Source organism: Bos mutus, chromosome 1 (assembly GCF_027580195.1).
Source record: "Bos mutus isolate GX-2022 chromosome 1, NWIPB_WYAK_1.1, whole genome shotgun sequence".
NCBI classification, from domain to species: Eukaryota; Metazoa; Chordata; class Mammalia; order Artiodactyla; family Bovidae; genus Bos; species Bos mutus.
This window is the reverse complement of record NC_091617.1, coordinates 17,999,028-18,143,206: the sequence shown is the minus strand read 5'-3', so window position 1 is coordinate 18,143,206 and position 144,179 is coordinate 17,999,028. Positions and strand designations below refer to the sequence as shown.

Here is a 144,179-nt window from a genome sequence, read left to right as displayed (position 1 = left end):
GTCTAGTTTGCATGCTTCTGCGGAAGCATTCAATTTTGTATATAAGCTCTATGAGGAGGTTTCTTTGGGAATGGCGGGAATGTATTCCATCTCCTTTCTCTCTCTGTACCTCTTAAGAGTCTCAAGTTGTCCTTTTATTGTCCATTTCATTCATTCTGGAAAGATGTCTAAAAAATGCTCGGTTTTAAGCCTGGAATGTGACAGGAGACAGGTCAGTGTCCAGTGGAGGGGGTATCCAGTTTAGTTGCACAGAAAATAGTATATTTTAGAAAAACTGTTCACTGATTGACAGCTCCACCCCACAAACAACACCCCTTAGCACATTGAAAAGGCTTTTTTTTTTTTTTTTTTTGAGCAAGAGAGATTGTGAGGGAAGGTGGGAAAAAGAAAGGAAGAGGAGTATTATAATAGCAAATGCCAGTAAGGAAAAAGATAAAATGGTGCATTTAGGATCTTGAAGACAAGTCTGAATGAACAAAGAAGATAAAATCTTTCCTTGAATGCTGTCCCATAGTCTGATGCCTCAGACACAATAAAGGGTAAACATTATTTTGGTTGGTACAGTAATTAACCTACATATATATTTTTGTTTTTTTTTTAATTTTTAAAAATTTTATTTTATTTAACTTTACAATATTGTATTGGTTTTGCCATATATCAAAATGAATCTGCCACAGGTATACATGTGTTCCCCATCCTGAACTCTCCTCCCTCCCCATACCATCCCTCTGGGTTGTCCCAGTGCACCAGCCCCAAGCATCCAGTATTGTGCATCGAACCTGGACTGGTGACTTGTTTCATATATGATATTATACATATTTCAATGCCATTCTCCCAAATCATCCCACCCTCTCCCTCTCCCACAGAGTCCAAAAGACTGTTCTATACGTCAGTGTCTCTTTTGCTGTCTCGTATACAGGGTTATCGGAGAAGGCAATGGCATCCCACTCCAGTACTCTTGCCTGGAAAATCCCATGGATGGAGAGCCTGGTAGGCTACAGTCCATGGGGTCACTAAAAGTCGGACACGACTGAGCGACTTCCCTTTCACTTTTCACTTTCATGCATTGGAGAAGGAAATGGCAACTCACTCCAGTGTTCTTGCCTGGAGAATCCCAGGGACGGGGGAGTCTGGTGGGCTGCTGTCTATGGGGTCGCACAGAGTCGGACACGACTGAAGTGACTTAGCAGCAGCAGCAGCATACAGGGTTACTGTTACCATCTTTCTAAATTCCATATATATGCATTAGTATACTGTATTGGTGTTTTTCTTTCTGGCTTACTTCACTCTGTATAATAGGCTCCAGTTTCATCCTCCTCATTAGAACTGATTCAAATGTATTCTTTTTAATGGCTGAGTAATACTCCATTGTGTATATGTACCACAGCTTTCTTAGCCATTCATCTGCTGATGGACATCTAGGTTGCTTCCATGTCCTGGCTATTATAAACAGTGCTGTGATGAACATTGGGGTACACGTGTCTCTTTCCCTTCTGGTTACCTCAGTGTGTATGCCCAGCAGTGGGATTGCTGGATCATAAGGCAGTTCTATTTCCAGTTTTTGAAGGAATCTCCACACTGTTCTCCATAGTGGCTGTACTAGTTTGCATTCCCACCAACAGTGTAAGAGGGTTCCCTTTTCTTATTGCTTGTAGACTTTTGGATCACAGCCATTCTGACTGGTGTGAGATGGTACCTCATAGTGGTTTTGATTTGCATTTTCTGATAATGAGTAATGTTGAGCATCTTTTCATGTGTTTGTTAGCCATCTGTATGTATTCTTTGGAGAAATGTCTATTTAGTTCTTTGGCTCATTTTTTGATTGGGTCATTTATTTTTCTGGAATTGAGCTGTAGGAGTTGCTTGTATATTTTTGAGATTAGTTGTTTGTCTGTTGCTTCATTTGCTATTATTTTCTCCCATTCTGAAGGCTGTCTTTTCACCTTGCTTATAGTTTCCTTTGTTGTGTAGAAGCTTTTAGGTTTAATTAGGTCCCATTTGTTTATTTTTGCTTTTATTTCCAATATTCTGGGAGGTGGGTGATAGAGGATCCTGCTGTGATGTATGTTGGAGAGTGTTTTGCCTATGTTCTCCTCTAGGAGTTTTATAGTTTGTGGTCTTACATTTAGATCTGTAATCCATTTTGAGTTTATTTTGGTGTATGGTGTTAGAAAGTGGTCTAGTTTCATTCTTTTACAAGTGGTTGACCAGTTTTCCCAGCACCACTTGTTAAAGAGATTGTCTTTAATCCATTGCATATTCTTGCCTCCTTTGTCAAAGATAAGGTGTCCATATGTGTGTGGATTTATCTCTGGGCTTTCTATTTTGTTTCATTGATCTACATTTCTGTCTTTGTGCCAGTACCATACTGTCTTGATGACTGTGGCTTTGTAGTAGAGCCTGAAGTCAGGTAGGTTGATTCCTCCAGTTCCATTCTTCTTTCTCAAGATAGCTTTGGCTATTTGAGGTTTTTTGTATTTCCATACAAATTGTGAAATTATTTATTCTAGCTCTGTGAAGAATACCGTTGGTAGCTTGATAGGGATTGCATTGAATCTATAAATTGCTTTGGGTAGTATACTCATTTTCACTATATTGATTCTTCCAATCCATGAACATGGTATATTTCTCCATCTATTCATGTCCTCTTTGATTTCTTTCACCAGTGTTTTATAGTTTTCTATATATAGGTCTTTAGTTTCTTTAGGTAGATATATTCCTAAGTATTTTATTCTTTTCGTTGCAATAGTGAATGGAATTGTTTCCTTAATTTCTCTATTTTCTAATTATTAGTGTATAGGAATGCAAGGGATTTCTATATTCATTGATTAGTTCTAGTAATTTTCTGGTGGAGTCTTTAGGGTTTTCTATGTAGAGGATCATGTCATCTGCAAACAATGAGAGTTTTACTTCTTCTTTTCCAATTTGGATTCCTTTTATTTCTTTTTCTGCTCTGATTGCTGTGGCCAAAACTTCCAAAACTGTGTTGAGTAGTAATGGTGAAAGTGGGCACTCTTGTCTTGTTCCTGACTTTAGAGGAAATAAAAATATGGAACGCTTCACGAATCTGCGTGTCATCCTTGCGCAGGGGCCATGCTAATCTTCTCTGTATCATTCCAATTTTAGTATATGTGCTGCTGAAGCAAGCACCATATTTATTTTTGTATTTATTTTCAAGTTTATCAAGTCCTAGGCAAGTGCCTATTAGACAATATTGCCTTTAATATTTCAAGTGATGGTATTCCTCTTGAATGGCATTAGAATTACAAAACAAATTTGCAATGTAATTTATTTTCTGGCTGTATAAAGTCTTGGCAATACAAAATTCCCATCAGAACACACACATACAAACATACTCACACACACCCCCACCCCTATACTTAAAAAAAAAAATTCTAAATATGGAAAACTATGACTGAGAAGGGCCTACTTTTTACCTAATCCAGGGTCCAGTCTTTTAAGAGCCCTTTCAGCAAAGTGATCAAGTCTAACCCATCAGTGGTGGCTCAGACAATAAAGAACCCACCTGCAACGCGGGAGACCTGGGTTCTGGAAGATCCCCTGGAGGAGGGCATGGCAACCCACTTCATTATTCTTGCCTGAAGAACCTACATGGATAGAGGAGCCTGGCAGGTTACAGTCCATGGGATCGCAAAGAGTTGCGGTGACTAAGCACAACCCATAAATCATATCTCTCTACTGATATCTTTCTTCTAATGTCCATGCTGGAAATCTTGTCTGGGTCCTTGAAGGCAACATCTCAGAGGATACTCAGTGTATTTAAATATGATCTTTGTCAACACCCTCCTTTCTGTCTGCACACCTGACTTCCCTCTCACTGTCAATCTCCTAATTAGCCACTCTTATCCTGTATCTCTATTTCTTGTCTCCTGGATCTCGCTGTATCCCCAACCTAAACCCCTCTTCCTTCAGTCTCACAGCCCCGTCCTCACCATGTCCTTCTGAGTCTGCTTCTTAAACGCACCTCAGTTCCATCCGTTTGTTTCTGTCTCTACTATCAAGGTACACTCTTCTGGTCTAACACTCACTACTACCTTTCTTCTGGACTAATGCTAATCTCCAGTGCAGTTGGAGTGATAGTCCTGAGATGCAGTTCTTTTTGTTATTTCCAGAAGCTGTAAGTTTTTTAAAAAATTGATTTACTTTTCATTGGAGGATAATTGCTTTACAATATTGTGTTGGTTTCAGCCATACATCAGTATGAATCAGCCATAGGCATACATATGTCCCTTCCCTCTTTGCCGTATGATGCTGGGAACTCAAACCTGGTGTTCTAGAGGGGTGGGATGGGGTGGGAGGTGGGAGGAAGGTTCAGAAGCTGTAAGTTTAAAAGTGGCTTCATTTGTTTTCCCCTGAGGACAACAAAATTCTTGTAAAAAAACTGATAATAGGTCTAGCCCTGCCAAATCTTGTCTTCCCTTATTTCCCCAACCACATCTTTGGCATTTCCATCCTGTTTGGAAAAACTATGACTGGGAAGGTAACTATGATGGTAAGTACCATTTCTCCTGCTTTCCCCTTTGTCCATGTTTCTCTCCACCATTGATGCTGCATCCATTTCTTTTGGTACCTAGAATATGCCCTGCTCTTGTCCTCTCTTCCCAAGGCCTTCAGTCAAAGAAGGGTCCAATCCCTTCTTTCTGGTCCTTTAGGATCCCACACTCCTATTCACCCCAAGGAAAGTCTCCCTAACTCTCCTCTTCTATTAGTTTACATTGGGTGTTTATTGTGTGTCTGAGGAATCCTCATCTTCCCACTTAACATACCATACTCTTTTGTGATTGTTTGTGGGCATGTTTGTATTTTGTAAATGAATAAATTTTTAAACTATTTCAAAGAAATGCATCTTAGAGTCCCTCATGGACCATATCATAGAGGATTAGAAGATTCACCTGATTTGCAAACATATGGCAAGTAAGTGGTAGAAGGGTCTAATAACTGGTGTCTCTTCTTTGTAAGCTTTCTTTTACTAGACAAATGTTATTGGTAATTGTTCTATGTGGCACTTTGAAATAGCTACAACCTATGGGAATATTTCTCCTTGATAATATGCTCAAAATTTAATTTTCTCTTCCTCCATTTTTATCATGAGAGCTCACCCACAATAGGAGGAACTGGTTGGCACAGTTAAATATATTGTGGTTCTTATGAAGAGAGTAAAACTTGCCAGGGATTGTTCACAGAAAATCACTGACTGTGCTGGAAACAATCTTGGTTTTGTTATATGCCTGCATCTATTCTTAAACTGGGACCAGATACAACAACTATAAAAATTGGTGGGAAGGGTTGCATGCTTCTGGAGAATGAGCTATTATTGCTGGTGTTCAGTTGCTAAGTCATGTCCGATTCTTTGCCACCTGATGGACTGCAGCATGCCAGGCTTCCCTGTCCTTCTCTATTTCCCGAAGTTTGCTCAAACTCATGTCCATTGAGTTGGTGATACTATCTAACCTTTGTATCCTCGGCTACACTCTTCTCCTTTTGCCTTCAATCTTTCCCAGTATCGGGGTCTTTTCCAATGGGTTGGCTCTTTGCATCAGGGAGCCAAAGTATTGGAGCTCCCCATGAAGCAAAAAGTGTAACTGTGGATTGTAGGTAGGAGTTTAAGAAAGATTTAGAATCACTGACTCTATTCTCTTCTAAATACTCCTCTGTTCAATCTTCTAACACTTCCACACTTAACAAACTCCCTCACTCTCCATTTTTTGTGAGTGTTGCTCAAGAGTCTCTTCCCTTTGAAAACACTTGTGTTTTTCCTTGGTTATTTCTAGAGAAATAGTTTTCTAGAAAACTATAGTTTCATATAAATATGAAAAAAGTTAAAAGAGCTTGAAGTTTAATTCTGAAAAGCCAGTTTTGTAGATAGAAATTTAGATATTGTTCTTTGGAAGCTGCTGAACATTGACTCATACATTTTTACCATCAATATCCATTCACATCGAGAGCTAAAGTGCATTTACATATCCCATGGACGGAGAAGCCTGGTAGGCTGCAGTCCATGAGGTCGCTAAGAGTCGGACATGACTGAGCGACTTCACTTTCATTTTTCACTTTCATGCACTGGAGAAGGCAATGGCAACCCACTCCAGTGTTCTTGCCTGGAGAATCCCAGGGACGGCAGAGCCTGGTGGGCTGGCATCTATGGGGTAGCACAGAGTCGGGCACGACTGAAGCGACTTAGTAGTAGTAGTAGTAGTAGTAGTATAGTATTATTTTGTTCTGCAGTAGGAAATGGCAACCTGCTCCAGCATTCTTTCCTGGAAAATCCCGTGGACAGAGGAGCCTGGCAGGCTTTAGTCCATGGGATCACATAGAGTCAGATACAACCTGAGCGACTGAACACAGTATTGTTATGTCACTAGAGATCCTGTATTTTATCCCAACTGAATATAGGGGATTGTGGAAAAATGAGCAAGAATGTCTTGGGATTTTCATTATGACTATGATTGACTTGCTATGACTTTCCATTCTCCTAATGAATATAAAATCACTGCTAAAATGTCCTCATTCAGCAGACCTACAAAAACAAAGAAGGGAAGTAATTTAATTTTAGCTTATATTTAGCTTTGACTCTGTGGTCACCAGTTTTGGATGGCAGCCACAAAAAGCCAGGCAAATTCCCACAAAGCCAGGCCTATACGAGAATTTCTGGCAAGAGCAGGTGGTTGCAGTTTTCTCCTTAGAAAAGTCCCATGGTATTTCATAATAACTATTTATGATCAAATAGAGGCACATTCTCTGGCTTATGAACATGCACTTTATAAACTTCCTTCATGTACACTTCCTGTTTTGCAGCTGTCTTGGAGTTCCCTATTCTCCATGACCTCAGGAACTTCCTTATTCTGTTGAGCCAACTGACCAAATCTTGTGGTCACTCATACTCAGTCGGCCTCATGCCTGCCACTTCCCCCTTTCCTAGCCCTACTGCCAGCACTAACCCATCTTAGTCACTGGGCCACCAGAGCAGTCCCTACGCTAATCCATCATTTCACACCTTTTTTCTTGATGTCAGAGCAGAGTTGAATTTTGTAGCTGTGGAAATGTGGACACACTTGCTACAGTCCAAACTGGAACTCTAAATGTGTTTCCCTTAGGAATTCATGTGGTAGCATTCCTCCAAGAAGGGTTGAATAGAGTTTCCTCTCAGCCTTGGAACCAAATCATCACAGAATAATGATTGTGGAAAGTATGTTAAACAATGGACTTGGGGTGGGGTGGATGATGATTTGGGAAAAATTGGAATTGTCTGGGCTTCCAATGCTATTCATATTTATGATTTACTCATACTCAGTAACAAAATAAATTGTGATTTTAAGTGTTTCATTTTGAAATAATCAAAATAGACTATTATTGCAGGCATAATTTAGTAATCAGGTCAAAAGTATGAACGACAAAGCTGACTAGCCTCTGAGAGTGCCCTTCATCCCATATTTACAAAGTGTTGTAATGCTAGAATTTCAGCAAAGGAAAAGTATGTGAAATCAAACTGAGTGGGAATAAGTTGGGTTTTGACTTTTTCTTTTTCACCCCTGAAATTTAATATGTATTTAGAAAACAGATTCAAAAGTATATGATGTTTTGCTGCTATATTTAAAATGGATATGGTCTACTGTAGAGCACATGGAACTCTGCTCAGTGTTATGTGGCAGCCTGGATGGGAGGGGCGTTTAGGGGGAGAATGGATACATTTATGTTTGGCTGGGTCCCTTCACTGTTCATGTGAAACTGTCATAACATTGGTAATTGGCTATACCCCAAGACAAAGTCAAAAGTCAAAAAAAGAAGTGTATGGAGTTTAATTAGGTTATTTTGGAGAAGGAAATGGCAACCCACTTTAGTATTCTTGTCTGGAAAATACCATGGACAGCCTGTGGGGTCACTAAGTTGGACACGACTAAGCAACTAAACAACAAGTTAGGTTATTTATACTTTTAAAATGTTATTCCTAAAGGCAGTGTTGTCTGGTAAGCCATAAACACTGTGCCCTGAGAATCTAGTGAGAAAGAAATGAGTGAGAAGGAAAAGAAGTGCTTGTATTGGCTAAGCCGAATGTACAGGTGGTTGGAACGGTCCTATGGCTGCAGGAACGAGGATGGATTTCACTAATTAAAATGAAAACTCAGAGTGGAAATTGTGTAAGAAATAAATGTTTATAGAAAATTGAGAGCTGCTTCTTACATAAGAATTAAGTGGCTAAAAATGACCTATTGCATAAATGGATATTTTCTCTGATGAAAGAAAAACATAATTTGAAGACTAAAAATAGGGGAACAGAGTGGGGCAAATAAGCTAGATATAGGAAGGACTTCTGTTCTGCAGCCAAAATTTTTCTAGTGATAATTTTTAATGGCTGATGGAGATTGAGTTTTTTCTAAAGATGAGGTCTCTAGTGCATGAGTTCCTTCTCTTCTACTAAATTTCTCACCTTTCTAAGAGAAGCTCTACAGAAATTTACTTTCTAAAATATCAGGGGAATGATAAGTAACAAGAAGATGGGACAAAATGAAAAGAACTAGGAAAAAAACCACAAGCTTGAGGAGCTGAAAGTGCAGAAAAGAAACTGCATCTTCGTGTAGAAACATTTGTTTATGGGGGAGAGAACAGTACAGGGCACTCTGCTTGCAGAAAGGAAAAGCAAAATCAAAATGTCATGCCAAACCAAACAGCAGGCAGGACCTCTGAACCTTGGGTTTATGTCCAAAGAACCATATCAGGAGACTCACAAAGAGAAAGATCAGGAACGTTAACCAGAATTCCAGGCCAACACAGCTCAGTAGAAATCATTAAGCACACGAAAAGCAAACAGTGTGCCAGGAACTCTGCTGGGGGCATGGTGCACAAGGCGCAGTCAGAGATGTAAGCCAGGCTTTGTAGGTGTTCGGGGACTGAAGTGGAAGGAGAACAAAGAGGGTGAGACGTGGGGAGGCAGGAGCTGGTAAAGGTATGAACGGCTTTCTAATATGATAGAAGAAATGAGTCTTATAGACATTACACAAAAACCTTTAAGGAAGGGAAAAATGTGTTTGTCCAGTAATGTTGTAAAGAAGTGTCTCTGATGAATGAAGGGACAGGAGACAGGAATCTGAACCAATTATGTTGAGAGTATCAAATTGCATTTGGGACCTTGTTGAGGATTTGTCTTAGTTACCTCTAAGTCTTTAGAGTCTTTAGTCTGGTTCTTTAGGACCTAGAGCTGAGGCTGAATTCAGTTCAATTCAGTCTCTCAGTCTTGTCCAACTCTTTTCGACCCCATGGACTGCAGCATGCCAGGCCTCCCTGTCCATCACCAAATCCTGGAGCTTGCTCTGACTCATGTCCACTAGCTGGTGACACCATTGAACCATCTCATCCTCTGTCATCGCCTCTCCTGCCTTCAATCTTTCCCAGCATCAGGGTCTTTTCCAAGGAGTCAGTTCTTTGCATCAGGTGGCCAAAGTATTGGAGTTTCAGCTTCAGCCTCAGTCCTTCCAATGAATATTCAAGACTGATCTCCTTTAGGGTGGACTCGTTGGATCTCCTTGCAGTTCAAGGGACTCTCAAGAGTTTTCACCAACACCGCAGTTCAAAAGCATCAATACTTCAGCACTCAGCTTTCCTTATAGTCCAACTCTCACATCCATACATGACTACTAAGTTGGGGCTCAATAAGGTATTGACTATTCTTAATAAGAGCCTTTAAAAGTTTTCATTAGTGATCTTTATTGTTCAGTTTCTCAGTCACCTTCAGTTCAGTTCAGTTCAGTTCAGTTGCTCAGTCATGTCTGACTCTTTGCAACCCCATGAACTGCAGCATGCCAGGCCTCCCTATCCATCACCAACTCCCGGAATTTACCCAAACTCATGCCATTGAGTCAGTGATGCCATCCAACCATCTCATCCTCTATCATCCCCTTCTCCTCCTGTCCTCAATCTTTCCCATCATCAGGATCTTTTCAAATGAGTCAGCTCTTCACATCAGGTGGCCAAAGTATTGGAGTTTCAGCTTCAACATCAGTCCTTCCAATGAACATCCAAGACTGATCTCCTTTAGGATAGACTGGTTGAATCTCCTTGCAGTCCAAGGGACTCCCAAGAGTCTTCTCCAACACCACAGTTCAAAAGCATCAATTCTTCTGTGCTCAGCTTTCTTTCTAGTCCAGCTCTCGCATTCATACATGACTACTGGAAAAACCATAGCCTTGACTAGACGGACCTTTGTTAACAAAGTAATGTCTCTGCTTTTTAATATGCCGTCTAGGTTGGTCAGAACTTTCCTTCCAAGAAGTAACCGTGTTTTAATTTCATGGCTGAAATCACCATCTGCAGTGATTTTGGAGCCCCCCAAAATAAAGTCAGCCACTGTTTCCCCATCTATTTGCCATGAAGTGATGGGACCAGATGCCATGATCTTCGTTTTCTGAATGTTGATCTTTAAGCCAACTTTTTCACTCTCCTCTTTCACTTCCATCAAGAGGCTTTTTAGTTCTTCTTCACTTTCTGTCATAAGGATGGTGTCATCTACATCTCTGAGGTTATTGATATTTCTCCCGGCAATCTTGATGGCATCTTGTTCTTCATCCAGCCCAGCATTTCTCATGATGTACTCTGCAAATAAGTTAAATAAGCAGGGTGACAATATACAGCCTTGACATACTCCTTTTCCTATTTGGAACCAGTCTGTTGTTCCATGTCCAGTTCTAACTGTTGCTTCCTGACCTGCATATAGGTTTCTCAAGAGGCAGGTCAGGTGATCTGGTATTCCCATCTCTTTCAGAATTTCCCACAGTTTATTGTGTTCCATACAGTCAAAGGCTATGACATAGTCAATAAAGCAGAAATAGATGTTTTTCTGGAACTCTCTTGCTTTTTCAATGATCCAGCGGATGTTGGCAATTTGATCTCTACTTCCTCTGCCTTTTCTAAAACCAGCTTGAACATCTGGAAGTTCACAGTTCACATATTGCTGAAGCCTGGCTTGTTGAATTTTGAGCATTACTTTACTAGCGTGTGAGATGAGTGCAATTGTGCAGTCATTTGAGCAGTCTTTGGCACTGCCTTTCTTTGGAATTGGAATGAAAACTGATCTTTTCCAGTCCTGTGGCCACTGTTGAGTTTTCCAAATTTGCTGACATATTGAGTGCAGCACTTCCACAGCATGATCTTTTAGAATTTGAAATAGCTCAACTGGAATTCTGTCACCCCCACTAGCTTTGTTCATAACGATGCTTCCTAAGGCCCACTTGGCTTCACATTCCAGAATGTCTGGCTCTAGGTGAGTGATCACATCACTGTGATTATCTGAGTTGTGATGATCTTTTTTGTACAGTTCTTCCTTGTATTGTTGCCACCTTTTTCTCAATATGTTCTGCTTTGTTAGGTCCATACTATTTCTGTCCTTTATTGAGCCCATTTTTGTATGAAATGTTCCCTCGGTATCTCACATTTTCTTGAAGAGATCTCTAATCTTTCCCATTCTATTGTTTTCCTCTATTTCTTTGCACTGATCACTGAGGAAGGCTTTCTTTTCTCTCCATGCTATTCTTTGGAACTCTGCATTCAAATGGGTGTATCTTTCCTTTTCTCCTTTGCTTTTCACTTCTCTTGTTTTCACAGCTATTTATAAGGCCTCCTCAGACAGCCATTTTGCTTTTTTGCTTTTCTTTTTCTTGGGGTGGTCTTGATCCCATCTCTTGTACAGTGTCATGAACCTCCATCCATAGTTCATCAGGCACTCTGTCTATCAGATCTAGTCCCTTAAATCTATTTCTCACTTCTTCTGTATAATCCTAAGGGGTTTGATTTAGATCATACCTGAATGGTACAGTGATTTTCCCTACTCAATTTAGTCTGAATTTGGCAATAAGGAGTTCATGATCTAAGCTACAGTCAGCTCCTGGTCTTATTTTTGCTGACTGTATAGAGCTTCTCCATCTTTGGCTGCAAAGAATATAATCAATCTGATTTCAGTGTTGACCATCTGGTGATGTCCATGGGTAGAGTCTATTCTTGTGTTGTTGGAAGAGGGTGTTTGCTATGACCAGTGCATTCTCTTGGCAAGACTCTATTAGCCTTTGCCCTGCTTCATTCTGTACTCCAAGGCCAAATTTGTCTGTTACTCCAGGTGTTTTTTGACTTCCTACTTTTTTCCTACTAAAATGAAAAGGCCATCTTTTGGGGGTGTTAGTTCTAAAAGGTCTTATAGGTCTTCATAGAACCATTCATCTTCAGCTTCTTCAGCATTACTGGTTGTGACATAGACTTGGATTACTGCGATATTGAATGGTTTGCCTTGGAAATGAACAGAGATCATTCTGTCATTTTTGATATTGCATCCAAATACTGCATTTTGGACTCTTTTGTTGACTATGATGACTCTTCCATTTCTTCTAAGGGATTCTTGCTCACAGTAGTAGATATAATGGTCATCTGAGTTAAATTCACCCATTCCAGTCCATTTTAGTTCACTGATTCCTCAAATGTCGACATTCACTCTTGCCATCTCCTGTTTGACCACTTCCAATTTGCCTTGATTCATGGACCTAACATTCCAGATTCCTATGCAATGTTGCTCTTTACAGCATCGGACCTTGCTTCTAAAACCAGTCTCATCCACAACTGGGTGTTATTTTTTCTTTGGCTCCATTTCTTCATTCTTTCTGGAGTTATTTCTCCACTGATCTCCAGTAGCATATTGGGCACCTACCAACCTGGGGAGTTCATCTTTCAGTGTCCTATCTTTTTGCCTTTGCATACTGTTCATGGGGTTCTCAAGGCAAGAATACTGAAGTGGTTTGCCATTGCCTTCTTCAGTGGACCACATTTTGTCAGTCACCTTTGGAAAGCAGAAATAGATAGGAATAAATTAGGACAGGTTCTAGCTATACTGAAATTGTGCAGTATCCAAGTGACATTTGAGGTGCTGACTTCAACCTACAGGCTTATGATATTTTTTTCTTTGTCTTAGTTCAGATTTTTAAATATCATTGAATTGAATTCCCTTAGGTAAAAGATGTACCCTTCAGTTTGCCATGGTCGCACACATTCCTTGTTATATGACAATTGTTTCATTCCTGAAGGCATTTGAGTTTGAGACTTTCTCATTACCTGGGAAACAAAGAACCACAGTCAGCTGAGTGAGTGATGTGAGTGAGTGAGCTGATATAAAAAATAAAGTTTTGTAAGTTCACATGAGATATTTCCAAATGTGCACCATTGCCTCAAAAGTAGGGGCAGATGACTGCATCCTCTTATTTGCTCAATTAATATCCCTAGTACCCATTTGTCATTTTTTAAAAATTGAAGTATAGTTGATTTACAATATTGTGCTAATTTCTGCTGTACAGGGAAGTGATTCAGTTATACATCCATATGTTCTTTTTCATATCCTTTTCCATTGTGGTTTATCACAGGATAGTGAATCTAGTTCCCTGTGCTATATAATAGGACTTTGTTTATCCAGCATCTGCTAATCCCAAACTCCCAGGCTTTCCCACCTACCCCCATTTGCCTTTGAAAAAATAATAGGTCTAGAACCTCCTTCTTAAGAACTCAGTTGTTTAAGGACTCCAGCCAGGTTGGTTATATTTGTAAACACCAGAATTTCCAAACACTTATCAGAGACTGATGATTCAGTTGGTTGACAAATTTCTCTTGATGCTTACTTACAGGCTTAAGCACTTCCAAACACAACTGTTGAGGCCAGATTCTTCAGCTGTACACTGTGCTGAAACCAGCACTTTCCCCATCTCCATCAACTTTGTCCAGTTCCTTCACAGACCCCAGGTCCTCAGCCAGACAGGCCCTTCCCTCCAGGTTACTGTCTCCAGGACCACCCTAGTTGATCCAGAGTTTTCTTAACTTCAAGACTCCGGGAGCAGAGTTGGACTATTGAAACCTCTCCCAGAGGCTCTGGATTCTTTGTATAAAAAGACTCATTTCCTTCCAAGTGACAGCCTCACTACCTGCTGTTTCCTTGAACTAGAAAACCTTGCTTGAAAAACAGAAGCTTTGGGACTTCCCTGGTGGTCCAGTGGTTAAAACTTCCGCTTCCAGTGCCTGGGCTGCTGGTTTGATCCCTGGTCAAAATGCTTAGATCTCAAATGCCTCCCAGCCAAAAAGCTATAACATAAACAACACAAACAATATTGTAACAAATTCCATAAAGACTTAAAAATGGTCCATGTTAAGCAAGTCTTTAAAAAAAGAAAAACAAAAGCTTTTTCCCCCCACACTTTGGAGCCCTTCACCCTCCCCGTGTGGGCCAATTTCCCCTTGTTATTTAACAAAGGCAGACTCCTCAAATGCATCCTAAAACAGAGAAGATTCGCTTCTGGGTGACTTTCTCTAATTAAACTACATCAACCATCCTGTTTGCTCTCTGCTCAGTCTCTCTGACAGCATTCACATTTTTCATATGAAACTTTGCATTGACTCAAAAACTCGAGTATGAAAAAAAAAATTGTATAGAAAGATCATCAGCTCTAGTAACTCAGGCAAGTTCTGTAAAACACCTGAATTATAAATGATGTAAGAGAGGCCATGGAAGCTCAGTTCTTACAAGGCTGTCTTCTACCAAATGTAATAATTCAGTCAATTGCCAGAACTTTGTAAATGCTGAGCTGCTTTCCAACAGGGCCTCATTTATGCTCCTTCCTATTTTATCTGTGATAGTCGTTCAGTTGTGTTTGACATTTTGCGACCCTAGGCTTGCAAATGTAGCCCACCAGGCTCCTCTGTCCATGGGATTTTCCTGGCAAGAACACTGGATTGGGTAGCCATTCCCTTCTCCAGGAGATCTTCCTGACCAAGGGGTTGAACCTGAATCTCCTGTATTGCATGCGGATTCTTTACCATCTGAGCCACCAGGGAAACCTAAGACAGTGGAGTTACAATCAAACTCATTTACAAATGAGGCATGGAGTGAGGATGGTCAAATCCATTTTATACACGGGGACATGAGGCACCTGCCCAAGGTCACACTCCCAGCTAGCAGCAAGAGCATCCAAACCCAGACAGTGTGCTTCCAGGCTGGTGGTGTTCAGTCACTAAGTCATCTCTAGCTCTTTGCGACCCCATGGACTGTAGCCTGCCAGGCTCCTCTGTCCACAGGGTTTTCCAGGCAAGAATACTGGAGTGGGTTGTCAGGACCTCCCCTCTAACCTATGCTCTGTGGGGAGATGCTCAGTCTTGAAGGATGAATGCAAAGTGATAAACAGGGATGGGACAGAGTCTTAGTATGGCATCCAACCCTCCAAACCTCACACCTCTCGGGGAACAAGCTGTCCACTAGGGCCACCTGGAAGCCAAGCCCTGATTTGCATAAGCTTAATAGAGTTTCTTTTTAAAATTTTTAAATTATTACTTAAAATAGTAATGAATCTTCTTAGTTAAAAATACCTATAAAAAAATCTACTCTGAGCAGTATCATTCCTATCCATCATTACTATCCTAGCTGGCACCCTCTTTCCAGTAGGGTAACCACATTTTTAAAATTAATGCTGAAATTTTTATTATGTTTTATGGGCGGAGGGGGAAGAAATGGAGGAGGGAGAGAGGAAGATGGACACATGGAAATTAGGTTTATTAAGTACAAATGTCATTTTCTGCCCTTTTAATATAAATGGCAGGTAGCATATTATATAAACTCTTTGACATCTTTTTACATATTAATATATTTTGCAGATAATTATATAATAGTACATAAATAACTTCCTCATTCGTTTTCTAGTTACAAATTATTTTATTGGATTGTTTCCAATTTTTTTCTATTACAAAAAATGCTTCAGTGAGAACCTGTGTATGTACACCATTTTACATACATATAGGTATTTCTGTAGAATAAAATGTTAAAATTGGAATTGCTAATTGCAAGAATATAATAGGAATTTGTTATTCTTGTAGATGTTGTCCAGTATTCCATTAGGAGTTGTGACGTTACCGTGCCCCCAGCGATTCATGAGCGTGCCCATTTTCCTGCAGTTTAATTAATATAGTATATTATCAAACTTCTGGCTTCTTATTCATCTGACAAGTAAAAATGACAGGTAGTTCTGATCTGTATTCTTTATGTTACAAGGGAGATTACACATCTTTTCCAGATATTTGAGACACATTTATAATTTCTTTTTGGTGAACTGTCTATCCATACCCTTTATCTGGGGCTTCCCCCACAACTCATTATTAAAGAATCCACCTGAAATGCAGGAGATGTAGGTTTGATCCCGGGGTTGGGAAGATCCCCTGGAGGAGGGCATGGCAACCCACTCCAGTATTCTTGCCTGGAGAATCCCCATGAACACAAGAGCCAGGCAGGCTACAGTCCATGAGGTCACAAAGAGTCAGGTAGGACTGACGCTACTTAGCACGAACACACGCACATCCTTATCCATTTTTATTGTTTTTTTCTTATCTGTTGAAATGTACTTTATATTTTACAAATGTTAGGCCTTTGTCTACAGTAAATTTCAAATACTTTATCAATTTATCATTGTCTTTTGATTTTGGTTATTAAGATTTTTGGTTTTGATTATCTGATTTGTTTTGTCACACATAAGCTTTGATTACATAGTTGGTTACATAGAAATTATCAGTTTTCTTTTAAGACTTTTGCATGTTGGGAGTCATAGAAACATCTTTTCTTGTTTTCTTCTAGTACACTCATAGCCTTCTTTTCACAAAAATTTTTATTAAGATTTTTTCTAGTGTACATTGTGAGATTTGAGTTCTATTTTTTTTTTCCCAAATAGCTTCCCAGTTCTCCCACCAGCATAAATTAAATTGCTTATCTTTTCCGTATTGATCTGAATTGTCATCTTTAATCCTTCTATGTATTTTGACCTATTTTTAGACATTCCATTCTGTGACTTGGTCTATTTATTCATGAGTCAGATAACACTGCTGTAACTGTTAAGGCTTTATAATATATTTCAGCTTCCCAGGTGGCCTTAGTGGTAAAGAACCCACCTGCCAATGCAGGAGACATAAGAGACATGGGTTCGATCCTGGGTAGGGAAGATCCTCTAGGGTAGGGCCTGGCAACCTACTCCAGTATTCTTGCCTGGAGAATCCCATGGACAGAGGAGCCTGGCAGGCTCCATTGCAACAGTCCGTTGGGTTGCAAAGAGTCGGACACGACTGAAGCAACTTAGCTTCAGAGGAAAACAATAATGGGAAAGACTAGAGATATCTTCACAAAATTAGAGATATGAAGGGAACATTTCATGTGAAGATAGGCTCAATAAAGGACAGAAATGGTATGGACTTAACAGAAGCAGAAGATATTAAGAAGAAGCAGCAAGAATACACAGAAGGCCTCTACAAAAAAGATCTTAATTACCCAGATAACCATGATGGTGTGATCACTCACCTAGAGCCAGAAATCCTGGAGTGTGAAGTCAAGTGGGCCTTAGGAAGCATCACTATGAACAAAGCTAGCAGAGGTGATGGAATTCCAGCTGAGCTATTTCAAATCCTAAAAGATGATGCTGTGAAAGAGCTGTACTCAATATGCCAGGAAATTTGGAAAACTCAATAGCGGCCACAGAACTAGAAAATGTCAGTTTTCATTCCAATCCCAAAGAGGTGCAATGCCAAAGAAAGTTGCACAACTTTCTTTGCACAACTGCACTCATTTCACACGCTAGCAAGGTAAAGTTCAAAATCCTTCAAGCTAGGCTTAAACTCTTTGTGAACTGAGAACCTCCAGATGTACAAGCGGAATTTAGAAAAGGCAGAGGAACTGGAGATCAAATTGCCAACATCCGTTAGATCATAGAAAAAGCATGAGAATTCCAGAAATAAACATCTACTTTTCCTTCATTGACTACGATAAAGCCTTTGAGTGTGTGGATCACAAAAAAAATGTGGAAAATTCTTAGAGAGATACCAGACCATCTTACCTGCCTCCTGAGAAACCTGTATGCAGGTCAAGAAGCAACAGTTAGAACTGGGCATAGAATAACAGACTGGTTCCAAATTGGGAATGGAGTACTGTATATTTTTACCCTGCTTATTTAACTTTTATGCAGAGAACATCATGCAAAACGCTGGACTAGATGAAGCACAAGCTGAAATCAAGATTGCCAGGAGATGTATCTATAACCTCAGATATGCAGATAATACTACCCTTATGGCAGAAAGTGAAGAGGAACTAAAGAATCTTTTGATTAAAGAGAAAGAGGAGAGTGAAAAAGCTGGCTTAAAATTCAGCATTCAAAAACGATGATCATGGATTCTGGTCCCACCGCTTCATAGCAAATAAATGGGGAAACAAGTGAAAAAGTGACAGATTTTATTTTCTTGGGCTCCAAAATCACTGTGGACAGTGACTGCAGCCCTGAAATTAAAAGGCACTTGCTCCTTGGAAGAAAAGCTATGACAAACATAGCCAGCGTATTAAAAAGCAGAGACATTACTTTGACAACAAAGGTCTGTATTGCCAAAGCTATGATTTTTCCAGTAGTCATGTATGGATGTGAGAGTTGGACCATAAAAAGGCTGAGGGCTGAAAAATTAATGCTTTTGAACTGTGGTGTTGGAGAAGGCTCTTGAGAGTCCCTTGGACTGCAAGGAGATCAAATCAGTCAATCCTAAAGGAAATCAACCCTGAATATTCATTGGAAGGACTGATGTTGAAGCTGAAGCTCCAATCCTTTGGCCACCTGATGTGAAGAGCCGATTCATTGGGAAAGAACCTCATGCTGGCAAAGACTGAAGGCAGGAGGAGAAGGGAACGACAGTGGATGAGATGGTTGGATGGATCACTGACTCAATGGACATAAGTTTGAGGAAAGTCTGGGACATGGTGAAGGACAGGGAAACCTGGAGTGCTGTAGTCCATGGGGTTGCAAAGAGTTGGACATGACTGAGCAACTGAACAACAGAAACAATGTATTTCAACACGAATCAGTCCTCCTGTATTGCTCTTCATTGTTAGTTTTCCTTGTTGCTTTTGCCTGGTTAATATTTTTAAATGGACTACAGTATTATCTAGGCTTCCCAGGTGGCTCAGAAAAGAATCTGCCTTCCAGTGCAGGAGCTGCAGGAGACATGGGTTTGATCCCTGGGTTAGAGAGGTCCCCTAGAGAAGGAAATGGCAACCCACTCCAGTATTCTTACAGGGAAAATCCCATGGACAAAGGAGCCTGGCAGGCTACAGTCCATGGGTTCACAAAGAGTACTGAGTGACTGGGATACTGAGTGACTGGATACTGAGTGACTGAGCACAGTACAGTGTTATCTAGTTTTTTTTTTTTTAAGTCATTATTTATTGTATTACAAGGGTTAAAAAGCATATGGGTAATTGGCATTTATATGATATCGATTTTTTTTTTTCAGATTAAATAGAAGCATGCCTTTCCTTTTGATCAATTTTTCTTTTGTGTCCTTCAGAGGGTTTTAAGATTTCTTACCTTCAGTTTTTGTTCATTTCTTCTTAAGATAATTCCTAAGTATTTTATATATTTTTTTCTATTGTAAATGAGACCATCCCTTAAAGCCTGTTGACACATGTAAGGACACAAGTCAAAAGTCAGAGGCTTAATTCTCCTTGTTGAAAAGCAAGGAAGATTTCCCTCCCTTTCTTTTTTCTTAGAGCACTTACTTTAGGAATTGTAAGTGGAAGTGGAAGTACTTTCTCGAAATGAATAAATGTTTTTGTGCACTAGATAAACATTTTGTCAACTTTCTGACCCAGGAATGCATTTCTCAGGAACTTGGGAACCATCTTTTTTCCATGTAAACATCCAAGGAAGATAGCTTCCTATCTCCAAGTTTCAGCAGGCGTATAGGAGCCCAACTCTAGCTGACCTTGCTCCAAGCTTCTAACACAAAGATATGAGAAGTTTTTCTTTTGCATAAACCCAAGACTCTAACATAGATGGGTATCTCAATACCCAGGTAAATGTAGGATGAATAATGTGAAATAGTGCAGCCAAGTCTTCTGACTTAAGGATTAGTTATTGTTTATCTTGAGAACCTATAGGAAATGGGTCCTATCTGCTTGGTTATGTGGGTGAGAGATGGGATTTCTCTCTGTTGTTTTTTTTTTTGCTATTTATTTTTATATATTTATTTATTTGGCTGTGCTGGCCTTAGTTGGGGCAGGTGGGACTTTAGTTGCGACGTGTGGGATCTAGCTCCCCAAACAGGGATCAAATCCAGGCTCTCTGCACTGGGAGTGTGAGTCTTAGCACTGGACCACCAGGGAAGTCCCCATCTCTCTGATTTTTAAAATCTCTTTTTGGATTGCCTGTGTTGGGCAGCATATTCTTTAAAAAAATTTTTTTTAATTGAAGTATAGTTGATTTACATTATTATGTAAGTTTCAGGTGTACAGTACAGAGATTCAGTTTTATAGTTATTCATATACATATAGTTATTCAGTTATATATATATATAGATAGATACTTTTAAAAATTCCTTTCCCTTATATGTTATTATAAAATATTGAATATAGTTCCTAGTGCTATACAGTAGGTCCATGTTGGTAATCAAGTTTATACATAGTAGTATGTATATGTTAATCCCAACCTCCTAAATTATCCCTCTCCCCACTACCCTTCGTAGAAGGCACTGGCGACCCACTCCAGTACTCTTGCCTGGAAAATCCCATGGATGGAGGAGCCTGGTGGGCTGCAGTCCATGGGGTCACGAAGAGTCAGACACGACTGAAGCGACTTAGCAGCAGCAGCAGCCACTCCCCTTTCTCCTTTGGTAACCATAAGTTTGTTTTTTATGTCTGTGAGTCTCTCTGTTTTGGAAATAAGTTAACCTGTGTCCTTTTTGCTTTTAGTTTCCACATATAAGTGATATCATTTGGTATTTATTTTTCTCTTTCTGATTTACTTCTAGGTTTATCCATCTAGGTTTATCCATCTTGGTGCAAATGACAGTATTTCATTTTTTTAAAATGACATCACATTCTGATGTAATATATGTTCAAGAATAAAAGTGTTTTCTTTCTCCGCTTCCTTTATGGAGACGATTTCTGGATTGGGAAAAGATTTGTTTTTAATTATATTTTCCCAACACTCACTCTTTCCTCCTCCTTCTACATACTTGGGCATGTTGGCAGAAGTTGCAGCTGCCATCTTGGACCATGCAGGTGACTTTGCAAATGAAAATCATCCTAGGATGCTAAGGGTGGTTGAGGAACCTTGGTCCCTTGACTACTGAACCACTGTACCAGCCCTGAGCTGCCTACCTTTAGACTTCTTTTATGTACAGAGAAATAAAATTCTCTTATTTTAGTCACTGTTAGTTTGGTTTTCCCATTAAACAAGGCTGAAATTTATTCTGATATAGTGCCAAAAAAAATAAACCACAAATAAAATATAGCCATATCAGCTTTCTTATTTAAGCATCCTCTAACATTCAACTGGCTTTTGCTTACATGTATGTAAGTCAACTGACTTACAAGTTATCAAGATGTACATTTTGTAATTTGTTTATTTTTGGTCTTTTACCATGAAGCCATTTACTCAAATGTTCTCTCAATACATCTGTGGCTCTACAAAATGACTAAGATGAACTTTCTTTGAAAATTGATCTATTTTTAATTGGAGGATGATTGCTTTACAATATTGTGTTGGTTTCTGCCATACATTAATATGAATCATACTTAGGTATACATATGTCCCCTCCATCCTGAACCTCTTTCCCACCTCCCACCCCATCCCATCCCTCTAGGTTGTCACAGAGCACCAGTGTGAGCTCCCTGTGTCATACAGCAAATTCCCACTGGCTATCTATTTTACATATGATAATATACGTTTCCATGATATTCTCTCAGTTTGTCTCCCCCCGTCTCCTTCCCCTACTGTGTCCATAAGTCTGTTCTCTATGTCTGCATCTCCATTGCTGCCCTGCAAATAGGTTCATCAGTACTATAAGATGAACTTTTGATTATACACGCATTTCTCTTTTTCAGGCAAAAATATTGAACTTCAGTCAAGGTTTAAGCATCAGTCCTCCATTCGTGCATATATTGGAATGGGCCTAAAATGTTCTAAAATGTTCTTTCAAAGGGAAATCTTGATCTTCTCTTTTATCAACTCTTCAGCTTGTGTAAAAGATGTTAAGCTAGATCTTCTGGATGAATTTTAAAGGGGATGGAAAGTCACATATACATTCATATATTGAACAAGGACGATGTATTAAAACTTTGCTTAATATTCTGTAAAACCTAAATTCAAGTGCTTACATTGTTGATGATTAAAACCCATCATTCTGTCCTAAAGCAGCACCTGAGAATGTCCCCAGGCACTTGTCAAGAAGTATAACAGTAAATTCCCAGCCACTCAGTATGATACAAAAGTCTGCTGAGGAGAGAGGGATTTTTGGAGGACAACTTTAAAAATATGCAGTCCCCTTTCCTCAGATGAGCTGAAATCCACGCTTAAGTTAAATGGGTTATGGCAGGGTTGCTTATCTAGATTTCATTGGTTTTTGGTCCTTTGTACCATGGCTTATACTCAGCTATATTTTGTAATTGTGGCCTCTGCCTATTTTTAAAGATATTATAAATAGCAGCACTGTGAGCTTATATTGACTGCTGGAAGGCTACTTTTGGGTCAGTTATTCATTACTTGGCATGGTGTTTTTCTTTATGATGTCACATGCAATGGCTTTCTCTGGCTTCATTACCAAACTCTGTATGCTCATTGAGCGAGTGACTAGTTAATTTGTATTGAACAACTGGTTTATTCTTATGGACCTTGCATTTTTGTGTGGCTTATAATTTGTGAAGTCCAATGACATCTTTTTCTGAAACGAGGGACATCAAAATAAATACTTGGCCTAATGAATCTTCCTCTTTAACATTTTCATGTGTTTTTCATGATAGCTATTCTAATGACTTTTTTCCTCACTGGCTCATTTCTTTGGCCTTGACTCTTTGGGGTAAGGGTGAAGAAGGAAAATTGGTTCATCCTTTTTTTCTTAGCAGGACATATATATGTTATTTTTAGCGTGGAGAAGTTTCATTGAGTTTCTAGAATAAAAAGAGCTTCAAAATTGATAGTCTTTTAGAATGATTATCTTAAGAAAAATTAGAATTTTTTCAGGATAATAATTTAGTCATTTTTAAGAACCTGTTTAGAATTCTTATTTTACTTATTTTCTTAATTGATACACAGGTCTAAACTCAAAAGAGCTTCACTAGTGGCTCAGATGGTAAAGAATCTGCCTGCGATGTGGGAGACCTAGGTTTGATTCCTGGGTTGAAAAGATCCCCTGGAGAAGGCAACAGCTGCCCATTCCAGTATTCTGGCCTGGAGAACAGTCCGTGAAGAGTCAGACATGACTAAGTGACTTTCACACTTTCACTTTAAACTCAAAAGGAACCAAAGGTTATGAAATGAAATTCTTTTCCATCTCATGTCTTTAAGTTTCTTTCCTTATAGTTGCCAATGTTATTTCTTTTGTTCCCATATTTTTTGTATGCTAAGTCACTTCAGTCGTGTCCGACTCTGTGCGACCCCATAGACGGCAGCCCACCAGGCTCCCCCGTCCCTGGGATTCTCCAGGCAAGAACACTGGAGTGGGTTGCCATTTCTTTCTCCAATGCATGAAAGTGAAAAGTTAAAGTGAAGTCGCTCAGTCATATCCGACTCCTAGAGACTCCATAGACTGCAGCCCACCAGCCTCCTCCATCCATGGGACCCTCCAGGCAAGAGTACTGGAGTGGGATTCCATTGCCTTCTCTGATTTTTTGTATAGATAAATATATAGAAATTCCTTAAAATTTTTTATAGTACTATACTGATCACAGTGTGCTACCAGATTTGTCAAAACCCGTGTATATTAGAACTTTCTCCATATCAGTACATAAAGCGTTTCTCCCACTCTTTGCTCTGATTAACAAGTATTTATGGCTATACTTTAGTTAGCCAGTTCCCTATTTATGGTCACTTGGGTTGTTTCTAATTCTTTTTAAAAAGATATTAATACAAACAATATTTTATTGGACAATCTTGTACAGAGCCAATTTGCCTATTTGAGTATACCTGTAAGATAAAACCCTTGAAATATAATTTTGACTCACATTTTACATGCACTTTAAGTTTTGATAGGGCTTCCCTGGTGGCTCAGATGGTAAAGAATCTGCCTGCAATGTGGGAGACCCGGGTTCGATCCCTGGAGAAGGGAATGGCAAGTCACTCCAGTATTCTTGTCTGAAGAATCTCCACGGACAGAGGAGCCTGGCAGGCTATAGTCCATGGGATCACAGAGAGTTGGACACAACTGCACACTTAGGTTTTGATGGGCATTGCCAACATTCTGTTCATAAAAATAGTAGTAATTCACATTCCTTCTGCTATTTTAGTATTGCTCCTGAGGTCCTCAAAGCAGCAAATGACTTTATATCATTCAAGTGTTATTCAAAATTAACCATAGAACCTCTTTGCCCACAAGAACTAACATTCAAAAGAGAGAATTTTTAAAGTATATATATATATACTATTTGCCTTTTTATAATTTGCCCACAGTTCTTTGCCTAGGCTTAGAAAAGTCTAGAGGAGTGATTCTGGAAGAGTGTAATGAAACAGAAACAGCTAGCAAGGTAATTAACAAATGATAGTCCTCCCTTGCCCTAGAACCCATCATGTTGTCACAGATGTCTCTCGTCCCTGGATTTAAAGAGGCCCATGGCTACCCATTAGTCCATCCACAGCCCCACGCAGGAGACAGGAGTGGGGACGGATGAGCTGGAAGCCTGGTGTCTAAAAGTGGAAGCTTAAACATAGCCTTGTCCAGGATACTTTCCAAACTACAAATTACTCTTGACTTAAAAAAAAAAAAAAAGTCCTCATTCCCCAGGAAGGAATCTGATGAGAAAGAATAAAAAAGTTGACTTAGAAATCCTATGCATTGGCCACAAGAGCCATGAAGAAATACCTAGTCTCCCCAGCAGTGGGTCCAGGAATGTAGCTTTGTCTCCAAATGACTTCGACTCATTCCTGCTCATTCCATTTTTCCCTGTGAAATAGGACAAGTGTGCTTTCTCTTTGTCGAAACAGTGTCTCAAGGAGCTTAAGCGCTGTGCCGGTCATCCCAGATGGAGATGTGGCTGAGATGGAGAAGAACCTGAGAAGCTGGTTCTACTTGCCTCTATTACAGGCCTTGGGACACTGTTCTCACTCATCAGAAGCCAGAACTCTGCCTCGCTCTCAGAACCTTCCCTCCAAAAGCTGACCCCACTCTAGTATTTTGTTTTGCTTTCTCAGATTAATCATTTTCATAGATTCTACACTCTTAATGAAACGGAATTAGATGCTCATTTCAAGATAAACTCTAAACTTCCCAGGTGGCTCAGTGGTAAAGAATTCGCCCGCCAATGCAGGAGAGGCAAGAGATGTGGGTTCAGTCCTTAGGTCGGGAAGATCCCCTGGAAGAGGAAGTGGCCACCCACCCCAATATTCTTGTCTGGAGAATTCCATGAGCAGAGGAGCCTGGTGGGCTACAGTCCGTGGGGGTCACAGAGTCAGACACAACTGAGCGACTGAGCACACAGGCATGCTTGAAATGCACTCTCTTCTTTTTCACTTCTTTTCTTTTTGCTCTTCATGTGCCTGGGAAGTTCTCTTTCCCACTTACTACATGTCAAAATTCTAGCTACACTGTGCATTCATTAAATTTTCCCTAACCCCACCCCAACATACTATGTAATTTCTGCCTTGGCCAATGTATGCTGCACTTTCTTGAATTTCTCATCCAGCATTCTGGGCAGAGCTATTTATAAACAGCTCTTTATGAATTTGCCTCTTGTCTTCCTCTGCATTAGATTATAAGCTCTTTCATGACACAAACCATTATCTTTATATCCAATGTAGTGCCTGAGTCATCTGAGGGGCTTACACATACACGGAATATATTTAGCAATTATGATTAAAGTAGATGAATGAATAAAACAGTGTAACTTTTCTTTAAGTGGAATGGTGGAGAACATTTTTCATATTGATGCTGTGTATTTTCAACCGAAAGATATTATTTCTTCCATTTCTAATGGCTCAGTGGTTCCTAATGCCATCAGGATCACCTGGATGGATTTCTTAAACTCAAGTTCCTGTCCGTCACCCCCAAATTTGACTCAATGTGTCTGAGATTGTGTATTTCTAACAAATACCCAGGTTATGCTGATACCCCAGTTCAAGGCACTAGATTTTTAGATCCATTGTAATAAGCACCTGGAAAATCCCATGGACGGAGGAGCCTGGTAGGCTACAGTCCGTGGGGTCACAAAGAGTCGGACACTACTGAGTGACTTCACTTTCACTTCACTTTCAGTCACAGCGTCGGTCAGTCAGTTCAGTTGCTCAGTCATGTCTGAGTCTTTGTGACCCCATGGACTGCAGCACACCAGGCTTCCCTGTCCATCACCAACTCCCGGAGCTTGCTCAAACTCATGTCCCTCGAGATGGTGATGCCATCCAACCACCTCATCCTCTGTCGTCCCCTTCTCCTCCTGCCTTCAATTTTTCCCAGCAACAGGGTCTTTTCCAGTGAGTCAGTTCTTTGCATCAGGTGGCCAAAGTATTGGAGTTTCAGCATCAGTCCTTCCAGTGAATATTCAGGATTGATTTCCTTTAGGATTGACTGGTTGGATCTCCTTGCAGTCCAAGGGACTCTCAAGAGTCTCCTTCAACACTATAGTTCAAAAGCATCAATCACAGGCTAGCAACATAATTAAGCCTCTGGTACTTTTGTCCAGTTAGCCCTGATATGTTTACCCAAGAGGATGGTGGAGAGACTCAGAAACAGTTTGGACTGTGCCAGCGTGTCAGTGGGCTGTGACTGATGAGAAGACCAACCTTCCTGATGGGCATTGTTTCAGAATTACTGCTCCTTTGAATCTGTGAAGGAATCTAAACAAATCCTTTTACTCTAAGGCTTCCCTGGTGGCTCAGAGGTTAAAGCGTCTGCTTGCAATGTGGGAGACCTGGATTCAGTCCCTGGGTTGGGAAGATCCCCTGGAGAAGGAAATGGCAACCCACTCCAATATTCTTGCCTGGAGCATCTCATGGACGGAGGAGCCTGGTAGGCTGCAGTCCATGGGGTCGCAAAGACGGACACGACTGAGTGACTTCACTTTCTTTTTTTTCTTTAACTCCCAGAGAAAGGACAGTAGCACTTGAAGGCCAGTCACTGTTTAGACATCAGTAAAAATTTCTTGTGATGCAGCGTGGGTGGCCATATACCATACGAGGGTCATGTGCTGTGCTGACAGAGAACCTGTGTGGTCGTGTTATGGAGTCCAACCTTGTGCTGCTTGCCACATGACAGGCCAATAAATTTGAGAGAAGAAGTACTGGGGGAAAGAACAGAGACTTTATTCAAAAAGCCAGCAGATGGAGACTATGTCAGACTAGTCCCCCAAAGAACCATCTGACCCAAGTTAGAATTCAGGCTTCTTTTATACTAAAAGGCAAGGAAGAGAGTATATGGCTAGTCGTTACAGACTTCCTGGCCCTGGAATCCTTTGTTATTGCAGCTGTTTGTGAAGGTCTGGTCACAATGTTCCTATAAAACTCTTATTTTCTGTTCTGCACCTTTTTATTATACCTTAAAGGTCAAGCCTGGGAGCAGAGCCTTGAGAATGGGCTATCATGTTTATTTTAGGCTATTGGGAGTCAAGTGTATTCTTCTCTATTACAGTCCTAGTACCATTTGAAAAGAATGGGGTCACGAGAATATAATTTGTGGGATCCAGTGCAAAATGAAAATGAGGGATCCTTTGATAAAAAGTTACATAGAATTTCAAGGTGGCAACAGCAGAGCAGAGAGCAAATACGGGGCTCTTCTGAGTGGCCAGGTCACATGTCCATGACATTGGTCTTAGCCTTGGCCATGCAAAGATTCTAGCCATTTTTGGAAGAGAAATGCCAGGGGAAGACTGAGTGAGGTGTTGTGGGGGGAGCTGATGATACAGGTATAGATGGTGGAGCAGAAGACTGGTGTTAGAGCTGATTTTCCTGGCCCTTTTTTCTCTCCATGTTGTTATGGCATGGCTTTTTTATCTCCTTGTAGCAGAGTGGTGAAGGGTTGGCTTGTCCTTCAGTGTATGTGGACTATGACGGCCTGAGAAAGAATGTTAAGAACACCACGATGAGCCTGTCACCTGCAGTGGAGCAGTGAACAGCTCTGAGAAAGAGGCACCCTGCTGATTGAATGCAAAAGCCCTCCACCAAGAAAGAGAGCTCAACACAGATTAGAGTGGATGCTGTTTTCCTCCTTTACTACATCTTTGTCCTTTTACTTATTTTTTTAAACTACATTTGTTTGAGGAAATTACATTTATTAGAAAAAAAAAAAGGAAGGAATCTCTATGTTTTCCACTAAATGGTAGACTCCCCAAGAGCCAGTATCTGTCCCATCCATCTTGGTGTCCTTGTTCCCAGCACAGCACTAGATCCCCCAGACAAACAATTATGTTGAAAAATTGAACCAAATTGTTTTTGGCATTGATTCTGGAGCTTCAGATTCTCTTCTAGCATGATGTTATTGTTTAAATATTAAACAAAGAAAATATCTAATTTTGGCAAACATTTGGTTTATGAGCTAAGGTTTTTACCAAGCTTTATTATGGAATTTTTTTCTTGTTATGATAAAACCCTTTGCTGGATTATGCATCCAAAAATTTTTAAATGCCTTTGAGGAAATGTAATTTGATACCAAGGGGCTTCTCTGGTGGCTCAGATAGTAAAGAATCTGTCTGCAATGCAGGAGTTATTGGTTCAATCCCTGGGTTGGGAAGATCCTCTGGAGAAGGAAATGGCAACCCACTCCAGTACTCTTGCCTGGAGAATCTCATGGACAGAGGAGCCTGGCAGGCTATAGTCCATGGGGTCACAAGAAACAGACACAACTGAGCGACTCACATACACACAGCTGTGTGATATGAAGTAGCTGGTTAACAAATGTGGGCCTTATTTTCCTTATGCATTAATTTATTAATTTGTCACTTAATTGAGCAATCAATTAGTTAATACCCATTTTTTGAATCAGACACTGCTAAGCACAGAGGATCCTTTTTTAAAAAACTATTTTCTTTTTACTGAGGTAACATTGGTTTATAGCATTATATAAATTTCATGAGCACTACATGTTCCCTGCCAAAAGTTTAGTTTCCATCCATCATCCTGCAGCTGACCTCCTTTACTCATCACCTTTCCCCCACCTTTCCGCTCTGGTAACCACCACTCAGTTCTTTGTATCAATATGTTTGTTTTTGGTTTGTCTGGTTTGTTCATTTATTTATTATGATTATATTTTATGTATGAGTGAAATCATATGGTGTTTGTCTTTCTCCATCTGACTTATTTCACTTAACATAATACCCTAAAGGTCCATCCAGGTTGTCCCAAATGACAAGTTTTATTCTTTTTAATAGCTGAATAATATTTTATTGTATTTATATACCACATCTTTATGCATTCATCCATTAATGGGCACTTATGTTGTTTCCATATCTTGGCTATTGTAAATAATGCTTTGATGAACGTAGGGGTGCATATATTTTTTTCAAATTAGTGTTTTTGTTGTCTTTGGATGAATACCCGGAAGTGAAATAGATGGATCATATTCTATTTTTAATTTTTTGAGGAACCTCCGTACTGTGTTCCATAATGACAGGACCAGTTTGCACAACAAACATACCAACAGTGCGCAACACTCGTTGTTTCTTGCCACTTTGATGATGGCTATTCTAACATGCGTGAGATGATGTTACACTGTGGTTTTGACTTGTGTTTCCCTAATAATTAGTGATGTTGATCATTTTTTCATGCAAGCACAGAGGATATTAACACACAGACAGACATGAGTACTAGTTCATCCCTTCTTATCAACTGGTGCTCATAGACATGTAAAGAAATAATGATGTGGTTGTGACATGTGCTAAATGGTAGCAACAGAAAGCAGGGCTCTGAGAACATAGAAAAAGAGTCCCTCTCTCTACCTGGGGAGTTAAGACAGATTTCACACAGGGAGGTGAACCTGAGGACTGTCTCTAGAAGTGGTAGATAAGCTTCCCAGAATGGCCTCAATTTTTTCCTTCTAAGTTTGTCAAGCAGAATGGAAGAGTCTCTATAGGTCTTTCCAGGGCTACCATGTTAAGATACAGTAGTCCTACCTTATCTGTGGGAGATACATTCCAAGACCCCCGGTGGATGCCTGAAATTACGGATGGTACACAACCCTACATGTACTATGTTTTTTATTACGTATGTGTGCATGTGCTCAGTCACTCAGTCACGTCCGACTCTCTGCGGCCCCATGGATTGTAGCCCACCAGGCTTTTCTGCTGATGGAATTTTCCAGGCAAGAATAGTGCAGTGGGTTGCCATTTCCTACTCCAGGGATCTTCCCAATCCAGGGATCAAATTCTCATCTCTTGCATCTCCTGCATTAGCAGGCAGATTCTTTATCACTAACGCCACCTGGGAAACCTGTTTTTTCCTACATAACAATACATATCTATGATAAAGTTTAATTTATAAATTAGGCACAGTAAGGGAGTAACAATAATAACTAATAAAAAATAGAAAACATATAATAATATACTTTAATAAAAGTTATGTGAATGTGGCCCTTCTCTCTCCAAATATATTATTGTACAAATTCAATGCCTTTTCCACCTTAACTAACCATTTCTCATGCACTGTGGCCCCAACTTCTGCACTTGGAAATACGACAGCAGAACAACAGCACAGATTTCTTTTTCCTTTTTCATAATTTCACGAATAGAAGATTCTTTCTTTCTATAGGCCTTAGGCATACATTCTTTCCTTCCATAGGCAACCTCAGCATACAATTTTTTCCTTTCTTTAAGTTGAGAGCTTTCACCTTTTCAATTAAAGGAAGCCTTCATGGCTTCCCTTTGGCATATCAAAATTCCTAGCATCATTACTCTTTCATTTTGGGACCATTATTAAGTAAACAAGGGTTACTTGAATACAAGCACTGTGATACTGTGACAGTCAATCTGATAACCCAGTGATTCACATCCCTGGTGGAAGGGAGCAAGACCACATGACAGCTAATCATGCCACTCAGAAGGGACCTATTACCTAAAACTTATACATTACTTATTTCTGGAATTTTCCATTTAATATTTTTGGACTGCAGTTGACCAAGGGTAACTGAGACCATGCAAAGCAAAACCATGTGTAAGGGGGGACTACTGTGTTAGGATTTAAGAGGTGGCCTAAAAAATGTTTGAGAGCAGTGATTGTTTCTATATGCTCTTATTTTTTCTATCAGCCACTGTCTTTCTCCCATTCCAAGACGTAACTGTTTTGACTACATGGTTCTATTTGTTGTAGTGAACATATTACTCTTTAACATTTTTATTAAGGAGCATAATTTCTGTCCTCACCACCCCCATATATTGGTTTCTTTTTTTTCTCCACTTTTTTTTTAAGATCCTTGAAAAAGCCTTGTTTTACAGAACCCTCTCAAGCAAGAGCTAATTAGTTTTCTCAGCATAATTGCTAGTGCTGCTGCTGCTGCTAAGTCACTTCAGTCGTGTCCGACCCTGAGACCCCATAAACGGCAGCCCACCAGGCTCCACTGTCCCTGGGATTCTCCAGGCAAGAACACTGGAGTGGGTTGCCATTGCCTTCTCCAAATTGCAGGTGAATCATCTTCAAAACTCACAGACCTCTTGAACTTCTAGAAAGAATCTGTTGTCTTCTGATGAAGATTTTTGCTGATGGTCATTTGTTATGCAAACAACTTTGCTAACTCTCCAGAAGGTGGAAGGGAATCTATTTTTAAAGAAACTATGTAAGATTTAAGAATTGTATGACTATATTAAGGAAACATTTTAACTTAACAAAATAAGGTATAAAGTTTAGCCCTCCCAATTCTTTACCACCTGAGACCTTGTTAAAAACGGAAGTTCCCAAATATTCAGAGCTCCTCTGTGCAAACTGCTAGGGGCAGTTTTGACCTTGAACCTCTCTCTGTTCTCAAAATCGCTACAACAGAACTTTTGAAAGTTTGTGGGCTTGGGAAGAACAGCAAATTCTTAGAACCCTGGATTTTCCAGCGAATAAAACCATTGATTTCCATCCTATGATGCATGACAATGTCACTTCAATTTTCTTCCCTTATGATGGACAGGGAGGCCTGGCACGCTGCAATTCATGGGGTCTCACAGAGTCGGACACGACTGAAGCGACTTAGCAGCAGCAGCAGCAGCAGCAGCTGTGAATAGGTGGAGAGCATTCATATATGAGGTTTTGGGGTTTTTTTTTTTTTTTTGCTTTTATAGTGTAACACACAGAGTATTTAATAAGGACCCTTTGGTGACTGCTTGTGTCATTACTAAAGGAAGCAGAGATATTGAAACAAGCAGAGAAACTACCAAGTTTTGTGCTTTACTCTTTGGTAGAAAGTTGCTGTGGCCTTCATTTGTCCAATTTTGCTCCAGCTCTTGGGGTGGAAGTGGTTTGAAAAATTAGAAAGAGTTTTGATGGGAGGCCAATGCTCTCAGCCTCCCCAGGAACTACCATTCACCACACCCCTGCCCAAGCCCCCGTAGTCTTTACACTCTTTGGTGCAGAGACTGGTTTTTGTCTGTTTTATGACATTGCACTGTCTCCTTCTTTCCCCATTGACTCTTCCTAAAACTTTTGATCTCCATGAGTAAGAGATGCTGCTGCTAACCTTCCGCAGTTCAAAGACAGCTGAGAAGGCTGGAATATTTAAGTCTGATTCTCTCCCCTGTGTGTTTGTCCACAGTTTCAAAAGCAAAATTCTAAGAGTTCCTGAGACAGGGTTACTTGGTAACTGTCAAAACTGCTAGCACACTGGCATCTTCTCAGCTTACCTTCACCCATGTGGAAACTGTTTGTTTCAAAGATTGCTTCTGTTGCTGAACTAAAGACAAAATAAAGATGAACTGTGGTAACACATTTCTAAGAAATGTTTTATTATTTGCTCGTTCAGACTGAGTTAAAATAGATTTGTCCACTTTAAAAACAAGCCAACAAACAAACAAAAAACCCGACCGTGCTCAGCAAAATTTGTTTTTGTTTTCCTCCTTGTAATTTACTGCCTGGTTGTGGTTTTATGACACAAGGCACTCTAGTCACTGTCCCATAAAACTGGCAGACTGAGAAGCAGCTGCAGTCAGATACGTTCCCACTCTGGGTCAAGAAATAAAATCCTAATGTTTAATCTTGGTGAAAATGGAGTTGGGAAATTATGAGGCAAAGAGATTTGATCAGACATTTTGGCTGAGATAAGGTTGCTAGACATTTCAGCACTTACAGACCTGCTAGGGACCTCTCTCGCCCAGCACACTCAAATGCTCTCATGTGGTTTAATTTAATTACGAACAGCACTTGCTGGTGCTGTTCATATCGGGTGATGCTATACTACCAGAGTTATGAATGAGTTGAACAGTGCTTCTAGAGGCTTTCCAGTGAAAGCACTTTTGGGTAACAGAAGGGTTAAATCCACAGTGATTTCAATGTTTCTTACTTTCACTTTGTGGGATTAAAGCCAATGCACGGGGTGATGGGATATAAAATCACTGAATTACAGGAGGTCTTTGTTTATGTGCCTGTTATAAAATGGGGAGTTTTTATGACCCAAAGATAAGTTTATGAATAGGCATGAGAAAGATAGTTGAAGAAACAGCATCTTTTATTAGTTGTCTCCTACTTTTTAAATGAAAAGATCATCTCTGTTGTAGTCTATTTAATTAATGTTACATAACTATTTATATAATTTCTCCTCTCATGTAGATACTCTTTAAGATGAGGGCTGCTTGGAGACAAATCTCCTGATGCTTAGAAACCCAGACAAATGGGAAAAATCGTAAGTGATGAGGCGGTACGTTTTCTAAATAGATACTAGAATTGGGTACTGTCGGAGCTGGTGGCTATAAGCCCAGACACAGCCAAAATGTATGATCTCAATTCCCAGCTCTACCATGCACAACTGTGTGGAGTGGTCAACTCGGCCTTGCTGTGCCTGCTTCCCACCTGTAAAGCAAAAGTCCCCTCCTCTTGGGTTGATTAAGAGGAATAATTCATTTAATATATGTAAATATTTAGTAATTATTGTATTAGTTTTTGTGATTATTATTTGTCATGATCATTTATTCCAAGTTTCTCTGCTCAGATATCCTGATTTTTAGTCTAGTGTTCTTTCTTTTATGCTACTGCTACCCAGAAAAGAACACAAACTGTAAGTTCAAATGTGCTGGTAAACACAGAGACTGAAAGAGTGAGTGTATGTGTGTGTGTGTTTGTGTGTGTGTGTCCATGTGTCTCTGGGTATGGCAGGCTGGACTTCATATAATAGAACAACTTCAAAGAAGTGGCTTTGTCTCCTTCATCTAGACTATTATAAATGACTCCTAAGTGACCTCTCCTTAGCCATCTCTCTTGCCCCAATGCCCCAGAACAAGCTTTCATATAAACATTAGGCTTTTTCTTCAAGTAGAAGTTTTAAGGTCACCAGTGATACAGTTAGCACTTAAAATTCTCAAAGAAACATTTGGCTGAATAGCTTGTTACAGGCTCTGTTTGTACAAGTCGTCTGTGTGGGAATCTGGCAGTTCATCAGCACTAATGATAGTCAGCTATACCAGCCCAAGACCGGGGACATGCCTCCCAAAAAACTGTACAGTTTTGTAAGTGATACTAGGTTTTCATCACTGACCACAGTCAGCATCAAATTTACTGTTTTAGTCTTCAAGACTGTTGCTCTGTTCAGAAAATAAAAAAGCGCTTTTACCTTGAGGCCAAAATGTAAATGTGTGACATGTACTTTTCCCCAGGCAACTGACTCACTGCGGATGTAATGACAAGCTATCCTTCAGTTTGATAGTTGATCAGTGAACTGGATGTGCAACTGCAGGAAATTTGCAGGGTTAGGAAATTAGATAAGCAAGATTATCACTAAAATAAAACTCTGCTCATTAAAATTATCTACTACTCTGGCCAGAGTTAATGGCCATCAAAATTTGGAAAGAGTATATTCTTAACTTCAACTCACTCCCTCAAAATCAGTTTAATGAATGTCTACTAAAGGTCCCTGAGCAAGGATTGTTGTTGTTCAGTCACTAAATCCTGTCTGACTCTTTGAGACCCTGTGTAGTAGGCTTCCCTGTCCTCCACTCTCTCTCCACTGAGTTATTGATGCTATCTAACCATCTTATCTGTGTAAAGGATGAGGATACAAAGACAAGGAGATATAGGCCTTGCCCATAGGGCATTTTCAGGTTTTGAAGTGAAGTTGCTCAGTCCTGATCAACTGTTTGCGATCCCATTGACTGTAGCCTACCAGCCACCTCTGTTTGTGGAATTTTCCAGGCAACAGTACTGGAGTGGGTTGCCATTTCCTGGATCTTCCCAACCCAGGGATTGAACCCAGATCTCCCGCATTGCAGGCAGATGCTTGAAGTCTTTCCTACCTTGAGTTTGTGAATATTTGTCTGTTTTACCTTCTGGAAGTCCTATTGTTTTGCCTTTTGCCTCTAGATAAATTCTCAGGGTGCGGGGCGGTGGGGGAATAGGTGGAGAGTGAAGTTTCATTTGTTTCCATGTAGATATATATTTATTGCAGGTTTTCTGTACCTACTGCTCTGCAGTGATATTGTTGTAAAGCAAGTATCCCTATGTGTTTCTGGCTTGTCCATTTTATTTCATCCCGCTCATCATACAAGTCCTCTGGGCAACCAAATATCCCTATGAGGAAAAGGAGGTAAGAAAATAGCAGAAAACTTTGCTGATTATGTGGCTGAAATTGGCAACTGGGTTAAGATCTTAATTCTGCCACCTACTAGTCCTGTAACATTGGGGTACATTGTTTGACTTCTTTGGGGCCCTGCCAGGGACCAGCCCCGGCTGATCCAGGGTATTCGAAGCAGGGATGGTGTCAGCGACCTATTTATTTAAATATTTTATCAAAGATATAAAGAGTAATAGGATGAGGATAGCTCAGTAGGAAAATTTAGTGGAGAAAAGAGGCTGAGTAGCTTGGTTTACGCGGGAGACCAATAAAACTTCAAGACAAGAAGTTTGCACCACTTACGTAGGCCGCAGGCGTCCTTCCGTTCTCCCGAAGGAGAGGAGACACTGAGGCCTCCCCGGTCGGATCTTAGAAGCCCAGGCATAATTAGTAAGCATGGTGGGTTCCGCGCTCCAGATGGAGACTCAGCCAGAATTTGGGGGAGAGAGAGACATGCGGAGACAAAGTTTCTGTGAACAAGGCCCGCACTTTATTTTCCAAAGTAGTTTTTATACCTTAAGTTGTGCATAGAGGATAATGGGGGAAGGGGTGGAGTCATGCAAGGACAGCAGCTCCTGGTCCTAATCGAAGCCAGGCTTTCAAACTTATCATATGCAAAAGTTCAGGTGAATTACATCATCTTCTGGCCAGGAGGCCTGTTAACATTTTAAGAAACTTATCTTTCTCTAAAGGTGATTATTCCAAAGTCAGGCACCAGCCTCCAAAAAAGCATTGGACAAAGCTGCATTCCTATAGGGCAAAGGTGAGGTGGGCTCAGTCAAGAAAAGAATTAACTCAAGGGTCCAAGGTTACAAACATTGAGGCTACTACTTACATTTCTATACACCCATTATATCAATCAATACACTGCCAAGGACACAGTAGGTAAGGAGTATGGAGACTTAGCAGCAAACATTGGCCCAATAAAACCCTTCACCAATACAATTTCTAATCAATCTTTTAACTACTCAAAAGAATCTGTGTTTAGACAGTTTAGAACATCTCATGCCTCTCACAGTTGGGAGGCTCTGAGCAATCACATGTGGCCGGAAAAACCTATTCAGGCAGGCTAGAGGATTTCCAAAGGAGTTTGTAGGTTAAACACTGTCACACCCAGGAATTATTAAATGGAGCTGTAAGCTAACTCTTTTTTCAGAGAGAGGTAGTGGGGGACAGCCCCCTGTAAAGTCAGAGGTGTAGGTGAAAGCACAAAGCATACAGTAGGCAGACTCTGGTTTTGGGGGTAGATGCTCAAGAATTTCCAGGGAGACTCCTGAGGCTTGATCCTGCCTTTGCATATGCCAAGCCTCCTTCCTCATGACCTTTGCCATGGGCGGAGCTCGCTCCCTGCATCGGTCCCCATTTCCTAATCTTTATATTTAGCTCATAGCGTTATAAGGATTAATGACTGTATATATATATATAATGTTTACAACAGTACTTGTACACAGTAGTTCAGTTCAGTTCAGTTGCTCAGTCGTGTCTGATTCTTTGTGATCCCATGGACTGCAGCATGCCAGCCTTCCCTGTCCATCACCAACTGCTGGAGTTTACTCAAACTCATGTCCATTGGGTGGGTGATGCAATCCAAACATCTGATCCTCTGTTGTCCCCTTCTCCTCCTGCCTTCAATCTTTTCCAGCATGAGGGTCTTTTTCAAAAGTCAGCTCTTCGCATCAGGTGGCCAAAGTATTGGAGTTTCAGCTTCAGCATCAGTCCTTCCAATGAATATTCAGGACTGATTTCTTTTAGGTTGGACATACTTGCTGTCCAAGGGACTCTCAAGAGTCTTCTCATACACCACAGGTCAAAAGCATCAATTCTTCAGTGCTTAGTTTTCTTTATAGTCCAACTCTCACATCCATACATTACCACTGGAAAAACCATACCTTTGACTAGATGGATCTTTGTAGACAAAGTAACGTCTCTGCTTTTTAATACGTTGTCTAGGTTGGTCATAACATTTCTTCCAAGGAGTAAGTGTCTTTTAATTTCATGGCTGCAGTCACCATCTGTAGTGATTTTGGAGCCCCCAAAAGTAAAGCCTGTCACTGTTTCCATTGTTTCCTCATCTATTTGCCATGCAATGATGGGATGGCAAATAGATGGCAAAGATGCCATGATCTTAGTTTTCTGAATGTTGAGTTTTAAGCCAACTTTTTCACTCTCCTCCTTCACTTTCATCAAGAGGCTCTTTAGTTCCTCTTCACTTTCTGCCATAAGGGTGGTGTCATCTGCCTATCTGAGGTTATTGGTATTTCGCCCAGCAATCTTGATTCCAGCTTGTGCTTCATCCAGTCCAGCATTTCTCATGATGTACTCTGCATAGAAGTTAAATAAGTTGGGTGACAATATGCAGCCTTGACATACTCCTTTCCTGATTTGGAACCAGTCTGTTGTTCCATGTCCAGTTCTAACTGTTGCTTCCTGACCTGCATACAGGTTTCTCAGGAGGCAGGTCAGGTGGTCTGGTATTCCCATCTCTTGAAGAATTTTCCACAGTTTGTGGTGATCCACACAGTCAAAGGCTTTATCATAGTCAATGAAGCAGAAGTAGATATTCTTCTGGAACTCTCTTGCTTGTTCAATGATCCAACACATGTTGGCAATTTGATCTCTGGTTCCTCTGCCTTTTCTAAATCCAGCTTGAACATCTGGATGTTCATCGTTCATATACTGTTGAAGCCTGGCTTGGAGAATTTTGAGCATTACTTTGCTAGCATGTGAGATGAGCGCAATTGTGCAGTCGTTTGAGTATTCTTTGGCACTGCTTTTCTTTGGGATTGGAATGAAAACTGACCTTTTCCAGTCCTGTGGCCACTGCCAAGTTTTCCAAATTTGCTGACATATTGAGTGCAGCACTTTCACAGAATCATCTTTTAGGATTTGAAATAGGTCAACTGTAATTCCATCACCTCAACTAGCTTTGTTCATAGTGATGCTTCCTAAGGCCCACTTGACTTCGCATTCTAGGATGTCTGACTCTATGTGAGTGATCATACCATCGTGATTATCTGGGTCATGAAGATCTTTTTTGTACAGTTCTGCTGTGTCTTCTTGCCACCTATTCTCAATATCTTGTGCTTCTGTTAGGTCTATACCATTTCTGTCCTTTATTGTGCCCATCTTTGCATGAAATGTTCCCTTAGTAGCTCTAATTTTCTTGAAGAGATCTCTAGTCTTTCCCATTCTATTGTTTCCCCCTATTCCTTTGCATTGTTCACTGAAGAAGGCTTTCTAATCTTTTCTTGCTATTCTTTGCAACTCTGCATTCAAATGGGTATATCTTTCCTTTTCTCCTTTGCCTTTCACATCTCTTTTCACATCTATTTGTAAGCTCGCCTCAGACAACCATTTTGCCTTTTTGCATTTCTTTTTCTTGGGGATGGTCTTGATCATTGCCTCCTGTACAATATCACAAACCTCTGTCTATAGTTCTTCAGGCAGTCTGTCTATCAGATCTAATCCCTTGAATCTATCTGTCACGTCCACTGTATAATTGTAAGGGATTTGATTTAGGTCATAGCTGAACTGTCTAGTAGTTTTCCCTACTTTCTCCAATATAAGTCTGAATTTTGCAATAAGGAGTTCACGATGTGAGCCACAGTCAGCTCCTGGTCTTGTTTTTGCTGACTGTATAGAGCTTCTCCATCTTTGGCTGCAAAGAATATATTCAATCTGATTTCGGTGTTGACCATCTGTACACAGTAGCACTCAATAAAAGACCTTAAAAGTCTTCATTTGAAGAAAAACATTTTTGTAACTGTGTATGGGGACAGATGTTAAGTAGACATACTGTAGTCATCCTTTTAATGGTATATGCAAATAGTGAACAATTATGTTGTATAACAAAGTGAAAATTGCTCAGTCATGTCTGACTCTCTGTGACCCCATGGACTATACAGTCCATGGAATTCTCCAGGCCAGAATGCTGGAGTGGGTAGCCTTTCCCTTCTCCAGGGGATCTTCCCAACCCAGGAATCGAACACAGGTCTCACACATTTCGGGAAGATTCTTTACCAGCTGAGCCACAAGGGAAGCCTGGTTTTGGTGGAGACTGACCCTAAATAAAGCTTGTCAAAATAGAGCTATAAGCAAAGTCTTATGGGAGCACAGAGATTTGGCTAAATCTTTTCCAAAGATTGGATACTTAGAGTGAGTCTGAACAGGTAAAAGGAAGTTTCTGGAGAGAGAATAGGGGCAGGGAATTCCAGAAATGGCCAGAAAGAATGCATAGGGGCAGAGAGATAGAGGATGTATATCCAAACATTTGTTTGGGGGTGTTTGGGGAATTGGCTGGAGGGAACATTTAGAGAAAAGTATAGTGAGAAATAAAGTTTGTAGAAGTAATTGAGTCCAAGGGTATGAAGCTTCAAATACCCTCCTGAAGGATTTGAATCCTGCCCTCAGACACCATACCCTTACATATTTTTAAGTAGGAATATGACATTGATAAATCTGTCTTTGAAAACTTACTTGGGAGATAGCCTTGAGTATGTATCAGTATGGAGAGAGTCTGTATATCATTTTATATATGTGTGTATATATATACATATTGTTGTTGTTGTTTAGTCACTAAATTGTGACTATCCAACTCTAGGGATAGTATATTAATCAGGCTGTTGTAGCAAATACCATAGGCTTGGTGACTTAAACAACAGGTATTTATTTCTCATAGTTCCAGGGGCCTGGAAAGGGCCAAGATCAGTTGCTGGCCATTTGGTTCCTGGTTAGAGCTCTCTTCCTGATTTGCAGATGACTACCTTCTCACTTGTGTCCTTGCAAAGCAGAGAGAGAGAGAGAGATGGAGGGGGAGAGGGAGACGGGAGAGTGCTCTGGTCTCCTTTCCTATAAGGACACTAATACCATCATGGGGACCACCCTCTTGACCTCACATAAACCTAAGTACCTCTCAAAGGCCCTACCTCCTAACACTATCACACTGAGGGTTAGAGCTTCACCATGTGAAATCTGCGGGGACACAAATATTCAGTGCATAACAGAGAAGAATTAGAGGTCTCCTTAATAAACCAAGGCATTAAATAGCAGGGTTAGAGTTAAGGTTGAGATAGTCATGGTGGTAGAGATAGCTGTTACATATGTCATTACTAGATCTTAGATGACCTGAGGAGGAAAAACACTAAAGGTTAGAGTTTAGGATTAAAACTGTCAGTGTGATTAAATGCATAGGCACAAGAGGGAAACTCCCTGAGTTCATCCCTCTGACTGTGTGATATGGGGCTAGATTTTTAAAGTCTCTACCTTAGTTTCCTCATTTGTACAGTGGGGATAATAATTGTACTCTACTCATAGCGAAATTGTGAGTTAAACATGATAATGGGTATAAAGCACTAAGAAGAGTTTTTCCCCTTCAGTAAGATTGCAGCCATGAAATTAAAAGACGCTTACTCCTTGGAAGGAAAATTATGACCAACCTAGGCAGCATATTAAAAAGCAGAGACATTACTTTGTCAACAAAGGTCTGTCTAGTCAAGGCTATGGTTTTTCCAGTAGTCATGTATCGATGTGAGAGTTGGACTATAAAGAAAGCTGAGCACCAAAGAATTGATGCTTTTGAACTGTGGTGTTGGAGAAGACTCTTGAGAGTCCCTTGAACTGCAAGGAGATCCAACCAGTCCATCCTAAAGGAGACCAGTCCTGAGTGTTCATTGGAAGGACTGATGTTGAAGCTGAAACTCCAACACTTTGGCCACCTGATGCGAAGAGCTGACTTATTTGAAAAGACCCTGATGCTGGGAAAGATTGAGGGCAGGTGAAGGGGACAACAGAGGATGAGATAGTTGGATGGCATCACCGACTCGATGGACATGGGTTTGGGTAAACCCCGGGAGTTGGTGATGGACAGGGAGGCCTGGTGTGCTACAGTCCATGGGGTCACAAAGAGTCAGACACAACTAAAGTGACTTAGCATGAATGCATGTTAAGACCCTACAAATGTTAACTAGATAGTATTTTATTACCAACAATAACTCATAATATTTTTCACTAAATTTTTTGAATTGCTTCATTCAAATTGATAACATCTTAAACTCTAAGGATCCAGAGTTTTCTTAAGAGCCATTAAATTTTTTTTTTTTTTGCTTTGTAAAAATTGTTTCATGGTTTTTTTTTTTTGATTTCACATACTATGTTATCATTGAATGGTCTTCATTTATAATATTTGTTGTTTATTTTCTGGCTTTCTTAGGTCTTATTCTAATGAATAAGACCTAAGAATAACAGATAAGCATTTTTGTTAAAATTTTTCCAACGTAATTTTTTTTTTATCACAGTTACACATTTATATCATTTAAAAAATCAATTATACTTTCTTATGAAAAATAGCAGTCTCATGCTCATTCCTATCTTTACCCTCATTCCTGATATGGCTTTATCACTTGATTAAGGTAGAGACTTAAACCTTTTCTTTTTCTTCTTTGTAAATAATAATTATTCGGGGGGAGATAAATTTGAGATGAAGTCGTGAAACTAGCAGGACTCTGTGGGGCTCATGGGCATGGTAGCCTTTCTGTCTTCCCCCATTCCTTTTTTCAAGGGAACCAGCCACTATGACCTTCCTTGAGTCCTGAAGGGCATATTCATACAGTTGCTAATCAGGGAAAGGAGGGCAGACAAGGGAGGGGCAACCTTGGGGTCCTGCTTCTACTTCAAGGGATACACATAATAATATATTTGAGCTGTTTATAGAACTAAAACCCCTAGCACATGGACTCAGCATTGTTCATTCTGAAGAGGCCAGAAGGAACCAGAGAAGCTCATTAAGAGATTACCGGAGACCAGATTAAATGAGTGCAGGCCCTGCACACTCTCTAATGTTATCAGCAACCCTGCCCTTGACTCACTGCTATAAAACGCCTCCCCACATCCTCCCAGGTCGGGACACATGGTTTCTGAGGCATGAGCCCTCAGTGTCCCTCTCCGCTGGGTAAAGCAATAAAGCTATTCTGTCCATGTCACTCGAAACTCTGTCTCCAAGATTTGATTTGGCACGGGTGCACAGAGGTCAAATTTTTGGCATCGGTAACTCTCCCATCTCTCACGACGAACTCTCCATTCACTCATTTTTTAAGAAACAGTATGGACACATATTTTTAAATTTTACTCAACTGATTCACTAATTATTTTGATACTTAAATCGTCTCTTATTTGGTCAGTGCATCCTCTTCAACATAGCTTCTGTGTTTTTTGACATGTCCATATCATTTTTTGAGCCCTTTTTGGGGGCAAAAAGGTCCATCTTCTTCTTTCCCTGTGTTTTGCTCTTCATCCTGTTCACAGTGCCAGTTGTCTTGCTGTTCACACTGCCGGCACTGTTCGCTGAACTCAGGGTAGGCAAGGCATGAGCTGAGGCCAGAAGGCCGGAAGAAGATGCAAGACGCCATGGGAACTGCAGACATGTTTATTCTCTTCTGGCTGGCACAGCAGCCATAGCAGTAGCCATAACATAACACAACATAACTGCACACACCCTCGCTCCTGGCTGGCACAGCAGCCGTAACAAGTCTTCTCTCCCAGCTGACTGCAGCAGCCAGAGCAGTCTTCAGGCTATATTCTCTCCTCTCGTGGCTGACCCAACAGACACAGCCATGATAATACACAGCAGTAATTCCCGCAGCTTTATGGGTGGAGGTCACATATGCTTACAGCACACAAAAACCCGTGACCAAGCGAGTCCCTCGTGACGCACATCCGCGGTGCTGTAAGTGATCGCAGCAGCTACAAAACTTGGGGCGAGAGAGCCTGAATATTCCATCTTGGCTAATTTGCTCTTTCCCTATATCCTGTCTCAGCTCCAAAATCAGTCATTTCCCCAAAGGGGTGCTGATTTAATGGAGAATGATTTTAGAGAGTAACACTTGAATTCTAGATGTACCCATTGCTTTTGTCTGAGGTCACTCTCTCAGACCTTCTTAGTGAACAAACACAGGTGTGTCCATGGGTATGCATCTGTGTATTTAGGTATCTATTTGAAAATGATGAGTTTACCTCATTATCTTCAATTTCACTTAGATCCACAGGGTTCATTCTAGTTTTTTCCATTTCGAACTCCCTTTCTAACTCCTTCAGGAATGAGAAACTAGGCCCCCATTATCCTTAATATATTTACTTATCTGATCAATCTCTGTGTGTGTTACGATTTTCCATTGCCACTGTTTCCTCTGCAGGTGGCCTTTTTAGCCCACTGAGGCTCTGAGCCCCATATGCAGGCCCTTATCTCTCCTAACACCCCCATGATTGCCCTCCTTATCCTTCTGTCAGTCTGACAACCTACATAAGAACCTACTTCAAGTCTAACACCCCCCATCAGCAGTGCCCCAGCCCTGCCCCCGCCCCACCCCCCGCCGGCTCCCCGCATAGATACCACCCTCGTTTGTCCCACCTAATAGCTCTTGGACTGAATTGTTCCAGAAGGAAAGGAAAAGGGACAACACAAACTTACTGCTCTTTCTTAGGTCATTTTGCTGGTGTATTTCTAGCATCTCTAGTAATGAGATTTTACCTAAGTTGACTGATCAGAACTCAGCACACCGAGACATGTGGCCAAACAGCAGGCTACAGCAGACACAAATTCTTGCTTTCCAGCAGTCTCAAGCAGTGGGTAATTGAACAGGTCCTCCTTTTACTTCTAATGAGCATTAAGTTACTGGTAATGACTAAGAAGAGGGCTATTTAACTAACAGTTTCAGATCTTGTTCAAAGTTTCTTTGTAGCTAACTAGGTTTCCATTTCAAATTCACCTCCATATGAGATTGGAATTAGGTTTCATAATGACCCTTTTTGCTGGGACCCCCTATGTTAGCCTTCTTCGGTTCTAGGGTATGGTGCTGCTGCTGCTGCTGCTGTTGCTTCAGTCATGTCCGACTCTGTGCGACCCCATAGACGGCAGCCCACCAGGCTCCCCCATCCCTGGGACTCTCCAAACAAGAACATTGGAGTGGGTTGCCATTTCCTTCTCCAATGCATGAAAGTGAAAAGTGAGAGTGAAGTCGCTCAGTCGTGTCCGACTCTTAGCGACCCCATGGTACAGACGTATGTAATTTCTGCAGAAGAGGTATAATATAACATAATGTAATATAGTATATTTGGGGCTTTTACACACTATTACCATTTCCTTCTGTTGACAGAGGAAATCCCCCCAACACTATGCACAGTCCCTTGTATGTATGACTATAATAATATATGACTTTATTGCCTCTGCTTTGAAGAGTCAGTCAGGAGCAGTGGAGTGTTTCCCTTTATTTTCTAAGAAAAGCAATGAACATTTATAAGCTTTGACATTTCCTAGGACTGACTGCTGCTAAAACTGGCTTTTTGATATAAGAAAGGTACTTGCTGTCTTAGGTTCTGATGGGAACTGTCTTTGTAGCCTATCCTGGTTGCGTTCCAGAATAGGGGCAGATAAGTTCCCCTCAGGATTCACTAGCAGTTGTCATGGTTCAGACTAAACCCTGTTTTGCTTAGCAGGGAAAACTTGCCCCACCTTTTCTTTGCCCTCTGTTTTCCTTTCCTGGCTGTTTCTTTGGTCCCTCAGAGTGTGGAGAAATATCCTGTAATTCCCTCAAACAGAAGATCTTGTGTAATAGAAATAAAAGCTAGGAGCCCAGGCAGAGGTGATATCATGTCACAGGAACTCTGGAAATGGAATCAGGAGGTTTGGGGTCCAGTCTTTGCATCTGTGGCTAATAAGGACTGTAGACAGTTTGGAAGTTTCTTAAGCAATTTAGGCCATTTTATGTGGGTGAGACCAGATGAGTTTCTAATGAGTACTTTTTAGATCCCCAGGCCTGTAGGTCACTCAGAACTGCTTCTGGGGGCTTGTGGTGGTGGTTGTGGCGGACTGGGGAAATAGTAACTGAGAAGGATATGGAGAAGGATGTGAAGCAGGCTGTGTTGGATAATCTCCACGGTCTTTCACACAGAGTAGAAGCAGCTCAATTTTCATTTATGTTGCAGCTTAGTTGTTCTTAAAGGATTTTTTTTTTTTGAAGAAAACATTCTCACACACACACACACAAAAAAAAAACAAGGGAAAGTCAAAGAAAAGCTATGAGACCCCTTTAGTGCCACATATTTTGTGGTCTCCTATGACAGCAGACCCCAACTAGACTATGCCAGATCTGTGATTTCCAGACTTATTAGATTCGTGGAATATTAAAATAAAAATAGTAACCAACTGTGATGGTTAATTTTATGTGTCAACTGGCCTAGGCTTTGGTGCCTAGTTGGTCAGTGCCAGTTGAGATATTGCTGTGAAAATATTTTTTCGATGTGACTAATATTTAAATCAGTAGACTGTATAAAGCAAATTATGCTTGATAATCTCCCTAGTGTGGGTGGGCCTCATCTAATAAGTTGAAGGCCTTAAGAGAAAAGACTAAGTTTCCCTGAGAGGGAAGGGATTCTGCCTCCAGACTGCTTTCAGGTCCAAGACTGCAACATGAATTTCCAGCCTGTAGCCCCTACAATTGTGTAAGCCAGTTTCCTTAAATCATTCAACCCCTTCCCCAGGCCATCTGTCTTGTCTATCTATGTATCTATCTGGGTTCAATCCCTGGGTCGGGAAGATCCCCCAGAGAAGGGAATGGCCACCCACTCCAGTATTCTTACCTGGGAAATTCTATGGACAGAGGAGGCTGGGAAGCTATAGTCCATGGGATCACAGAGTCGGACACGACTAACACTTTCACCTACCTATCTGTCTACCCACCTACCTGTCTACCTATCCTTATTGGTTTTATTTATTTGGAGAACCCTGAATCATGAACCAACATAAGACTGTGGTTTTAATATTTACCAAGTAAGGACTCAAATCCAAACAAATAAAAATGAAAACCTACCATCTACTGTTATCACTTCATGAAGAAACTTTTCTACTCCAATAGAAAAGCTGTAATCTCAAAATAAAGGACAGTTTTATTGATTGAAAAGATCATGTCCTAGCAAACAGCTTCATGCACAGCTTCTCTTCATTTATAGTTTTTCATTTTCCAAACACAGGTGGAAGTGCCTGAGCCAGTCTTTAGGAGCTGTACTGTGGGTGACCCAGCTTTTGATCGTGTGAGAGAAGAGTCTCCCCAAATATTTTCCCCTGATAAAAGAAAGTAGGGAAGTAATGAGGTGTCAAGACTCACAGTCCTTTTTTTCTTTCTATAAACAGCACGTAGGGAATTGTAGGGTTGTTTGTGAGCCATGCTCACTCTTGTGTCCTATCTCTTTTGTTACAGATGATCACAGAAATATCTTGCTGTAAAAGCACCTCACGGTTTCTTCTAAATGAAAGCACATTTCCTATGTCCTTTCAGCTCAGCTCTACTGTTCATGCAGAGGCTGAGGAAACTGTCCATCACAGGCTTCTTAAAACTCATTATCCTTATAGAAGGTGAGAGCTGGAAGTTCCCCTGAAGATCATCAAGTTCAAGTCCACTTTTGACAGGCAAGATAACAGAGGCCAAGAGAGGTGAAGTGGAGCCCAGGAGCGGCAGTGGTGGGTTAGGCCCCAAGTTCCCGAATTTCAGTTCAGCAATGGCCTTGCTCATTTCAGCTTCCTCTTTTGCCTTCATCACTTTCGTTTCACTTGGCTCTTTCCCCCAGAAGAGCCTTTCTCCTTTTACATCTCCTTTCCTTTACTTTGAAGTTACAGATCTGAAACTCTGTGTTTAGCTATGCCTTGGCTTTCTTCCACGTTCTGTGAGGAGGTTGATGGCCTCTCAACAAACTCCTTTTATCTAGGTTCAAATTTCCCCACTTCCCTCTGCTGAAGCTTGATACCAACTGACCTGTAAGGGCTTGTCCTTCAAAACAGACTTAGGACCTTTCCTGTAGGACCAATTACTGAGAGGACAAGTGAAAATTATTGCTTGCCGCTGATAAGTCGCTTCAGTCGTGTCCGACTCTGTGCGACCCCAGAAACAGCCCACCAGGCTCCCCCGTCCCTGGGATTCTCCAGGCAAGAACACTGGAGTGGGTTGCCATTTCCTTCTCCAATAATTCATTGTTTCCTACATACTATTTACAGGAGCTTTTCAAATTTTTCATTCTCCCCACACTTGAAACTTTATCTATTGGGTGGTGGTTTGTGAATTTTTGAGCCACGAATTTGAGTTTTAGATTCTATTTTCAGTAGCGCTCTCAGTTTACTCCAATTGCAAAAATACTCCTCTGTATTTACAGTAACAAAATCAGAACGCAAATTTAGAGAAATTCAATCAATGGTGAGTCATGGGTGCCAGTCTCCACTTCATCTAAAGTGTGGCAACCCTTCCTGTTGTAGCGAGACATTTCTCATTCCTTCAGAAGCAGCTGTTTAGCACATCACCACTTCCCTCGAGCTTCTGACCCCATCATCTTTTCCTTTTCTCTCACAGAAAATGGAAACAGCCAGATAGGGACTTTTTCAACTTACTCTACAATAAATCACCCTCAGATACGTTCATTTGTGGTTTTAGCTTCTGTCCAATGTCAAAGCCTGAGATGATCCTAGACCTCCTCGAAGACAGTTCGTTCTAGGTGTGCCGCACTGTTTCAGCTCTTCAGTCCTACTCTACTCCTTTGATTATTGCTGCCTCTTCATCTTTAGCTCTTCCAGAAGATGTCTTCTCAGTATTTATGCTTAAGTATTGGGTTGTCCAAAAAGTTCTTTCAGGTTTTTCCTGTAACATTCCTAACAAAATTTTTGGCCAACCCCACCACTTCCCAACATGAAACAAAACCTTGGACCCACCGTCATGACTTCAACTTTACGGATAGACTCTAAAGAGCTCATACCCCAAATCCACTATCCTACCTCCCACCCGCACTTCATTAGGATCTACTTTTGCTCCCATAGGTGCAGCAAAACTGTTCTCATTGAAATCCTGGTGGCTAAATCCAGTGAACCTTTTTCAGTCCTTAGCCTCAAGGCAGACTCTCTTTCAGTTGGCCGATAAAGCCTTGTTGGCTTTTATATCTCTCAGACCCTAAGCCTATAGGGTTTGTTGAGTTCCTGGAACACGATCTCAATTTGATGAAATAATTAAAATGGAAAACAGGTGGGAGCCAGGTGATGAAGCCTTCTAATGCTGAGCTGTGAGGACTGATTTTTAATCTCTAGGCAGTAGTAATCTAGAAACGTCTGAGGAGCAAAGTAGTAATGTATCTTTTGTGAAGTAAATTTGGGCAGTGGATGATTTTGGAGCAGTGCTTTGCAGAATGCCGTGTAGATCAGCAGGATCAGCATCACCTGGGAATTCATTAGATGAAATTTTTGGGTTCCACCCCTGACCTAGTCATTGAGAAACCCTGGAGGTGCAGCCGCTTGACATCTGTTTCATGAAGCTCTAAGTTAGAGAACTTACTGGTTTGGAAGGGAAATAGAGACAGAACAAGTGTCAGTCATCAAAGGCTTGAGTCACAGAGATGCTGTGGAGAGTGGGGTATGTGGAATGTGCAGTATTCAGTCACTGGATGACAGCCTTAGGCATTTATTTATTTTTCCTGTAGCTACTGTCATTGGAAAAGGCCCTGATGCTGGGAAAGATTGAGGGCAGGAGGAGAAGGGGGCAAGAGAAGATGAGACGGTTGGAGGGCATCGCAGACTCAATGGAAGTGAGTTTGAGCAAACTCTGGGAGACTGTGAAAGACAGGGAAGCCCGGGGTGCTGCAGTCCATGCAAAGAGTTGGACATGCCTGTGCAACAATGACGACAATTGATATGGAGAATATGCAGGCTTGGTGTGCCTCTGGAGTCTCATCATTCAGTCCTTCATTCAACATATGCTTACTGAGCTGGGGTCGTTCACTATGACCTGAGACAACACAGGTCAAGCCCAGAGCTAAAGTTATGATTAGCATTGTCTCATATCACTTCCTCCAAGATCCTGGTAGATACAAACATGAGTACTTTCAGTAATTCATACTGGAGAATTACTGAGAGAGAGAGAGAGAGAGAGAGAGAGAAGAGCTCCAAAGTCATCCCGCCTGTGAACAATCAACACTTTTAACAGGAAAACAGACATCTATGTTACCAAATGGAGAAGGCAATGGCACCCCACTCCAGGACTTTTGCCTGGAGAATCCCATGGACAGAGGAGCCTGGTGGGCTGCTGCAGTCCATGGGGTCGCTAGAGTCGGATGTGACTGATCGACTTCACTTTCACTTTTCACTTTCCTGCATTGGAGAAGGAAATGGCAACCCACTCGTGTTCTTGCCTGGAGAATCCCAGGGATGGGGGAGCCTGGTGGGCTGCCGTCTATGGGGTCACACAGAGTCGGACACGACTGAAGTGACTTAGCAGCAGCATGTTACCAAAAGGTTTCTCTTCAGAACCGTCCCATCAGTTGCAGCTGACCCAAAAGGCAGACCATGTGGTCCTGAGGGGCAGCTTAGATAAGGGGTGGTTCTCAGCGGTTCACTTTTAGAAACCAATTTTGAAAGATCTGAGTGGGCAAGCATTGAAGTGAAGCGTAACAGCGTTCTCAGTTGCAAGCCAGAGAAGGCGACTGGTTGATTTAGGCTGAAAAGGAATTGATTCAATGGGCAGAGATTGCCCAGGAAGCTTGGAAACTAGGCAGCAACAAAGGTGATTACTCTGCTACTAGGTTCAAGGTCAAATCCTCTGAACAATGGCTACTCAAGCCCAGATGCCAGGAGCTTACGTGTTGCCTGCACTGGGTATGACACCAGATGTTTTCTCTGTTGCTGGTTAGACGCTGCTGTTCTCATCCTCGAATACCATTTCTTTGCTTCACCAACTAGGTGGAGTGTCCCAGATGCAAGGGAGGTAGGGAGAAATTTTTGCTTCCACAGGTAAAGGTGGTCTGTGCTATCTGAGCACCAGAATAAGATTCAGATGCAGAGCACATGCCCCTCCCCGCTTCCCCTGAAAAAGTAAAATCCACTGATGTTTATTTGCAAGTCGTGTGGAACCTAAGACAGAAGGGGATCTAAGACATCATCTAGATCAGATTCCAAAGATAAAACTTTTAAAAGCCTTTTAACAAATAATTTAGAACACCTATATGTAAACGATGTAAAAGGCGTTGTTCTGCTGGCAGCTCCCCTTTTTTATTCGTGGAGGAGAGAAGTGCTATCAACATACTCACTGCTACCGGTCAGTCTCTAAAACACCTGTAAAAAATTTGGGGTTCTATAATGACATTTAATAACAAGGGTGAACAAACCATTTTATAAGTAATTTGAAAATTCTTAAGAAGGCTCAGAACCTGGGCAGGAACAAAAATGATTAAGCAGCATTAGGCTTACATTTTACCAACTGTTTGCTCTAGCTCAGTGAACTCAGAAAAGTTTATGTGATGAATTTCCCTTAATGTCACAGAACAGTTTAAAGCTAAATAGGAGAACAGCTTCGCTTGTGGTTTGGTGCTTTTTCCAGTACTTTCTCCAAACCAGACTCTTTTGGTCTTCATTGCCTTTTCTGGAAAACAAAGTGGTCTTAGACTTTGAAGAGAACTTCATGTTTAAGTTCTCAAACACTCATTATTTTATAATCTACCTCTGATCTCTTGAACAACTGTTTCCTAATTTTAAATTAATACCACAGGTATATAAATTACTTTAAAAATCGTTTGTGGGAAAAGTGGTAATTTGAAAAATATTCAGATTCATAGTGCTAACCACAAGTAATCTTGAATAATTTCTACTTTAGTATCCTTTTAAAAGCCAATTTAAAACTATTCACAACAGCTTTATTTATAGAACCCTAAATTGGAACAACTCAATGTCCTTCAACAGGATGAATGGATAAACAAACTAATACATACAATAGAAGACTAGTCTGCTAAAAAAAGAGGGAATGAACTACTGATCCTTGCACTAATACAGATGAGTTTTAAAGCAGCCAGTTGAGTGGAAAAAAAAAGCCAGAGGCAAACAAGTACATCCTGTAGAATAACATTTACGTAAAGTTCTAAGGCAAAGTATGGTGACAGAGATCAGAACCCTGGAAAGGAAATGGAGAAGGAAGAGATATGAAAGGCATCGTAAGAGGGGATGGTTATACAGTTGTATGCGCTTATTAAAACTTAACACACTTAAAACCTTAAAAAGTTGCACAGGCATCTAGACAGCCACAAGAATCTTATTTTCTGCTTCTGAACTCTTGGGGCAGCGGGAATATTATCAAAGAAAGATTCTCACAAAGAATTAAGAAACTGTTAGATAACCATTCTTAAGTGTAGACTTCCTAAACCTGAAAATGAAACTTCTCACTTGGTCAATAATTTAGAGAAAATATACGGACACTTAAAAATAGCCACTAAAGCTAACAGATAATAAAATATTTATTTTATTTTTGTAAAATTAAAAATAGTAGACAAGCATATGTAATTACAGTTCCAAAGCAGAGCAATAGAAATATATAAATTATTGCAGTTTTAAAAGGAAAGTATAACAGCCAAGTAATGTCTAAATAAACTTTTTTGAAACCAACTTGGTTTTCATCACGGCAGCTTCATTTTCTTTTCTCAGACGTCTTAGGCAATTTTGTATGAATTTCTGCTCAAATTTAAAGCAAGGTTAACACACACACACAAATTATAAAAGTATAAAATAGCATTTAACAGAAGTCACTACTGAACACTTTCTAAAATGCCTCTTTTGGAGGCAGTAGGATGGAAATAAACATTCTATATGTTTGAAAAAAGAAACACATTTACTAAAATTCTTTTTTTGGGTGCAGTTGAAGGAAGCTCCAAGTAACACTTTGTGAAGGGAGGGTGGAGGGCAATACTCACATGATTTTTCAATGTTTTAATTTGGTAAGGTTAAAATTGTGGACTAATTCAACATCTAAAATGCCTCTTTTGGAGGCAGTAGGATGGAAATAAACATTCTATATGTTTGAAAAAAGAAACACATTTACTAAAATTCTTTTTTTGGGTGCAGTTGAAAGAAGCTCCAAGCAACACTTTGTGAAGGGAGGGTGGAGGGCAATACTCACATGATTTTTCAATGTTTTAATTTGGTAAGGTTAAAATTGTGGACTAATTCAACATCACTAAAATGCATTAGTGATCCGAATTCTTTTAAACTGAAAAAGAGTATGAGAAGTGTATGTTACAAACTAGGTGTTAAAGATATCTCAGTTTTAGAGACTTGCTATGATATGGTTCATAGCAAGGTGATGAAGTTGCTTAATAGGTTAGGCTACATTATTAATACGGTCAGTTATGAAAGGATGAAGTGGATGAAAATACCGAGACGCTGGACAGAACTTTGTTATTCCAAGCACAGTATTACAGCTCTTCTCCAAGATACATTTACTTGTGCCAGGGCTTCATTACCTTATTATTTGGTCAATGAACTCTATCCCATTCCACCACAAATTTCCTCAAATAATTATTTCCACCAACCTAAACTTAAAAATGCAACTGAACACTGAAATCAATTATCTTTGTTTTACAGCCACATCTGAACAAAAGATACTTGATTACTAAACTTTTTTTTATTAAGTACTTTAAAAGTACTCAAACATCTTACTTCGGCATAAAAATAACACTACAAGAACTTTACACTGTACCATTTGAAAGTTGTTATGTCACATAACCTAATTTTATGGTCACTAGCCTGAACTGCTTACTGAGCTACACAAATAATTTATTCTTTAAAAGTTCCTACTGAAATTTTGAGCATATACATTTTGTATTACATTTTACAACATTAATAACACTAGCAGATTTCTTCTAAAACAAAATAAAGCCAAAATTTGTAAACATTAACACATACACATCTATCCCCAAAAATTCATTAAAAAAACACACAGCAAAAACTGACTGAAAGCAACAGCATAAACACCAAGGTAAAAAAATATATAAACAAAGAAGAATGAGCTCTAAACCCTTTTCAGTGGTAAATGGTAAAATAAAAAACCCGAGAAATCTCAAGATGCCAACAATATATTTTGACTATATTTCTGAAATCACTTCCCAACATGAAATTTATTTAAAAGTAATCCTCAAATGTATATAAAAGTGGGCACTCTGTGGTGAAATGAAGATATAATTTGAAAAACTAAAAACATTTCTTTGCTCCCAACACTGTAAGAAGCTACATAATGGACTGGAACACATCTGGCTGCCGGCATGCATCATCTATCACTGGTCTGGTTTGAAAAGAGCATGCCTTTCAAAAGACTAATTTGGACACTAAATACTAGGATCAAAGGGTAATAATCGCAAAGTAAACACATTTTTAGCTTAATTAAAAGGCTGACAGCATTTAAAATCTTTAAAGAGAACAATCTTGTGTTGTCAAAAATCACTTTCAACTTCAAACTAATTTTTTAAACTTAATTCAACTTGCCTAATTATGAACTCTAAAGTGAAAAAATATTAGTCTTATTTCACTCTCCTTAATCATATAAGCCATTAAAATGTCAGTAATGGCTGGCTGACAATCTCTTTTTTGCCATTTTTGAAACTAAAAGTATAGGTGAGATTTTCTTCTAAACATCCTCAAAAAGTACTAACAACTCTGCTGAAAAATGGTCAAGTGTGGTAACCAATATTTGCAGTATTTCATATTCTCTGAAGGTAGAACTCAACTCTATCCCTTATCCTTACTTCAGCATATAGAATAACTGCATATTCAAGAAAACTAACATAGGAATATAAAATAAGTTTACCAAATATTTGGATAAACTGCTCTGCAAAATACTTTAATCTAAAAATTTTTTAAACTAGAATATCCATCCAAATCAAGTACTAGTGTGAGTACCAGCACCACAGGTATTTTTTAAGAGCACCGTGCCTTTGAAGAGCTTACGTATAAATATCTAACTGGAGTAAATCAGAGTCTCCAAATAAGACCTTGGTACCTGTATGATCCCATCTAATTGTGCCAAACTCAGTAGTAAAGCTACATATTTGCCAGAAATAAGCAAACACTTTGTTTGGATAACACTGTTGTATTCAGGACTGTACCATGTGCCTGCTGTTCTGGAAACAAGCTACTGCTTCTATCAAAGGCCAGGCATCCCCAGTTTTTACGACTGTCCCTAAGTGATCTAAATAGAAGCACAAATGTGTGCAAGCAGCACACTGGCTGGTAACATCCTTAGTGAATTATGCCAAAAAAGGAGAGTGAAGTCAAATTTGAACATCTGTCCATAACAAGGAAGCACTGAGATACTTACTGGCATCAGGAAAGATCTCTATTCAACTTACAATTTATAGGGATTTTTGATATTGCACACATTCAATTTAAAGCTTATCAAAACTAAGGCAATGAATTCATTCCCCACTCCTTGGATTTTAAATTCATTTTGGATGACTCAAAGAATCGAGAAAAATGCAAAGTGTCTTTCAAAAGCTCCCTCCAAAAAGCAGTTATGTCATACTTCAAAGAAAACAAGACAAAAATCAGTAACATATCATTTAGTATCCTCAGGCAAATTTAACACATTTTACATTTTAGCATGACAAAAACTTGTTTTCTACTAGATGGAGGCGTTTCTTTGCTTGGTCAAATACTCTTTGTGTTCAAGACTAAAATCTGACTGACCCAAGCCAGGGCAGGCTGCCAAATTTAAGGCAGAAGTTATTCATATCTTTGTGTATGAAACTGCCAAGCTAATGGGCTTTTCTCTTGATGCTTTCATGCAAAGGATCCTGTCTCATAAATACATTCTAAGTACCAGCAGAAAACAGAATTTAGAGCCCATTATAAATCTGCGTTGGTTATAGCATTTACTATACTATATGGTTTGAAAACTTCTCTGTTTGAGACAACCTGTTTGTTCAGAACTCTTGGAAACATGAGAAGCAACTAACAAGAATATCTTCTTAAAAAGGAGCTTATTTTTTTGAATTAAGAGTTTTACTTTTCTGTCACAAGCAATCTTCTCTTTTCCTTTATATTCTAAAATTTAGAAAATGCTTTCTTTGGGCACGACTATCAATGATGTTAACAGAATTTGGACAGTTGAATTCTTGAACTTTTATCGAGCACACAAAATGATTTTAATTTTTTTCAAAGACAGGACAACAGTTTCATGGCATATTAAATTTGAAGATAGATACTACATTTGACTTGGAAGTGAGGCTTGACTTAAAATTCTTGTCTAAATTCTAACACATCAAAGTCATTATTGAAAGTAATACTGACTAGAATAGGCTTTTACTTCTATAGAGATGAGCTGACATACAAAAACTAGATTAGTATTTTCTTCCTGAACTCATAATTGCTTTTATTAGAAAAAAATAATGTCTTTTATTTTCCTGTATACTTGCTTTAAAAAGTTATTAACTCCTCTAGAAGTCAAAACAGTTCAACTAGATAGATTTCTATTCCAAAATACATTTATCTTTGGAAAACAAGATAACAGCTGTAAAAACATTATTAAGAGAATAAAATGCAGTGATGTGAAATATGGGTAACATATTCACACGTGAAGTGTAACTATAATATATAGAGCCATTCAAATACACATTTATAAAGAGAATGAAAAGGTACCTAAAATAGCATTTTTATATATAAAATTTTCATATTAAAATATTGCTCAATAAATAAGAGGTGATATTATGAATTCCATTTCCCTCTTAAATGTTATCTTCAGTAATTTAGACTAATATAAGAACTGTTAACCTTCTGTTGTTTTGACAGGTGAATTACATTAAAACATGTTTAATAAAATCACTGTAACAGTATATTTAAGTAGTCACATGTGGTATAAATTAGGGAGGGCTGTTTAGTAATTACAGGAAAACAGATTCCCCAAATGAATCAAAATGATTAACCCTAGCAGACTAGAGTGTAATGGTCTGCTTTATTTGGCAAAGATGTTGAATATTGCCTTAATCTTTGCAAATTTAATGACCATAAAATAATTGACCATAACTTTCTTCAACTTCTTCAAAGTGAACATGCCCAGCAGACCAAAAAATGGCAGAGCATAGGAAGTAAGTGTAAGTTGAGTTCAGTTGCTTATGGGCAGGTGTGACTTCAATCCCGTTCGGCCCATCTGCAGACATGGTAACTTGGAATAGTTCTTGAGAAGCTGTTCGATGGCAACGTGGCGGACATGGAGCTCTGAGGCTAAAGAATCTTTCTCTTGCACTTGGTGGGCTAACTCTTCAAAAACTTCTGTAAAAATTTAAAAGTAATTCTATTTTTAATACACAGAAAGCTAATCTATGATTTATATTTCAAGTACTTAAGCTGAAATGAACACATTGGGCAAGTGTTTGTAATGAAAGTAGTTTGAAACCAAGGAAACAGCTGAGTTTTGATCATCCTAGGAAGTTGTACACGTTGCATAGCCAACTGGAATATGGTGTTCTCCATCAAATGAAACTTGCGAGTCCTAAGCAGTGACCCGGATGCACAGCAGAGATGACAGTTACAATCATCTCTGAGATCCTTTCCTCACATGGAATATACAGGTTCAATGAATTTCTAATATGATTTATGGACAGTAAAGTGCCTGTTAGTACCCAGGTCTGGAACCTCCTCTAAGAGTCTCTGGAATCAGACTACCTGAATTTTTGAATTTTTGTTCTGACTCTTACGTGTCTCAGGCAAGTAACTTAAACTATGTTTTAATTTCCTCTTATGGAATAACCTCAGTAATGAAAGTAAGCACCTCATAGGGTTACTGTGAAGATTAAATAAGATCATACTTGTAAAGTACTTGTCACAGGATAAGTACTTGATAAATGTAAGTTGCTATTATTATGTTATTATCCTGAGAGGCTGTGTGGTCAAGAAAAACCACTACCTTTGGAGTTAAAAGGACAGGAATTAGAATCCATAATCTGTTGCTTACTGAATGCAAGATCTCTGTAAGCAACTGAAGCAACTGTAAGCAACTTAAGGTTTCTGAAGTGCAGTTTCCTCACCTAAATGGGAATTAATTGTAGGGGAAAAAGAAAAAAAGACAATGGGGAATTTGAACACTGTTAACTGTATTAGCATCATACTTGAATGATGTTAACAAACTACTGTTCTGTTTTTAAAAAGATGAGGTTGTGATTGCCTAAAAAAGAATGTTATCTTTTAGAGAAAATTCTAAACTATTACATTTATGGACAACAAAATAAAATATTGTCTGGAATTTGTTCCAAAATAATCCATGCTGGAGGTGGGGGTAGGGGAAGGAAAATGGGTACAAGTAGAGAAGAAGGAAAATTAGCTAGCTGAAATTGGGAAAGAGGGTTTCACTACATTATTCTGACTACGTTTGTGTTTGGAAGAGTTAATAATAACAAAAAAAAAAAGGGGGCCAATACCACCTGCCTTAAAAATCTGCTAAGGAGCACACCTGTGCAGTGCCTTGTACAACAGTAGGTAGTAAAAACATGTTAGTAAGAGATTTAAGTTGTAGTCTCTGTTTTCACCAGAAAAAGAAGAATCTACTTCACCAGCAGGTCACAGAGAAGACTAAGAAAAATTCTTTTTGCTCTGGAAACTCTAAGAGGATCATTTCTAAATTTAAATGCAAATAATGCTAATAAGGGATTTTCTGTATCAAAACTGGCACATGTAAAAAGTACTGACATGAGTCTTTACCCTGTATTTGCTGTTGGAGCTCTGCATTCAGTTGCTTTACCTCACCAAGAGTCATCGAATTCACTGAAACATGAAAATACATTCATTACTACCATGACAACCTGGGAAAATAAGTTATCTACACCATCAACACAACATCCTATTTAAAAAAAGTATCTGCACTTATTTCTGAACATGACATTTAACAGGACCCTAGGATTCATTCATTAACTCCTAAAGTGCTGGGTTTTCAAATTCTGCCCACAATTCACAACCAGTCTATTTCACAACTGGTCTATTTCCACCTGAAATAAAAGGTTCACTGAAAATTCTTAGCATTAGGTCCAGTGGGTTCTGATATTTCTCATGCTGTTTCAGTTTTTAAAAAGGGCTAGTTACTACCCATTGAGTTGACTTTGCTAAAGCGCCACACGCTTCATGATGTGTAGCTTGAAAAAGACTAACGTACTATGAAAACAGTTTGAAAATCAATTTATCTAGCTATATGTTGTTAAGTCACTAAGTTGTGTCTGACTCTTTTGTGACCCGATAGACTGCAACCCACCAGGTTCTTCTGTCCATGGAATTCTCCAGCCAAGAATACTGGAGTAGGTTGCCATTTCCTACTCTAGGGGATCTTCCCATCCCAGGAACTGACTTCGTCTCCTGAATTGGCAGGCGACTCTTTACCACTGAGCCATCAGGGGAGCACCGTCAACTGGAGATAACTCAGATGTAGAATCAAGGAGTTATATAAAAATATACCCAAGGGCCCTTCTAGCCCTAAGATCACTTGATTCTAAGGTAATTAAAATTAACTCCGCTCCTGTGTGTTTTTGAAGAAATAGATGCAGACTGAATGAGTCACTTTTTCCAGGTGCCCACGTTACCTTTAGCCTTTGGTAAAATGTCAGATTTCTGCTTTTGAAATACCAGCCCCAATTAGTCTTGTAGGGATTAGCAACATAACAGTGTGTGTTTGTCAATGGTGGAGGCTCTGCTTCTAAACTATATGAACCCTGAACTTTCTAATTCCCAATCTGTTGATTCCGTTCTGTTAATCATTTGAAATGGCAAAACAAATGATGGGACTGAAGAATTCCAGTGGTTTGAGGACATACTAAGGAATATTCCAAAGAAATGATGGCATTTTTGCTAGGGTGAACCTGTCATTTAAATGCTAAATTAATCAAATCTGTACTTCCACAGCAAAATTCTTGACACATCACATATATAAAACATTAAAAAAATAAAAAAGAACCAAAAGAACTCCAGTCTTTACCCCTTTTCCCTATACTTACATTCCTCTCTGCTGTAATGTGGATGCTGGGTCTGGACATGAGCCTCTGGACCAGAGATTGTCTTTTCCTTTTTCTGTTCCCGGTTGTGACTATGAGGCCACAGTACACTATTATGGCATAAAGTGGCACCCGAATCTTGTAACACAGCAAGCCCAAAGTTTGTGTTCTCCTTCTGCTCCAACATTCGCTGTGTACAGTTTGAGAGGCCACCTGCATTTCCTTCTATCCACTTTGCAGAGTACTTTGGTACTGGAGAGTCAAACTGTGGGAGTAACTTTTTATCTGGCTTATGCCTGAAGTTAAACAGGTGATGCTGGGGGGTTTTAGAACATTCGGAGTCTGAATCCAGATCCTTATTTTGTGCATATTGTACAATCCAATTTATCTTCTTACTCAAAATAGTTTTAACTTCTTCATAAGTACTTTTTGAAAGCTTAGATCGAGGACAATCCTGGTTTGCAATCAAATGATATTTTTCAAAGCAGTCTTTATGGCCCCTTAACGATTTGGTGTGCAGGAGATCAGATTTTGGTATTCCTAAAGAAAAAAAAAGAAGTAAGACTTGACACAATTTTGTTTTTTATAAGCTGCATTAAAAAATACAAATCTTAGTAAAATACCGAGTCACTGATTAATTTGCAAATTAGTGGAAAAATGCTAAAGAATATTAATATTAATAATATACATGTATATATTACAATAATGATATAGCCTAATAATTTATGCTTCAGTTTAACTATATATTCAATAAATTCTGAATAGCAGAAATATTAAATTCTTATGAATAGCAAAGCCTTTCTTAAGGACTTAATGATTCAATTTCAACCTCAGTCCAGAGGCATGTTATTGCATAATATTAAAAAATACCACTGAACCAGCAATCTATACTTACAGAATCTTGACCTGTACATTATAAAGCTTTCTTCACTAGCTCTCCTGAAGTTACACATTTGTAAAAATTTTTGTTATAGGTTTAATAAGAGAAATGCTTCACAATTTTTTCCCTAACAAAAAAACATAGTAAATCATGATTTAAAATTAACTTATATTTTTACTGGGGAAAGATAAACCAGAATCAGAAAAATATACATTAATAAAAGCCTCAAAAAGTCAATGAACTGTCTCGACTTTTTCAAGTAAGAAAATAAAAACATCTAAAATGTTTTTACATGTTTAATACTTACTAAAACTTTATCAAGATAATTTTATCTCTAGAAGAAATGCACTACACACAATTCTTATTCTCAGAGCAACAAATTTAATCTACCAAGATACAATAGCCAATATAATTCTTCAACTCACAAATGTTCATTACGTACCACAAATCATGGAAAATCTTACACATTTACATTTCCAGCTTTTTAGTAGAGCTCAAGTATGCTATCTCTATTGTTTTTTAAAAGAGAGAATACATTTTCAAATATACAACATACTTTGAAATATAGAATACATTGATACATTTTTGTAAGTTCAAACCATTTAAAATAAAACAGCAGTGCTTTCATATTGAAGGTGAACATGGGATGTGGAATGGAAAATTAACGCCTGCAAGAATTAACCAGTCTAAACTGCTTAGCTTTGAAAACAGGAAGCTGAGAGCCACTCAGGTGTTAGTTTAAAAAAGAAGTTTTAACTGACTCATCAGAAAACATTACATTCCGTATTCATCCCTTGTTTTAAAAGCTGAAGTTGTAATAATTTTATTCACTGACTTGCAAACCCTGGCCAATACTAAGATAGTGATGTATTTGTATTTTAACAGTATTAAATCAGGTGCAAAATACTCACAAATTCTAACTTGTTCTAAAACATCACATCAGCCAATAGTGGGTCCTGCCAAAACCAGTACTAACTGGGCTGTCAGTTCCCTCACAAGTAAGCTATGGGGGTACCCCTCTTAAATACTAACAGTCTAATTAAGTAGACGTGCCTCACCAGGTAAACTCAACTATCTCAGTCTTGTTTCTTCCACTGAGTGTAAAAACCAAACTTAAAACAACTGCATACACATTTTATTTACCCCTTTGGTGCCTGTGCTGCAATTGTGTGTGTATATACTTTTTACCAGTTATTGTCTAGTTAGGTCAAATTTCCTGCAAAATTAAAATATTCAAGCACAAAACTTCAAAGCTCTATTTGACAACACTGTGTATGCCTTCGAAACCTTAACATAAAAAGGAAGTGCACAAATCTTGATTAGAAAGAAACCATTAAAAGTATTTTATAATATTATGTATGTTTTAATATAAGTAAGACAAAAAGGTAGTTAGTATCAATTACAGATAAAATAAATACTTCCATTCTGCTGTTTGATTCTAATACTGATTGCTAGGCAGAGAGAACCTGAAGCTCGCTTATTTTACTAGCTTTGGGAAATTCTTTAAAGAGCTTTCTTACTCTCTTAGGGCTCACTGCCAACAGATAGCTGGCCAATCCCTGAAACCATAAATGGGCTCATTCTCAGTCCACTGCCACAGCACTAATCTATGTAGCCATGGGTTAGCTGAATCCAAACCTTGTAAATTCTATTTCTCCTCCTCCGTCCATGGGATTTTCCAGGCAAGAGTACTGGAGTCGGGTGCCATTGCCTTCTCCCTCCCTTACTATATATGAAAGGAAATCCTTCTGTGTATAAAAAGGATTCTAAACTAGGCTATGTGCGTTCACGCTAAGTTGCTTCAGTCGTGTCTGCCTCTTTGTGACCCCAAGGACCATAGCCTGTCAGGCTACTCTGTCCATGGGATTCTTCGGGCAAGAATACAAGAGTGGGTTGCCATGCTCTCCTCCTGGGGATCTTCCCGACCCAGAGATTGAACCCATGTCTCTTATGTCTCTTGCATTGGCAGGTGGGTTCTTTACCACTGGTGCCACCTGGGAAGCCAAAAGAAAGTCATTATTCTTTGCTGCTAGTTTTTTTTTTGGTTTTAAAAATTTATTTGGAATGTTCAGAAGTTGTATTAAAAAAAAAGACAAAAAAATGAAACAACAAATTTCCCAATGTGCCCCAGAGCTTTAATAAGTCAATATAATAAATGTTTATTTGAAGAATAATGTGGGCTTTTAAAGTTAATGATTTTTTTTAATCCAATCTTTCTTCTCAGTAATTTATGTAATAGAACTTTTTGTTCTCCAGAAATAATATTTTAAGTTTTACTTAAATCCCCACCCAAATGAATGTTTGGAGCCCAGTAAACACATAATTATATGCATACTGGTAATCAGCTGAGATGAAAAGCAAGTCAGAGAACAACAATATTCAATTTACTATGAAAATATGTAAATGTGCATTTCAGATTCAGACACTCAAGTGAAAAATCCCCTATAAAAGACAAAAAAAATGTCATGACAGGAAGAGTTCTGAATGTGGGAGTATTTCTACTTAGATGTCTCATGTGCTTATTCGCTCAGTCATGTCCAACTCTGTGATCTCATGGACTGGAGCCTGCCAGGCTCCTCTGTCCATGGAATGCTCCAGGCAAGGATACTGGGGCAGGCTGCCATGCCCCTAGAGGTCCCAACTGCTCCTTACATTCACCCTGCCTCTTCCTCCATTCTTGCACCCACACCCAATCCCCCTCCTGAGTCTGGCACACCCAACTGCTCAAGGAAGAAATCTGGGTGTCCTCTTTGACAGTTCCTCCTTGCTCCCCATCCCAGATGTTTTACTGTCCACCTTGCTAGACTTCTTCACCCTAAAATCTAGCATATTTAATATTCCTTCACTCCATTACCACTCCCACTACGTTATTTGGGTCTTCATCACCATCCCCTCTCTAGTTCTTCCTTCCTCTAAGAAGCCTTTTCTAACCAGTTACATCTTAGCTAATGGCACCAGATTTTAAAATTGCTTGTTCACTGGCCTTTATCTCCTGCTAAATGTAAATTCTGTGAGAAAGAGCACCATCTGTATTATGTACATCCTTATTATCATAGTGCCTAGCACATAGCAAGTACTCAAGAAAAAGTCATTACATGAATAAAGGAAAATTAAAATTGTATTTAAAAAGCAAACCTAAAACTTATTACCAATTATTATTTGAGGTCTACTGCAATGAAGTTTTGCCCATCTGCAAGGTAACTAGGCTGTGCAGTTTTGCAGGCTCTCAGAAGTTAACTGGGCTTCCCAGGTGGCACAGTGGTAAAGAATTCGCCTGCCAATGCGGGAGACCCAAGTTCAATTCCTGGGTTGGGAAGATCCCCAGGAGGAGGAAATGGCAACCCGCTCCAGTATTCTTGCCTGGGAAATCCCATGGACAGAGAAGCCTTGTGTGTTATAGTCCATGGGGTTACAAAGAGTTGGATATGACTGAGCGAACACACACACACACAGAAGTTAATTAAAGACATCTTCCAGTGAAGTTACTCCTACATTTGGTTTAATATGACATTAATCCCAAGAACTGATGAGTGGCACTGATATATAGAGATGCATTCCAGTGGCATCATTCAATCTGCCAAATAAAATCAGGAACTTGTACTCAATTACTTATTTTTATTATAAATATACATACTGTGAATATACAAGGCTGTTTTATGTAAACTGTAGCTCATTCATCCAGATCTGTATCTATATCTTCTTTAGCTCACTAAAAATTTAGCCCTCTCAATTTGTATCAACAATATATGTGTCATTTTATAAACTCCTGAAGTGATTTTGTTTTTTTCACCTCATCAGTTTGAATTACTATAAGAGAAACAACCACTGTTATTATCAGAGATCCCAGTGAGTTTTCCAATTGACTTTATAAATTTTAATTGCATTTACAAGTGTTAATAGCTCTGAGCACTAATTTGTTTCTTCAGAAGCTTTTCAAAGGAAATGAATCTAAATGCAATTAAATGAGTTGGTACTTTTCAGAAACTGAGTTACAAGTAATTTCCAAACCAGTTTCACAAAAACTGTACTACAACTTCCTAATAAAACTGAGGACCAATATAATTGACAACCTGCTGCTGCTGCTAAGTCGTTTCAGTCGTGTCCGACTCTGTGCAACCCCATAGATGGCAGCCCACCAGGCTCCCCCATCCCTGGGATTCTCCAGGCAAGAACACTGGAGTGGGTTGCCATTTCCTTCTCCAATGCATGAAAGTGAAAAGTGAAAGTGAAGTCGCTTAGATGTGTCCGACTCTTAGCAACCCCATGGACTGCAGCCTACCAGGCTCCTCTGTCCATGGGATTTTCCAGGCAAACTGACATCCTAAGTATTAGGAAAACTTTAAAACTTATCACACAGATGGCTACGTAACTTTGGGTCTTGAGTTCCTGATTAGTAGAGAACCAAGACCTTACTTGGCAACCATAATTGACAATATTTTGGAAATTTATTTAGGTGGACATTTCTGCATGAACAGAGGTATTTTAAAAAATTAAGCTGTTTCTATTCAATAGTTTTCTTTATAACATCTTTCCCCACTTCCATTTCTGATTCTGTTATACCATTCTCACATACTTTGAAAACCCTCCCACTAACCCATCTGCCATGCTATCCCCATTTCTATTCTTTAAGTTCCTTTCTAGGATCAATTTGCTTTAAGAAAACTTGGTTAAAGCCATAAAGGGCAAAAGCCACTCAAATGTAGACCTTCTCGTTTGCTTATCATTGTCACCCTTTTAAAATGAAGATGTTTCCATGCATATATTTAATATGTTTATTGTAGTAACAGTTTGTCCTCTCACAAGATGATACTCCAAATGGCACTAAAAAACAGCCACAGAACCCCAAACACTTAAGTTTTACGACATGTCCCATCACCTTCTGCTTTTCCCTTTTAGCCTCTTGAAGATCTTATTTATGGGTTGGTGGTAATTAGAGAAGCAAAGCAATCTTTTCCTGCTGGTTCCCCAGCTGGTCCTATCAAACAGTACCATCTCTCAGCCGACTACACTGATGTTACATGCCTTATTTTCACAGGTTCTCGACTCCTATCATCTGACTGCCATATGCATATTTACTCTGCAATTAGTCTTCCTTCTGAATGTGACTGCTATATTTCATTTCTCAGTCAAAGGACTGGCTTCATATAATTTGGTATTCCATAGGTTGAGCAAATATAATACAACCAACTGTTGGATGTAAAGCTGTAATACCTGTTATCATATCAGCAGGAGACTGGAAAGCTCTAAGGGAGTAAGCATTTTAACTTTTACTACAGCTTCAAAATAAAAAAATAAAAAATTAGAGAACTGGCAGTATTGGTTTTCCAAATGGTGGGTTTGTGTATTCTTTCTTAATTTTAAAGTAAAGCAAGATAATTTAGTTATGATTCAAGTTTCAGGTTAACAGGCTGTGAAGAAATTTTAAGCACACTGCCTCCAGACATAACCAACATTTGTGCAACAATTCACAGTACTGCTTCAAAATCTTTTTTTATGGAGGCTCACATTTGCCCAGCATAAAGAGTTTTCCAAGAGTTAAGGTGTTTCTTCTTGTGATGATCTTACCCTGGTTGCTAGGAATGGGAGAACAAGCATCTACATGATTATGTGTTGCCCATATTAAGCGATGTTTATGTACATCTTTGTTGTTCCATCATGTCCGACTATTTGTGACCCCATGAACTGCAGCATGCCAGGCTTCCTTGTCCTTGACTATCTCCTTGCTCAAACTCATGTCCATTAAGTCAATGATGCCATCCAACCATCTCTCCTCTTGCCCTCAAATCTTTTCCAGCATCAAGGTCTTTTCCAATGAGTCAGCTCTTTGCATCAGGTGGCCAAAGTATTGGAGCTTCATTCTTCCAATAAATATTCAGGACTGCTTTCCCTTTAGGACTGACTGCTTTGATATCTTTGCAGTCCAAGGGACTCTCGAAAGTGTTCTCCAGCACCGCAATTCAAAAGCATCAATTCTTTGGTGCTCAGCTTTCTTTATGGTTCAACTCTCACATCCATACATGACTACTGGAAAAATCATAGCTTTAACTATATAGACCTTTGTCAGCAGAGTGATGTCTCTGGTTTTTATTTTTTAATATGCTGTCTAGGTTTGTCATAGCTTTTCTTCCAAGAAGCAAGTGTCTTTAATTCACGGTGGCAGTCACGGTCCGCAGTGATTGTGGAGCCCAAGAAAATAAAGTCTGTCACTGTTTCCACTTTTTCAGTAAGTGTTAATTGTAAAGATGGGAGCAAACAGCTAAACTCTATTGAAGAAAGAAGGAAAGGAAGGAGCTGTTATGCCTTTGTTTCTGAGGACCAGGTTTCCATTTCTGAAAAAAGGAATAGAGGAAAAGTTGGGCCTTCCCTGATGGCTCAGATGCTAAAGAATCTGCCTACAATGCAGGAGACCCAGGTTTGATCCCTGGGTCAGGAAGACTCCCTGGAAAAGGGAATGGCTACCCACTCCAGTATTCTTGTTTGAAGAATTCCATGGACAGAGGAACCTGGTGGGCTATAGTCCATGGGGTCGTAAAGAGTCAGATATGACTGAGTGACTAACACTTTTCACTTTTCTGGAAGTAGAGGTGGCATGCCCACAGCTTGAAGTCTGGATCCATACTGTAGCAAGTTCTGTTTAGCCTATAAATGTTTTTTAAAAATTTAGATTCACTTACAGTTTTCGATTTCTTGGTTTCCCTTAAAAACAAAATCAGAAGATCTGACAGCAAATGGCTAGTAATGAGAAGCAGCTACTGCCTGAAAATTGGGCAACTGCTCTTCAACAGTCCTTATCTTTCCCTTTGGGAGTGTGCAGGTACTTGTGACTTATCCAGCGGCAAGCACAGCCATGCTGGTTAGTGATTCTCACACTGCACCAAGACTCTGTAATGATGTAGGTCTGGATTGCTTCTGCATAGGTAATGGCTGGACACCCTAAGTGACCAGGCTCCTCTGCATTTGATGATCAAGCAGCAGCCAAGCCATGATTCAAGAAGAGTGATCACCTTTAGATCTACTGCCAGTCACAGGAAAGCAGTGGGAGGACGCTCAGATTATCTAGGCTCTTACTAACGAAAGGCAGATTAGCCTGAAGGTGGGAAGCGAGGATGAATAGCTGGGGCACCTACTTCCTTAAATCTGCAACAGGACAAGCTTCTACCTCTTGGAAAATTTTATCAGTTGTGCTCTGTGCCCAGTGGGTTCTGTGGTTAACAGTGCTCCATTCCCCTCCCCCTCACATCACTTAAGAGTCTGTCGTGTTCAAATACCCAACATACAGTTTAAAGTAACAGGGAATTGCTTATCTCTGCCTTGGAAACAGATGGAATTATTGGAAACTGTACTAAGCCAATACACCGATGGGCTCAGCAACTTGCTTTTCCAAATTTTGAGAATCATTGCCTTAAAGAAAGATATACCAACAGGAGGTCTGTGGACAGCATATTTCAGTTTAGGAGATGTTTATGACAAAGGTTTTTGGGTGTGCGAAGAGAAGGATTGAGCAGTTAGTCAAAGCAGCTTATAATCCAATAAATGAATTATAAGGGCAAATTTCAATCAGCAAAGAGTTCAGAAGGTTGATGTTAAAAGGCAAACCTCAACCTCAAATAACCAAGGAAGCCACAGTAGAACTGAATTCTTGTAATGATGGATGTATAAACTGCAAATAATTTATCAAAAAGAAAACCTTTCTCAGTGAATTTTACTTTTTCATCGTAACAGTTGGGAAACTGGAGAAACACACCTACATAACAACTGTTTATTACTAACTGGGTACAAAAAATAACAAGCTACACTCAATCCTGCTCTCAAATTTAGTTACCTATTTTAACGAGAAAGGTCCACTAGAACTCTCTGTGACAGTGGACGTGCTCTCGCTCTGTGCTATATACAGTACGATAGCCACTAGCCTTATGTGGCTACCAGGCATGTGAAATGTAGCAAGTATGACCAAGGAACTATGTTTTACTTTTAACTTTAATTAACTTAAATTTAAATCACTACCTTGTGGCTAGGTTACCAAATTGGACAGGGTAGCTTGTCCATAGATAACTGATGAAGTACAAGGGTATTTGGAAAAAGAATACGAATGGAAGTTATCCATCTTTAGGATACTAAGCTCACAGTAGCACAGAATATAAAAAGCTAAAACTGCTTTTCTAGCACATTAAAAATACTATGTTTAGACTATAATTGTTAAGTGGCACAAAGAATTAAAAGTTATAAAAACTTGTAAATAACCCAGTTGACCTAAGTAACCTTCTACTTATTCCATTTTTCTAAGTAAAACTTTCCCCCAAATAGGCAAAGTCAAAAAGATACACATTACTTAAACAAAAGGTAAGTCTAGAAAAAAGGCATTCATAATACATGGATGAACGAGGATAAACCATTATGAAAAAGGAAATTTATGAGTTCAAAAGTAAGAAATGTGATAGCTATGTGAACTCTGCCCTTTATCTCCTGAACTGCTGTCTGCCTAGTTAAGGTTTTGCCTGATTTATTTTCTTACAAATAAGAAAAACAAAATAAAAGCTGTCCTGCAGCTATTTATAAAACATGTTTTATATCTCAACTTCTTTGCATATATCTGAATCATTGTTCCTGAAATTTTAGTTGACTATTCCTTATATAATGCTTTACAGCAGCATCTAATAGAGATTTACTAGCAAGTGAATTTGAAGTCATTTATAATTCAATTACTACTATAGGTAGTAAATGGTAAAAATTAAAACTGATGGGAAAGCCATTTGATTAAACAAACTAAAGATTTTTCAAAAAGGCAATAATTGATGAATCATACTAAAAAATGCTAAAAAAGATTGTGACTATGTACTATAATTGAATCACAGCATTTCTAGAGTAAAAGGAACTTTGATTTACAGAAAGGGTTTGGAGAGCTAGTGTCCAATAAAATCGTTCCATGATGAAACAATTATAAAAATTACAGTCCAATGCAGTGCAACCTTTTTTATCCATTAATATGAAAAAGATGTTTCTGATATATTAAATTAAAAGACCAGTTATAAATGGTATATATAGCCTGATTTCATTTTTAAACACAATTTACCATGTATACATGCATACTCTACTGCAGAAAATAATTTATAAAACACCAAAAATATTAAGAGATTATTGGTAGATATGTGGGATTGTAAATCTTAAAATTCTTTTTGTTTCCTGTATTTTGATTTTTCTGTAATAGTTTGTTTTTTCAATGAAAATAAAAAGAGATGGAAAGAGAGAAATTTCATTTCAATGAGAGAAAATCTTTCATCATTTAAATACTGAAAATTTAAAACATTTTTTAAAAAGCCTATAAAGAAATATTTTGGTTTGGGAAAGAAAACAGTGTGTCTTAGTGCAAGACAAATCAGGTTTTAAGTTATATACTGTATGTTCCAATGTACTAAGTAAAACAAAAAAATTATACTGGAATGATAAAAGATACACAGTCCTAAAATATCCCAACATTCTGAATATTTTTAAGGTTGAAAATTTCCTTAGGCTAACAATGTATCTAGCAAAGGATAACTTTCAAATCAAAGATTCCCCTCCTCCGAAGTCAGATTATAACCACTGCATAGTTTTATCTGGAAATCCTTGTTGGAGACCCAAAGACTTGAAAGGCACTGAGGGAAAAAGACACTGACGTGTGAACACAATTCGTATTGTTGAAAGAAACTGGGGAAAGGATTAGCTTTGATTGTTGCTGTTTAATTGCTCAGTCTTGTCCTAGTCTTTGTGACCCTATGGACAGTACGCAGCCAGGCTCCTCTGTCCAGGGCATTTCCCAGGCAAGAATACTGGAGTGGGCTGCCATTTCCTTCTCCAGGAGTTCTTCCCAGGGACTGCACCCACATCTTCTGCTTGGCAGGCAGATTCTTTTACCACTGAGCCACTGAGCAGGGCAGCTGCTACATGAGGGAAATTACAGGGGCTAGAGCAGAAAAATCTACTGAAAACCAAATCATAAAAAGATAAACTCAGGGGACTTCCCCAGTGGTCCAGGGGCTAAGACTCTGCACTCCCAATGCAGGGAGCCCAGGTTCTACCCCCGGTCAGGAAACTAGATCCCACATGTTGCAGCTAAGAGTTTGGATGAAGCAACTAAGACCCAGTGCAGCCAAAACTGAGGATAAAGTCAGACTTCAATGTATGTAAAACACTGAATTATTTTGGCAATGGAAGAGTTGTTCAATACACAAATGAGTCAGAATAATCTTTTCAGAAGACTTCATCTTTTCAGATGAGATGAAAACAAAACACTTCTATATTTTAATTTAAATCAACATGAACAGTTGCACCACATGCTGCTGATGTATTTACCAAAGAGCTCCTACACTTATTATCTTTTTGTGATCTTTGAAGTGGCCCTGTGAACACTGGCAACAGTGTAATTTATCACTTCTATTTAATATCAATACAGGTTGCTGCTGCTAAGTCACTTCAGTTGTGTCCGACTCTGTGCGACCTCATAGACAGCAGCCCACCAGGCTCCCCCGTCCCTGGGATTCTCCAGGCAAGAACACTGGAGTGGGTTGCCATTTCCTTCTCCAATGCATGAAGTGAAAAGTGAAAGTGAAGTCGCCCAGTCATGTCCAGCTCTTCGAGACCCCATGGAGGCAGGTGCATACTAGGAGGAAGGTGAAGTCAATTGTGTTTAAGACACAGGGAACTAAATAAACAAAGTATGGAAGTGAGAAAGAAATGGAGGAAACTAGAGGAAGGGAGAGACAGTGGGCATGGATGATTGGCTTGTAGAGTGCCTTTGAAGAGGTAATAAAGGTAGCCAGTTAAGTAGATACCTGGTCATGAAATGTTTCATGTGTCATGTTAGGCAGTTAACAGTCTAACCAGAAGAAAATGGTAAGGAATCAGTGAGGAGTTCTAAGAAAATTAATGGCATATCAGATTAGCACTTTAAAGACCCTTCTGGTGATACTGAGAGAACTAGGGGTGTGGGGTAGTGACGGGGATGGGGGATCAAGTCTATAAACCTGACTAAGCGGGTCTTGAGGTGGTACTGTAAGAAGGAATAAAAGGCATACAGCTCGAAAAGCAGAGCTTACGTAAGATTTCAGCCACAACCCATCACCTCAACTGCACAACTTTACATGGAAAGTCCTGAAGAAACTGGAACCATTCATTCGCAGGGCAGTTTTTCAAAGTTTGGTCCCGAGACCACCTGCTTAAGAGTCAGCTGGGATTCCTGGTAAAATGCAAATTCTGGTACTCAACTGTAGATCTATTGAAACACAATCTCTGGGGTATTGGGCCTGGAATTCCATGTGAACCAAAGATGAAGGAAATAAAAACACATGTGTATATGGAAATAAGGAGATAAATTTAGTCTGAGAAACTTAAATTCAAGATACCTGTGCTGTCGTTCACTCAGTCATGTCTGACCCTTTGCTATCCCATGGACTGTAACATGCTAGGCTTCCCTGTCCTTCACCATCTCCTGGAGTTTGCTCAAACTTATGTCCACTGAGTCGGTGATGCCATCCAACCATCTCATCCTCTGTTGCCCCCTTCTCTACCTGCCTTCAGTCTTTTCCAGCATCAGGGTCTTTACTAATGAGTTGGCTCTTTGCATCAGGAGGCCAAAGCATTGGAGCTTTAGATTCATCAGTCCTTCCAATGAATATTTAGGGTTGACTTCTTTTAGGATTGACTGGTTTGATCTCCTCGCTAAACAAGGGACTCTCAAGAATCTTCTCCAACACTACAGTTCAAAAGCATCTTCAGGACTCAGGACTTCTTCAGGACTCAGCTTTCTTTATGGTCCAACTCTCACATCCATTGGAGAAGGCAATGGCAACCCACTCCAGTACTCTTGCCTGGAGAATCCCATGGGCAGAGGAGCCTGGTAGGCTGCAGTCCATGGGCTCGCTAAGAGTCGGACACGACTGAGCAACTTCACTTTCACTTTTCACTTTCATGCATTGGAGAAGGCAATGGCAACCCACTCCAGTACTCTTGCCTGGAGAATCCCAGGGACGGGGGAGCCTGGTGGGCTACCATCTATGGGGTCGCACAGAGTCGGACACGACTGAAGCAACTTAGCAGCAGCAGCAGCAGCTCACATCCATACATGACTACTGGAAAAACCACAGCTTTGACTATATGGACCTTTGTAGGCAAAGTAACATCTCTGCTTTTTAATATGCTGTCTAGGTCTGTCACTGCTTTTCTGCCAAGGAGCAAGTGTCTTTCAGCATCTAAAACACCTGTAGAATATCTAAATGGAGAAGCCCAGAAGGTGGCTGGATAAATAGGTCTGGCATTTAAAAGAAAATTGGCCTATGATATGTTTATGGAGTTCCATTAGCTCATAAAGGTATAGCTGAAGCTCATGCAATGAAAGAAACAGATAGTGAAATATGAGAAGAAAAGAAAAACAAGGACAGAATTCAACAAAAGAGTATTTCAGGGATCTGCAATAGCTAATGAACTAAAGAAGAAGAAAAGAGGGCAGAAATAAGAGGCCAGAGCTATTTTAACAGAGAACCCAAGGAGCTGAGTGTTTCAAAGAAGAGGGAAATGTTAAATGTCAGATTTTGAAAATGGCAAGGACATGAAACTCTTTATTGTATTGACAGCTAGGAAGTCACTGGTGAAAGCAAAAGAGGAGGCCAATTACAGGGGCATTGAAGAGGAGGTAGGGAGGAAGGACAGAGGAGACACTGAATGGACACTGCTCTTGCGAGAACTAGCTTAAGGGACAGAGAGGAAAGCTTTCCCCCTTGGTTTTTTTTCTTATAAATACAGGAGACAGGAGCATTTCCGCCATTCTAATCATCTTTTCGGTCAATCTGCCAGGTTACGGAGAAGATAACTGTAAGTATGCAAGATGATGTGTCATTATACGATAAAACAAATGAAGGCAAGAATAAATGAAGAGTGGGTGGTAGAAAAGAGAGACAGGGTGTAAGAAACATGAAATTAAATTATGCTTTAATTAGTCTCGACTGAGAATTGTGATATTTTAATTTCTTTCCTCAGATACTTATGACTGCTATTTCATTTGGTTAGCAAATACACTGGTAATCAAAAACTAAGTTTTCTTAAGAACTGTCTTATACATTACATAGGAATTATTATACTGTATTTGTTCTACTTTGTAGTATAAATACAGCCAAAATGTTGACTGACATTGAACTGAACTTGATTGTTGACATACTGAAATTATTCCAATGAGTCAAAGTAACATGGTCAAGGTTATGAAGGATACTTTAATACCACCAGACTTCCTCTATGTGTGAACTCTGTTTTCACAACAGACTAGCAATTATCATTTGCTAAATTAATGGCAGATATTATTTCATCAGTTATTGTGAGTTTTAGATATTGAAGATGTCATTCAAGTGTATTTGAATAGCACTCTGGTGGTTGGAAGGCGCTTTTACTATTAAATTTAATCTCCATTTCATGTAGGAAATGAACACTAAGTGTGAATTTTAAATAAGGTAATACATGGAAAAATATAACGGCGACTGAATTTATTCTTCATAAAAGGCAAATGTCTCTATATTGCCTTCTAATATATCATATAACTTATTCTTGTTAACTGTATTATCCTTAGCTACCAAGCAATTGCTGGCACACAGCAGTTGCTTAATTAATATTTACTGAATGAATGTGTATAAAAATCTCTATGAACATAGCTTTGAGATTCAGATTTTCATGGGTGCCACAAACCATTATTTTGCCTTGCTGTTATACAGCTGAGACAGTAATGCCAAAACGCTAACTGAAATAGATACACTAGTTTAAAATTATTTGTAAGCAGTCACTGTTTTCCCTTATTACAAACTATAAATCCAAGGCTCAGTGTTTAATGGGCTTATTCCCTTTATCAAAATCCTAATAGATGGTGTGCCAAACTGGATTAGAATGATTTAAATTCATTCTAACTAGAACTATAAGTGACAGCATTTTGATAATTCTGCAATGTTACTTGGCCACTTGGATTTCAATTACTTGTTACATTTTCCATGTTAACACCTTATTTGAAATTCACAATTAGTGTTACTATTCTTTACAAGGTAGAAATTAAGGTGCTGGAAAAGTACCTTTGAACATCTAAAGTGCTATATAAAGTTATGCTGTCTTACCACCTACTTCTTCTCTTTCTAGGAAGTATTCCAGGCTCACCTACCAAAGGAGATAGTGTGTAATTCCAGGATTGGTGCTGATAATTTCACTTTAGTTTGTACTGTCTGCCTCCACTTACTCAGAACCTATTCCTCCTTGAGGGAGGCTAATCAGGCTAAGCACTGTTACTTGAATGGCTGGAAGGAAGGAGAGCAGTGTCAGAACACTGCCTCATGACGAGCTGACACCTGTACGATTCCGTAGCAAATGTCAGTCTACAGTTCAGCTTCCTCATGTCTTCTGGGCAGCAAGACTGTCATGTGTGTGTCTCTTCTTCCCAGCCCTTCCCTCTTCTCTGATGATCTAATCTATGTGCTGTGAAGACTATATTTTCTTGACAGACTATTTAAGTTACAAACTATATGGAGACTGTATCATCCTACTGTCTTCGGTCATGAAAAATGTCTCCTTTTGGATATTCCACCAAATGTATATTAATTAAACAGCATCACAAGTAGAAATAGCTTTTAAAAAGCAAGCACTTCTTGGGACCCAAATTTTCTTCCTTGCTTGAACATTCACATTGGTGTAATTCATCTGTAACTTTGCCTAGAAGTTATTTAGTATCTCTGAGATTTCTTAAGAGTTCATGTAATTTTCGTTGGAAGCAGAAATGATTTAGGCACTTGGACTTTTGGGATCAGGTTTGGACTTCCAAGCGGTGTGATTCTAGATTAGCTTCCCAGACTCTCTCCTTATCGCCCTCATTTATCAAATTGGGATAACCTAGCACCTATCTCATATAGCTGTATTAAGAATGAAATAATGCATGTGGAACACAGAATAGCTGATAAATACCTATTATTTAGATAAGTCACTTACCTAAAAGTGTAAATCTCTTAAGTATTTGACAATTGGACTAGCTTCTCCTAACTAGAGAGTCATTATTTCATTTCTTCCTGAGTAGAGAAATTTACCTTTGTCTTCTTTCTTCACAGGCAGTATTATTTCGTATGCAACAGGAAAATTATTTCTGGGCAGCTGATTTCTCTTTATCAGCTTTCTAGTAACAGCTATTATAAAATTATTTCAATCCTGAAAAGTGTATCCCTTTACTGAGAATAGATAATTTTGACCTAACAATTTAAAAGATTTCCAATCTAGATTTAATTTGTTTCTGGATAACTCATAAAACATTTCTTTTCATCTCTGCCAACACACTGGGTGGAAATGAATTATGAATTTGAATCAGAATGTCATTTTTATCTATTGTAACAAATACTTTATTTATAATCGTGATGCTTCTATTAATAAGATACGCTGGTAATATACTGTTTGTTTTCAACTTTAAATCACTGATTTAAAGAGCATACTTTTATCACAGACTTAACAGGCACTCCAGATCATCAAACACCTTGAAGGGGTCATCATCATGAGCAAACACCACTCTGCTGAGGTGTTCAGAATAATAAGATTTGCAGCATGTAAATGAATGTAGAAACTCCCACTCTAAGCACAGTCCTGTTTAAGACTTCTTGCTCTGTGGAGAAAAAATAACTGTTTTCTATCCTCCTGATTGCAAAAAAATAACCAGATATTACTGCTAATATTATTTGCTACATTTTTCTTTTGAATATAATACAAAGTTCTATTAGTAAGAGTCACAAAGCTTTTAGGAGACTCTAGAAAGATCTTAGACAATTCTGTGCAAGGACAGAAAAATAGCAGAAGAGTTTCACTGTGGGCAAGATTAAGGGAAAAACAGAAAAAAAAGACAGTCCTCTACAGTCTCCTTTAGGCTAATTCACTCATCAATCAAAGATTTCAAGTACTCATTCATAACTTCTGGCCAATCCTCGCGCTACTGCTAAGTATATACTAGTAAATAAAGGAGGCTCAAACTCAATTCCTTAGGGAGCCAGAAATGGAGGAGGGGGAGCACAAAGAAACAAAGAAATAAACCAATAGTTACAGCAACAAATTATACCAAGTGCCATAAAGAAAAGGGTGCTAACAGGAAAAGAACACGGGGGTTGACAGTGGTGTTGGGTGGCAGGGAAGGCTGCTTTGAGAAGTATTAATAACTTTTTAAAAGTTAGGGCAGGCATGTTCTTGCTGTGGCACCACCTCTCAAGTATTTTAGCCAGGCATGTATGTCTTCACCTTTTCCATAGTTCACTTCCAACCCCAACATTTTTTATTGCAGGGATGGAGGGGAAATTAGCTTATTTATTCACTCATTCATTTTGAAAAGAAATATACGTAGTATAGGATAATACTTTACCTTTAGACATGCGGTGTGAAGTAGTTATGGGCTATACAAGTGAGGATGTCTACAGATTAGGTGCATATACAGATGTGTAGTTTAGGGGTGGGGAGAAACATTCTGCAGCTTCATTCTGAGTATTAAGAGCAAACAAATAAATCTGAGCACCATTGCTTATGTTGCCAAGTATTCTTGGAACAAATGGCAACAACTGGAGTTCAGCCTTCTGAATTAGATTCTGGCACAATAATTTCAAGATTAAGAAATGAAAACACAAAACTGCTCTTACTGGTAACATTTGAGAACCAGTATGACCCAATGAACTTAGGTATCTTGCCAAGAAAACCCAACTAGTAAGTGGCAGAGTCAAGATTCAAGGCCAGGTCTGAGTCCAGGGCCCACATGGAGCAGAAGGGGAGCAGTGGCAGATGTACCCAGCTGTAGAAAAGCAATCTTCCCTGGAAAGGTGAAAGAAAATTAGAGACACCAAGGGAACATTTCATACAAAGATGGGCTCAATAAAGGACAGAAGTGGTAGGGACCTAACAGAAACAGAGATATTAAGAAGACATGGCAAGAATACACAGAAACTCTACAAAAAAGATCTTCACGACACAGATAATCACAGTGATGTGATCACTCACCTAGAGCCAGACATCCTGGAACGCAAAGTCAAATGGGCCTTAGCAAGCATCATTATGAACAAAGCTAGTGGAGGTGATGGAATTCCAGTTGAGCTATTTCAAATGCTAAATGATGATGCTGTGAAAGTGCTGCACTCAATATACTAGCAAATTTGGAAAATTCAGAAGTGGCCACAAGACTGGAAAAGGTCAGTTTTCATTCCAATCCCAAAGAAAGGCAATGCCAAAGAATACTCAAACTACTGCACAATTGCACTCATCTCACACACTAGTAAAGTAATGCTCAAAATTCTCCAAGCCAGGCTTCAACAGTACGTGAACCGTGAACTTCCAGATGTTCAAGCTGGATTTAGAAAAGGCAGAGGAACCAGAGATCAAATTGCCAACATCTGCTGGATTATCAAAAAGCAAGAGAGTTTCAGAAAAACATCTATTTCTCCTTTACTGACTACGCCAAAGCCTTTGACTGTGTGAACCACAGCAAACTCTGAAAAATTCTGAAAGAGATGGGAATACCAGACCAGCTAACTTGCCTCTTGAGAAATCTGTATGCAGGTCAGTAAGCAACAGTTAGAACCGGACATGGAACAACAGACTGGTTCCAAATAGGAAAAGGAGTATGCCAAGGCTGTATACGATCACCCTGCTTATTTAACTTATATGCAGAGTACATCATGAGAAACGCTGGGGTGGAGGAAGCACAAGCTGGAATCAAGATTGCCGTGAGAAATATCAATAACCTCAGATATGCAGATGACACCACTCTTATGACAGAAAGCAAAGAAGAACTAAAGAGCCTCTTGACGAATGTCAAAGAGGAGAGTGAAAAAGTGGCTTAAAACTCAACACTCAGAAAACTAAGATCATGACATCTGGTCCCATTACTTCATGGCAAATAGATGGGGAAACAATGGAAACAGTGACTGATATTATTTTTTTGGTCTCCAAAATCACTGCAGATGGTGACTGAAGCCATGAAATTAAAAGACACTTATTCCTTGGGAGAAAAGTTATGACCAATCTAGACTGCGTATTAAAAAGCCAAGACATTACTTTGCCAACAAAGGTTCATCTAGTCAAGACTATGGTTTTTCCAGTAGTCATGTATGGATGTGAGAGTTGGACTATAAAGAAAGCTGAGTGCCAAAGAATTGATGCTTTTGAACTGTGGTGTTGGAGAAGACTCTCCAGAGTCCCTTGGTCTACAAGGAGATCCAACCAGTCCATTCTAAATGAGATCAGTCCTGGGTGTTCATTGGAAGGACTGATGCTGAGGCTGAAACTCCAATACTTTGGCCACCTCATGCAAAGAGTTGACTCATTGGAAAAAGACTCTGATGCTGGGAGGGATTGGGGGCAGGAGGAAAAGGGGATGACAGAGGAGGAGATGGCTGGCTGGCATCACCGACTCGATGGACATGAGTTTGCGTGAACTCCAGGACTTGGTGATGGACAGGGAGGCCTGGCGTACTGCAATTCATGGGGTCGCAAAGAGTTGGACACGACTGAGCGACTGAACTGAACATATGTATAATGAGCAGTAGCATTAACCATTATATTTTATGTCCTGAGATGGGTCAGAAACTTGAAAATTCTCATAGCTTTTTTGCAACAAGTTCATATGAGATCTGGCTGTATGCCTATCCTCAGAATACAATGCTTCTTTTGTAAAAATCCATTCCATTTTAAACTCCTGTGTTAGAAGAATCACCGGAGCTTTACTTGTTGGTCTTAGTTGTAGCTCAAATAGTTTGCTTTCAACATAGTAACCTTCAATTACTAGAAAGGCCTCTCTATCGCTGATCTTGGTAGGTGGACACTCAAATGTCTTTCACCCCTTTCTTTGTAAAATACTGATTTTATTTGGAGCAGCTTCTCCTGAAAGGGCAGTGGAATGTATAACAAATTGTTAAGGAGGACTTTAGGAAAAGCTCCTTTATAGATTCAGGAGAGAAGGCTACTATGTACCTTTTGTCAGATGCCCCTTCTATTCTGTCTGAGAATAAGGAAGCAATGGCTGGAGTTCCAGGAGCCATCCTGGCTCATGAGATGACTGTTGATGGCAAATATGTGTTAAAGAAAGTGGATTAGTAAAACAGAAGCAGCTTGAGTCTTTCTGATCATGGAGCTACCACACAGACTCCAGATTCAACTTCTTTTACTATGAGATATGTAAATATTCATTCCATATCATTTCATCATTATTATTTGGATTTTCTATTACATATAGCCAGATCTAATTTCTAATGGGTATCTTTCCAACCAAAATTTATGTATGATCTCAATTTTAAATTCATCCTAAACTTTAGAAAGTTTGAAGTTAAAAAGAGAAAAAATTGGGAGTAACTAAAACGAGGCCATCATAAAATTAGGACAGGGAAAAGAATCTGGAACCTGGCTCCTCAGATATGGCTTGTTAGCTTACTAGATGTGGCTTAGCCTAGCTTTATCTTTTTAAAGAAACAGTCTATAAAGTAATCACCAATTAAACCTATAATTTCACTTCCACCCCTCCTAACTCCTGTCCAAATAAAGAGGTTTTACTGTTAGAGACATTTTAAAAGTGTTCAAATTTATTTAAAGTGACATTAAAAGGCAGTTAAAAAATTAATTCTTCATCTGTACTTCTAAGTATAAAGACAGCTAAGCTAAATTCAAAAGTCACATCAGGCTTTATATTTAAAAGTACTCTTTTAGCTAATAACAAGGCATGATGCTTGTCATTATGCAAAGCGAGAGAAAGAGGTTAATGCCAGATGGAGTTAGCAACATACAGCCTCCCTATCACAAGTAAAGTGGTGAGCCTTTACTCAAGTGGAAAGATGCTGACGTGTTAGAAGCAAGACAAAGGGAAGAGCTGTTGACATGCTTTGGGTAGTTACTAATCAGTCCTGACTTCCAAGCTAAATCACAATATGAGATTCAAGCTGCTCCATGACTACTGGCCCTGGGAACAATGTTTTGGTCAAAGACTCAGAGAATCAAGGAAAAACGAGATTAAAAGTGAGCACTGGGTCCACCAGTGCCTTAACTAAGAGAAAACATCTACAGACTTCTTGCTGGAAAGATTACTAAGGATCTGAATTCGGGTCTGTTTCTAAAAAACTTCCCAGAAGGTTCAACCAATTAGGGGAGAATGAACTCTGAGATGGATTTTACAGTCTAGGATGGACTGGTTTGAAATGCTTACTTAATTAACTAGCAAGATCAACTCACACTGAAAACTCTGGCATAAGAGGAACTGATCTCTGTCTTATAAAAAGCTCCTCTCTACTGAATAAAAAGGAAGTCAATTATTAGAGGAGGAAGGTAAAAATACTAAGGGTTTCCCTGAACACTTGGACAGTAAAAAAATCTGCCTGCAGTGCAGGAGACCTGTGTTTGAGCCTTGAAGAATCCCATAGACAGAGAAGCCTGGCAGGTTAGTCCACGGGGTTGTATAGCGTCAGACATGACTGAATGACTAACACATACATAAACAAAAATACTAATTATTCGCACAGTATTTTGGCACAAAATGAAAACTGATACTATGAAGTAACAGACTGTAGCCCTGGATCTCCCCCACCCCCTATCTTTAGTTTCATTTCTGACTGTGCTATATTAACAGCTGAGTTTCATGACTGGCTCCTGACTACCCTGGGCTACCTTCTTCCCAGCCTTAATAGCCTAGGGATTGGTCATCAGTAAAGAACTTTAGAAAGATTTGCGTACCATGCACTACGATGCACATTAATGTATTTGATTATACATACATAAAATGTTTATAGTGTCTTGGCGCCAAGGACAGGTCATAGTATTAAGAAGTTTATGCATCTTTCTCCTACTCCTAGAAGTAGACAAGTAATTCCAATGGTGAATTATATGTCCCTCCCCACTCCTTGCCCAAATCAATTTCCTTAAAGTGTATTTCTTAGGTTCTTGAAGTATATCACCTCTGGTTTGAAAGTATATGAAATGTAGGTACTCATTTCTTTGTAAGTACTTTAAAGACACAGAAAAAAGGCAACTTAGAGCCATGCTCAGAATATGAAATCTTTCCTACAAGATTAGTTTATTTCTTTCTTCTTTCATTTTCATTTTATAAATATATGTATGCACAGTTTTAAAAATCTGATTAGTTTAATTTTGATTTTATGCAAGCAACATTTGATTAGGCTAGTTTTGATCTGACATAAACTACAATCCAGAAGGTGTAAGATATTAATATTTGTGTTTACTATGAATCTGTGGACTCAAAAAATTCCAAGAAAATTTTTAACTAGCCTCTTAGGTGAAAGATGAATAGAAGGCTTTAGAGCAAACTTGGCAATTAGAAAGCTAAGAAACCAAGTGAGAGCAACATTACCACACTACAGAAAGGTTATATCAAAGGTAGGAGAGTTAAATGTCACACTTTTTAAAGTCCCACTTACTTATTGAACATTTATTGATTGGTACTGTGCTTAGAATTTGGTAGGGGACAAAAATGTTCAAAAACATTTTAAAAGGTTTATTGACATAAACAAAGAATATAACTTGTTTCATCTTTTTTTTCATTGACTTTTAAAAAACTTGTATACTGATATAAAACGAAATTTTGTGGGATTCAGGGCTCTCATTTCCCTTCTTTTCCCCTAAGATTTCTAAGATTAAAAAAAAAATCTCATATTAAAATGGTTATAATGCAGAAGCTCATCATTGTGTTAAATATGAAATGTATTATATTTGTGAGACTTAGGAATTGACTTCAGATAAGTTGAGAAAAAATTTAAGTCTAAAGTAATTTTCCCTAGGAAAGTTTAATTGGCATTACAAATATAAAATCTTGAGTGTATGTAGAACATAAGGAGAAATAGTTCTAATTCAAATTGAGAATTATTTTTGTCTTTTAAGTTAAAGATAACTATATTTCAACATTGTAGGGCTTATGACAAGCTTATACATTGAGAGAGGTTTATCAGAGATGAAATATTTATAAGGATGGTACCTGAGAAATATCTGTATATTCTCTATACAGTGATGAAGAATCAGTTAAAAGACATTAAAAAACAACAACAACTAGAAAAGCAAATATGAAAGTTTAGGTTTCTTCAGAAAAATCTTACCACAGCATGAACACCACTAATGATAATGTAGCAGGAAACACTGGCTAGGAAAAGTTGGCTGGCTGAATATCAAGGACAGCGATTAGTATTCAGGAAAATAGGTTTCTATTACCCCATCAACTAAAATAACTATCGACAGTAGATCAATGGAATTAAAAGGACATATGCTAGAACTAGATTGCCAGGCTTCCGCAGTCGAGCACTGTCATACATTGCTGAGCAACTTCAAAGTGCAGTTTCTAGGTCTTGAAGGTTAGGCTCCATCAACTTTAAAATGGATAATAGTAGCCATCACAGAGATATTTTGAGTTGAATAACATAATCCACATAAGGTGCTTAGTGCAGGGCCTGGCACAAAACAACAGCCTGCCATCACCACCAGAGCAACCCTTAACAGTCCCGCTACCTGGTTGTGTTTTCCTCAATGTAAACAACTTTGGGCTGAGTCATTTCCAATGTCTGTCCATCTAGAACCAAAATTTACAATGGAAAAGAATATACAGGGCCAATATTGTTTTATGCATTTTATGCAATCCACAGGAAATCCATGTTCTTCCACAGATTAGCATGTTTAGCAACTACACTTCTGAGTACAATGGCAAAACTATCACAACCAGTATCTTAAATGGAAAATGAATGTCATATAATTAACTCTACATGTTTTTAATAGTCTATTTATAGTTATAATTTTGACTTTTACTACAAAGTATCTAAATATATTAATTTGGTGCCTATAACAATTTCTGAAAAACAAGTCTTAAGAGAAATCTCAAGGTAGATAATCCTATTTTTTTTCAAATGGAAAGAACATTTGTTATCTCCTACTTAATAAACAGAACCAGTAAAGAATAAAAATTAATCTAAAGGTCTAACAAAATCTCTCTACTGGTATGTTATCAGAATATTAAGATCCTTTTTTGTGTGACATAAATATTTAAAAAAATCAGCATTTATCAAGATAACATCAAGATTAAGGAAACATACCTTACATGTTTCTCGGAGGCAAACTACTAATACCCACAGACACATTAGCTGTGCATCAACCTAAACACTTTAATAATAGAGATTTAAAAAAAAGGTATTTGGAGAACTCATTTGTGTACTGTTAGAGATACTACTGAGAAATTTTAAAAGCCCTTTTAGTTTAAAAATTATTAAAGGCGTGTGTGATCATTGAAAAGTTCTCTAAAAATTTAAAAATGTGCTTCAGATAATGAGCACTGGAGAAAAAATTAAAGCTCACCTCAATTATGTACGAGCATGGTACAGCCAAAACAATATAGTTATATTTGCCTATCAACGTAAATGTTTGGTTATGTTAGTTCTTAATATTAAAACAAACACACAGATCTGTTAAAATCTGACAACTCAATAAGCTCTCAAAACAGAAAAGTTTAGCAGTCACTACTCATTTTTATATTAGTAAAACTGAGTTAATACTGTGGGAGTAAAAAAAAAAAGTTTCTCTTAAATTCATAGCTGTGCTACCTTCAGTTTCATTTCCAGAAACCCTTATCTTTAACAGATTTCCACTTGACACAATTTGCAATCATTCAAGAAACTAGTTTTACCTTATAACCAGAGTTCAGCATGAAGTAGTTCTGTAAAGTTCACGGCATAAAATGAACCTATCCAGTGTCCTTACCGTCAATATTTAGCTCAAAACAAACGTGGCAGAAGGAGAGTGTTTCTTTGTCTGTTCCCAGTTTACAAACACTGCAGATGTTGTCATCATTCAAATCAATGCTTACAAACTGCTCCTCTTCGTTCATAATGCCCCTATTAAGAAACAGAAAAACAAAGTTACACAATTTCAAGAACTTGTCATCACGGCAATAGTAGGAACTTCTAGGAAAGAGAAGGATGCTTTTCAGTTTATCTAAGGCAACAGCCTCACGAAACAAGCATCGCCACACTAATACTTTTACCGTCCAAGGACACAAAGCTAGAAAGTCCAGCCGCAAGTGACACTATGCCCAAGCGCCTTTTTTGGTCCTGTGTTGTATTTAGTTGAGGGGAGCTGATGAAGAGCAATTTTCGGGTATTCTAGACCGCTTCCATCCCCGACCAGGCGCAGAAACAGCTTAGCAGCGCGGCCTCTCCAGCTACCGGGGTCTGTCAACCTACTTAACGCTGTTGAAGGGAGGACGAGCGACGCGCTCGGGACACCGCTCTCCTTACTTCATTGTGGGAACCTTAGATGCGTCTCGCTAGCTCGGCGTAGCGAGATCTGCTATTCCAGGTCCGCGGCAGGCAAAATGCACGTGGAAAAAGTGAACACTAGGGAGGGGTCCGCCGCGTCCCCGGCATCCGCACGGAAGGTCGGGCAGCGGCTCAGCGGAGCGGCTCGGGCACGGCCGGACGAGCCGGGATGGCCAAGCCCGGCCGGGGGTTTCGGCGGGGGGAATCCCAGAGCCCGGCCGGCGGGAGCGTCGCGTCCCCCGGCCCCGCGGCTTCCTCCCACCCGGGGAGAAGGCGTTAGAGAGCTCCAGCAGCCGGTTCGTACGGACTCAGCGCTTCGGAGAGCCTGGTTCCCGCCCGGCCTCCGGCGTTTGGGGGCGCGCGCCCGCCCCTCAGGATGCCGCGTCCTTCTCCCCGACCGTCCGTCGGGGCGCCCCGCGCGCAACAGAGACTGGGGCCGCGGGGCTGAGAGGGCAAAGGCGGCGGGACCGCGGAGTCGGGGACCACGGCGCGGGCAGGGGAAGCAGGAGCTTTACCGTCCGGGTTCGCGCGCCACCGCAGCCGCCGCCGATCCGCGCGGCTCTGGCTCCTCACTATTGTTTCCGGCCGCAGCCGAGCAGCCAGCCCGCGCGGGCCCCGCCCCTCCCGGGGGGCCCCGCCCCCTCCCGCCGGTGCCATCCTTCCGAGGCTCTGAGGGGAGAACGGTGGGGCGGCGCGGAGGGCTAAGCCCGCGCGCTCGACCGGCGGCCGCCAACCCCCGCAGCTCCCCGGCTGCACCGACGCCGCGGCCTCGGCTCGGATTTCCTCCTGATCCCGCGTCTCCTGGCCCGGATCTCTCACCGTTCGGTGGAAGGTGGCTCCTCACACGCCCCTCCTCGAGGCAAGTAGATAGAGGAATCCGTTGTCACCTCCCCCTTTAGCGTAGAGGAAACTACTGCCTCCGGGCGGGGGCCGCGTGGGCCGCCAAGTGACGAGGCTGGGGGACACGGCCAGAGATACGCGGGGAGAACTTTGGGTGAAATCGCTAGACCGAGGCAAAATAGTATCGCTGAACTTTTGAGTTAGGTGCCGGTTGACGAGTTTAATGGGAGAAAAGTTTGTGTTTCAAGTTTTCGTCATTTAGGGGTAATTTCAAATCCAGAAGCTTTATTTTTTAAGATTGTTGTAGAAATGGGGCGCCCCTCCCCTGTAATATGGCGCATTCCTAACACGCCCACGAGGATAATCCCGGAGCCCCACCTCTTATTTTAGGTTCCGCCCCTTTAGAAAACCGAGGTACTCAGGATCTCTTTTGCCCACTTTGCTTTCTGGTTGACATTCTTTCTTTTAAGGTTATGATTCATATAACACTTTGACTTACATTTTCTATTGTAAGACTCACAACAGTTTAGAGAAGAGAAACCAGAAGAGTTCTTATTTTGCCTCCTAAAAATGACTAACCCAGATTATCTCTTGGTTAGAAACAGAGGTGGGGACTTGATCACAGGGGTTAGCTGTTATTTTCCAGAACATCATAAACACCTGTACTGTTTACATAGACGGGACTAGGTTGTCAGTCTACAGGTGACTGGTGGTAGGAAAGGATTCCGTAGAACTTGGGAACTTCTAGACCAAACTGGCACTTAATGTAAACTATCAGTGCCCCAGAAAAGTGATCTGTGTTTTTGCTACTTGAAGTATAGGAGGTGAGTCAGCAATATTGGCCTGGTATCTTGTTAGAAGGAGAAGGGGACTACAGAAGAGGAGATGGTTGGATGACATCACCGACTGGATGGACATGAGTTTGAGCAAGCTCGGAGAGTTGGTGATGGACAGGCATGCTACAGTCCATGGAGTCGCAGAGTTAGACACGACTGAGCAACTGAACTGACTGATCTTGTTAGAAACGTAGAATATAAAGTCTCACCCAAGACATCCTGAATCTGAACCTGCTTTTCACAAAACCCTGAGGTGATTACTGTACACATGAGAATTTGAGAAGCACTAATAGAAACAGAAGGGCCTCCCGGGTGGTTCAGTGGTAAAGAATCTGCCTGCCTATGCAGCAGCCGCGGGCTGAATCCCTGGGTTGGATCCCTGGCAACCCACTCTGGTATTCTTGCCTGGGATATCCCATGGATGGAGGAGCCCAGTGGGCTGAAGTCCATGGATTCTCAAGTGAGTGAGCCATAACTTAGCTGACTGAACAACAACAGATTGAAATAGAAAAGTCTTTGTGTTACCTATTTGAATTTCACATTTTATGTAAATATGACTGAAATGTCTTACATCTTGGGTTCTACTCATTTTTTTTTTTTCAATAAAGTGTTTTCTAAAATCAGTAAGGATTTCCTTGGATCAAAGTTATTTTCATTTCTCAGTGTTCTCTCTCTTTCTGTAGCATTTTGCCTATCTTCCTCTCCTTAAAACTTTTACCTTGTTTTTTATTTTAAAATTATTTTTAAAAGTCTACACTTTGGGGTTAAACTTACAGAAATAAAACTTTCCCATTTTAAAAGTGCAGTCCCTGAGTTTTGCCAAATGTATACAATAGCATGTCCACCACCCCAATCAAGATATAGAACATTTCCACAACCTTGAAATTCTCTATGCCCCTTCTCAGTCAAACCCCCTCCCCCATCTGATCTAATTTATATTTCTAAAGATATGGTTTGCCTGCTCTAGAACTTTATATACGTGAAAATAAATGGTGTGTATTCTTTTGTGATTGCCTTATTCAGCATATTTTTGAGATCCATGGTGCTGTTTTGTAATAGGAGTTCCTTTTTGTTGCTGAATAATATTCCACAATTTGTTCATCCATTCAGCCCTGTGCTCTAGGGGGGTGGGATGCAGGATGGGATGGGGATGGGAGGGAGGCTCAAGCAGGAGAGGAATAAATGTATATTTATGGCTGATTCACATTGTTGAATGGCAGAAATTAAAGACATTGTAAAGTAGTTATCCTCCAATTAAAAAAAAAAAAAAAGACTGGACCCCAGCAGACAGCTAGCTACGAAATGTGACTTCAATTGAATTCAGCCAAAAAACTGAATGGATTTGGATGTTCAATTCAATACCTGTCTGATGTCTTGATTTTAGCTTTCTGAGGTTCTAAATGGAGGGTTAGAATTCCGTTGTACCTGGACTTCTTACCTATGCAATTTAGAGATAGTAAATTGTATTATTTTAAGCCATTAAATTTGTGTCAAATCGTTATGACAGCATTATAAAATGAATACATTTGAATATCCAGGTTTTAAAAGAGTATTGGGCTTTGTTTTGGGAGGCTGTTACTCTATTAGCTTATTAAACTTTGTGAGTGTCTACACTATCCTTTTGTTATAAGAATTTCTAGTTCTCTTCTTAAGGAGTGGCTTAAGTCTTCTATTGTATGTCACAGGTCTTCCAATAAAGTTTCTATTCTCTAGTTGTATAAAACTCAAATGATTACTTTCCTATTAGTTCCAGTAGTTGTAAAGATTGTCAGTTCAGTTCGGTTCAGTTTAGTCACTCAGTCCTGTCACACTCTTTGTGACCCCATGGACTGTAGCACGCCAGGCCTCTGTATCCATTACCAACTCCTGGAATTTACTCAAATTCATGTCCATTGAGTTGGTGATGTCATCCAACCATCTCATCCTCTGTCGTCTGCGTCTTCTCCTGCCTTCAGTCTTTCCCAACATCAGGGTCTTTTCAAATCAATCAGCTCTTCACATCAGGTGGCCAAAGTATTGGAGTTTCAGCTTCAACATCAGTCCTTCCAATGAACATTCAGGGCTGATCTCCATTGGGATGGACTGGTTGGGTCTCCTTGCAGTCCAAGGAACTCTCAAGAGTCTTCTCCAACACCACATTTCAAAAGCATTAATTCTTCAGCACTCAGCTTTCTGTATAGGCAGCTCTCACATCATACATGACTACTGGAAAAACCATAGCCTTGACTAGACGGATCTTTGTTGGCAAAGTAATGTCTCTGCTTTTTCATATGCTGTCTAGGTTGGTCATAACTTTTCTTCCAAGGAGTAAGCGTCTTTTAATTTCATGGCTGTAGTCACCATCTACAGTGATTTTGGAGCCCCCCAAAATAAAGCCTGTCACTGTTTCCACTGTTTCCCCATCTATTTCCCATGAAGTGATGGGACCAGATGCCATGATCTTAGTTTTCTGAATGTTGAGTTTTAAGCCAACTTTTTCACTCTCCTCTTTCACTTTCATCAAGAGGCTCTTTAGTTCTTCTCTTTCTGCCATAAGGGTGGTGTCCTCTGCATATCTGAGATTATTGATATTTCTCCCAGCAATCTTGATTCCAGCTTGTGCTTCATCCAGCCCAGCATTTCTCATGATGTACTCTGCATATAAGTTAAATAAGCAGAGGAACCAGAGATCTTAAAGAGATAGGAATACCAGACCACCTGACCTGCCTCTTGAGAAATCTATATGCAGGTCAGGAAGCAACAATTAGAACTAGACATGGAACAACAGACTGGTTCCAAATAGAAAAAGGAGTATGTCAAGGCTGTATATTGTCACCTCAATCTTTCCCAGCATCAGGATCTTTTCAAATGAGTCAGCTCTTCACATCAGGTGGCCAAAGTATTGGAGTTCCAGCTTCAACATCAGTCCTTCCAATGAACACTCAGGACTGATCTCCTTTAGGATGGACTGGTTGGATCTCCTTGCAGTCCAAGGGATTCTCAAGAGTCTTCTCCTGCACCACAGTTCAAAATCGTTAATTCTTCAGCACTCAGCTTTCTTTATTATCCAACTCTCACATCCATACACAACTACTGGTGGATCACCTGATGTGGAGAGCTGACTCATTTGAAAAGACCCTGATGCTGGGAAAGATTGAAGGCAGGAGGAGAAGGGGATTACAGAGGGTGAGATGGTTGAATGGCATCACTGACTCAATGGACATGAGTTTGGATAAACTCTGGCAGTTGGTGATGGACAGGGAGGCCTGGTGTGCTGCAGTCAATGGGTTTGCAAAGAGTCGGACAAGACTGAGCGACTGAACGGAACTGAATGGAACACAGTGCAGGCTTTGGCATAGTCAATAAAGCAGAAGTAGATGTTTTTCTGGAACTCTCTTGCTTTTTCGATAATCCAGCGGATGTTGGCAATTTGATCTCTGGTTCCTCTGCCTTTCCTAAAACCAGCTTGACCATCTGGAAGTTCTCAGTTCACGTATTGTTGAAGCCTGGCTTGGAGAATTTTGAGCATTACTTTACTAGTGCATGAGATAGAGCAATTGTGGGGTCGTTTGAGCATTCTTTGTCATTGCCTTTCTTTGGGATTGGAATGAAAACTGACCTTTTCCAGTCCTGTGGTTAGTGCTGAGTTTTCCAAAGTTGCTGGGATATTGAGTGCAGCATTTTCACAGCATCATCCTTTAGGATTTTGAAATAGCTCAACTAGAATTCCATCACCTCCATCCACTAGCTTTGTTCACGGTGATGCTTCCTAAGGCCCACTTGGCTTCGAATTCCAGGATGTCTTGGCTCTAGGTGAGTGATCTGAGTCATGAAGATCTTTTTTGTATAGTTCTTCTGTGTATTCTTTCCACCTCTTCTTAATATCTTCTGTTTCTGTTAGGTCCATACCATTTCTGTCCTTTATTGAGCCCATCTTTGTATGAAATATTCCCTCGGTAGCTCTAGTTTTCTTGAAGAGATCTCTTGTCTGTCCCATTCTATTGTTTTCCTCTATTTCTTTGCACTGATCCATGAGGAAGACGTTCTAATCTCTTTTGCTGTTCTTTGGAACTCTGCATTCAAATGGGTCTATCTTTCCTTTTCTCCTTTGCTTTCACTTCTCTTCTTTTCACAGCTATTTATACGGCCTTCTCAGACAGCCATTGTGCTTTTTTGCATTTCTTTTTATTGGGGATGGTCTTGATCCCTGCCTCCTGTAGAATGCCAGGAACCTCTGTCCATAGTTCATCAGGCACTCTGTCAGATCTAATCCCTTGAATCTGTTTCTCTTCAATCTATTTGTTCAGATTGTAGTTCCCCGGTAGTTCTTTTCTCCCTGGTGATTAACTTTTGCCCAGCCTTTCAGAGCTTCTACTCTGTACACGCACAGTGTATTCAAGTGAAGTCTTAAAGCATATTCTGAAACTCTTTTCCAAGTAGTTCTTCCTTTCTGCACTCCTAATTGCAAATTCTAGACATCTCATACTCCCCAAACTCAATTTTTGTCTCTTCATACCAGCTTTGCTAGGATATCCTTATGTGCACTTTGGTCTGAAAGTATCTCCAGGCATAAAACCAGGGCAATTGTAAGGCTTACCTCAGTTGTGGCCTTTTTTCCTGAGATCGCATTTTGCTCTGCCTGTGTTTCAGCATCTGAAAATAGGTATTTCATATATTTTGTCCTGTTTTCTAACTTTGCAGAGCTATTCTGGTACTCCTTACTCCATCCTGGCTAGAATCCCTTGTTATTTTGTCAGTGGATCCTTCATTTATCAGAGCTTCTTCCCAGGTCTCTTTGCTTCCAGTCTAGTTTTTCCAACCCATCTTTCACAGTCCATTATTAAATAAACACAGATGAATTCCCATTCTCAAAAACTTGTTATGGCTTCTTGCCTTTCTTATAACAGTAATACATAAATCTATTTAGTGTTTAGACAGTTACATCAGGCTTTCCAGTTTATTGTCTCATTTAATAAGATCTAACTTATTTACTTGAATAGTCAAGGATTTCATCTTTAACTGCAATCCTTAATAATTTAGTAACTGAATAAAGAGTACAAAAATGTGTTATAAACTGTAAGGGGACATATCAATACAAAGATCAGTTGTATAACTGGTTCTTGACCTAAAACATATTACCTTGATTTTAGGCTTAAATCAGTTTAGGAATCCTTTCAGATGCAAGTAACAGAAAACCTGATTAACAGTATCTGAATCAGGGTAAGGTTTTATCTGTTTAGCCAAACAAGATCAAAAGAACCAACTGCTCGCTCATTATCCCAGGACCAGCCCCTCAGAAGTCTATTCTGGCTTTCCGTCTTAAGAGCAGAATGACTGCCCTGCAGTTAAGCAACATATTGTCTTCCAGGCAAGAAGATAGAAATGGAAGATGTAGGGAGAACCCATGCATTGGAGAAGGAAATGGCAACCCACTCCAGTGTTCTTGCCTGGAGAGTCCCAGGGACGGGGGAGCCTGAGTCGGACACCACTGAAGTGACTTAGCAGTAGCAGTAGCAGGGAGTAGTGGGAGGGAAAGCTGCCTTTTCATTTTTGTAAAGAAGAAACAGTTTTCCTGAGAGATCCCAGCAGAACTTATATTGCAACAATGGATTCTAGGGAAGTACGTAGTTTTATCAACCTCTGTAACAGAAGGCAAGGCAAGGAAATTAGGTGTATAGCCAACAATGATTGCTAGAGAATGCATAATTTGCTTTTCTGAAAATCATTTTTATGTCTACTCTGGTGAAGATGACCCTTACTTGTCATTCCAATGAATGTCTGCTACAAAAATTTCTCTGATCTTCTCACTGTTCTGAATCCTTACAACACTTGTTCATATTATTGCTATTCTTGGTATTTTTTCTGGCATGTTCCTCTTTTAAAGTAAAGGATTCAGTATGCTTTGTGTATCTATCCACCCATCTCTTACTTTGGCTATATTTGTTTCTCTCCATGTGTTAAGTCATTCTCTGCCATTGGGGACATGCTTCATTCTTTTAGCCTGGAAGATTGGCACATGCATCCCAAGGCTTAGAGCCTTTTAAGACCACCATGACCCTAGAGGTGTCAGCAACTCCAGATGTGTGCATAATTGACACATCGATTGTGTGCATTATTAATTCCACTTCTTCATATCCTCCGTCTATGTGACCTCATAGTTCACTATAGTAGGCAGAATATGTTTCCCCACCCCAATGGAATATTAATCTGAATGACATGAGTAGAGACCTTAAATTGTTTGTGTGATTTAGCTTGACTTGTGCCTCAGCCATATATCACTAAGAGAATTTCACTCAGGTTGTTGCCAGTCCAAGGAGGATGAGAGATATGGAGCAGACCTTCGTCCAGTCAGCAGCCTAAAGCTAGGGAGGCCCAGAAGACCTACAGATTTGTGATGAATGCTTGAATGCTTGTTGTTGTAAGCACCGAGTCCTGAGTTGTTTTGTTATGCGACATCTTGTAGTGATGGTGGTTAACACAGCAGGATTCTAAATGGCCAAGTTTAATTGGCTCATTTCTGAATCAGTTTTACTGACTGGTACTTTAATTGGCCAGTCTTGGATTACATTCCCACCTCTCCCCTTCACCCCTCCCCCCAAAATAGATTGGCTGAAGAATGGGGCTACAGGGATGAAAATCTGATATCATAATGTGGGAGAGAAACTTCTCTGAAGAAAAGTGGTTGTTGTTACCAGAAGAAGGGAGTTGGTTTGAAAATAGAACAAACAGGCAAAAACAGTCATAATTCACTTCGGTGTTCTTTATACCTCAGTACTGATTGCTAGAATTTACGCTGGCTGTGTGCAAGGAAATCTACTTCAGTCATTGTATTTCAGTACTTACCTTCAGCTTGTGCTTGTGTCAGTTAGGATTAGGTTCACTGCAGTAATATAAAACCCCCCAATACAAGTGACTTTAAAATATAGGACTATTTTTTTCTCTTGCGTTAAAGTCTGAAGATGGACAGTCTAGGACAGATGTGGTAGCTCTGACCTACAAAGTCCTCAGGAACGAATGCGGGTTCTGGCTTTCTAGTCTGTCATCCCTAGAACGTGTGCTCATTGTTTTGTGCAAGAGAGAGCCTCTTTCATTAGAGACACATTTTAAACAGCAAGGTGGAGAAAGATGAGAAGACAGAGCAAAGAATATATACTGGCTGCTTTTTAAGGATATTTCTCAGAAGCTGCTACATAACATTTCTGGTTACCTCTCACCCTTCCAGTCTAAGAGCCAGAATGAAAGGGAGACTTGGGATCAGGTCTTTATTCTAACATCCAGGAACCCAGCTAAAAACCAGGACTTCTCAGTAGGGACAGTGGGCTTCCCTGGTGGCTCAGGTGGTAAAGAATCTGCCTGCTAATGCAGGAGACCCAGGTCTGGTCCCTGGGTTGGGAAGATCCCCTGGAAAAGGGAATGGCTAGTATTTTGGCCTGGAAGATCCCATGGACAGAGGAGCCTGGCGGGCTATGGTCCATGGGGTCGCAAATAGTTGGACACAACTGAAAGACTAACACTTTATCTTTTTTCAAATAGGTACAATGGATATTACACTAGGCAATAAACAATCTCTGTCCTAGTACTCAATACATATTTCTTGAATAAATATGTTGATTGAATGAATCATGTATTAAAAATTAAATTTGGTTAGTGAACACTGAAAACTAAGTTTTCAGTCTTAAATTCAATGCTGGCTTAAATAATCTATTTGAGATAAAATACCTATTTAAACTATTTCTCATTTTTAGTAAGCAAAAAAAGAAAAAAATGACTATTTGCTTTAGAATTCTTTTTGCTTTACACTCAAATTGAATAGTGTGGTAGGCTTATTTCAGTATTGTTGATCCATTTTCTAAAAGTCTAATTTTTATAGGATTCTCGACAGAGTTTAGTGCTTCTCCATTGGAATTCTTAACTCTGAAGAAAATGTCTCTCTTAAAATTATGGGTCCTCTTAAGCTTAGACCAGCATCCCTTTGAAAGTTTGGGCTACAAATACTTGGATTAAATGGATTTACCACCTATAGTTTCAGTAATGCTGACATTATGGGTAAGCTGTCTGCTGATCCATTGTCCTATTGTGCAAGCAGACAAACCAAACCTATTTCCTGTCTGTGGATAAATTCAACGTTGACATTGCTGGGAGGAGATTGGGAGTTAACTACTAAGCTATTGATTTTTTTTTTTTTTTTTCCACTGTGGGTCAAATCCAGTTTTTAGTAATATGCACAATTCCTGCTGTTAAATTCAGAGTGGTAAAAGGAAAGTTTACAGTTGATGTCAAAATTAGAAGTCTATTTCATAATATTTTACCAAAGGTTTATTTTTATGTTTCATTTTATAAGTATCAGATGTCTGAGTGTGGAATACTCAAGCTAGAAATTGAAATCCTGACATATTTCTGAGTTAACTATTAGTGTGCCTGTCAAGCTAGACAGGGTATTTTAAATTTCAGAATTTTAAATTTTTAGGATTTTCTTTAATTCAGAGAGATTTGTTGATGGGAGATGATAGCATTAATGGTGAAAAAGAATACAACATTTTTGGTTTTTGAGTTTCTACTAAACACGGTACCTTTCCACAAAAGTTAAAACTGATTTAATATTTAAAATACTTTTTTTCATTCATTCATTCATTTAACAATTTCTTATTATTAAATGTTCATTATATTTTTTGAAACTGTTCTGGGTATTAATTATATAGCAGGAAGCAACAGAGTCCCTACTCTTGAGAAATTTCCCACCTGATGTAAAAGAAAGGCATTAAGTAATTGCTTTTGGAATGGAGTTTTTAACGCATTGGAATATATTTTCATTTTAATTGCTGTAGCACTATAAAAATGTCTAAGTACCACATTGGCCTATATTTTTCTGTGCTTTTTTCCTGCATTATTCTGCTAATTTTTACATGCTAAGTATAGTAATGATTCACTTATCTGTAATCTGTAGGAAATTAGTGGTTCCACCACAGTTTTTTTTTTTTTAATAACTGGAAAATAATAGTTTTTAAAGCTTTAAAAATTTTTAGCTGTTTTGAAAGAAAGTTGAAATAGACTGAATGTTCTCCCCACATTCTTATGTTGAAATCCTAACCACCAATGTGATGGGATTTGGAGGGTGGAACCCTCATGAATAGGATTAGTATTCTTATAAATAAAAGAGGCCTTCCTGAGCTCCCTTCCTCTCCTGGTCATGAGAACTCAGTGACAAGGTGGCTGGCTATGAACCAGGAAGTAGCATCTCACCTGGACACTGAATCTGCCAGCATTACCTCAGTCTTGGACTTCCAGCCTCCATAACTATGAGAAATAAATTTATGCTGTTTATAAGCCCCTTAGTCTAAGGCATTCTGTAATAGCAGCGAAACAGATTAAGACAAAAGTTTTCTACAATGTATTATGTGCTTTTTGGCTATGTAGAATATATATATATATATATATATATATATATATATATATATATATATATATATATATTTATATAAGATAATTGCTACACTAGCTAGGGTGTTATGTTTCTGTTTTAGACTCAGTTGCTGTGAAAATAGACTTAGAAAATCAGTGACCTCGTAAACAAAAAGGTTATTTCTTCATAATAGAATAAAAGGGTATACCAGGTTGGCCTTTCCTGGTGGCTCAGATGCCAAAGAATCTGCCTGCAATGCTAGAGACCCAGGTTTGATCCCTTATTCAGGAAGATCCCTTGGAGAAGGAAATGGCAACGCATTCCAGTGTTCTTGCCTGGAAAATACCATGGACAGAGGAGCCTGGAGAGCTGCAATCCATGGGGTTGAAAAAGAGTTGGACATGACTGAGTGACTAACACACACCTGGTTGGTAGTAACTCTGTTCCACATGGCAATTCAGGGATCCAGATTCTGCCATCTTGTCATCCTGTGATGCTTTTATCCTCTAGAACCTTGTCATCAGGTCAAGGCTTGTTCAGGTTTCAACCAATGGAGAGAGCAACATGTGGACAAGGCACACGTCTCTTAAAGGCTGAAGTTTTAAAGAGTTAGGCACATACCACAGCTGCTCATGTATTGTAGGGCTTCTCTGGTGGCTCAGAGGTCAGGAAGATTCGCTGGAGAAGGGAATGGCAACCCACTCCAGTATTGTTGCTTGGGAAATCCCATGGATAGAGGAGCCTAATGGGCTATAGTCCATGGGGTCACAAAAGAGTCGGACATGACTTAGTGACTCAACAGCAATAACATGTATCATAGCTGAGATTTTAGTCACGTGGTTACATCAGTCTTCAAGGGAAACTGAGAATGTCACCTAATTATGTGGCAGGAATAAGGGGTGGAGGAATATTGGTGGGCAGCTCTCTCTCTCATAGCCTGCAACTCTGACTGCCCAGTTTTTGCATGTATCCTTCTCACATTCATCCCTTTTCCATGCAAGGAACATAGAGCACACTCACCTCTGTCCCAAGGCAGATGACTCTAAGTTCCATCCAGTTACTGTATCCAGCTTAAATCCAAAGATTTCTGAGTGACATTCAGTCTTTCCACTCAGGTCCAAATATAACTCAGGTATATAAGATCAGAGTGGGCCAGGAAATTAAAACCCCTGTTCAAATAAGAGAAGAATGAGAGACACAGCAGTCATTGGTCCACAGCACTGATGGAGACCAGCTGGACAGGGGTCTCAAAGCCCTCTGCTCTGGCAGTGGAGGAAGTTCCTTGATTGGATCCTGTTTGCTCTTTGGGAGGGAATTCTTACTCATTGCTTTCTGTGGTCCCCTACCCTACTCTCTGGAAAAATCTTCCTTGTCTATTAATCTTCTTGGCCACATCTGAAGTGGGTTGTGGGAATGTGTTCCGCTTAGGGGCTATATGTATTTTGTGGCTGTTTGTAGACCTATAGGTTGTTTAAGACTCAGAGAGACACACAGCTCTTTGGTTCTCAGGCTCATGGATTCTTTACCAACATAGTTTCCTCAGTCTTAGTAAGCCTTCAGTTTGCTTGCTTTCAATATGTCTGTAAGCACAACCCCAATTTTTTTCTGAATATATTCTACACAGTACTTCAGTTTTTGCTTTCTTGTTCTTCTTGTGACATGTTCTTTTATTTTAGTGACAGCTGTCTTGAGGCCATCTGAAAAGTTTGGGTGGGCCAGAAAGGCAACAATCTGACCCGCTATTTAATCACTATCACTCCCTCAGGAGGTCTTCTATGATTAGCCTATTTAGAGCCCCATCTCAGTCCCACCTTACCCCAATCTTGAAAAAAAAGAACAAAAATGCATCACTTTAGTATATTTACAAAATATGTATACATGTGATGCATTTATCTTATTTATAATACTTGTGTATTGTCGGTCTTCATCCTCTAGCATGTAAATTTCATGAGATTTGGAAGTCATAGTTTGTTCTCTCATGTATCTCAGGGACAGAGAATGTTGTTGTTTAATCACTCAGTTGTGTCCGACCCTTTTATGACCCCATGGACCGTAGCCCACCAGGCTCCTCTGTCCATGGGATTTTCCAGGCAAAGATACAAGAAGAAATCCCTTCTCCTGGGGATCTTCCTGACCCAGGGATCTAACCTGCATCTCTTGCTTTGACAGGTGGGTTCTTTACCACTGAGCCACCAGGGAAGTCCTGGGACAGAGAATAGTGCCTGCCAAATATTTATTGAATGAATAAATGAATGAGTGATTTGAAAGTGTGGTGACTTTTAGGTATATTATGCTGTTAATGAGCTGTGCAAATACTGTGGATTATAGCTATTTCCTCTTCTTCCATATAAACAGAATTCTCAATTTGTTCATTTGGTAGAGGAGAGCAGGGAGGATACATCTTTGTTCTCTGCTCTTTAGCCATAGAGAACTCTTCTATGCCAGTTATGGAAATTCCATTCTTCTTCATATTGTCTTATGACAAATCTAAACAGTGTATTAAAAAGCAGAGACATCATTTTGCCAAGAAAGATCTGTATAGTCAAAGCTATGGTTTTTCCATATGTGAATGTGAGAACTGGGCCATAAAGAAGGCTGAATGCTGAAGAATTGATGATTTTGAACTGTGGTGCTGGGGAAAACTCTTGAGAGTCCCTTGGACAGCAAGGAGATTAAACTATAGTCAATCCTAAAGGAAATTAACCCTGAATATTTACGGAAGGACTGATGCTGAAGCTGAAGCTCCAACCCTTTGGCAACCTAATGAAAAGAGCTGACTCATTATAAAAGACCCTGATTCTGGTAAAAATTGAGGGCAAGAGGAGAAGAGGATGACAGAGGATGAGATGGTTGGATGGCATCACTGACTCAGTGGACATGAGTTTGAGCAAACTCCAGGAGATGGTGAAGGACAGGGAGGCCTGGCATGCTGCAGTCAACGGGGTCGCAAAGAGAGGGGCACAACTTAGCAACTGAACAACAACAAGCAATATCAATCTTGGCAAGTGAGAGGTAAGCAAAAATGTAGTAGAATGGAAAAAACCTGTGGAAATAAACAAAAATGTGCTTACCCACTTCCTGCTTTGGCTATTGTTTACCCTTGTGTTGGTGTGATCTTGAAGCTTTAGCCACCATCTTGTGACCACGAAGACAAACTTCCCTAACAAATTGAGGTGGGAAGGGTGGAAGGATAGAAAGAACCCACCTGACATAATTGAATCATTGCACCAACCTTGGATTCACTTTCTTTTTTAAATGAGATAATGTCTACTTTATTTAATCTATTTTTGGTCTGCTATTCTGTTATTTGCCATGAAGTGATGGGACCAGATGCCATGATCTTCGTTTTCTGAATGTTGAGCTTTAAGACAACTTTTTCACTCTCCTCTTTCACTTTCATCAAGAAGCTTTTTAGTTCCTCTTCACTTTCTGCCATAAGGGTGGTGTCATCTGCATATCTGAGGTTATTGATATTTCTCACGGCAATCTTGATTCCAGCTTGTGCTTCTTCCAGCCCAGCGTTTCTCATGATGTACTCTGCATATAAGTTAAATAAACAGGGTGACAATATACAGCCTTGACGAACTCCTTTTCGTATTTGGAACCAGTCTGTTGTTCCATGTCCATTTCTAACTGTTGCTTCCTGACCTGCATATAGGTTTCTCAAGAGGCAGGTCAGGTGGTCTGATATTCCCATCTCTTTCAGAATTTTCCACAGTTTATTGTGATCCATGCAGTCAAAGGCTTTGGCATAGTCAGTAAAGCAGAAATAGATGTTTTTCTGGAACTCTCTTGCTTTTTTGATGATCCAGTGGATGTTGGCAATTTGATCTCTGGTTCCTCTGCCTTTTCTAAAACCAGCTTGAACATCTGGAAGTTGTTCAGTGGTCATGTATGGAAGTTGTCCAGTGGTCATGTGTGGATGTGAGAGTTGGACTGTGAAGAAAGCTGAGTGCCGAAGAATTGATGCTTTTGAACTGTGGTGTTGGAGAAGACTCTTGAGAGGCCCTTGGACTGCAAGGAGATCCAACCAGTCCATCCTAAAGGAGATCAGTCCTGGGTGGTCATTGGAAGGACTGATGCTGAAGCTGAAACTCCAGTTCTTTGGCCACCTCATGCGAAGAGTTGACTCATTGGAAAAGACTCTGATGCTGGGAGGGATTGGGGGCAGGAGGAGAAGGGGATGACAGAGGATGAGATGACTGGATGGACATGAGTTTTAGTGAACTCTGGGAGTTGGTCATGGACAGGGAGGCCTGGCGTGCTGCAATTCATGGGGTCGCAGAGAGTCGGACACGACTGAGCGACTGAACTGAACTGACTGATTCTGTTATTTGTTGATTGCAGCTGAAAACATCCTAACTGATAGAGTAGCGGTATCTTCAGTGTTTGTTGAGACTAATTGGCCACCATTCTGTTACTCATTCAACCATTTGTCTGTTTACTCATTTATTAAGTTTTATTATATACCAGGCAAAACTTAGAGTAAAGAGATTAAGAGACAGCTCATGCATATCCTTGAGGAATTGACAGTAAAGGTGCAAACAAATAATCACTGAGTCATCTATCTAGCACACTGCTACCACAGAGCAGGTGCTTATTAGGTTTCAAATTCACTATAACTAGTGGAATCTGTTAGTCTTTTAGGCACTTTAATTGGATAGAGGTAGTCAATCCTGTCATTTCTGCAGTGGGCCCACATGGGGTCTACTCTCAGGCATGATTTGAGAGAGGCTTTTTTCTGTTTCCATAAAGGAGTGACACCAATGTAGGCAATTTGGTCATATTGTTTATTGTTTGTCTACTCAGACATAAACTCCCTGTTGAAGATTATAGGGTTAAGGAATTGGGTGAGTTAGTTTGCTTGTTTTTCCTCCATCTCTATCCGAGATCCTTTTAAACACCCATGCTAGAATGTGTTGATCAACTTGTGGCAGCTTAGGTATGTTGCTATAGGCTATTGGTAAAATTTGCATGTATGCCTAGAAAATAAATTAGAATTGCAGATTATTGAACATTTCAGTTTAATCATCTGGAAAGCCATAGTGTTTTTGTCTTTAAAAACAAAGCAAAACAAAAGCCCTGCAGCTATATCATCTAGTCATTGATATATTGAACTTTTAAAAAAATTTTTTACAGAGTCATTCAATATGTGCAAATGGTAATGTTAGCTACCAAATGAGGGTGTAGGCTTTCTACCTAGAACTCAGTAAGAGAAGGTGCTGTTTTCATAATTAAAGTTCAAATGACAAATTCATGTGTACTCAGAATGAGTCTTAATCTCCCTATGGTAGATCATACTTTTAAGTTCACTGACTTACCTTTTATGTTGGGTTCATTAAAAGTTTATATAGGAAAAAAGTTTATATAGCAAGCTCAAGAAAAGTTAGTGACTGATGGTAGTATACTGATGTCTGATAGACTTAATAGGTAGAGTAATTCAAATGATCATAGGAAACTGTTCAGGAGCTAGTCTTAGTTTATTAAAGTTTGTATCAAGTACTTTTAAGTCTAAATATCCTTATTTTTTTCTTTCTGCTTTAGAATGGTTTGGCGATTTTCATTCCATTCTCTGTTTCTGTCTACTATTTGGTCACCAACTTCTCTTAATGATATTTGACCCTTTGTTTTCTTTTGGTTTATGATATTTAATAACTAGGCACAGTTAACCAGATGTAAGGGAGAGGTTATATTTTCATCTTTGTTACACATAAGCTTTATTTTTTCAAAAATGTTTTTATGTATTTGGGCTTCCCTGGTGGCTTGGACAGGAAAGAATCCACTTGTAATGTGGGGGACCTTGGTTTGAGCCCTGGGTCAGGAAGATCCCCTGGAGGAGGACATGGCAACCCACTCTAGTACTCTTGCCTAAAGAATCCCCATGGACAGAGGAGCCTGCTGGGCTACAGCCCATGGGGTTGCAAAGAGTGACTGAAGCACCACATTTATTTGTTTAGTTGACTGTGCCGAGTGTTAGTTGTGGCCTGCAGGATCTTTGATCTTCCTTGTGGCATGCGAGATCTTTTTTGTTCAGTTGCAGCATGCAGATTCTTTTAGTTGTGGCCTTAGAACTCGTAGTTGCATGTGGGATCCAGTTCCCTCACCAGGGATCAAACCTGGGCTCCCTGCTTTGGAAGCATGGAGTCTTAGCCACTGGACCACGAGGGAAGTCTCCAGTACACATAAACTAAAGAGGAACTACTTATGTATGTATCTGAGAGGAAAACAAAAATAGAAATACATTGTTGGGCATCCCTCTTCAGTAAGACTCTTGCAGCAGTCCTCACATCTGTCAGGGGACTGATCTCTGGCTTCCAAGTTGACAGTTCAGGTGCAAGGCAATGAGACACATGCTTGCGGTCCTGATATGAAAGCGTCATATCTCAAATAGGAACCAGTATCTGTTATAACAACATTTGAGGCATAAATTCTGGAGTTCCTGCAAGGGGATTGCCTAGTTATAAGAGTCATCACATACAGGGAGCCCCAAACTTTGGTTTCCCATCAGGTTTTTACAGTTTATATATAGTTTCTCTCCTGCCAAATGCAATTTGTCATGTTTTATCATAAGAAATACTGTCTAGTAACACCACTTCGGTTCTGCTTTTTTCAGGTTTCTAGGGAAACAGTGCTGTAAAGTTAGCCAGGGCCAAGTTTGTTCATAAAGTACAAGAGGTTTTGTTAATGCTTTACCTCAGTGATGTAGTCTCTTCTGTACTATTGAGACTGAGCTGGAGTCTTAGCAGATCTTGGTCTCTGATCAAGTGTATACTTGCTCTGGTCCTTGAAAAGATGGAGTGGGTTACATTTACTTTATTTTTATAAAGAAAATCCTGTTATTCCATATTCGATATTTACAACTTTAAGTAGAGATTGAATTCACTCTTGTCACTTGCCCAGTAGTACAGGTCAAACATAGTGGAGAACATAGCCCCACTGTTGGGAATTCCCACTGAGATTAAATGCTGTAATCTAGAGAGAAACAACCTTCAGCACATAATCTGACTCTCAGTTCAGTTCAGTCGCTCAGTCGTGTCCGACTCTTTGCGACCCCATGAATCGCAGCACGCCAGGCCTCCCTGTCCATCACCAACTCCCGGAGTTCACTCAGACTCACGTCCATCGAGTCAGTGATGCCATCCAGCCATCTCATCCTCTGTTGTCCCCTTTTCCTCCTGCCCCCAATCCCTCCCAGCATCAGAGTCTTTTCCAATGTGTCAGCTCTTCGCATGAGGTGGCCAAGTACTGGAGTTTCAGCTTTAGCATCATTCCTTCCAAAGAACACCCAGGACTGATCTCCTTCAGAATGGACTGGTTGGATCTCCTTGCAGTCCAAGGGGCTCTCAAGAGTCTTCTCCAACACCACACTTCAAAAGCATCAATTCTTCAGCGCTCAACTTTCTTCACAGTCCAACTCTCACATCCATACATGACCACTGGAAAAACCATAGCCTTGACTCTCTACTTACATCTAAAAGGGTACAGACGAAGACAGATCTTCGAGACATATAAGAGATTCAGGCACTCCCCAAAGGATTTCTCCTAGTTAAACATTTTTCTAGTAGAATACCTGTGACTTTTAATAAGTCATAAAGTATACATATCTTAGCTGTAGGAAAAATTTATACTTGTGGTTCTAAAATGTAATATGTTTATTTTTGAGGTATAATTTACATGTAAAATGCACACATTTCAAGTATATAATTCAGTAACAAATCAATACACCCATGTAATCCACTCCATTGTCAAAATATAGAATATTTCCATCACCTTGGGAAATTTCCTTATACCCTTCCTGTTCAATCTCCTATCTTTCTCCCTATCCCAAGGCAATCAGTATTCTAATTTATATCAATATCAGGATCGATTAATTTTCCCTGTTTTGAAATTCACATAATGGAACCATAAAGTATAAACTCTTTTGTGTCTGGCTTCCTTTGCGCATCGTTTTGTTAGATGCATCTGTATTATTGTTTGCAGCTGTAGTTCATTTATCATTGTATGAATATACTAAAGTTTGTCTGCTACCTCTTGTTGAACAATTGTGTGGCTTCTAGTTTTATTATGAATATGGCCACTAAGGATTTTTGTATAAACTTCTGATGGACATATTTTCACTTCTCTTGAGTAAGTACCTAGAGTTGCTGGGTCATAGAGTAGGTATATGTTTAACATCTTAAGAATCTACCAAGCAGTTTCCCAAAATGCTTGTACCATTTTGCATTCTTAGCAGCAAATTATGAAAGATATGGTTGTTCCATATCCTTACCTACATTAGGTGTCATCAACCTTTATTTTTAGACATTCTAATGCGTATTTCAGAGAAGGCAATGGCACACCACTCCAGTGCTCTTGCCTGGAAAATTCCATGGACAGAGGAGCCTAGTAGGCTGCAGTCCATGGGGTCAATAGGAGTCGGACACGACTGAGCGACTTCACTTTCACTTTTCACTTTCATGCATTGGAGAAGGAAATGGCAACCCACTCCAGTGTTCTTGCCTGGAGAATCCCAGGGACAGGGAAGCCTAGTGGGCTGCCGTCTATGGGGTTGCACAGAGTCGGACATGACTGAAGCAACTTAGCAGCAGCAGCAGCAGCAGTGGTGCATATTTTGGAGAAGACAATGGCACCCCACTCCAGTACACTTGCCTGGAAAATCCCATGGATGGAGGAGCCTGGTAGGCTGCAGTCCATGAGGTCACTAAGAGTTGAACACGACTGAGTGACTTCACTTTGACTTTTCACTTTCATGCATTGGAGAAGGAAATGGCAACCCACTCCAGTATTCTTGCCTGGGGAATCCCAGGGACAGAGGAACCTGGTGGGCTGCCGTCTATGGGGTTGCACGGAGTCAGACGTGACTGAAGAGACTTAGCAGCAGCAGCAGCAGTAGCAGTGCATATTTATATGAAACTTCTAGAAGAAAGAAGCATGAGGATATCTTTGTGACCTATAGGTAGGTAGAAATCTCTTACAGATAACACTAAGCATGAAAGTAAAAGCTTAACAGTTGGATTCATTAAAATTAAAAGCTTCTTCTCTTTGAAAAACATTTAAAAATGAAAAGCAGACTATAAACTGGAGAAAAATATTCACGGTGCATATGTTTGACAACAGACTTACACCTAGAATATATTAGCAACTCATATCTCAAATAGTATAAATACATTAAAAAAACAAGTTTCAGTTGTGTTCCACTCTTTGGAAATACATACATTTAAATAAAAGAAACAGCTAAAGTACTTGAACAGAAATTAACAAAGGAAGGTGTACAAGTACCCTATGTTCCAGCTAAGTTGCTTCAGTCGTGTCTGACTTTTTGCAACCCTTTGGATTGTAGCCCTCCAATAAGTATATGAAAAATACTGTTGGTTGTCAGTGAAATGAAAAATCAACAAAATATTTCCAATGAAACAATGTTTAAGAGTGTTTCTGAGTTATTTAAGCCACAACATCAGACTCACATGTTGATATTTTGAAAATCTCCTGAGTCTTAGAAGAGGTGATGTTTAGTATGTTGCTAAATTATTAGCTGATTCAATTTGTTGTTTATTGGGAAGTAATGTTTCAAGCATTATATGTCCTAATGTGAGAGTTCGTTAATTATTTAAGATTGTTTTACTGAATTTTAGAAAATTGGCCGTGGGTTTGTGATTGACATATACATTATAATTTTTCCATTTAAAATTGTGGTAGTTAGGTTCATAGAAGTGAAGTATTTTTCACAGAACTATTCAAGAACAGATTACTGAAATTAAGAGGGAGATGACCATTTATTGATTAATTGATTGTATAATTAAAGGAAAATATTTAAAGACAGTCTGTACTTTTTATTTAGAAGGTAAAATATTTCTTAAAACAATTGAATGACCATTTAAAATTTTGAACTTTATATTTTTCAAAGCTCGTTTTACTAAATGACCCAGTAATTTGTTTCCTGGTACAATAGAAATGATAATATTGAGTTTCTCTTACAGACTTCAAGCTTCCCTTGTGGCTCAGCTGGTAAAGAATCTGCCCGAAATGTGGGAGACCTGGGTTCGATCCCTGGGTTGGGAAGATCCCCTGGAGAAGGAAAAAGGCTACCCACTCCAGTATTCTGGCCTGGAGAATTCTAGGGACTGTATAGTCCATGGGGTCACTAAGAGTCAGACACAACTGAGCAACTTTCACTTTCACTTATGTACTTCTTCCTTTCTCTCTTTTCTGCCTCTCCCCTGATCTTTGTATTTAAATACTCAGAATATAGAATCCAAAATAGACAGATGAGTAGATAGTTATCTGTATCTTTTTTGCTCTAAACTATAGCTAGAACTAAGTTTACCTGAATTTTATTATTATTATCATCATGAGGAACCCTTTTTTAAAAGAAAAGGAATTTTTTTTGTCACAATTCTGGAGGTTTTCTCCAAGCTCCTCCCAGAACAAATGATCCCATGAACACCTTTTTTTTTTTTTTTTTTCTGTTAGCACTTCGAAGTGATCAGTCAGCTTCAAGAGGCTGCCAGGATCCTCAGCGTGGGTAGGCCTCACCTCTAGAGCAGGTCTCTCAGCCGTGGCCTTTTTTTTTTTTTTGACCACTGGTTGCTGTGGAGACTCTGTGCATTGTAGGATGTTTAGCAGCATCTCTGGCCTCTACCCTCTAGATGCTCATGGCACCCACCACCTTCAGTTACGACAACCAGAGCTATCTCTAGACATTGCCAGCTGTCCCATGGGGAGTAACCCCCCACTCCCTGTACACTGTATCCCGCTTCAACCAACCACCTGCTGTCTCTCCTCCATCTTCTCCATAAAGAACCACTGCTCTAGAGTTTATCTTAACTATCAAGTCATCTTCATACCTTCATTGCATTTTGTGGGAGCCCTTTAGACTTTAACTAATCCAAGAATGGACTGGAAATCTTTGGAATACCCTGTACTAAAGAATATTGATTCGTAATCCTTATCACCTTACTGATCAAGTTCAATTCAGTTCAGTCGCTCAGTCTTGTCCGACTCTTTGCAACCCCATGAACCGCATGCAGCACGCCAGGCCTCCCTGTCCATCACCAACTCCTGGAGTTTACCCAAACTCATGTCCATTGAATCGGTGATGCCATCTAACCATCTCATCCTCTGTTGTCTCCTCCTCCTCCTCTCCTCAATCTTTCCCAATATCAGGGTCTTCTCAAATGAGTCATCTGATCAAACCCAGCACTAAATTACAGTCAGACCATGCCTCAGAGCGAAGTCCAGGCAGGAGGAAAATAGCAATTCACTTAAATGTCAATTTAGCATTGAAGCATTTCAGTCAGTCGTTTATTATGTTTTTTAAATAAAATGTTATAGTTTCCCAAAGAGAATTATTAATCCTCTTTAAGAATGTAGTAAATTCCTTTATACCTGCTGTAAGTATAATTTTTGTGAACCCTGAAATCATATTTTCAAAACAGGTTGTTACCTGTAAAATGTTTTTTATTTTCCCATTTTTGCATTTAGTTTCTATTATATGCCTTATTTTTCCTGACGCTGTAACACTGTATCTAGTCATTTCCAGGTGAATTCAGTCTTTGTCATACTTTTTCAGACAAGCTTAAATTGTGTCAGTTCTGGATTTTACCTTCTTTCCTTCTCTTTAGGGTGGCCCTCCTTTCCAGGGCTGTGTGTGATAACGACAGGATGGGGGTTGAGATGGGAAGTCAGGGAGAGAGAGTATCTGCTCTCTGGTAGTCATAATATTTGTCACTCTTCTGAAATCTCTGCATTTATAAAAACCTCAGTTTCATGATTCACACTGGTATTTGGGTTACAAATATAAGCCCCATTGACCCTCAGCTGTCTCCTTCAACTGACATCTGAGCCCTGCTTGGGGAAGTGGGGAAAGTTTATTTGTCCACTGCTTAGTGGTGAGTTTAAGGTAGGATCAGAGCCTCATTGTCCCCTTATGTCACACCCAGCCATGTAACTGTTGGCTTGATATCATTATGGTGTAGAGAGACCCACACCATCACTTCTTCCCTGAAGCTTCAATACCAAACTGAAGTGGTAGATCTAGAACACCATACTTTTCTCCATCCTTCTGTCTCCCCCAGCTACACATCTGGGAAAGTAGGTCATGTTCCAGTCCTCCTTGCATGTGCATTTAACCCCTTTGCTTCTCCCTTGTAACTTCTTTTCATCCTAATCAGAAGGCTCTTATCTTCTGGGCCTGGAAGCTTGAGTGAAGAGGAAGGACGTAGTCTCTTTCTGAAAGTGCTTTTATAGTGTCTTTGTTTTCTTGGAATATTGCTTTTGAAGTTAGGAATAAAGAATATGACATCCTTTTCTGCTGTTCTGCAGTCATTTTTGTTTTCCTGAGTTAGAAAATACCTTTGAATAGTGAGGGAAAGTTCTTAGGGCAATTTTTTTTTTTTTTTGAATAACATTAGCAATGGCACCCCACTCCAGTACTCTTGCCTGGAAAATCCCATGGGCAGAGGAGCCTGGTAGGCTGCAGTCCATGGGGTCGCTAAGAGTCGGGCACGACTGGGTGACTTCACTTTCACTTTTCACTTTCATGCATTGGAGAAGGAAATGGCAACCCACTCCAGTGTTCTTGCCTGGAGGATCCCAGGGACAGAGGAGCCTAGTGGGCTGCCGTCTATGGGGTCGCACAGAGTCGGACACAACTGAAGCGACTTGGCAGCAGCAGTAATTATAGAACATGGATTTCTAATGAATTTCATACTGCGATGAAGACATAAAAACTTCCCTTCCTCTCTTCTTTCTCTACCTAAAACCAATCAGTTTCTAGCATTTTCTTAATTTTATCTTATGATCTGATTTTCTTCCATTACCATGGCTACGACTTTCTATTGGCAAACTCAGCATTTTGCAATAGCCTGCCAGCTAGGCTGTAGTCTCACTTCCACTTTTGCATCTTACATACTGATTCCACATGAATCTTTCTAATGAATAGTACCAAAACCTTCAAGAATGTTATATTGCCTTTGAGATAAATTGCACTGACATCCTGTATAATCTGACACCAACCTATTTTATAAAATTCACTGTTTATTTCTTACTGTAATAAAATCTCTAATTTATTTGTGCAGAAGGAAACACGGAGAACTTACTGTGTTCCAGACACTGGGAAACAAGTGAAAGATTTCATTCACTCAGCCTGAAAGTTTCTTAATGATAAGAACTGTGACCAAAAGGAAACTAAGGAAACAGTGGGAGTACTTATTGCTTTGATAGGTTTCATGCCTTTATACATTTTTCTGATTCAGCCAGGATGAATTTCTAATGTAATTTAAAAATTTTAGTAGCCACGTTATAAAAAGTAAAAAGAAACAAGTGAAGTTTATGTTAGTGATACATTTGAAATATTTAACTCAATGTATGTATAGTACTTTTGAAGACTCTTGAGAGTCCCTTGGGTTGCAAGGAGATCAAACCAGTCAATTCTAAAGGAAGTCAACCCTGAATATTTGTTGGAAGAATTGATGTTGAAGCTGAAGTTCCAGTCCTTTGGCCGTCTGATGCGAAGAGCCAACTCATTGGAAAAGACCCTGATGCTGGGAAAGAAGGAGGGCAAAAGAAGGGGGTGGTAGTGGAGGAGATGGTTAGGTAGCATCACAGATTCAATGGACATGAATTTGAGCAAACTCCAGAAGATGGTGGAGAGCAGAGGAGCCTGGTGTGCTGCAGTCCATGGGGTTGCAGAGTCAGACACAGCTTAGTGACTGAACAACAACAATAAATGTAAAATACTGTAATTTCAACTAACCAATATGTGATTATTAGTAAGGTAGTTTGTATTCTTTTTTTATTCTCAGTTTTCAAAATCTGTTATATGGCTTACACTGTCAGCACCTCTTAATTTGGATTAGCCACATTTCAAGTCCTCCGTGGCCATGTGTCACTAGTGGTTACCATATTGGATAGTTGTATCTAGCACATTAATTTGCAAGAGTCAGTCTTTGATAAGGACTAGAAATCTGATTCATCAGTAGAGGAAATGGCATTTATGCAGAGAGGCAGGGAAGGGAACCATCATGTACCAACCACATATTTTGTACTTGCACTGTTAAAAGCCCTTTAGTTTGTTTTTTCCTCAAAGTGGAGTCTGAGATAAGCATTTGGAAGAAGGTTATCTATTAGACGGAGAAGGCAATGGCAACCCACTCCAGTACTCTTGCCTGGAAAATCCCATGGGCAGAGGAGCCTGGTAGGCTGCAATCCATGGGGTTGCTAAGAGTCGGGCACGACTGAGCGACTTCACTTTCACTTTTCACTTTCATGCATTGGAGAAGGAAATGGCAACCCACTCCAGTGTTCTTGCCTGGAGAATCCTCGGGACAGGGCAGCCTAGTGGACTGCCGTCTATGGGGTCGTACAGAGTTGGACACGACTGAAGCGACTTAGCAGTAGCAGCAGCAATCTATTAGAGAGATGATTCCAGGAAGCCAATTAAGGGCCCATTATTGAGACAGTTTTGCTGTGGGCAACTGGTACTCATTTCCACTGGGGACCCTCCAAAGAACTGTGTAGAACGTCTCTTCAGAAACAGAAAAGAAACAAAAATAGAAGGCATTTGTCCACTGACCCATTCCTCAGTGGTTGAGGGTTGCCCCTCTGGTTGTTAATTGCCCCCATGTTTCTGGAATGTTCTCAGAAGGATGAAAAATTTTACTTCTTCAGAACAAGTCCTGAGGCAGAAAAGTTGAAAGATAAGACAGATACTTGGGGTAGAGTTTTGCCATCAGCATGGGAATTATCTACCAGCAGTTGGAATTGGAATCAACAGTGCACCAGGCCCATGGCAAAGCCTCTGCTATGCATACATTGTATCATACTTATAAAATAGACAATATTATTTCCAGTTTAAACATAAGGAAACTGAGAGACAAATTCTCATTCCTATTCAAGATGACATAGCCTTCAAATGACATTGTGTGTTTCTATACAAATATGACTCATAACAAAGTTCACAAAGGGTATATTTTCTATTTTTGGGGGGCAAAATTGAGAGTTTTTTTCTTTTATTACATCTAATTTATTATTCCAGAAATTTAGACAAATCTACAAGATGGGTTTTGATTGAAGTCTCTTTAACCTGTTTTTTGTTTTTTTGAAAGGGATGGATAATAAGCTTTTACATCAGAGTCTCCTAAAAATATGATGTACTGTTAAAAATGCACATTTGCTGTTGTGCTTAATATGTTCTCTAACCGTCAGAAAAAAATTTCCAATAAATTTTGTAAGCTCTTTTTTCCATTATTCACTGCTAGATTTCTAGTGCAGAGCTCATTTTCAAGTCCATTATTAGTGCAACAGATCCTCCTTAAATGAAGTGGACCGAACACATCACACACTGGACAGCTCCCATTATCTGAAATAGCCATAAGCGGCTTTAATGTTAGAGATTTGGTTTAAAGGATTGTCCTCTTGGAAGGCTGACTGTGGTTGTTTGTGAGGCAGAACAAATTATAAAACTATTATGGCTTCAGAGATGTATGTTTCTAAACTATTGCTTCACCAGTCTGTAAAATGTCTGCTTTTAAAAAAACAGGTGAAATATGAGAGCCTTAAGAGATTAGATCACTGGGATATTATTAAAAATGTCTTTATAGAACCTGGATGCAAGGCCACTGGGGTATATAACTTACCAGGAATACTGACAGGAAGTCATCAGCCTAAAGAAAGAAAGGCAAGTTTAAAAATGAAAAAGCAAAGCCTCAACAAGATAGTAATAAAACTAACCTAGAAAAACAGTTGGAAAGTGTACAGCCTAAACTGTTACCAGGGTTTTCCTCTGCAAAGGGGATACTCAGGGGTGAGAGAGGGGAAACAAAGGAGCCTTTTCTTTGTCTCTGTTTTCTTCTGTATTTACTTGAATTTTATGTACAACACGTATCATGTACAATTTGTGTAATTAAAAATAACCTTAGGCTAGAATGCCACAAACTTTCAGCTTTATTTTGTTTTCACCTCTGATTTAAATTTAATAACTGCAGGAAAACAAAGATGAAGGCAGGGAATCTTCAGAATATTCTGTTATCAACAATTCCATTTTATAGTTAAGGAATACATTGCAGGTTCTCAATGTTTTCTTCAAAAGTTAAATTTTACTGTTAAATATGATTTTATGCCTGTCAGACTCATTCTGTGCAGTGAAGGACATGGTGCCCTATACTAATAGGCACTCATAGAAGCTTTTTACACATTACAATGATGAAAAACCTACCTGAAACAGAGAAGAAATATTTAACAAAAAGAGGAGACTAGATTTTTAATATTTCATGCTCTCCTTTGATCTCTTCTTTGCAAGTGTTTGAAAATGAAAGTCTTTCACTCGTGTCTGACTCTTTGTGACCCCATGGACTGTAGCCCACCAGGCTCCTCTGTCCATGGGGTTCTCCAGGCAAGGATACTGGAGTGGGTTGCCATTTCCTTCTCCAGGGGATCTTCCTGACTCAAGGACTGAACCTGGGTCCCCTGGCATTGCAGGCAGATTCTTTACCATCTGAGTCCTGAAATTTTTAATGTTTCATTATCTACTTTTGGTCTCTTTAGAAGTATTTATTTTAAAGATATTGGTTAAGTCCTATGTGTCTTCTTAGAGATATATTTGGAGTCTTGCTTGGCCTGATTCATTGGAGTTACCTCTGTTCCTGACATTGGGAAGAAAGGGGTTGGGTTGTCCTTATATTTTAACCAGCTGACTTCTCATGCCTGGTTCTAGCTGACTGAACCAAACAAGGAGCCTTGATTCAAGCTGAGCCAATCAGTTTGCCTCCTGTGTATCTGAAGAAGACAAAGACTCAGTCAGGTGATGGTGGTCTCTGAAACTATGAGGTGAGACAAAAGTACCCACACTGGAGTCCTGTGCATTGTTCCGCAAGCAGAGGAACTCAAGGGAATGATTCAGAGTCGCAGAAGGAACCATAAGATGCTTGTGCTCATTGAGAATGAAGTCATGTGCTCTGTGAGAGCAGGATCAGAAACAATTATTGTCTTATTTTATTGCTTTAAGGTTTAAATTTCTTGTGAGATCTGGCCCTGCTTCCTGCCTTTGCTTACATGGGATGGTCCCGAATATTAGCTTGTTTAAAGTAGATTGAGTGAGTTTTGATTTTTGCAAAAGAAAAGAATACAGAAAAAGTTAAAATTGCCTGTAAAATCATACCTAATGTAAACATTTCCTTTCAGTCTGTTTTGTTCCTATAGAGGTACTATAATCAGACTCTATAAAATCTCCTGTCTCTCTTTTTTACAAAATTGTGAACATTTCCCTCTTTTATTAATCTCAATGCTGGTTGAAGCCAATTCTCCTTTATTAGGACCTACCATCATATGGTTGAACAGGTCTGGAGAAAAACACCACCTTGATGACTGGCCTTATTCGTAACTCAGTATTAACCACAATGGTCACTTAATAACTGACAGTGATACTGCATATCTCTAGTTCTCCACTTGCCATTGCCCAAAGACTGTTTTCTTCTTTATTTTCTCTCCTCCATGTTTCCTGCCCCACCCTTACTCTCTGCTGAGACCTTGTTTCCTGTTTTACTGGGATAATAAAAGACCCCAGAACAATTGTAATGTGCATCACATCCACCCAGCTGCATACTCTGTGTCCATATATTCTCTTTCCTCACGACAGGTAAACTTGCCACAGTCTTTTAGCTGAGGCCAGTCCCTTCCACTGGCTCACCAGTTGCCACCCCCTGTCACATGTTTAAGGACCACACATCAGCAGTTGGCTTCTCTCTTCTGTAAAATCATGTTTTCTCTGTTGCCTGCTCATTTTCAAGAAACTTATAAAATGCTACTACTTCTTCCAATATAGGGAGGAAAAAAAAATTCTGGGCTCTATTTCACTTTATTTACAGGGCCATTTTTCCTGCTTCTGTGACAAGCAAATCTTCTCAATGGTTCTATCTACTTGTTATCTGCAGTTTGCTCATCTCCTATTTTCTAATCAGGGGTTCATTCTTGTGACTCCTACAAAACAGTTCTGGTCAAATTTCCATTGAGTTTCACATAGCTAACACCAGTGTTTGCTCTTACTTTTCGTCTCACTTGAGCTCTTGTCAGGATTTGACAGATGATCACTCTTCCCTTAGGTATTTTCTTCACTTGACTTTTAGGACACTGTACTCTCGGCTCTTCTTACTTTTTTGGCTCCTTCTTTTCAGGATCCTTTGCTCAGTGCCCTGTGCTGTGGTTCCTCTATATATCCCCAGCCTCTAATGTTGGTATGCCCTGGACTCAGCCTCAGAGCTGTATATTTTCTACACTCACTTTCTAGGTGATCTCACCTAATACTATGGTTTAAAATACTATCTATATACTAAGGGCTTTCAGATTTATTTTTCAAGCTCAGACCTTTCTCCTCATCTCCAAAGTCATACCTCTAACTCCCTACTCTAAACTTCCTCCTGGATGTCTAATGAATGTTGTGTGTACATACTCACTTGCTCAGTTGTGTCTGGCTCTTTGTGACCCCATTGGCTGTAGCCCACCAGCTCCTCTGTCCATGGGATTCTCCAGGCAAGAATACTGGAGTGGGTTGCCAAGCCCTCCTCCAGGGGAGCGTCCCAACCCAGGGATCAAACCCATATCTATTATGTCTCCTGCATTGGCAGGTGGGTTCTTTACCATCTGAGCCCCCAGGGAAGCCTCTCTAAAAAGGCTCGTTAATCCCCAAAATTCTGATGGCTTCAGGATTCAAACCTTGAAACTCTCCTCTGTTTCTTTTCTTTTCTTTCCTTCTTTATTTTTTGGATAGTATTACTGAGCTATAATTCACATAGCATACAATTCAACCGCTTGAAGTGTACAATTCAATGGCTTTCAGTATATTTACAAAATTGTTCTATGCTTACCATAATCAATTTTAGAACACTATCATTGCCCTCAAAAGAAACCCCTTGTCCCTTAGTTTTTACCATCTACTTAGCTTTTCATCCCCCCATTCCCAGCCCTAGGCAACCACTGCCTCTACAAATTTGCTTACTCTGGATGTATGAAAATTTATACTTTCATATAAATGGACTCATACGATATGTGGTCCTTTGGGACTGGCTTCTTTCACCAGCATAATGTTTTCAAGGTTCATGCACATTGTAGCACATACTTCATTCCTTTTGATTTCCAAATTACATTCTGTTGTGTGGATATACCACACTTTACCCATTATCAGTTGATAGTTGAGTTGTGTCCACTTTTTGACTCTTACAAATACTCCTGCTGTGATCATTGATACACAGTTGACTTTTGAATATCACAGGTTTGAACTGCACATGTCCAGTTATATGTGAACTTGTTTTTTTCAATAAATGGGTACTACAGTAATGCCTAATTCATGTTTGGTTGAATCTGAGGATGTGGAACCATGGATATGGAGGACTGATAATAAAGTTATACTTGAATTTTTCAACTGCAGGAGGATCAGTGTCTTTACATGTTGTCCAGTATTTTATATGCATGTTTTCATTTCTCTTGGGTATATACCTAATAGTGGATTTGCTAGATTATAGGGCAACTCTAGCTTTCCAGGTGGCTCAGTGGGTAAAGAATCTGCCTGCAATGCAGAAGATGCGGGTTCCATCCCTAGGTCAGGAAGATCCCCTGGAGGAGGGCATAGCAACCCACTCCAGCATTCTTGCCTGGAGAATCCCCATGGACAGAGAAGCTTGGTGGGCTACAGCCCATTAGTGTCGCAAAGAGTTGGACACGACTGAGCAACTGAGCATGCATGCAGGGCAACTCTAATGTTTAATCTTTGAGGAGTTGCCATATTGCCTTCCAGAGCAGCTTGGAAATCTTTTCTATGTGCACATTCAATTGATCTCATCCAGTCCATGATTTTCAGAATCATCTATATGCTGAAGACTTGGAAATTTCCACCTGCAGCCTAGAGCTTGCCCTTGAATGCCAGATTCATATGATCCATTCATTGACCATTAACACATCCATCACTGAACTCCTAATTTTCCCCTTCACCTCATGCTACTAACTTCAAGCTTGTTTTTCTTCTTGACTTTTTCTCAGTTAGTGATTATTCCATTCCTCTAGTTGCTCAGGACAAAAACCTCAGAGTCACTCTTGACTCCTCTCTGTCCCAACCCACATCTGATCTGGCAACAAATCTTGTTGGCCCTGCTTTCAAAAACTCTCTCCACTCCTGTACAGTTGGTCCCTTGCTGCGGTCTCAATTCAGATCACTGTTCTGTCTGTTCTGCATTATTGGCCTAGCCTCCTAACTGATCTCCCTTCTCCAGCTTTGGTTCCCCTTCAGTCTGTTCCCAGCAGAATATCACAGATGAACTTTTCAAAGACCCTCAGATGGCTTTCCGTCTCATTCAGAGCGAAATTCTAAGTCTTTAACATGGCCCATGAGGCTCCCAGCGAAGCAGCCCTCCTTTTTTCTCTGATGATATACTTTCCTTTTGCCTCTATATCCTTAATGAGTCCTTTATGAGGCCTGTCTTGGAGAAGGAAATGGCAACCCACTCCAGTACTCTTGCCTGGGAAATCCCATGGATGGAGGAGCCTGGTAGGCTACCATCCATGGGGTCGCTAAGAGTCGGACACGACTGAGTGACTTCACTTTCACTTTTCACTTTCATGCATTGGAGAAGGAAATGGCAACCCACTCCAGTATTCTTGCCTGGGGAATCCCAGGGACAGAGGAGCCTGGTGGGCTGTTGTCTGTGGGGTTGCACAGAGTCGGACACGACTGACGTGACTTAGCAACAGCAGCAGCATGAGGCCTGTCTAAAGGATTTACCTGGCTGAGGGAAGCCAGTTCTTCTTCTATCCTGTCATTATCCCTCACTCTGTTATAAAGCCTAACTGCTGTCACATCCCGGCATACTCTGGGGACCAGTTTAAAAACAAAACTCCGACATGAAGGAATTCCCACATAAAAATAACTTTGTTAGTTTACATTAAAATTGTATGCATGTGTGTGTGTGTGTGGATTCTGAGAGAGAAGGGCCAAAGGGGAACTGATAATTTTAGATAATGTTGATTTTAGCATGATGGGGACATTCATTGAGATTCTGGATTCAGTGTGCCTCTTCAAGCTGGGAGTAATTCTCATTGTTTGCTTGCTCGGTTGGCTAAGAAACAAAGCCTTACACTGTGTTTGTATCAGAAACAACCAGTGGCATTATTATTCTCAAAACCAGCAGATGTTGGGGAAATAGCACAATCTGAACTGATTTCTCCTCACACAAAATTTTTATAATATATGTAGATTGGAAGACTGTAGGGGGAAAAAGAGGAGAAAACAAATGGTGCAGGGAGGAGTTTCTTATAATAAATACTTATGAATGAATGAAATCAGACATATTCATTTATTACAATACTGTTTGTTTTCAATTTGTTGGAATACTCTCAAACAAAATTTAAAATTTGTTAGGACTTTGAGGGCTAAGATTCATTCACTTGTTCTTTCATTAAAATATTTATTGAATATCCCATATGTTCACAGTTTTCCAGGCACTGGAGACATAGCAATAAACTAAGCAGATGAAAATTCCTTCCTGTAACTGGTAGTCTGATAGAGGAAAACAGAGGATAAGCAAATACACTGAAACACACTGTATATTAGAAGGTGATCTGCGTAAGGAGAAAAATCAGGATAAATTAAGATTACCAGGGTGGGAACTTTTTTTAATTTAATTTTTTCATTAAAAATTGATTTCATTGATTCATTAAAAAATTATATTTATTAAAATTATTTTTAGCTGCACAGCATATGTAATCTTAGTTCCCTGACCAGGAATCAAATTTGAGTCCCCTGCATTGGAAACTCAGAGTCTTAATCCCTGGACCACCAGGGAAGTCCTAGGGTTTAACTTTTAAAAAGGGTTGTCAGGGAATGTTGTCACCAACAAAGTATTGTTTGATCCATGGCCTGAAGTAGGTGTTGAAGTAGCTCGTGCATTTCCAGAGCAAAAATATTCTGGGTGGAAATAAGAAGAAGAGCAGAGGTCATGAACAGAACTGGCTTGATGGAGGCAGAGAGTAGCTGGAGTCGGGTGACCCAAGGTGATAATGGTAGGAGGAGATCAGAAGCATGAAGTTTAGGCAGTTTGGATTATTTCTTTACCAATAAGATGAAGAAAAGAAGTTACACAGTAAGCAGTGAAGGATTTGAAACCAACACTGATGTTAGACATGGCCTGAAGTCCTCTGTCAGCAAGTGAAAGCAATATATTCAGGATGAGGTCCATGCAGGTGTAAAGGATAAGAAATAAGTTGCATAAGTAGTTTTAACTCTCACCTTCCCTCCTACTGCTGTACTACACTCCATTCTCATGGGAAAATTACTTCAAATCAACTGACTAAAGAAGAAAATATTTGAATCTGGTTAAAAATAGGTCTTAAAGAGATGGAAATACCAGATCACCTGACCTGCCTACTGAGAAATCTGTTTGCAGGTCAAGAAGCAACAGTTAGAACTGGACATGGAACAACAGACTGGTTCCAAATCAAGAAAGGAGTATGTCAAGGCTGTATATTGTCACCCTGATTATTTAACTTATATGCAGAGCACATCATGAGAAATGCTGGACTGGATGAAGCACAAGCTGGAATCAAGATTGCCGGGAGAAATATCAATCACCTCAGATATGCAGATGACACCACCTTTATGGCAGAAAGCGAGGAAGAACTAAAAAGCCTCTTGATGAAAATGAAAGAGAAGCGTGAAAAAGTTGGCTTAAAACTCAACATTCAGAAAACTAAGATCATGGCATCTTGTCCCATCACTTCATGGGAAATAGATGGGGAAACAGTGGAAACAGTGTCAGACTATTTTGGGGGGCTCCAAAAATCACTGCAGACAGTGACTGCAGCCATGAAATTAAAAGACGCTTACTCCTTGGAAGAAAAGTTATGACCAACCTAGACAGCATATTAAAAAGCAGAGACATTACTTTGCCAACAAGGTCCATCTAGTCAAAGCTATGGTTTTTCCAGTAGTCATGTATGGGTGTGAGAGTTGGACTATAAAGAAAGCTCAGTGCCGAAGAACTGATGCTTTTGAACTGTGGTGGAGGAGACTCTTGAGAGTCCCTTGGACTGCAAGGATATCCAACCAGTCTATCCTAAAGGAAATCAGTCCTGAATATTCATTGGAAGGACTGATGCTGAAGCTGGAACTCTAATACTTTGGACACATGATGGGAAGAACTGACTCATTGGAAAAGACCCTGATGCTGGGAAAGACTGAATGTGGGAGGAGAAGGGGACGAAAAAGGATGAGATGGTTGGATGGCATCACCAACTCAATGGATATGAGTTTGAGTAAACTCCGGGAATTGGTAATGGACAGGGAGGCCTGGTGTGCTGCAGTCCATGAGGTTGCAAAGAGTCAGACACAACTGAGTGACTGAACTGAACTGCACAAATTTGCACCAGCAAGGAGTAGATCACTATAACTTGCTCTCTTAGGAGTGACCCTGCAGGACAGTGGATACAGAAAATTCTCCTAGTGGACGTAAGTCAAACAATTTATCTTCTTATTCACTTTATTAGTAGAAAGCCTGAGGGCAAGTATCTATATTGATTAATGGGCAGTGCTAATGATATAATCATATTGTCAGGGACCTAAAAGAAACAGAATTGTAAGACTGACCACAAAGTTTGAGAGAAGACATGACTGAACCTGTTTCAATGAGGTTCCAAAGTGTAACTGAATTTGTTCTATGTGAATGACCAGCAAAAGGTCACTGTGGATAGGCTTTTAATTCAGGGAAACAAGATGATTTCACTCCATTTACACTGCCCAGCTTTTTTCCCAAGACTACTTAGTATTGATCAAAGCGCATTTGGTGACAGGTATTAAAACATGGAGTCCTCAAAACTCTGACCTGGCTCTACTTCCCAGGAACAGGTACCAGCGTTTAGCTTGCAGTGTCATACCATACCCCAGGGAGGCAAGCTAGTTGCCTGCCATCATGGAGGGGGCTGCTGCTGCTGTTGCTAAGTCGCTTTAGTCGTGTCCGACTATGTGTGACCCCATAGACGGCAGCCCACCAGGCTCCCCCGTCCCTGGAATTCTCCAGGCAGGAACACTGGAGTGGGTTGCCATTTCCTTCTCCAATGCATGAAAGTGAAAAGTGAAAGTGAAGTTGCTCAGTACTAGAGTGGGGTGCCATTGCCTTCTCTGATGGAGGGGGCTGTGATGCTTTAAAGTTTAATTTGCCTTTCCTCTCAACTTTTTTCTTTTAGTATCACTGTTTATGGACTAACTGTTTTTATGAACTGTTACGGTATTCTAGCCAACCTTCCTCTGACCAAGGAAGTTTATTTTATAGTGAAAGAAGTGGGGCAAATAGTGGTTAAATGGTCTGAGGTACGTCAGGGCCCTGAGACATTCATGGTCTAGCTGGAGTCTTGAACATGATATAGATGAGATACAATACCTTTTGAGTAGTGGACAGTCTTACAATAATATCCTTTTTAGCTAATGATTAATTTATCATTTATTATTATATTACTTTTAAGACTTTTATTATTAAATAATAATAAATATTATTATTTATTATTTTAGTATTAGTATTTCTTTTAAGACTTTTATTTATTAAATAATAAATATTATTATTATTGATTATTTTAGTATTAGTATTTCTCCCATATATTGAATATATTGGTTTGGAAACGATAGGATAGAAGTGAGACTAGGTATTCTTCCTATTGTACCTATTAGCCTAATTAAAAATGTTTTACCTCCCGTCTCCATTCTTCTGCACTTAGTTTTATAGTATTGAACAGTGGGATGTTTCCACCTGGGATATAGCAATCATTTGGTTTAACCTGAAGTTTAGACTGCCTCTCATGCCGTTTAAGTTTGTTCATGCCGCTGGGTAAATGGGCAAAAAGGAAGTAACTGATGAATCTCACCAAAGGTTTCATTACAAAGTGTGTCCAGAGAGCAGCATGGACAGGATGAAAGCATAATTTCTTCCTAGTACTGCTATGTTCAGTAGTACAATTTAATAAAAGACTGAAGCAACCTTTGTAAGCAGAAGTATCATTGTCTCAGAGACAGCCAGACTGAAGTGTTGAGCCACCCACTAGTGGAAGAGCCATGACTCTCCGGAGTCCTGGCTGGAGGTGCGCCACGAGTGAGTCACGGAGGAGGGAGTTCGTAAGTGCTGTCCCCTCTCAGTGGAAAGCTGTGCAGTTGATCAAGGCCTCTGTTTCTTTGTGGGCCCGAAACTTCAATGTCTGTTCCCCTGCCTCATGAGACTATAGGGAGCTCTGCTCACCTTCTGATCCTCCACTAAGAGTTAGCAAATTCCATAAGAGGAAGAGTTACTCTGACTGTCAGATTCACCTCATGAACTTCTCTCTTCTCTTGGATTTTAGCCCCATAAGCTGTCATAGCCTCAGTAGCTTTATGACATATTCATATGGATTTTTAAAATTCCATTTTTCTAGTTTACTTGCTAGGGTGCTTGGTCTGAAACAAGCTAATCTGTGATTAGCAGACTCATAGGACCATATTCCTTTCTTTCTAGCACTAATCTCAGTTTGCAATTATAAACTCATTTCTGTGATAGTTTGCATAATACTTGTCTTCCCCACAACATGGAATTAGATAGAATACCTGTTTTTGCTCAGTGTAGTATTTTTGACATAGTGCAGTGCTAACCACATAGCAGACACTCAATACTAGTAAGTCAGTGAATGAATTAACGTTGGACAGCTGCTTGTTATTGAAGTCATGTGTGTACCTATTAAGTACAAAACAGCGGAGTCAAGATATGGTGTTACAGTCTAAAAATATCTGATCTCAAATCCTATCATTTATCCTTAAAAATAAAGCAAGGCTGAATCGAGGCTTTATCTTACATGGACTTTAAATGGCTCAGGAGGGAGTGAGTATGTGCAGAAATCGTTGCACAAAGTGAATGACCATCTCCTGGGTTGGGGAGAGCGCTAAACAGTGACATAGAAACAGCTGGTGGTACAGACTCTAAGCAGGTCAGAGCCTCTCAGAAAATGGGCCTTGATAATTGTTGAAAAGTTAGCATTAAACGCTTGGAGTAGAGGCCATGTGCTGCCAGTGTCTAGGTAGCCACTGAGTAGAGTTTAAACTGAGCTAATATGATATAAAAATGGCCTGTAGTCACTCTGAGTGGGAACAAGATTAACAAATGATTAAGTCATTAGAAACACAAAGTATGATACTTGTTAAGTCAGAGACCCAGGATCCAATGTCTGTTTGAAATTTGGTGTGTATATATATGTGTTGTTGTTTTATTTTATACTGGATAAATGGAGAGACTAAGTGAAAAAGTAATAATTTATATTTTCTATCTACATAAAGATTTATATTTGTGCATGCACATAGATACTTGTAAATACATGATAGTTTATTAATACTTTCTTGGTTATAAATCCTTGAAAGAACTCTAATTACTCTGTCCTTATTTCTTAATTAGGCACTATGAAACCCCCATAATAGTTACTAGCTGTGAATAAGAATACTATAAAAGCTACTCATGTAATTACCTCAGAAACTCCAACTCTACTAAAGTGTCAAGTCACCGAGTTAAATAACAGTTGGAAAAACAAAGTAGCTCACTAACTATTAAAAGTCGCCCAGCCCACGAGTTTTTAGATGAAGCTGAATAAAGTAATACCTTTAAAATTAGAAGTGTATTCATCCTAGATGGTCCCAATTAAGCATTTTTTCATGATAAATTTTAGTTTTCAGTTCCATCATTGAAGAAGAAACTTTTTTTTTTAAAAAAACCTTTATTTTGTATAGGAGTATAGCCGATTAACAAATGATGTTGTGTTAGTTTCAGGTGAACAGGGAAGGGACTCAGTCATACATATACACGTATCAATTCTCCCCCAAACTCCCCTCCCATCCTGGCTGCTGCATAACATTGAGCAGAGTTCCAGTGGTCCTTGTTGGTTCTCTATTTTTAACACAGCAGTCTGTATAATGTCCATCCCCAACTCCCTAACTGGAAGAAGCACAAGCTGGATTCAAGATTGCCGGGAGAAATATCAATAACCTCAGATATGCAGATGACACCACCCTTATGGCAGAAAGTGAAAAGGAACTAAAAAGCCTCTTGATGAAAGTGAAAGAGGAGAGTGAAAAAGTTGGCTTAAAGCTCAACATTCAGAAAACTAAGATCATGGCATCTGGTCCCATCACTTCGTGGGAAATAGATGGGGAAACAATGGAAACAGTGTCAGACTTTATTTTGGGGGGCTCCAAAATCACTGCAGATGGTAATTGCAGCCATGAAATTAAAAGACGCTTACTCCTTGGAAGGAAAGTTATGACCAACCTAGATAGCATATTCAAAAGCAGAGACGTTACTTTGCCTACAAGGGTCCGTCTAGTCAAGGCTATGGTTTTTCCAGTGGTCATGTATGGATGTGAGAGTTGGACTGTGAAGAAAATTGAGCACCGAAGAATTGATGCTTTTGAACTATGGTGTTGGAGAAGACTCTTGAGAGTCCCTTGGACTGCAAGGAGATCCAACCAGTCCATTCTAAAGGAGATCAGTCCTGGGTGTTCATTGGAAGGACTGTTGATAAAGCTGAAACTCCAGTACTTTGGCCACCTCATGCGAAGAGTTGACTCATTGGAAAAGACTCTGATGCTGGGAGGGATTGAGGGCAGGGGGAGAAGGGGACGACAGAGGATGAGATGGCTGGATGACATCACCGACTCGATGGACATGAGTTTGAGTGAACTCCGGGAGTTGGTGATGGACAGGGAGGCCTGGCGTGCTGCAACTCATGGGGTCGCAGAGAGTTGAACACGACTGAGCGACTGAACTGAGCTGAACTGAACTGAATTCCCTAACTATCCATCTCCGCCCTTTTCCCCCTCTGCCCCAGAAACCATGAGCTCCTTCTTGAAGTCTGTGAGTTTGTTCCTGTTTTGTAAGTAAGTTCATTTGTATCATTTCTTTTTAGATTCCACATAAAAGGGATGCCATATGATATTACTCTAAGAAGAAACTTTTATTCAGAACTAGTTGCCACTATTGTATTAAGCTTCTAGTAACAAAGACACAGATAGGCTAAACAAAGTGTGGACCATAGTCTCTCATGTAACAGAAGTCTAACAGAATGTTATCTCAGGCTTGCATGAAAGCTCCATGGTCGTTCGGTTACCAGACTCCTATCTTTACAGTATGGATTTGCATTCAAGGACACATGATGTCTCCTGGAACTCTAGACATTGTGAACATATTTCAGGCAAAAGGAGGGGATGAATAAAAGACAAAAGCATCTTTTCCCCAATTGAGTAAACCTCTTTTAAAGCCGTTTCCAATTGGTCTTCTGTCTTAGCAAGAGAAGTTAAGAAAAGTCATCACTGAGCTGGGCAGAGTCGCCAGGAATAAAATTGGAATTGAGCAGAATAAAAGAAAGGATAAAAATAGATAAAAGGTTCTGCCACAGAGATTCAAACTGATCACAAACATTATAATGCCGTAGCAATTTTTAGGTACCTAACGTGTGCCAGGCCGTCCACTACATCCTGGGGCACAAAAACAGACATTATAATGGGCCAGTTCTCAAGGACTTGATGGTTTAGTGGGAGAGACTGTCTATGAATAGGCAGTTATGTGGTAATGAGAAGTTATGTGGTAATGAGAGGTTTGCCAAGGGTGGCGGGGGGATGTGGGAGAGCAGAGTGAACTCAGTTCAAACCAGAGCCTTGGGCTTCCTGGAAGAAATGTTCCCAGAATCTAATCTTGAAGGACGGGTAAGAACTGAGTGACATTTCAGGCTTGAGGACAGCATGAGGGAAGCTAAAGATGAAGGTAACGTCTCTGTTTGATAGTAATTGAAAATTGGTGATTATAGAAGGTAGTCGTGAGGAAGTGAATAAAAGAGTCAACTTATAGAAGGCCTAGTCTGTTAACTGAATAACAAGGCTGAGGAAAGCCTTTAAGAGCTTTAAGCAGAGAAACTCCATAGGCAAATTGAATTTTAGGTATGTCATTCTGGCTTCTATGTGGGGGAAGCTTCAAAGGAAGGCAAAATTGAGATAAAAAGAGTTATTATTATCAGGAGGCTATGTCAGTAGTCAAGGTAAGAAAGAATGGAAACCTGATTAGGCAGTAGTAGTAGGAATGGGAAGAAGATTATAGAATGATGTGGGAGGAATAATTAGATAGTGAATGAAAAGGTGTGGGTAGACAGGAGTTTAGAATGACTACTAGATTTCTGCTTTAGGAAACTAGGTGGATGATGGCACCATTAACTGAGACTGTAAAAGTTAAGAGTAGGAGGAATAGGTAGGTGTGGGAGTGGGGGAGTGGGAAAAAAATGAGCTTGGTTGGAACATGCTGAGTTTGAAGTATCTGTATAACATCTAGTTGGAAATACTTAGGAGGCAATTAGATATACAAATCTGAAGCTTGTGATAAACGTGTCAGAAATATGTTTTTAAGTCATAGCATGAAAGAAATATATTTTTAAGTCATAGCATATAGCTAGTTAAATCCATGTAAATAGATGGGTTTGCCTTTGAATAGAGGGTAGGCAGAGAGAACCACCAAGTTAAGAGACTCTGCTGACATCAACTTCTAGGGAAGAAACCCTGTTAAAGGCAAGGAATAAATTTAGACTGGGAGGTTACTGAGTTAAGCAAAACAAAATAAAACAGGATTACTAAGGGGTTCTCATGAACTGAATACTGTACTATGGCTGATAATCCTGCCATGAACATGACAGACAGAGTCTCTTTCCTCATAGGGCTTAGAGTATAGATCTGTATGTTAAATAGCATTTACCTCCATTATGAAAGACATAAATGAAAAGAATTGTCTATTGGAGCTTAAAAGATGGTGATTGCAGCTAGTTTGGAAAAGTCTTCTTTGAAGAAGTCATATTTTAGCTAAGACCTAATGGGATGATAAGTGAGGGGAGGTGGTTAGAAATCGAGACAAAAGTATAACAAGAGGATACAGCAGTCAAGTATGAGCAAAGGCCCTAGATCTGGAGAGAACTTAGTGCGTCTGAGCTGAGATGTCAACATGTAGAGCATGAGAAAGAGGGGAGAGAAGTATATGACACACCTAATAAGACAAGTAGAAGCCAGTTAATGCAGAACTAAATAGTTCATATTTATGCTGTATTCCAAGAGAAATAGGGATCATATGCAATGACCAGTCTAAAATGTCTTTTGTCTCCCTAGCTCCCTTTTTTCCTTTCTCTTTATTTAACTGCCCCTATGAAATTTCTACTCTGTAAAATTTTAGTAGAATTTTCAGTTACCAGGGTGGACAAAACAGATGGAAAGCAGTCACATGAAAAGTTGCCTAAGTCCTTGCTGCTGCTGCTGCTAAGTTGCTTCAGTCGTGTCCAACTCTGTGCGACCCCATAGACGGCAGCCCACCAGGCTCCCCCGTCCCTGGGATTCTCCAGGCAAGAACACTGGAGTGGGTTGCCATTTCCTTCTCCAATGCATGAAAGTGAAAAGTGAAAGTGAAGTCGCTCAGTCGTGTCCGACTCTTAGTGACCCCATGGACTGTAGCCTACCAGGCTCCTCCATCCATGGGATTTTCCAGGCAAGGGTACAGGAATGGGCTGCCATTGCCTTCTCCAGCCTAAGTCCTTAGGGCAATGCAAATTTTAACATGATATCACCGTATATTCACGAAAACAGCTATAATTAAAAAGACTGCCAATTCTAAGTATGGGTGAAAATACAGAACAATTGTAATTTTCAGATGTTATTAATGAGAATTAAATTGGTGCAACCATTTCAAAAAATTGTCAACATCTATTATACAGCTAAGTGTGTAAGCCTATGAATTAGTAATACTATTTCTAGGTGTATATCAATAGAAATGTATATAGTATGTGCACCAAAAGGTATGTATATGAATGTTCTTATCTACTTGTTCACAGTAGTCCTGTAAACTGGGCACAGCCAAAATGTTCATCAGCAATAGAGTGGATGAATAAATTGTGGTGTAGTCATGCAATTAAAATTTACAAGGCAATGCCTTTGAATAAGCTACTGCCATGTGCAAAGCTGTAGAATGAATGTCACGTATATGATTTTGAGGGAAGGAATCCAAGCACAAATGCAGTGTGTGATTCCATTGAAGTTCAAAAACTGCGAAAGTTAGTGGCTGGTGTTGGAAGTCAGGATGGTAGTTTCTTTTTGAGGGTATAATTAGTTAGTCACTCAGTCGTGTCTGACTTTTTGTGATCCTATGGACTGTAGGTTGTTTGAGGGTATAGGTGTGATATACAGTACCTGGTCTAGTTATGTTTTACTTCCTGATCTGTTGCTGTCACAAGGTTTTATGTTTTTTTTTGGTAAAAATTCATCAAGCTGTACCTTCACGATTTGTTTGCTTTTGTTTGCTCTTCTGTGTGTAAGTTATGCATCAATTAAAGTTCCTTTAAAAAGCTGAACTCATAGAAACAGGATAGAATGGTGGTTATCAGGGGTTGGGGGTTTGGGGGAACTGGGGAGATGTTGTCTAAGGGTAAAAACTTGAAACTAGTAGATAGGACTTCTTTTTGGTGGTTAAGGGTCCACCTTCCGATGCAGGGGATGCAGGTTTGATCCCTGGTTGGGGAACTAAGATCCCACATGCCATAAGCACTGCAAGAGAAGCCTGTGCACTGCAACAAAAAAGGCACATGCCCCATAACAAAGACCCAGCACAGCCAAAAAACCCACAAAACTAGTAGATAAATAAGTCCTGGAGATCTATTGCACAGCACAGTGATTATAGTCAGTACTATATTATAAACTTACAAAATTGCTAAGAGACTAGACCTTAAATACTGTCACCATAAAGTGAAATAGTTATGTGATGTGGTGGCGCTGTTAACTAATGCTATGATGGTAATCATAATGCAGTATCTAAAGGTATCAAATCAACATGTTGTATATCCTAAACTTAATTATCTCTCAAGAAAGAGAGAGTTTCAAGAGGGCATGAATGCATTTATTTCAGGATAAAATTTGGAGGTTTTTAGAAACAGGTTTTTTTTTTTTTTTCCCTTTCTCACATTTTTTTTCCCCCTCAGTATTCCACAGTCTTTACCATTTCAGGCAGTGGCATCCGTTAGCTAAGAGGAAGAACAGATCTAGAAAAAGAAGTCAGTTGACTATTTGAAACCCATAGCAGATAAGACTCTTAAAAAGCCTGTTTTATTCTTTTCGTCTTTATTGAGGTAGTTGAAAGCCTAAATTTTCATTGAAAAGCCTAATTCTTGAGCCAGAAAAGTTTTTATGGATCTCTCCAAAGCAGGATTATTATCATCAGTAAATTCTATTTACTCTTTGTCAGAGCCTGAAGAAATAATATATAACATTTATTCACAAATAAGAGAGAAGATTCAGGCCTGATTCCTCTGACATACAGAGAAGTTCTTTGAACACTTTTGGCAGGTGAGTGGAGCTTTAGAATTGAGATGAGGGAGCAAGAGAGTTAACATCTGGTGTGGATTTCTAAGAAAGGGTTGAGACACCCTCCTTTCAAGTTTTAGACGTTGATGGGAGTAGTGTTGGGGGAATTGTAGGAATGTCAAACCTACCCTTGAATCTGAGAGCAGAGGGAGCCCATATCTTGCTTTCCTGGGAGTAGTGTGGGGTTGCTACAATGGTCAGAGAGAAGTCTCATGCCCACCATAGCACTGGAGTACAGAAGGGCAGGGATTAGTGAGATGTTGGGCTGAATGGGCTTAAGGGTAGACTGAAAGAGTTCAGAAAGCACATGCAGTATGATGTGGAAAAAGCCACAAAGGCCCTTGGTTTTCTGAGGCAGATTAGGGAGCACAAAGTGCTAAGAGATGACAGACCCAAGGCATTGTGAGTTAAGTGAGTTGATAAATGTAGAAGACTTAGTTTTTAGCAGCTGTGGAAGCACAGAGGACAGCATTGGTGGGGTCAGTCAAGATGAGGTCAGTTTCAACAGAGGTCCCTAAGGATAAAGGATGATTATGGAAAAGTTACCTTATGCCTCATTCTCCCAAGGCTAGGATACTATGTAGTCATCACAAGATCATGGATTATCCTCAAGTGGAAGGAAGACAGTTTGGAGAATCCTGAGGGGGATCTTGTAGTGGTTGGCTGGTTGAATTGGAGTATTTAACTCAAGTGATATCATGCACCTTGCTTTTCCAAGATTCAGTTTTCTACTTCTAAGTATATTTGTGACTTTAGGACGAAGTTCATTTTCAGAGCCCTAAAAGATGTTACATCTCTCTACATTTGAAATCTTGACTGTATGGAACTCATGCTTGTTTTCACACTTACAAAAGCATACTCTGGCTGTCATGTGAAGAGTGGACTAGTGGAAGGGAAGAAGTAATTAAGGAAGATAATTTAAAAAGATGTCATCCTGGTCCAAGTGAGGGTTCATTTGCAGACTTGGCCTTCGGTGATGGCTTTGGGGTGAAGAGAAGTGGATGTGATTCAAGATATGTTTTGAAGATGGGAATTGGAAGCCTTTAGTTGGTGATTGGATATGAGAAGTAGTGGAGACCAAGGTATCAAAGAAAGCTCCTAGGTTTCTGTCTGTGAGATAGCATACTGCAGGAGTAGTAGGTCTCAAGTTCAGTTTTGTATATATTAAGTAGTTTTGTTGTTTAGATTCTTCTGCAACCTCATAGACTGTAGCCTGCCAGGCTCCTCTGTCTGCAGGATTTCCCAGGCAAGAATACTGGAGTGGGTTGCCATTTTCTTCTCCAGGGGATTTTTTTTGACCCAGAGATCAAACCTGCATCTCCTGCATTGTCAGGCAGATTCTTTGCCACTGAGCCACTAGGGAAACCCATTAAGTAATGAGTTATCTGTAAAATAAATATATAGCGATGTTGCATAAGTTGTAGGCATGTGGATCTGTATTAAGAAAAGAAGCTCTCAGCCAGAAATATGAACTCTCAGCATGAACTCGTTCTCATGTGAATCCATGCAGGATGCAAAGCTCCAGTGGGTGCCATTCCCCTTCAGCTCCTGGTCCTGTGTGAGAATGGAGGGTGGAATTGAAAGAGTGCCTGGAATATTTTCCTGAGGAAATCCCATGTAGAATTGTCAGGTAAAGACAGAAAAGGAACCAAGAGAAGACAATGAGAAGAATGTTCTAGGAGTGGCTGTTGTTCAGTTGCCAAGTCATGTCTGACTTTCCGAACCCCCACGGACTGCAGCAATCCAGGCTTCCCTGTTCCTCACCATCTCCTGACGTTTGCCCAAGTTCATGTCTATTGAATCGGTGATGCCGTCCAACCATCTCATCCTCTGATGCCCTCTTCTCCTTCTTGAAGCCTTCAATCTTTCCCAGCATCAGGGTCTTTTCCAGTGACTCAGCTGTTAGCATCAGGTGGCCAAAGTATTGGAGCTTCAGCATCAGTCCTTCCAAAGAGTATTCAGGGTCGATTTCCTTTAAGATCGACTGGTTGATCTCTTTGCAGTCCAAGGGACTCTCAAGAATTTTCTCCAGCACCACAGCTGGAAAGCATCAATTCTTCAGCGCTCTACCTTCTTCATGGTCCAGCCTTTACGTCCATACATGACAACTGGAAAGACCATAGCCTCGACTATATGGACCTTTGTTGGCAAAGTGATGTCTTTGCTTTTTAACACACTGTCTAGGTTTGTCACAGCTTTCCTGCCAAGAAGCAATTGTCTTTCTAATTTCATGGCTGCCATCACCATCCATAGTGATTTTAGAGCCCAAGAAGAGAAAATCTGTCACTGCTTCTGCCTTTCCCCCTTCTATTTGCCAAATGGTGATGGGACCAGATGCCATGATCTTAGTTTTTTGAATGCTGAGTTTTAAGCTGGCTTTTTCACTTTTCTCCTTTACCCTCATCAAGAGGCTCTTTAGTTCTTCACTTTCTGCCATTAGAGTGGTATCATCTGAATATCTGAGGTTGTTGATATTTCTCCTGGCAATCTTGATTCCAGTTTGTAACTCATCCAGCCCAGCACTACTATAGGTCAAGGAACACGAGGGTTTTAAGAGGGTGACATGGCCAGATGTCATCTGAGAGCTTGGGTAACAGAACTGGAAATTGTTCTTCAGATTTCTTGACATGGAGGCGATCTGGATGTTAGTGAGATGGTTTTAGTGGAGTGAGGAGCGCAGTGAGCAGAGGAGTGGATGGGAGATAAACAAAGATGGCAAGGGTAGAACTAAATGAAATTTTGTTTTCAATAGGAGAAGGGAAATAGGACGACATGAGAGGCAGATGAGACCTAATGCCCTAGACAGCCAGAAGTTCCTTTGAAAAACTCCTATTTTGAAAGGTAAGCATTCTCCTTCCTGCTCTTCCCCCATTCTCTGATTAGCTCCAAATAGCACAGAATTATCGGCAGTGGTACAACTGAGTGACTTTCACACATAGTCAGTGGTATATGCTTGTATATCATGATGAACTGCTGAGGCTCTTCAGTTTGGCTTTCAGAGCAAGTACAAGAGAAATAAAGAGCCCAGAGCAAGCATACTCATTACAAGAGCAGCACTCCTTTCAGCTGCATACATCACCTTCTCCCTGCCTCGGAAGGGCAAGGATTTTGAAGGAGACTAAAGGTCAACTTATAAGAAAAAAAAGTCAGAACTTTGGGACACTTAACTCACTTCTTTAGGGCAGGGTCCATGTTTTATTTGACTTCATATACCCCCAGTTGTGGACTTCTCAGGTGGCTCAGTGGTAAAGAATCCTCCTGCAATGCAGGAGACATGGATTCGACCCCTGGGTTGAACCAGTGCAGAAGGAACTGGTAACCCACTCAGGTATTCTTTCTTGGGAAATCCCACGGACAGAGAGCCTGAAGGGCTACAGTCCATGGGGTCTCAAAGAGTCAGACACGACTGAGCGTGCGTGTGTGCATGCGGATACACACACACACACACACACACCTGGGTGTAGTGGCAGGACGTGGAAATCTCTCTGTGTTGTTGGAATGAATAATCAATATAGTTTCCTGTGGGAAAATTATTCAAGAACTAGTGCTACCACTACCTCCCCTCCAATAAGTTCCTCAGAATGGTTACCCTACAAGGTGCCACAGATGGGAGCCCTTCAGACCAGGCTGTAATTAGGCCTTTGTGAAACCATAATCAGAATCAGCACTCCTTGTCAAAGCTTCCCCAACTCTATAGATTCTTGTATTCTTACTCTCTGCCCTCTAATCTCTCAGGAGAGAGTGGGGAGGGGTTTTAACCTCAAGTTATACATTAAAAACCTTTGGTTCAGCTTATTATTGGATAATAAAGTTGGCATTGTTTTTCAGGAGCTGTGTCCAAATGTCATTCCTGTAATATGACCAGTCAACTGTATACTGACATGTTTTTGAGCCCTTTGGAACACAAATGCTTGTCCTGCAATTTCTCTTTATTACAAAATGCATTCTGAATAGACAGTATGGAGTTTTTCCTCCAGGTTCACGCCCTCATCTAGACGTACTAGCTCTGTGTGTGTGTCTCTATGTGTCTACTCCTCTGTAAATCATGCTTTATGCTAACCTTCTCTTATTTGCAGATCACCCTGTTTTCAGCAGAAGAAGTGAACTCACTCTAACCCCTCTGCAGATACATAGGGGAGTCTGCCATGGATGTTACCTGCCAGGTTCTCTGGCTTATTGCTGGCATGTTCTCACTGCCACTCCAGAGTTATTTCTCAACCCACCTTTAGTAGAATTTCTTCAACCCAAGCACTGGTGGGAGATGGCAGCCTAACTCATGCTCAGTATCCTTGACATATCTTTCAGCAAGAAACACATCTTTCTGAATATCTTGATGGGGCAAATATTACCTGGGAATACTTTTTCACTTAAAAATATTAAAAAGAATTAGGCATTAACAATATTTCAGACTCCATGTAAGGTACTGGTGTTGTGTTCCATATAGATCTTACAGGAGCTGGTCATTTCTGTTTGCCTCTCTTTATGTTTCCATCTTCTCTCTTGTCCCCTCTTGTATTCCCAAATTGGCCTGTGGTGGTTTATAACAAGCAGAGGCAATAAACTAATAGGAAATGAGAAAGAGAGTCATGAGTAGAGGAGACATCAATAAGAACAGGAAGAAGATCCCAAACATCCAGGCCATGTGGCTGTTAGATTTGCTCTGACATTTGGCTTTGGGTTTGCTGGTAATCAACTGGAATTCCATCACCTCCACTAGCTTTGTTCATAGTGATGCTTTCTAAGGCCCACTTGACTTCACATTCCAGGATGTCTGGCTCTAGGTCAGTGATCACACCATTGTGATTATATGGGTCGTGAAGATCTTTTTTGTACAGTTCTTCTGTGTATTCTTGCCATCTCTTCTTAATATCTTCTGCTTCTGTTAGGTCCATACCATTTCTGTCCTTTATTGAGCTCATCTTTGCATGAAATGTTCCTTTGGTATCTCTGATTTTCTTGAAGAGATCCCTAGTCTTTCCCATTCTGTTGTTTTCCTCTATTTCTTTGCATTGATTGCTGAAGAAGGCTTTCTTATCTCTTCTTGCTATTCTTTGGAACTCTGAATTCAGATGTTTATATCTTTCCTTTTCTCCTTTGCTTTTCGCTTCTCTTCTTTTCACAGCTATTTGTAAAGCCTCCCCAGACAGCCATTTTGCTTTTTTGCATTTCTTTTCTATGGGAATGGTCTTGATCCCTGTCTCCTTTACAATGTCATGAACCTCAGTCCATAGTTCATCAGGCACTCTATCTATCAGATCTAGGCCCTTAAATCTATTTCTCACTTCCACTGTATAATCATAGGAATTTGATTTAGGTCATACCTGAATGGTCTAGTGGTTTTCCCTACTTTCTTCAATTTAAATCTGAATTTGGCAATAAGGAGTTCATGGTCTGAGCCACAGTCAGCTCCTGCTCTTGTTTTTGCTGACTGTATAGAGCTTCTCCATCTTTGGCTGCAAAGAATATAATCAATCTGATTTTGGTGTTGACCATCTGGTGATGTCCATGTGGAGAGTCTTCTCTTGTGTTGTTGGAAGAGGGTGTTTGTTATGACCAGTGCATTTTCTTGACAAAACTCTATTAGTCTTTTCCCTGCTTCATTCCATATTCCAAGGCCAAATTTGCCTGTTACTCCAGGTGTTTCTTGACTTCCTACTTTTGCATTCCAGTCCCCTATAATGAAAAGGACATCTTTTTTGGGTGTGTGTTCTAAAAGGTCTTGTAGGTCTTCATAGAACCATTCAACTTCAGCTTCTTCAGCGTTACTGGTTGGGGCATAGACTTGGATTACTGTGATACTGAATGGTTTGCCTTGGAAACGAACAGAGATCATTCTGTCGTTTTGAGATTGCATCCAAGTACTGCATTTTGGACTCTTGTTGACCGTGATGGCCACTCCATTTCTTCTGAGGGATTCCTGCCTGCAGTAGTAGATATAATGGTCATCTGAGTTAAATTCACCCATTCCAGTCAATATGCCAGCAAATTTGGAAAACTCAGCAGTGGCCACAGGACTGGAAGAGGTCAGTTTTCATTCCAATCCCAAAGAAAGGCATGCCAAAGAGTGCTCAAACTACCGCACAATTGCACTCATCTCACACGCTAGTAAAGTAATGCTCAAAATTCTCCAAGCCAGGCTTCAGCAATATGTGAACTGTGATCCTCCTGATGTTCAAGCTGGTTTTAGAAAAGGTAGAGGAACCAGAGATCAAATTGCCAACATCGGCTGGATCATGAAAAAAGCAAGAGAGTTCCAGAAAAACATCTATTTCTGCTTTATTGACTATGCCAAAGCCTTTGACTGTGTGGATCACAAGAAACTGTGGAAAATTCTGAAAGAGATGGGAATACCAGAACACCTGATCTGCCTCTTGAGAAATTTGTATGCAGGTCAGGAAGCAACAGTTAGAACTGGACATGGAACAACAGACTGGTTCCAAATAGGAAAAGGAGTATGTCAAGGCTGTATATTGTCACCCTGTTTATTTAACTTATATGCAGAGTACATCATGAGACATGTTGGACTGGAAGAAACACAAGCTGGAATCAAGATTTCTGGGAGAAATATCAATAACCTCAGATATGCAGATGACACCATCCTTATGGCAGAAAGTGAAGAGGAACTACAAAGCCTCTTGATGAAAGTGAAAGTGGAGAGTGAAAAAGTTGGCTTAAAGCTCAACATTCAGAAAACGAAGATCATGGCATCTGGTCCCACCACTTCATGGGAAATAGATGGGGAAACAGTGGAAACAGTGGCTGACTTTATCTGGGGGGCTCCAAAACCACTGAAGATGGTGACTGCAGCCATGAAATTAAAAGACGCTTACTCCTTGGAAGGAAAGTTATGACCAACCTAGATAGCATATTGAAAAGCAGAGACATTACTTTGCCAACAAAGGTTCGTCTACTCAAGGCTATGGTTTTTCCTGTGGTCATGTATGGATGTGAGAGTTGGACTGTGAAAAAGGCTGAGCGCCGAAGAATTGATGCTTTTGGACTGTGGTGTTGGAGAAGACTCTTGAGAGTCCCTTGGACTGCAAGGAGATCCAACAAGTCCATCCTGAAGGAGACTAGCCCTGGGATTTCTTTGGAAGGAATGATACTAAAGCTGAAACTCCAGTACTTTTGGCCACGTCATGCGAAGAGTTGACTGATTGGAAAAGACTCTGATGCTGGGAGGGATTGGGGGCAGGAGGAGAAGGGGATGACAGAGGATGAGATGGCTGGATGGCATCACTGACTCAATGGACGTGAGTCTCAGTGAACTCTGGGAGTTGGTGATGGACAGGGAGGCCTGGCGTGCTGCGATTCATGGGGTCACAAAGAGTCGGACACGACTGAGCAACTGATCTAATCTGATCTGATGTGATCTTGCTGGTAATCAAAACAAATAGCAAAACCCAAGAGCCTTTTTTGGGAAGGAGGAAGTATCTCAGTTTCTTAGGGAAGGCAGAATTGTTTTTAGCACTAAGTTCTGAAAAACTTTTTCAATGTAGTGCTTTGTATAAAGGACACCAAATGAGGCAGTAGACAATGCCTTAAATTGATATGACTGTCTCTTGTTTATCTTTAGATAATAGTGATATTATCTTAAAATACACCCTGAGGGAAATGATTCTCAAAGGACTGACCACTCATCGCCAACAAAATGAAAGCTGTCTATACCAAATGAATTGTATCCAGCAGATGCTTGCATCCAAGGAAAAGGGTTGAATACACTCAGTCTCTCCTTGGGAAGAGTCCATACTCACTGTCAGCGTTCTCTTCATCATCTGAGCACTGCTTTTTGGCCCCAATCTTTTTTGTTTAATTTTTGGTGTCTTGCATTCAGCCAGCTGTTTTTATTAACCCTCATGGCTGCCAGAAGAATCTCAATGTCAGATGAGTTTTGGAATTGCTGAATTTTAAAAAGTTTAAGTTTCTTTTTTTCCCCTATTTGTAGCTCTTTCTACAGCTTGTCATATGCTAATTTATATTGTGACTCAATATGAAAGAAAAATAATATTTAGTGCTTTTTGACCTTATTTGAGCATGGAATTCCTTTCTCATGCATCAAACACCTGTTGGGGAATGCTGCTGAAAGCTATTCTTTGATAATGTCTCAACATTAGTCCTTACAGCGTACTGGCACTTTGACAAAGGTTTAATCATGGTCAATAAATCTTTGAAATTAAAGGCTGTGAATTTTCAGTAGAGCATCCTGGATGCTCTGGCAAATAGACGAAGCATATCTGGGCAAGTGGGCCTTCCTAGAATCCCTCAGATCCTTACCATGTATCTATGAAACTTGTGCCCACAATCTTGGCCATGGTATAAAGGTGCATCTTTTCCTAAGAAATCAAGATAACTATTTTTAAACTTTTTTTTCTTTACAATTTTTCCTTTTTTCCCTTTGCCCTATTGTCTACTTAAATTTTTTTTTCCCTTCCTCCCATTTGCTCTCATTCTCTACCTTCAGCCTTACCTTTGAATTCATCTGAAAGATATAACAATAAAAACACAGTTGAGTGGATCAAGATGGCAGAGTAGGAGGATGTGGAGTTCACCTCCCCCCACTGAACACATCAAAAATACATCTGCATGTGGAGCAATCCTCACTGCAGACAAGCTGAAGACTGTCGGGAAGACTCTTATACAACCAGCTCTGAACATACATCCACACGGAATTATGTAGGAAGGGAAGAAAGCATCTGTGCCCCTGGGAGGAGTGGGATAACACAAGCTTGGAGATCCTCCCTGAAGAGTGAGTGGTTTGAACCACATATTGATTGCCCCAGCCCTGGGGTCCAGTTCCTGGAGGATGAGTCCCCTTTGCTAGTTTGAAAACCAGTGGGAATGATAGTGATGCTGTAAGAAAACTAGACTCTGCTCGTGAAGAGCATGCACATACATGCTAACATTTCAAACAAGGCAGAAGAAGTATTATACGGAAAAACCTTTTATATTTTATTACAAGATAATCACTAAAGGGATGTTGCCTATAAAGCTTAATTTATACATAATGGCTCATTTCTGGGAAACCTGCCTCCCAGGTAATGAGCATTACGCTAAAATACCGTTGTTTAGCTCACAAGAAACATCCTGGCGAGGCCCTCCTGTGAATGACTGAGAGAGGAAAAATGAACACATTCCCTCCAGAACCTCATTGGAACCAGGAAATGCTTGACTTTACTCTCTCCCCTTTTAGTATAAAAGAAGCCTGCATTCTAACTCAGGCAAGATATTTCTTTGAGGCACAAGCCCACCTCTTTTCAGTTTGCTGGATTTTCAAGTAAAGTTGCTATTCCTTGCTCCAACAGCTTATATGTTGATTTATTGGCTTGTTGTGTGGTAAGCATTACAAGCTTGAACTCAGTAACAGGAGGAGATTGAAATTGCACAAAACTCTGACTTGTTTCCCATGACCACTATAAAGTTAGAAATCAAATACAGAAAGAAAAATGGGGAAAACAAATACATGGGGGCTAAGCCACGTGCTGCTTAAAAACCAGGACGTCAAAGTGGAAATCAGAAAATACTTGAGACAAATGAAAATAAAAACATAACTTTCCAAAATTTATGGGACACAGCAAAAGCAGATGTAAAAGGGAAGTTTATAAAAAACAGGCCTACCTCAAGCAACAAGAAAAAAACTCAGATAAACAACCTAACCATCAAGTAAAGAAATTAGAAAAAGAAAAACAATCAAGAACCAAATTCAGCAGAGAGAGGGAAATAATAAAGATCAGTTCAGTCGCTCAGTCGTGTCTGACTCTTTGCGACCCTCTGAACTGCAGCACGCCCGGCCTCCCTGTCCATCACCAACTCCCGGAGTCTGCCCAAACCCATGTCCATTGAGTCGGTGATGCCATCCAGCCATCTTATCCTCTGTCGTCCCCTTCTTCTCCTGCCCTCAATCTTTACCAGCATCAGGGTCTTTTCAAATGAGTCAGCTCCTAGTATCAGGTGGACAAAGTATTGGAGTTTCAGCTTCAATATCAGTCCTTCCGAACATCCAGGACTGATCTCCTTTAGAATAGACTGGTTGGATCTCCTTGCAGTCCAAGGGACTCTCAAGAGTCTTCTCCAACACCACAGTTCAAAAACATCAATTCTTCCGCACTCAGCTTTCTTTATAGTCCAACTCTCACATCCATATGTGACTACTGGAAAAACTATAGGTTTGACTAGACGGACCTTTGTTGACAAAGTAATGTCTCTACTTTTTAATATGCTGTCTAGGCTGGTTATAAGTTTCCTTCCAAGGAGCAAGCATCTTTAATTTCATGGCTGCAGTCACCATCTTCAGTGGTTTTGGAGCCCCCCAGATAAAGTCAGCCACTGTTTCCACTGTTTCCCCATTTATTTGCCATGAAGTGATGGGACCAGATGCCATGATCTTCATTTTCTGAATGTTGAGCTTTAAGCCAACTTTTTCACTCTCCACTTTCACTTTCATCAAGAGGCTCTTTAGTTCTTCTTCACTTTCTGCCATAAGGGTGGTGTCATCTGCATATCTGAGGTTATTGATATTTCTCCCAGAAATCTTGATTCCAGCTTGGGCTTCCTCCAGCCCAGCGTTTCTCATGATGTATTCTGCATATAAGTTAAATAAGCAGGGTGACAATATACAGCCTTGATATATTCCTTTTCCTATTTGGAACCAGTCTGTTGTTCCATGTCCATTTCTAACTGTTGCTTCCTGACCTGCATACAGGTTTCTCAAGAGGCAGGTCAGGTGTTCTGGTATTCCCATCTCTTTCAGAATTTTCCACAGTTTCTTGTGATCCACACAGTCAAAGGCTTTGGCATAGTCAATAAAGCAGAAATAGATGTTTTTCTGGAACTCTCTTGCTTTTTCAATGATCCAGCAGATGTTGGCAATTTGATCTCCGGTTTCTGTGCCTTTTCTAAAGCCAGCTTGAACATCTGGAAGTTCACAGTTCACATACTGTTGAAGCCTGGCTTGGAGAATTTTTTTTTTTAATATAAATTTATTTATTTTAATTGGAGGTTAATTACTTTACAATATTGTATTGGTTTTGCCATACATCAACATGAATCTGGAATCTGCCACAGGTATACACGTGTTCCCCATCCTGAACCCCGCTTCCTCTTCCCTCCCCATACCATCCCTCTGGGTCATCCCAGTGCACCAGCCCCAAGCATTCAGTATTATGCATCAAACCTGGACTGGCGATTCATTTCATATATGATATTATACATGTTTCAATGCCATTCTCCCAAATCATCCCACCCTCTCCCTCTCCCACAGAGTCCAAAAGACTGTTCCATACTTCTGTGTCTCTTTTGCTGTCTCGCATACAGGGTTATCATTACCATCTTTCTAAATTCCATATATATGTGTTAGTATACTGTATTGGTGTTTTTCTTTCTGGCTTACTTCACTCTGTATAATAGGCTCCAGTTTCATCCACCTCATTAGAACTGATTCAAATGTATTCTTTTTAATGACTAAGTAATACTCCATTGTGTATATGTACCACAGCTTTCTTATCCATTTATCTGCTGATGGACATCTAGGTTGCTTCCATGTCCTGGCTATTATAAACAGTGCTGTGATGAACACTGGGGTACACGTGTCTCTTTCAATTCTGGTTTCCTCAGTGTGTATACCCAGCAGTGGGATTGCTGGGTCGTATGGCAGTTCTATTTCCAGTTTTTTAAGGAATCTCCACACTGTTCTCCATAGTGGCTGTACTAGTTTGCATTCCCACAAACAGTGTAAGAGGGTTCCCTTTTCTCCACACCCTCTCCAGCATTTATTGCTTGTAGACTTTTGGATCACTGGCTTGGAGAATTTTGAGCATTACTTTACTAATGTGAGATGAGTGCAATTGTGCAGTAGTTTGAGCATTCTTTGGCATTGCCTTTCTTTGGGATTGGAATGAAAACTGACCTTTTGCAGTCCTGTAGCCACTGCTGAGATTTCCAAATTTGCTTACATATTGAGTGTAGCACTTTCACAACATCATCTTTTAGGATTTGAAATAGCTCAACTGGAATTCCATCACTTCTACTAGCTTTGTTCATGGTGATCCCTCCTAAGGCCCACTTGACTTCACATTCCAGGATCAGGGAGGAAATAAATAATTTAGAGACCAAAAGAAAAATAGGAAAGATCAATGAAAGCAAAAGCTGTTTTTTTTTTTTTTAAATAAATTGATAAGTCTTTAGCCAGGTCTCATCAAGAATAGAGGACCCAAATAAAATAAGAAATGAAAGAGAAGAAATAACCAACATCACAGAGGTAGAAAAAATAGAAGGGGATACTACAAACAGTTATGTGCCCAAAATTGGACAACCTAGAAGATGATTTATGAACCTAGGAACATAAATCTTCCAAGATTGAATTGGGAAAAATAGACAGAATGAACAGGCTAATCACTAATACTGAAATTTAATTTATTAAAAAATAATTCTCAGCAATTGAAAGTCCAGGATTGGAGTGCTTCCCAGGGGAATTCTACCAAACATATAAAGAGAAGAGCTATCCTCCTCAAATGATCCCAAAATACTGAAGAGGAGGAATACTCTCAAATTCATTCTACAAAGCCACTATTACCCTGATACCAAAATCAGACAAAGATACCACAAAAAAGGCAAGCTACAAGCCAATAGCTCTAATGAGTATAGAGGCAAAAATTTTCAACAAAGTATTAGCAAATTGAATTCAACATTATACAAAAAAGTGTCATACATCATGATCAAGTGGGACTTATTCCAGGGATACAAGGATGGTTCAATATCCACAAGTCAATTAATGTAATACACCACATTGGCAAAAAGATGGATAAAAATCACCTGATAATTTCAATAGGTGGAGAAAAAAGCATTTGACAAAATTCAACATCCATTCATGGTAAAAACTCTCACTGAAGTTGGTTTAGAGAGAATATATCTCAACATAATAAAGGCCATTTATGAAAAACCCACAGTTGACATTATGCTCCATAGTGTAAACTGAAAGATTTTCCTCCAAAATAAAGACAAGGTTATACACTCTCACCACTTCTTTTTAAATTAGCACAAGAAGTCCTAGCTACAGTAGATAAGAAAAAGAAGTAAAAGGTATCCAAATTGGAAGGGAAGAGGTAAAACTGTCACTATTTTCAGATGACATGATACTCTCTATATAGAGAACTCTATAACCGAAAAGCTATTAGAACTAATAAATAAATTCAGCCAGCCTGCAGGATATAAAATTAATATACAGAAATCTATTGTTTCTATACATTGATAATTAAATATCATGAAGAAAAATTTTAAAAAAAAGCATAAAAAATACCTTGGAGTAAACTTAACCAAAGGGATTAGAGACCAATACATTGAAAGCTATAAAACATAGATAAAGAAAATTGAAGATAACTCAAAACAGTGGAAAGATACCCCATGCTCTTGGCTTGGAAGAAATAACATTGTTAAAATGGCCATACTATCCAAAATAATCTACAGATTTAATGCAATTACTATCAGAATAGCCCTCAGATAAACTCATGCACCTATAGTCATTTAATCTATGTCGAAGGAGGCGAGAATATGTGGTGGAAAAAAGCAGTCTCTTCAACAAGTAGTGCTAGGAACTGGATAGTTACATATAAAACAATGAGATAAGAACGTTTTCTCACACTGTGCACAAAGATAAACTTGAAACATCTTTTTTAAAATGAATAACTCTCAGCTGTGCTGGGTCTTTGTTGCTGCATGCTGGTTTTCTCCAGTTCAGAGAGCAGGGGCTACTCTCTGTCTGTCGTGCACGGGCTTCTTGTGGCTGTGGCTTCTCTTACTGTGGAGCATAGACCGTAGAGCGAGTGGGTTTCAGTAGTTGTGACTTGTGGGCCCTAGAGCACACTCAGTAGTTGCGGTGCATGGTCTTAGCTGCCCTGCAGCATGTGGAATCTTCCAGGACCAGGGATCAAACTCCTGTTTCCTGCAGGTTAATTCTTAACCACTGGACTACTAGGGAAGTCCTCAAAATGGTTTAAAGACCTAAATACAAGACCTAAAACCATAAAACTAAAAGAGAACATAGGTGAAACACTCCCTGACATAAATTGGAGCAGTATTTTGTTGGATTTGTCTTCAAAGATGAAAGAAATAAAAGTAAATATAAACAAACGGGACCTAGTTAAGCTTAAAAGTTTTTACACTGAAAAGGAAGTAATAGATAAGATGAAAGGATAACCTCTGGAAGTGCAGAAAATATTTGAAATGATGTGGCCAATGAGGATTTAATATCCAAAATATACAGACAGCTGAAACTCAAAAAAAAAAAAAAAAAAAAAAAGCCCAAACAATCCAAATGAAAAAATGGCAGAAGAGTTGAGTAGACATTTTCCCAATGAAGACATACAGATGGCTAACAGGCACAGGAAAGGATGTTCAATATCACTAATTAAATTCAAATCAAAGCTTCAATGAGGTATGACCTCACACCTGTCAAAATGGCTATTATCAAAAAAGTCTGCAAATATTAATAACAAATGTTGGAAATGATGTGACGACAAGAATGCTCATACTCTGTTGGTGGGAATGTATATTGGTGTAGCTACTATGGAAAACAGTATGGAGATTCCTTAAAGAACTAAAAATAGAACTACTATCAGTTCAGTTCAGTCGCTCAGTCGTGTCTGACTCTTTGCAAACCCATGGACTGTAGCACACTAGGCCTCCCTGTTCATCACCAACTCCCAGAGTTTATTCAAACTCATGTCCGTTGAGTTGGTGATGCCATCCAACCATCTCATCCTCTCTCGTCCCCTTCTCCTCCCACCTTCAATCTTTCCCAGCATCAGGGTTTTTTCACATGAGTCAGCTCTTTGCATCAGGTGGCCAAAGTATTGGAGTTTCAGCTTCAGTTTTTCCAATGAACATTCAGGACTGATGTTCTTTAGGATGGACTGGTTGGATCTCCTTGCAGTCCAAGGGACTCTCAAGGCTATATGATCCAGCAATTCCATGCCTAAGTATATATCCAAAGAAAAATGAAATCACTTTAAAAAGATATGTGTATTCTAATGTTCATAACAGCATTATTTACAGCCAAGATATCATCAAAAGATAAATGAAGAATATGTGTCCTATGTGTATGTATGTGCATGCATGCTCAGTTGCTCAGTCATGTCCAACTCTTTGCGACCCCATGGACTGCAGCCTGCCAGGCTTTTTGTCCATGGAGTTTTCCAAGCAAGAAGACTAGAGTGGATTGTCATTTCCTGCTCCAGGGGATCTTCCCGACTCAGGGATCAAATCCATGTCTCTTGCTTCTCCTGCATTGGTAGGTGGATTCCTTATCACTGTGCTACCTGGGAAGCCAATCTGTATGTAGAGATACACACAGTGGAATTCTCAGCCATAAGAAAGAATGAAATTTTGCCATTTGCGCCAATGTAGATGGGCCTGGAAAATATTATGCCTAATAAAGTAAGTCATACAAAGGAAGATAAATACTGTATGTTATCACTTGTAAGTGGTATCTGAAGAATAAAGAAATAAACAGAACAGAGGCAGATTCACATAGATTGAGACCAAAACTAGTGGTTACCAGTAGGGGAGAAGGAAGGAGGGAGGGGCAAGATGAGGTAAGGAATTAAGAGATACAAACTACTATGTATAAATTAAATAAGCTATAAGGATATATTATTGTACAGCCCAGGGAATGTAGCAAATCTTTTATTATAAGTTTAAATGAAGTGTAATATATAAAAGTATTGAATCACTATGTTGTAAACCTGAAACTAATATTATAAATCAACTATACTTCCATAGTAAAAACCATTAAAACCAAATAGGGAATATTTATGTCCACACAAAACCCTCCTGTACTCAAATGTTTACGACAGCTTTATTCATAATTGCTAAAACTTTGAAGCAACCAAGATGTCTTTTGTAGATGAAAGGATACGCTGTGGACTATTATTCAGGAATAAAAAGAAATGAGCTATTAAGCTATCAAAAGACAGAGGAATCTGAAATACAT

The 144,179-nt window shown here is 39.8% G+C and overlaps 1 protein-coding gene and 2 non-coding genes across 5 annotated transcripts; all 3 read right to left on the bottom strand.

Moving 5' to 3' along the window:
• Nucleotides 1-3,043: 3,043 nt before the first annotated feature.
• On the bottom strand, nucleotides 3,044-3,150 carry LOC138989566 (U6 spliceosomal RNA). Its single transcript, XR_011465843.1, has one exon. It is a non-coding gene; the product is annotated as a U6 spliceosomal RNA (small nuclear RNA).
• A 48,879-nt stretch (nucleotides 3,151-52,029) lies between these two features.
• C1H21orf91 (chromosome 1 C21orf91 homolog) lies at nucleotides 52,030-85,672 on the bottom strand. 3 transcript variants are annotated; one of them, XM_070367525.1, is made up of 5 exons: nucleotides 85,549-85,672; nucleotides 84,173-84,306; nucleotides 59,554-60,090; nucleotides 58,274-58,336; nucleotides 52,030-56,848 (listed from the first exon to the last, which is right to left on the bottom strand). In XM_070367525.1, the coding sequence occupies exons 2-5, from the start codon at nucleotides 84,297-84,299 to the stop codon at nucleotides 56,682-56,684; spliced, it is 894 nt and encodes a 297-aa protein (XP_070223626.1). In that variant the 5' UTR covers nucleotides 84,300-84,306; nucleotides 85,549-85,672; the 3' UTR covers nucleotides 52,030-56,681. The 3 variants fall into 3 exon arrangements, with proteins under 3 accessions (XP_070223626.1, XP_070223623.1, XP_070223631.1); XM_070367522.1 differs by lacking the exon at nucleotides 85,549-85,672 and adding an exon at nucleotides 85,245-85,343; XM_070367530.1 differs by lacking the exons at nucleotides 58,274-58,336; nucleotides 85,549-85,672 and adding an exon at nucleotides 85,245-85,343 and having other exon boundaries at nucleotides 56,713-56,848.
• A 16,207-nt stretch (nucleotides 85,673-101,879) lies between these two features.
• TRNAW-CCA (transfer RNA tryptophan (anticodon CCA)) lies at nucleotides 101,880-101,952 on the bottom strand. Its single transcript has one exon. It is a non-coding gene; the product is annotated as a tRNA-Trp (tRNA).
• Nucleotides 101,953-144,179: the final 42,227 nt, after the last annotated feature.

Bases quoted from the DNA above. Each gene is read 5' to 3' on its own strand.
- C1H21orf91 (XM_070367525.1), bottom strand. From the start codon at position 84,299: ATGAACGAAGAGGAGCAGTTTGTAAGCATTGATTTGAATGATGACAAC. The intron at 58,337-59,553 runs GTAAGTATAGGG...TTCATGTTTCAG, and splicing joins ACATTACAGCAGAGAGGAAT to TGAATTCGATGACTCTTGGT. The intron at 56,849-58,273 runs GTAAAGACTCAT...AAATTTTTACAG, and splicing joins GCTCCAACAGCAAATACAGG to AAGTTTTTGAAGAGTTAGCC.